Source organism: Dendrobates tinctorius, unplaced genomic scaffold, assembly GCF_039654945.1.
Source record: "Dendrobates tinctorius isolate UK_male_01 unplaced genomic scaffold, ASM3965494v1 ptg000032l, whole genome shotgun sequence".
In the NCBI taxonomy this organism is placed as follows: Eukaryota; Metazoa; Chordata; class Amphibia; order Anura; family Dendrobatidae; genus Dendrobates; species Dendrobates tinctorius.
The window spans coordinates 24,012,159-24,156,337 of record NW_027361700.1 but is presented as its reverse complement, the minus strand read 5'-3'; the positions used below and the strand labels follow the sequence as shown (position 1 = coordinate 24,156,337).

At 46.4% G+C, this 144,179-nt stretch overlaps 1 protein-coding gene across 1 annotated transcript; it reads right to left on the bottom strand.

Annotated features, from left to right (window-relative positions):
* Positions 1–33,069: 33,069 nt before the first annotated feature.
* On the bottom strand, positions 33,070–102,096 carry CASC3 (CASC3 exon junction complex subunit). Its single transcript, XM_073572606.1, has 13 exons — positions 101,773–102,096; positions 87,104–87,131; positions 86,469–86,506; positions 79,006–79,155; positions 76,993–77,144; positions 76,691–76,870; positions 71,007–71,665; positions 68,847–68,908; positions 67,611–67,719; positions 67,433–67,531; positions 58,465–58,682; positions 57,599–57,721; positions 33,070–36,877 (listed from the first exon to the last, which is right to left on the bottom strand). The coding sequence occupies exons 1-13, from the start codon at positions 101,965–101,967 to the stop codon at positions 36,836–36,838; spliced, it is 2,055 nt and encodes a 684-aa protein (XP_073428707.1). The 5' UTR covers positions 101,968–102,096; the 3' UTR covers positions 33,070–36,835.
* Between the last annotated feature and the right edge of the window lie 42,083 nt (positions 102,097–144,179).

Here is a 144,179-nt window from a genome sequence, read left to right as displayed (position 1 = left end):
TCCATTTTTTGAAAACAAGCAGAAAAGAAGGATGATTATGCGGAAAGCCGTGTGATTTAGGTCAGTAAGGAGGTGATGTCAGCAGGTACAGATAGGTAGATCTGCGTGTCATCGGCGTAGTGATGATATTGCAAACTGTGCTATTACATCAGCTGGCCCAGGACGAAGGTGTCGATGGAGAAAAGTAGGAGTCCTAGAACCTTGGGGAACATCGAAAGACAGGTGTCGAGGTGAGGAGGTGGCGTGGTAGAGGGAGACACTGAATGTCCCCCTACCAGTCTTGCTTTTTAAAGACTCTGCCAATAACCCCAAAAGGGCATCTGCACCACTGGCCATGGCCGCATCTGCAGGGGTAGTAAAACTGCCAGCCTTACCACCACCAGCATCATCAGGCACATGGCAGCAAAGCAACAGACTTTGTTAGTTGAACTCCAGGCCCCATGAACAATGTCTGCGTGTGATACCACTGCTTCTTCCGCTGTTAGGCGTGCAAGGCAATCCCCTGTCCACGGTGCATGTGGCCTGCACCTGTTGTTGACCACAGTCAAATTGCACCATAATCAAGCACGTCCACGTCCTTGTCCCAGCGCAGCCTTCAGTTGTCCATACCCTAGTCATTGGACCGTAAGTGGAAAGACGCAGCCAACGGCCCACAGGCCACAGTACTAAATTCACAAATTTGTGTTCCGTTTGCGCTGGAAATGTTGCATTCTAAGCTCTTGGGAAATGAACGCTTTCGGCAACCTGATGGCGGTGACCACCAGGCACTATTTCTCCTGGTCTGCCATCACGATATTAGACAAGCAAGCACGTGTCCCACAACATTACCCGTGTCATCAACAATGCAGGTACAATGAAAGTGCACCTAACCTTGGACACGTGGACAAGTGATCGTGGACAGGGACAGTACATCCTGCTGACGGCACACTGTGTTTGCGTAGAAAAAGTCATGACCCAGTCGGACATTGTGAGACCATGTCACAATGACAGGAGACAGTTTGGGGAAGGCTTTGTATGTCATATTTACAGTTTTGAACTGTAGCCTATGGGCAATAGTAAGACAGTGAAGGACATGGCAGAGAGGAGAGGCTGTGGAATAACAGAGGGACAGTTTGATTACTCTGGCAGCAGAGTTTTGGATAGATGTGAGTGGTGCAACAGTGCTAGATAGGAGGGTACACAGTATAAGGTTGCAATACTCGAGGCGGGAGATCATGAGGGCATGCACAAACATTTTTTAAGTTTCTTGTAATGTACAGATCCAGGAGATGTTTTTGAGTTGTAATGGACAGGAGGTGGCAAGGGCTTTGATATGTACAGTAGTTTGAAAGACAGGGCAGAGTCGAAGATTACCCCGAGGCCAGGAACATGCGGTAATATTTGTCTCGGTGTGCCATCCTGGCATTACACAGGCACGTGTCCCACAACATTACCCGTGCCCTCCAGAATGCTGGCACTTGGAAAGTCCACCTAACCACAAACACGTGGACAAGTGCTTGTGGTCAGGGACGATACATCTCACTGAGGGTACACAGGGTAAAGCTAAAGTCACACATAGCGACTTACCAGCGATCCCGACAACGATATCAACGTGTCAGGATCGCTGGTAAGTCGCTATGTGATCGCTGGTGAGCTGTCAAACAGACAGCTTCACCAGCGATCAGCACAGCAACGCCGAGCACGTGGCATCACTGTGTTCGTTAGCGCTGATGCCATATTCATGTCAAAAATAGAATTAAAATAAAAAGTATTGTTATTCTCACCTTCCGACGTCCCACGCAGCATTCCCGCCTCTCTCCACGCTCCGGTCCCAGTAATCTTTTGCGAGAATTACCACGATGACGTCCGTTCTCGTGGGCTCGCGAAGTCTCGCGGTCATTCTTGCAAAGGATTACTGGGACCGGGAGCGTGGAGAGAGGCGAGAAGACTGCACTGGACGCCGGAAGGTGAGAATAACAATATTTTTTCTTTTTTTTATTATTTTACAGCTGGTCGCTGGTCTCCCGCCTGTCACACGCAGCGATTTGTGCTGGCCAGCGGGAGATCATAGACGAAAAAATGTCCAGAGATTTCTTGCAGCGATCAGCGATACCGGCAGGGGGGCCGGTCGCTGATCGCTGTCACACAGCGATCTCGCTGGTGAGATCGCTGTTGTGTCACAAAAGTTGTGACTCAGCAGCGATCTCGCTAGCGAGATTTCTATGTGTGACGGGGCCCTTAATATAGTGGAATCCAGGACACACTCAGACCTTGGTATGGTTGTCGTCATCACAAACACAGAGTATTGGGTGTCCTATGTCAATCTGGGTTGCCCCCACACTGTACAGCTTCTGCACCTCCTCCTCCTCTGCCTCCTCTTCAGCCTCCAGCTCCAAAAGGTAGCACATCAGTCGCAAGCTGGAAGCACTACAGCACTGCCTAGTCAAAGTGGGAACAGGCTGTGCTGAAGCTAATATGCTTCTGTGACAAACGCCACCATGCTGAAGAGTTGTGGACAGCTCTAAAACAGCAGGCATATTGGTGGATGAGATCGCTGAACCCACAGCCAGGCATGTTTGGGTGTTACAATGGGTGGAACCTGGTGGATTCTCTTTGGCAAGGCGAGCTCACATACGTGCCATGCCTGGCTCATGGGCTTAACCTAATTGGTCAACGTTTTTTGAAAAGTGACGGCGCTGGTAAAAATACAACATTCTAAATACCCATTTTAGAAAGTCAGCTACAGCTTCATCCGCCCTTGCCGTGATTCAGCAGCACTTGCTGCTTCTTGCTCACCGACTGGTGTGTGATGCCCCGAAGCCTTGGAACTCTACACTGCAGATGTAGGAAAGGATTTCTGAGCAGAAGAGGGCAGTTGATGACTAATCTACCAGCATCAACAAGGTTGTCAGTATTCAGTTCTGTCTTCACACATAACATCTGAGGTGTGGACATGGATGTCTGACATGTGTACCATCCTCCAAAACTTTGAGGAATCCACCAAGAGGGTGAGCGTCAATTACACCATAATTAAAGTCTCCATCCTGCTTATCTGTGTACTAATTTGAATATTGAGAGTTATTATAGAGCGAAAACATATTTACAGTTTAAGAGTTTCAAACACAACAGTCCTAAATAACAACGATAACAATAATCCAATAATTAAACCCAAATAAAACTACCCTGCTTATGACAGCTTACAATCTACACTAAGTAACAATGATAACAATAATTTAACCCAGACAAAACAATCCTGCTCGTGACAACTTACAATCTAAAATGAGGTGGGGGAGATAAAAAATACAGGGGTGTATTTACAAGAAGGTATTTAGAAGTCTTGCAGTCTGGGATGCATTGGGCTGACTTTATGTTACGCTGCCTTTCCCGTGACCCTCGCGCTCTCAAAATTTTGGGTGACAGACAGGCAATACTGATTTGTGACACTTCTAGACCCACGGTAATCGGAGAACTTTATATCTCTTAGTCCTGAGGCAGACAGGTGTACTAAAATGTTGAATTACCAGAGGGCCCTTATAGCGCAATTATTAATAAAATTACTATCTCAAACACTGGCGGCAAGAGGACACAGTTCGTTGGCCAACCAAGGACTACAGTTGAGAGAGACACAACTCCAATACAGCAGAGGCAGTGGAACAATGGCAAAGCTCTTGTAGAGTTTTAACAGACCCTCTCATCACCCTGACACAGAGACGCAGGGTACTGTCACAAGGAATGCAATGTTTTGAAAGATGCTGAGGGAGCACCTTGCTGACCGTACCAATGTCCTCTTTCATTCCTCTCTCATTGGCTCTCTCTACTGCGTACGTGCGCTGTACTCACAGACAAGGAGCGCACGGTGCCTCGCTCTCTGGCGGTTACTGGGCAAACGGTGCCTTGCTAAATGGCAGTACCGCTTTTAGTGGTGGGAGACTACGGGAACAGTCCTTTGCAGCGCCACTGCTCTAAGGACGGAGCACGCTACTCACCCTCCTATGCGCTGCTTGTCCACGCGAAAAATCATTGAAGTCTTGCCCACTTTCTCTTAAGCTGGCCCCTTGCCTCTAGGTCTCCAGATCTGTCTGTCTGCTGCATTTTGCCGCAGCGTCGGCGCTTTGGGTGCATATTGCACTGCTCCCCTTGCTGCTCACACGATCACAGCTGGGGACTCACTCCTTCACTTTGTTTTTCATCAGCTTCCGGGCTTGTTCCCTGTCTAAATACCACCCCTCCTTCTGTGTAATGGGGCCGTCCGTTCCCCTATTCCTTCCGCCAGTAAACAGGGGATGCAGCCAAAACAGGTCCAGAACCGACGCAGCACAGGTACCTGCGGACCAGTCATCCTGACTCCGTACATATCTGGCAAATAAGTTCTTTAATGCAAGCAGCATAGAGGGCATGTACTTCTAAATTTCAAGAGAAAATGCTACAGTACATCCACAGTTTCAATTTGATGGGCTTTGTGTCCCTGACCACATCATTTGTCTTCTCTTCCATCCTCCCAGTGGATGGCCATGGAACAAGGAGCTGGAATAAGATTCTGCAGGTGAACAACTGGCTGCGTCGATGGTGCCATCAGCAACGATTTGGATTTATGGATCACGGAGTGAATTACCTTTACGATGGACTACTTGCTAGAGATGGGGTGCACCTTACGAAGACTGGAAAACATGGATTTGGAAGTCGTCTTGCTACACTTGTAAGGAGAGCTTTAAACTAGAACAACATGGGAAGGGAAGCAAAAGACCAGAAAAAGCCATACACCTGACAAATGCTATTGAGAACTCTGCTATTTGAAGTGGAAAGGAAGAACAAAGACAAAAGAATCTAATTAATAAAAATATTGGAGAAAGAGAAACCAATCACAAACTAAAATGTTTCTATACTAATGCACAAAGCATGGGCAACAAACAAGGAGAATTGGAACTACTAACACAGGAAAAGAAATATGATGTCATTGGAATCACTGAAACTTGGTGGGACAATACACATGATTGGAATACAAGGCTAGAAGGATACAACTTATTTGCCAGAAACAGACTTGAGAAACGAGGAGGAGGTGTCGCATTGTATGTTAGAAACGCGTATATCTGCACAGAGATTGAAGCTTCAGAGACTGGGAGTTCTGTGGAAATTGTTTGGGTAAGAATACAAGGACAGAACAATGGAAAGGACACCATTGTAGGCATTTACTACAGGCCGCCTGTGCAAGCTGAAGATATGAATGAACTCTTTATGCATCAAATGGCCAAGTTCTCCAAAAAATATGACATAGTTGTCATGGGAGATTTCAACTATCCAGACATTTGTTGGGAATCTCTCTCAGGCAAAACTAACAGGTCAAGGAAATTCTTATCCTCTCTTGCTGACAACTTTATCTTCCAAAAGGTAGGGGAGAAAACAAGGGGAACTGCTACCTTGGATCTAATCCTTATAAACAGGGAGGAAATGGTTGAGGAGGTAAAAGTGGCTGGGACCCTAGGCAGTAGCGACCATGCTATTTTAGAATTTTGGATAACTAGAGGAGGAAGACCTGTGAAGACTCAGACGTCAAGGTTAGATTTCAGAAAGGCAGATTTTAAGGGATTCAGAAAGAGAATTGGAGGGATCCAATGGCTGGATATCCTTAAAGACAAAAATGTCCAGGAAGGATGGGAAATCTTGAAAAATGAAATTCAAAGCACAATTGTTAACAATTCCGAAAAGAGGGAAGAATAGGAAGCATTTAAGGAAGCCAGGATGGATGAACACAGAACTTAAGCACATGCTAAAAAGGAAGAAAAAAATGTTTATAAAATGGAAAGAGGGAGGCATATCTAAAGAAGAATATAATGCTGTCTGCAGAACCTGCAGGGCACAAATCAGATTATCTAAAGCTGACAATGAATTGAGGCTTGCAAGAGATGTCAAAAGCAATAATAAAGGATTTTGGGGATATGTCAAAAGTAAAAGAAAAGTCAAAGATGCTATAGGATTTTTACAGGATGAAAATGATGAAATGGTAAGACAGGATGTTGAGAAGGCCGAAGTTTTAAATTCCTATTTTGCATCTGTTTTCTCTCAGAAAGGAAATGTAACATCAACTGTTCTTCACTGTTCTATTAAGGGAATAGAAGAATCCAGGATATCTATAAACAGAAAGATAGTGAGGAAACACTTAGCTAACCTAAATGAATTCAAGTCTCCAGGTCCAGATGAATTACACCCCAGAGTACTGAAGGAGATAGCAGAAGAAATTTTTGAACCCCTCTCCATAATCTTTGAAAATTCTTGGAGAACAGGAGAAGTCCCAGAAGACTGGAGAAGAGCAAATGTTGTTCCTATCTTCAAAAAGGGGAAGAAGGTGGACCCAGGCAACTATAGGCCGGTGAGTCTGACTTCTATACAAGAGAAGACTGAGAGCAGTGGCGTAGCAACTGTTTGTGGCGCCCGGGGCGGTCGAAAAATTTGCTGCCCCTTTGGTCGTTGATAATCCGGAAGAATCCGAAGAGCCCACACTACACTCAAAGATCTAATTTTTAGTCTACTACTAACTCTGCTGTTATTATTTCTAAATTTCTAGACTTTCATCTTCTTGCAGTTCTCTCTCTCTCTCTATATATGTGTATGTATTAGCGTGATGACCCTACTGAACCTCCACCACTGCCCTGCCGAGAGCTGCACCATAAAACAGTGTAAGGAGACCCACGTGTCCTCCCCCTGCACAGACCCACAGTACACCCCCTACAGAGCCCTCATGTTCTCCCCTTGCACAGCCCCCCTCCCCCGTGTACCCCCCTGCACAGCCCCTCCATGTCCTCCCCTGCACAGCCCCCCATGTCCTCCCCTACACAGCCTCCCCATGTACCCCCCAGCACAGCCCCCCATGTCCTCCCCTGCACAGCCCCCATGTCCTCCCCTACACAACCTCCCCATGTACCCCCCTGCACAGTCCCCCATGTCCCTCCTACAGAGCCCCCCCATGTCCTCCCCTGCACAGCCCCCCCATGTCCTCCCCCTACAGAGCCCCCTCATGTCCTCTCCCTACAGAGCCCCCCATGTCCTCCCCCTACAGAGCCCCCTCATGTCCTCTCCCTACAGAGCCCCCCCATGTCCTCCTCTGCACAGCCCCCCATGTCCTCTCCCTACAGAGCCCCCCCATGTCCTCCTCTGCACAGCCCCCCATGTCCTCTCCCTACAGAGCCCAACTCTTTTGCATAATATCAGCTATATGAAGATGTAGGCAATCCAACTCCAAGGATTAGGGAGCCTCAACTTTAGAATTAGTAAATGGGGGAGAGGGAGTAATTACCTAGATGCCGCCCCCTGTAGCATAACATTACATGATGGAATGAAATTCAAGGGGCAATCACATACCGCGGTGTCTCCCTCCCCTCACAGACATCACGGGCAGGCTGGGCAGTGCTTCCCGCCGTCCCCCTCACTCACCGGCTCCTGTGTCCCGGGATCCGCTCCTCCTGCGTCACCTCAGCCACACGCCACGTGTTCTTCTGGCAGCTCCGACCGAACAACCAGCCCCGAGCGGCCAACACCTCCGCCCAGCACCGGCTCAGGAGCGGAAAGCAGCCGGGGTTCCGAGTCCGAGTCCAGCAAGGCAGTGGCGTAGAAGGTAGAAAGCGCCTGCACTGTGCCTCCGCGGAGTCCGCGCTGTTCTCCCACAGTCAGAGGAGAGGAATTGAATTGCTGCTGCTGCGCCGCCCCCACACACGTGCCGCCTGGGGCGGACCGCCCCCCCCCCGCCCCACACATGCTACGCCACTGACTGAGAGGAGACTTAATACTGTCTAGAAATATCTAAAGGGCTGTCACATTGTAGAAGGATCAACTTTATTCTCATTTGCACAAGGAAAGACTAGAAATAATGGGATGAAACTGAATGGGAGGAGACACAGATTAGATATTAGAAAAAACTTTTTGACAGAGTGATCAATGAGTGGAACAAGCTGCCACGAGAAGTGGTGAGTTCTCCTTCAATGGAAGTCTTCAAACAGAGGCTGGACAGACATCTGACTAGGATGATTTAGTGAATCCTGCTTTGAGCAGGGGGTTGGACCAGATGGCCCAGGAGGTCCCTTCCAACTCTACAATTCTATGATTCTATGATCTCTGTCTTCAGTTCTAGACAATGCATGGGCTCCTTTTAAACGTCAGCGGCCAAACAGTTAAGTATTAGTAGGTGAGGGCTTGTCAGAATCCTGCCCAAGAACACCAGGCTTCAGTTGTTGTGAGTCCTGTCCCCGTGAACTTCCACGTAATCTTGCTCTGGCTCTTCCAGGCATGATTTCATCACGAAGATTTAGCCTTCATAGTACAGAGACAGAGTACAACAGCACTTGAGCATTCACACTCTGCTACTCAGACTTTCTATCTGCACAGTGACTGCCTCTAGGCTGAAGATGATGACGGTGGTAGTAGTTGGAGCATTTAACACAGTCATGAAGCTGCCATAACAACTTTAAACCAAATTCTGTTTACCGATATCCCCCACTGTAAAATGTGGCCTATTTTTTTATTAAAAACAACAGAGTGCTGTATATAACTGGAGTAACAGTCAGGAAAACACTGGAATACCGGCCTAAAATCCCCAAATTTTAATCATACGGACGTATGAGACGTGTAACAGATATACCACACTGTAAAATATATGTACCGTATATACTCGAATATAAGCCGAGATTTTCAGCCCGATTTTTTGGGCTCAAAGTCCCCCTCTCGGCTTATATTTGAGTCATATACACCGGGGGGGTCAGAGGGGGAGGGGGGCGGGGGTGTCAGGTCATACTTACCCGTCCTGACGCTGTGTCTTGAGCCCCCAGCTTCTCCCCGTGCTCTCTCTTCCTGCCTTCAGCGGTCACGTGGTGCCGCTCATTAAAACTCATGAATATGCGCATATTAATGAGCGGCACCACGTGACCGCTGAAGGCAGGAAGAGAGAGCGCGGAGAAGCTGGGGGCTCAAGACACAGCGTCAGGACGGGTAAGTATAGCGATACTCACCTGTCCTGTGTCCATCGCTGCTTGCTGCTGTCTGTCATCGGTCAGTGACTTGAGACAGCAGAGGGCGCGGTGATGTGATTAGTGCGCGCCGCGCCCCCTGCAGTCTGGACGTCACTGACTGATGACGTGGCAGATAGCGGTGAGCAGCCATGGACGCAGGACAGGTGAGAATCTGACACCCAGCGACGGAGAGGTGAGTATGTCATTTTTTTTATTTTTACATGCTGCAGCAGCGGCAGCACATGGGGGAATAATCTTAAGGAGCTTCTAGTGGCAGTATATGGGGGAACAATATGGAGCTTCTAATGGGGGCAGTATATGGGGGTACAATATGGAGCTTCTAATGGGGGCAGCATATGGGGGAACAATATGGAGCTTCTAATGGGGGCAGTATATGGGGGAACAATATGGAGCTTCTAATGGGGGCAGCATATGGGGGAACAATATGGAGCTTCTAATGGGGGCAGCATATGGGGGAACAATATGGAGCTTCTAATGGGGGCAGTATATGGGGGAACAATATGGAGCTTCTAATGGGGGCAGTATATGGGGGAACAATATGGAGCTTCTAATGGGGGCAGTATATGGGGGAACAATATGGAGCTTCTAATGGGGGCAGTATATGGGGGAACAATATGGAGCTTCTAATGGGGGCAGCATATGGGGGAACAATCTATGGAGCTTCTTATGGGGGCAGTATATGGGGGAATAATCTATGGAGCTTCTTATGGGGGAATAATCTATGGAGCATTTCCCACCCTAGGCTTATACTCGAGTCAATAAGTTTTCCCAGTTTTTTGTGGCAAAATTAGGGGGTCGGCTTATACTCGGGTCGGCTTATACTCGAGTATATACGGTATATATTTTTTTATTGGATGCAAAAGGGTGCTGGATATAACGAGAGTGACAGACTGGCAAAAAAAGGGAATTTAGCCTAAAAATGCCTCAATTTTTGAGACACGGATGTATGAGGCATGTCACAGATATACCCCACTGTAAAATGTGGGCTGTTTTTTAAAATAATGCAACATAGTGCTGTATCTAAGTCCAGTGACACCCAGGACCAAAAAAGAAAACAGCCGTAAACTGGCCAAACTTTGAGCACACACAGATATGAGCTGGCACGCAGATACCACTGCTACAAATGTTTTTTTGCTTTTTACAAATTTTTAGTGCTAAATACTGCTGTATATAATTCCAGTGACACCCAGGACCAAAAAAGAAAACCGGCCAAACTTTGAGCATGCAGAAATATGAGCTAGCACGCATATATCACTATGACAATTTTTTTTAATTTTTTCAATTTTTGGGGGGTAAATGCTGCTGTATATAAGTCCAGTAACACCCCCGACAAAAAAAGAAAACAGCCGGAAACTGTGCAAACTTTGAGCACACACAGATATGAGCTGGCAAGCAGATACCACACCAAAAAATGTGTGGCCTGTATTTTTTTAATTTTTTGGCTAAATACTGCTGTAGCTTAGTCCAGTGACACCCAGGACAAAGAAAGAAATCTGCCGTAAACTGGCCAAACTTTGAGCATGCACAGATATGAGCTGGCACGGAGATACCACTGCGACAATTTTTACTTTTTTTCTTTTTTGGGGGGGTAAATACTGCTGTATATAAGTCCAGTGACACCCAGGACCAAAAAAGAAAGCAGCCGTAAACTGGCCAAACTTTGAGCATGCACAGATATGAACTGGCACACAGATACCACTACTACAAATGTTTTTTGTTTTTTATAACTTTTTTTGTGCTAAATACTGCTGTATAGAATTCCAGTGACACCCAGGACCAAAAAAGAAAACCGGCCTAAACTGGCCAAACTTTGAGCACGCAGAGATATGAGCTGGCATGGAGATACCACTACGACAATTTTTTTAAAAAAATTTTTGGGAGTAAATACTGCTGTATATAAGTGCAGTGACAACCCAGACAAAAAAAAAACAGCCGTAAACTGGCCAAACTTTGAGAACACACAGATATGAGCTGCACGCAGACACCACACAGAAAAATGTGTGGCCTGTATTTTTTAAATTTTTTGGCTAAATAATGCTGTATATAAGTCCAGTGACACCCCGGACCAAAATAGAAATCAGCCTTAAACTGGCCAAACTTTGAGCATGCACAGATATGAGCTGGTACGGAGATACCACTGCGACAATTTTTATTTTTTTTATTTTTTGGGGGGGGTAAATACTGCTGTATATAAGTCCAGTGACACCCAGGACCAAAAAAGAAAACAGCTGTAAACTGGCCAAACTTTGAGCATGCACAGATATGAACTGGCACACAGATACCACTACTACAAACGTTTTCTGTTTTTTTATAACTTTTTTTGTGCTAAATACTGCTGTATAGAATTCCAGTGACACCCAGGACCAAAAAAGAAAACCGGCCTAAACTGGCCAAACTTTGAGCACGCAGATATTTTTTTTTTGGGGGGGAGTAAATACTGCTGTATATAAGTCCAGTGACACCCCAGACAAAAAAATAACAGCCATAAACTGGTCAAGCTTTGAGCATACACAGATATGAGCTGCACGCAGACACCACACCGAAAAATGTGTGGCCTGTATGTTTTTTAATTTTTTGGCTAAATAATGCTGTATATAAGTCCATTGACACCCCGGACCAAAATAGAAAACAGCCGTAAACTGACCAAACTTTGAGCACACACAGATATGAGCTGGCACGCAGATACCACACCAAAAAATGTGTGGCCTTTTTTTTTTTTTGCTAAATAGTGCTGTATATAAGTACAATGCCAGACAGCAAAAAAAAAAAAGAATTTAGGGCTAAAAAGACCAAAATTTTTAGCAGACAGATGGATGAGGCACGTCACTGATATACCACACTGTAAAATGTAAAATATGTGGCCTGTCTGTATTTTTGGGGGGTTCAGCAAATTAGTGTAAAGAAATTGTGTAAGGCTACTTTCACACTAGCGTTTCCTAGAGCTGTGGAGAGATGCGCACGGCCGCCATGAAGCTCCGCCCATGGCAGCACCTCCCCCGGTCAGCTCCGCCTATGGGCGCATGATGCTGCATGTGGCCTGCGTACCCTATCTTTAGAATTGGGTACGCAGGCCATGCGCAGGTATGCGTTTGCGGAGCATGCGTCCTTTTGACGTTGTTTGCTTCTTCTCCACCATCTCCCGCCAATCTCACTGCTACCATCTTTGTCACAGTAGAGATGTTAGACTTTCTTCTCCAGTAAGTCAAGTCCAATACAGTAGTCAAGTCCGGTGTTGTCACAAAATTGGTAGTTGGCAAATCCAGTGTTTCATTCACAAAATCTTTTTCAGACACAGCAACTACTTGCTCTATCTCCCGGTCATCTTCCAGGGGCACAGCAGTCGCACACATATCATCATTGACACTTCTCTTCGCGGGTTCTCTGCATTGCGAGGTAGTCGCATCCTGCCGACTACATCAAATGTAAGGGGAGAACAGGACTGCAGTCGTGACCAGATACACTGAAGCATCTGTGTCCCGACCTCACAGAAAACTGTATTCCTCTTCTCAGAGTACCTGCATCTCCATGTTCAGGTATCCCTGGGCAATTCCCAGGCAGCAACGGTCCCTCTTCCAGGTGACCCCCAGTAATGGAGACACGGTCCAGGACAACTTGAACATTCTCTTTACTTAATACTTCACACGTTACATCCACAGTTGGCACATCATGAAATTCACTTGTTTCCTCATCTCTCCCTGCTTTGCTATCGCTTCTGTGCAGCACACATCCGGACCGGACCATCCTAGACTGCTCCCCAGTTCCTTCCTGGCCTAACCTCACCATGATGTCAATTCCTTCTGCCTGATTCGCTCCAGACTTGAAATCATCAGTCACCTGGTCTGGTTGCCTCTGGTAAAGCATCCGGTCCATCTGTACCATTCTCGTCGAAGCTCTAACTTCCTTCAACTCCTTTCTCCACTCGACTCCTGCCCTAAAGACGTCCGCCTAGGCTATGAGTCACCACATCTTTCTGCTCCTGGCCCACTGCTATGATTCCCAGTGGCTGTGGATCATGTGGGCTGCAGCTATTTAACGTTGCGTGGCTGCCGAGCCGTCTTGGGCCTATAGCCCATGTGGACACTTCGGGCACCCTGGCCCCATCTGAACTTTCTTTCTTCCCTATCCATAACTCCCGGCAGCCCCTCCTACACTTAACCCTCTATACACTAACTATAACCTATTCTAACCGTACACACTAGTATGCCCCCATCTAGTGGCCCACAAAGAAACTACACTTACCCTTATCTATGAGAACTATAATACTAAGGTGCCCCCCTCTAATGTTCGAAGGGTGCACTTCACTTTCCCTAAACTGTAGATGAGCATTATTACATTATATACAGTGAAGAACATGACAACACACTATTATATTACATTAAAGGAATACAACATAATATACATAGTCCTACAGAGAATGGTAATGCATGTATGAATGTGCCAGTACCATAAATGTAAGCGGTAACACATATTGCTATGTAGCAGTCCAACAAATATTAACATAGACATTACCAACATTAGCACATGTAAACATCAACACACTGAGAACAATTAGAGGAAGGGGAGCAAGGCAGTAATCCTATCTCACCCCCTTACACATGAAAGCAGCACCAGAATCAATCAGCACATGAATGCAGTGCCAGAATCACCATCAGTACATGAAGGCAGTAACGGAACCACAGTCACGACACACGATGACACGGGACTAGGGGCTTCTTCCCTGTCCCTAACACTAGGGGGCACCCTAACTCACCCTACTCCTACTGCTTATCTCCTGAGTTAGCCCTCCGTCTGTTCTCTTCCCTCACCCAGGAAAGAGGGGCACTACTGTGCACCGTAGTACACCAACCCGACAAACAAGGCAACACAAGCAAGGGTTAACAGAAAACTCCAGGCAAACAAAATATTCACTCACATATAACAGAGGAATGCATCGGGGTGAGGAGGTAGGGGAATAAACCAAAATAGAGAAGAATAGGGAATTACCACACTTACAAACCAAGCAATAGTCACTGATAACTCCTCTAACTCTCCTTGTCATATGAACTCCTCTCCCATCGCTGGCCAATGCTAGCTCTGACAACTCTGGAAAAGGCTTATCGGGGTATGCCACGTGAAAAGCCCGGACCAGTCTGGCAGCATGAACATCAGATGCTGGTACCCATATTCTCTCCTCAGGACAGTACCCCCTCCAACAGGGCCACCATCAGGGAATTATTACCCTTACTGGTGTATGGGGTCTGTGAGCTCGAGGGGCCCAGGGTCAGAAGTTTCATAAACCGGAGCAGTGTGTGGAGGGAGTAACTCTCTCATCTCCTGCAGAGAAGGATAAGACTGGTGAGCCCAATCTGTCCCCTGACAGGACATAGCAGCCCCCTGACAGGACACAGCAGACCACCCTCAAGATTCCCACAGGTGGCATTTTTTTCTCCAAACTGCTCTGATAAACTTCAGTCTTCAGAATTGAGCTCCTGTGTCCTGTTAAAGGCCCTTTTACATTTAGCGATGCACCAGCGATCCAACCAGCGATCCGACCCGGTCAGGATCGCTGGTGCATCGCTAAATGATCGCTAGTGAGCTTTCATACAGAAAGACCTCACAGCGATGCAGCAGCGACGCAACGCACGATACTTACCATTCACACACAGCGATCCTGACGTCCTCCCGCCCGCCTCCACGTGTCGCTCGTCGTCACAGCAGGAAGTCTCAGCAGGAAGCGCCCGACGAGAAATGGAGCCGGACATTCTCGCGCGATCAGCGATGGACAGCGGGGGAGCCGGTCGCTGGTAAGTATCACACATAGCGATATCGCTAGCAATATCGCTATAACGTCACAAAACCGGTGACGTTTTAGCGATATTGCTAGCGATATTGCTTAGTGTAAAACCCCCTTAAGAGGCAGATGGGGCACAGCAGCCTTATCCTTCTCTGGAGGAGGTGAGAGTGTCACTCAGCTCTGCTCTTATCACAATCTATAGCTGATACAGACAGGGGTCAGAACACAGCAGCGTCCTCTATGAGCCGGCTGCTGTGCTGATAGTATGGCTGACGCTGTCACTGAGCACACCAGCTGACTCACTATCATACTACCTTAGGTGGCTGTTATAGCTGTTAAAAATATATATATAAAGTGCTCTCAGTGAGAGAAACAAAATAGGAATCTTGTGGGTATGATACCTTTTAATGGCTAACAAATAATAGTGAATGTTGTTACAAAGCAAGCTTTCGGGACTGCTTACGTCCCTTCATCAGGCTGATATGACAAAATATTTGAAGAAACCTTATTTATATACAGTTTAAAGCACAACATTTCAATAAACAAACAATGAGCTTGAAGAGAGAATCCTTAATTAGGTAAGATCAGATAGGTAATATGAAAAGTTCTGAAGATCAAAGGGCTACTTGGAGGAGATAGCTCAGATATGGTAATAATGGGTCATAAAACCTTCTGACAAATTGAGTCCTGTGTGAATAGAATCAAAGATAGTAATGAATTTATGCTCCCACACTCTCCGATGCGTCTGTGATTTAAAATTGCCTTTTAAAATGACCACTTTCATATTGCCTATGTTGTGACCTGGATCACAGAAATGTTTAGCCACAGGTAAATGGGTTTTTTTGTCTGTAATTGTATGACGATGAGACCTCATCCTTGCTCTCAGTCTCTGTCCTGTTTCGCCAACATACAGGCCACCCACAGGACATATATTGCATAGAATTAAATACACCACATTGGAAGAGGAACATGTGAATGTCCCTGGGATCTTATAGTCCTGCTGTGTGTTGGGAATTTGGATTTTGTCTTTGGTCTCTATATGAATGCAGGTTTTGCATCTTCTCCCATTGCAAGGATATGTTCCTCTTGGTGAATCAGAGGGCATTGAACTTCGAATAATGATGTTTCTTAGATTGGGAGGTTGTCTGTAACATAGCAAGGGGGGGTCTTTGAATAGTGTTTTTAACCGGTCATCCTTGTGTAGGATATGGTGAAGTTTCTTAGCCGTTTTTCTGAGTATTTCAAGCTGTGGGTTGTAGGTCACTACCAGAGGTACACGATGATTTTCCTCTTTTTTTCTGTACTGAAGTACTTGACTTCTAGGGATCCTTGTGGCCCTAACGATCTGATCATCAATGGAGGTGGGATGGTAACCTTGATTTAAAAATGACATTTTAAGCTGGGTTAGGTGTTCATCCCTGTCCTTGGGACTGGAACAGATACGCTTATATCTGAGGGCCTGGCTGTAGACAATGGATTTCTTAATGTGTTTAGGATGGAAGCTGTCCCATTTGAGGTATGTGGGACGGTCAATTGGTTTCCGATATACTGATGTTTGGAATGAACCATTTTGGATTTTTATGGTGGTGTCTAGGAAGTTGATTTTTGTTTTTGAATGGTCTAATGTCAAGTTTATGGTTGGATGAAATTTGTTGAATTTGTCATGGAAATTTAGAAGTTCTTGTTCAGGCTCAGTCCAGATTATTAATATGTCATCAATGTAACGGAAATAGGCAAAGGGTTTGATGGAGCAGGATGCTAAAAAGTCATTTTCCAGTTTAGCCATGAAGAGATTAGCGTACTGGGGTGCCATTTTACTTCCCATAGCGGTGCCGGTGCGTTGTAGGTAGCGCTCCTCACCGAAAGAGAAAAAGTTGTGTGTGAGGATGAATCTGGTAAGTGCTATTACAGACTTGGAGGGGATCCCATTGGCCTCAAGAAACATTTGGCTGGCCGCTAGTCCATCTTCGTGTGGGATGTTGGAATATAGGGATTCGACGTCCATGGTGGCTAAGATGGTGCTGTCGGAGAGGGGACCTATCGTGGATAGCTTATTAAGCAGGTCTGTAGTGTCCTGTATATAGCTGGCTGTCTTCCTTACCAGCGGCTTGAGGATGTTTTCAATCCACCCTGAGAATTTTTCAGTTAGTGTTCCCACCCCTGAGATGATTGGCCTCCCTGGGTTGCCTGGCTTATGAATCTTGGGAAACATATAGAAAGTTCCCATCCTTGGATTCTCGGGTATTAAGTCCAGAAGGTTTATGGGGTCTGTACATAGACCTTTGATGACTCTTTTCAACTCCCTCAGATATTTGGGAGTTGGGTCATCATCCAGTTTGGTGTAATACTGTATATCTGTATATCCATCAGTTGTCTGTGAGCCTCTTTGATGTAGTCAGTTGTATTAAGGAGAACTATGGCACCACCTTTATCCGCAGGCTTAATTGTCCCGAAAGCTTGCTTTGTAACAACATTCACTATTATTTGTTAGCCATTAAAAGGTATCATACCCACAAGATTCCTATTTTGTTTCTCTCACTGAGAGCACTTTATATATTTTTTTCTACTGGCTAACACGGTACCAAACCACTTTTTTCGTTTTAGCTGTTAAAAAAGTGCACAACCACCAATGTGAGAGACTGGGGTTCAAATCCTGGCTCTGCCCTGTTGGACATAATATACCAGTAGTGGTCCTTGGGCAAGACTACTAACACTATAGTGCCTCTATAGTACCTCAATAAATATGTGACATTGTCACGAACAAAGAGAGTCATGCCAGCTCGGACGTCGCCCAGATTAACAAAGTCCGTGTCAGATGTTGAGGAACCAGGAGAATCACAGCAGCCCGGAATAACAAGGTCCACGTCAGATGTTGAGGAACGAGGACAATCTGATGATAAATGGACTACTGGAACAAACCATTCATGGACAAGGCAAGAGAACCTAGATCTGATGAAATGCTACTGTAACAGCAGACCAAATGAGAGAGGATATATGAAGCGTATGAGGAAACTCTGGATGGATACCAGACTTGCATGTCCACTGACTGAGAAACAATTAGTCACTCAACGTTTCAATATCATAAAGAGAAAGCTATTATCACAACTTGAGATGGATCAACTGCACTGCAGATCTACCCCATGTGAAGACCTAGAAGAACATGCGCAACCCCCTTAAGATCTTGATCCAATCCAGCCACTAGGGAGCACTGCAGCTGATCTGAAACAGAAGATCTTGGATAAACTAAATACCATCAGTTCCAGAGATCAAGCTGCCAAGGCTCAGCAAAGAAACACCACCAGACACTATGCTAGAAGATGCCAATAGAGCACTCGCATCAATACATACCTACACCATAACTCAAACTAATGAACTGATCTATGTTACTACCTCAGATATCATGGAAATGCTTGGCTATACACCCACCAAGAACAACAGAAGTACATGCCCCCCTTGGAAAAGAAGTCTGGAGACAAAGATCAAGGTGACATGAAGGGAAGTCAGCCAACTAACAGAGATACAGAAAGGTGTAAAGATCAAGAATAAGACCAAGCTGGACAAGTACAAAGGCCTGACCCCAACTAAAGCCCTAGAGATTGCTAATCAAAGGCTCACAGCACTTGCTGCAAGACTAGGGAGATACACATGTGTGACTTTTTATTGTTTTTTGTGTGGTTTTGTACTCAATAACATTTGTATATTATGTGTATTGCTATGTGGTGATCCCCTTATTATGGCTTATATCTTTTTCTTCTGTTGTTCTAGGAATTAAGTACAGTCATTGATAGACTATTATTTTTAATCTTTAAAGATTCAATAATAACAAGGTCTGTACCACAGGACTGGCGTTAAGCAAACGTGGTGCCAGTATTCAAAAAGGGCACAAAAACTGAACGTGGAAATTATAGGCCAGTGAATCTAACCTCTATGGTTAGTAAAATATTTGAAGGGTTTCTGAGGGATGTTATTCTGGATTATCTCAATGAGAATAACTGTTTAACGCCATATCAGCATGGGTTTATGAGGAATCGCTCCTGTCAAACCAATCTAATCAGTTTTTATGAAGAGGAAAGCTATAGACTGGACCAAGGTGAGTGATTGGACGTGGTATATCTTGATTTTTCCAAAGCGTTTGATACCGTGCCACACAAGAGGTTGGTACACAAAATGAGAATGCTGGGTCTGGGGGAAAATGTGTGTAAATGGGTATGTAACTGGCTTAGTGATAGAAAGCAGAGGGTGGTTATAAATGGTATATTCTCTAACTGGGTCGCTGTGATCAGTGGGGTACCGCAGGGGTCGGTGTTGGGACCTATTCTCTTCACCAAATTTATTAACGATCTGATAGAAGGTTTACACAGTAAAATATTGATATTTGCAGATGATACAAAACTATGTAAAGCAGTCAATACAAGTGAAGATAGTATCCTGCTACAGATGAATCTGGATAAGTTGGAAACTTGGGCCAAAATGTGGCAGATGCGGTTTAAAAATGATAAATGTAAGGTTATACACATGTGAAGAAGGAATCAATATCACTATTACACACTGAACGGGAAACCACTGGGTAAATCTGACATGCAGAAGGACTTGGGGATCCTAGTTAATGATAAACTTACCTGGAGCAGCCAGTGCCAGGCAGCGGCTGCCAAGGCAAACAGGATCATGGGGTGCATTAAAAGAGGTCTGGATACACATGATGAGAGCACTATATGCCCGATGTTTGAACATGCGCCGCTCATTATGTCCATGAGGGGATCAGATGTGGGGGAGACATATAAGGGAACAACCACACAAATTGGAGTACAGTCCCTTGAGGAAGCCCACGTGAAACGTGCGTCGGGGCTGCATGGTCTGACGGCACCATTGGACTTATTTGGGTATGACCTTTGTTTTTGTAATTTGGTATTGATATATATCAGGATATTCTTTTTACACCTCAGTATATTTGTTAGCAAGCTGTTAATAGTTGGATGATGGTAGTGATGTGCACTGGTTCCTACAAATTATGTGCAGTATGTATATATATACTGTATGTATATATATATATATATATATATATATATATATATATAATTATGTGTCTATAACTGATAGTGAAATGTATGGTCTTAATATCCCGGTCTATATGTAGGATTTTTCTGGTGCCCTCAGATCTTTTTCACTGTTCGTGTCCTTTTATCTTTGTCTATATGGAATTTTTATTACAATTTCTCATATAAATTTATAATTAAATTAATAAAATACGCTTTTGATAAATTTTAAATGGGTTTTTTGCTCCTGTTATTCTTTGTGCTTTCAAATATATAGAATTGGTTGATAACATGTCCAAGGGCTTTTGAAATGACAGTACACAGAAGCGTAAGGATATAAATCACGTTCATATAGAGGCATTTCAGAGAGAGAAAGGGTCAAAAGAGAAGGACATTGGAATGGTAACATGAGATGATTACAATAGTTATGAGCTAGCCTACCCCATTTAATGAAGCATCTTAGTTCAAAGATAGTTCTTATCCCTGTGGTGTAGTATTTCATACAATATGATATGGTGTATCCTGTTAGAGGATAATAGAAAATGTGTTAGACACGGTCATGCAAAATGGTAATGTCAAAATAAGGCAAAATGCAGTGTGATAGGGATAATGATGCTGAAGGAAAACAATTATGACATACTGCCCCTGTGAATACATGTAAAAAACCAGGTAACGTTATATAAGTTGCAGGGGAAAATGACGTTGACATAGGTGTAATACAACTTATATGTATATAGACCTACCCCATTGGTAAAGACTGGACCTGTGTTAAGGTGAGGTACCCAGAATAATGGGTCCATCTAGTTTAACCCATATCCTATCCTAACCTGCCCTAACATGTTGATCCAGAGGATGGCAAAAAAAACCCCATGTGGTAATTAGTAAGCTTCACATTGGGGAAAAAAATCCCTTCCCGACTCCACATACGGCAATCAGACTAGCTCCCTGGATCAACGCAATATCAAGGAAACTAGTGTATATACCCTGTAATATTATACTTTTCAAGAAAGGCATCCAGTCCCCTCTTAAATTATAGTAGGGAATCACTCATTACAACATCATATGGCAGAGAGTTCCATAGTCTCACTGCTCTTACAGTAAAGAATCCGCATCTCTGATTATGCTTAAACCTTCTTTCCTCCAGATGTAGAGGATGCCCCATTGTCCCCGTCACAGGTCTAAGAGTAAAAAGATCATTAGAAAGGTCTATGTACTGTCCCCTCATATATTTATACATTGTAATACGATCAACCCTAAGCCTTCGTTTTTCCAAACTAAATAACCGCAAGTGTAATAACCTGTCTTGGTATTGTAGACCCCCAAGCTCTCTAATAACCTTGGTCACTCTTCTCTGCACCCTCTCCAGTTCAGCTATGTCTTTCTTATACACTGGAGACCAGAACTGTACACAGTATTCTAAGTGTGGTCACACTAGTGACTTGTATAGAGGTAAAATTATGTTCTCCTCATGCGCATCTATGCCTCTTTTAATGCATCCCATTATTTTATTTGCCTTTGCAGCAGCTGCCTGACACTAATTAAGCACATAATTATACATCTTGTTCGTTCTACCCAAGTGCATGACCTTACATTTATCCCCATTAAAGCTCATTTGCCATTTATCAGCCCAAGCTTCTAGTTTACATAAATCCTCCAGTAATATAAAATTGTCCTCCTCTGTATTGATTACCCTGCAGAGTTTAGTGTCATCTGCATATATTGAAATTCTACTCTCTATGCCCCCTACAAGGTCATTAATAAATATGTTAAAAAGAAGGGGGCCCAATACTGACCCCTGTGGTACCCCACTGCTAACTGTGACCCAGTCCGAGTGTGCTCCATTAATAACCACCCTTTGTTTCCTATCCCTGAGCCAGCTCTTAACCCACTTACACATATTTTCCCCTATCCCCATTGTTCTCATTTTATGTATCAACCTTTTGTGTGGCACCATATCAAAAGCTTTTGAAAAGTCCATGCACACCACGTCCACTGCATTTCCTTGGTCCAATCCGGAACTTACCTCTTCATAGAAGATTATCAGATTAGGCTGACAGGAATGGTCCCTCGTAACCCATGTTGATATTGGGTTATGAGGTTATTCTTCTTCAGATACTCCAGTATAGCATCTGTTAGAAAACCCTTCAGGATTTTACCCACAGTAGAGGTTAAGCTCACTGGCCTATAATTTCCAGGTTCACTTTTAGAGCCCTTTTTGAATATTGGTACCACATTTGCTATGCGCCAGTCCTGTGGAACAGACCCCGTCGCTATAGTCCCTAAATGTAAGAAATAATGGCTTGTCTATTACATTACTTAGTTCTCTTAGTACTCGTGTGTGTATGCCATCCGGACCCGTAGATTTATCTATTTTGATCTTATTTAGCCGGATTTGCACCTCCTCTTGGGTTAGATTGGTGACCCTTAATATAAGGTTTTCTTTGTCTCTCGGCTTTTCACTTTCCACTGTGAATATCGTGGAGAAGAAGGTGTTTAATATATTAGCTTTTCCCTCGTCATCTACAACCATTCTTTCCTCACAATTTGTTAAGGGGCCTACACTTTCACTTATGATTCTTTTACTATTGATATAGTTGAAGAACAGCTTGGGATTAGTTTTACTCTCCTTAGCAATGTGCTTCTCTGTTTCCTTTTTGGCAGCTTTAATTAGTTTTCTAGATAAAGTATTTTTCTCCCTATAGTTTTTTAGAGCTTCAGCGGTGCCATCCTGCTTTAGTAGTTTAAATGATTTCTTGTTGCTGTTAATTGCCCCTCTTACTTCTTTGTTTAGCCACATTGGGTTTTTCCTATTTCTTCTCATTTTATTCCCACAAGGTATAAACCACTTACAGTGCCTATTTAGGATGTTCTTAAACATTTCCCATTTATTATCTGTATTCTTATTTCTGAGGACATCGTCCCAGTCAACCAGATTAAGGGCATCTCTAAGCTGGTCAAACTTTGCTTTCCTAGAGTTCAGTGTTTTTGTGACTCCCTGACAAGTCCCCCTAGCGAAAGACAAGTGAAACTGTATAATATTGTGGTTGCTATTTCCTAGATGCCCGACGACCTGCAGATCTTTTATTCTGTCAGGTCTATTAGACAGTATTAGGACTAAAAGTGCTGCTCCTCAGGTTGGATTCTGCACCAATTGTGAAAGATAATTTAACTTTTTTATTGTTTTGCTGATGACACTGTGTGGCAGCTTGTTTTTTGCGGGACAAGATGACGTTTTCAGTGGTACCATGTTTATTTATTTATATAAATCTTTTTGATCGCGTTATTGCACTTTTTGTTCGGCGGTATGATGATAAAGCATTGTTTTGTGCTTTTTTATTTTCTTTGAAGGGGTTCACTAAAGGGGTTAACTAGTGAGACAGTTTTATAGGGTGGGTCGTTACGGACGTTGTGATACTAAATATGTGCACTTTTATTGTATTTTTTATTTAGAAAAAAAAAATTTATTAGGGAATATTTTTATTTTTTTATTTAGGGATTTTTTAAAATTATTGTTACAAGTGTTTTTTTTTTTTTTTTTACTTTATTACATTGTCCCGGGGGGGGACATCACTATCTAGTGTCAGATCGCTGATTGACAGTTTGCACAACACTCTGTCAGATCAGCGATCTGACAGGCGCTGCCCAGGCTTCCTCCGTACGTGCTCTCAGCAGGCACTGAGGAAGCCACCTCCCTGCAGGACCCCGAAGGCCCCCGCAGCCATATTGGATCCAGGGGCCTGTAGGGAGGAGACCCTTGGAGCGACGCAGCACATCGCGTCGCTCCGGGGGTCTTAGGGAAGCACGCAGGGAGCCCCCTCACTGCGCGATTCTTCCCTGTGCCCCCGGTACACTGTGATCATGTTTGATCGCAGTGTGCCAGGGGTTATTGTGCCAGGGGCAGTCCGTGACTGCCCCTGACACATAGTGCCGGGTGTCCGCTGTGATAATCAGCGGACACCCGGCCGCGATCAGCGGAGCACCCCCCGTGAGCGCCGCTGATCGCGCTTGACGTACTATTCAGTCCTTGGGACTTAGGTCCCAGGTCACATGGACGGAATAGTACGTCCAATGTAGGAATGGGGTTAAAGGAGAAAAATGCCCCGACAGTGTATCAATCTTCGGAACAGATTCTGCTATGTGTGTGGTTCTTTTACACCAAAAGTCCAAGTATGTTCAATCACTCATGATATTAAATAGATATACCAGATGTACTTTAAGCGTCCACTTGGTGATCAAGACAAAAGCTGGGCCCCTCATGTGATATGCTCAAGTTGTTCAAATGGTTTTCGTGATTGGTTGAATATGAGGAAAGTGGCTATGGCATTTGCTGTTCCCATGATTTGGAGAGAGCCCAAAAATCATAGTGATGACTGTTACTTTTGTTTTGTCAAACTGCAGGGCTTTTCTACAAAGAATAAACATAAGAGTAATTACCCTGAACTTGAATCGGCAATTAGGCCAGTGCCACATGATGGTACCTTGCCAGTTTCTGTACCACCGTTGTCTGGATTGGATGAAAATGAAGTAGAATATGAAGACTATGGCACTGAAGCTACTGGCGAAGACATGGAGACCTCAAGTCAAGATGACTATGTACCTGATGTAGCAGCCGAGCAGCCAGAACACTTCACTCAACATGAATTAAGTGATCTCATCAGAGACCTTTCATTGTCAAAAGATAAAGCTGAACTTCTTGCATCTAGGTTGAAACAGAAGAATCTTGTTCATGATGATGTCAAAGTGTGTTATTACCGAAACAGAAGTAACAGTTTAACACAACTTTTCAGTTTATGAACCAATGGTGTACTGTAACAATGTGAATGGCCTCTTTGAAGACCCGAATCACGAGTATTTTGTTGCAGATTGGCGATTGTTTATTGACATCCCAGAGAAGGTTGAAAGTAGCGTTGCTTCACAATGGAGAAATTAAACCATCAATCCCTATTGCTCACTCATGTCATCCAAAGGAAAGTTATGAAAATCTGTCAGTTGTTTTGGATGCTATACAATATAAGCATCTTCAATGGAATATCTGTGGAGATTTGAAAGTGATTGGTCTGATAATGGGAATGCAAGGAGGTTTCACAAAATATTGTTGCTTCTTGTGTTTATGGGACACTAGAAATATAGTAGAGCATTATGTTCATCATGATTGGGGACAGAGAAACATCTATGCTCCATGTGCAGTCAATGTTCAGCATAATTCTTTAGTTGCTCCAACAAAAATCTTTCTTCCTCCACTACATATAAAGTTGGGATTGATTAACCCCTTACCTACAAGGGACGTAATATTCCGTCCATGTGACCCTGGACCTAATTACCATGGACGGAATATTACGTCCCAGCGATGGTGAGCGCCGCTGATCGCGGCCGGGTGTCAGCTGATTATCACAGCTGACACCCGACACAATGTGTCAGGGGCGGTCACGGACCGCCCCCGACACGTTAACCCCTTGTACACCGCGATCAAATGCGATCGCGGTGTACCGGGGGTAAAGGGAAGCATCGGCAGGGAGGGGGCTCCCTCCGTGCTTCCCTGAGCCCCCCACGGCAGCGCAATGTGCAGCGCTGCTGCGGGGGGTCTCTTTCCCTACAGGCCCCCTGATCCAAGATGGCGACGGGGGGCCTGTAGGGAGCTGACTTCCTCACTGCCTGCAAAGTGCAGGCATGAGGAAGTCTGCAGAACTGCCTGTGAGAGATCGCTGATCTGTCACAGTGATCTGTGATGTGACAGATCAGCGATCTGTCACAGGACAGTGATGTCCCACCTGGGACAAGGTAATAAAGTAAGAAAAAAAAAAAGTGTTAAAAATAATTTAAAAAAAAAAATCGCTAAATAAATTAGTAAAAAAAAAAAAAAAAAATTCCCCAATAAATCCATTTTTTCAAAATAAAAAAATAAATAAAAGTACACATATTTGGTATCGCCGCGTCCGTAGCGACCCGCCCTATAAAACTGTCCCATTAGTTAACCCTTTAGCGAACCCCTTAAAAAATAAAAATAAAAAAAACGAAGCAAAAAATAATGATTTATCATACCACCGAACAAAAAGTGCAATAATGCGCGATCAAAAAGACGCATATAAATATCCATGGTACCGCTGAAAACATCATCTTGTCCCGCAAAAAACGAGCCGCCATACAGTGTCATCCGCAAAAAAAATAAAAGTTATAGCTCGCAGAATAAAGCGATACAAAAATAATTATTTTTTATATAAAATTGTTTTCATTGCAAAAAACCGACAAAACATAAAAAAACGACCTAAATGAGGTAACACTGTAACCGTAGTGACCAGAAGAATAAAACCGCTTTATCAATTTTATCGCACGCGGAACGGCATAAACGCACCACCCAAAAGAAATTCATGAAACGCTGGTTTTTGTTCATTCTGCGTCCCAAAAATCGGAATAAAAAGCGATCAAAAAAGTCACGTGCCCGAAAATAGTACCAATGAAAACGTCAACTCTTCCCGCAAAAACTAAGACCTCACATGACTCGGTGGGTCAAAATACGGAAAAATTATAGCTCACAATATGTGGTGATGCAAAAACTATTTTTACAATAAAAAGCGTCTTTTAGCGTGCGACAGCCGCCAAACATAAAAACCCGCCATAAATAGTAAATCAAACCCCCCGTTATCACCCCCTTAGTTAGGGAAAAATAATAAAACTAAAAGAAAATGTATTTATTTCCATTTTCCCATTAGGGTTAGGGCTCAGATTAGGGTTAGGAGTGTGTTGGGGTTAGGGTTGGAGTTATAATTGGGGGGTTTCCACTGTTTGGGCACATCAGGTGCTCTCCAAAGGCAACATGGCGTCTGATCTCAATTCCAGCCAATTCTGCGCTGAAAAAGTCAAATGGTGCTCCTTCCCTTCCAAGCTCTGCCATGCGCCCAAACAGTGTTTTACCCCCACATATGGGGTATCAGCCTATCAGGGGCTCTACAAAGGCAACATGACACCCGCAGACCAATCCATCAAAGTCTGCATTCCAAAACATCACTACTTCCCTTCCGAGCCCTGACGTGTGCCCATACAGTAGTTTTCTCCCATATATGAGGTATCAGCATACTCAGGACAAATTGGACAACAACTTTTGGGGTCCAATTTCTCCTGTTACCCTTGGGAAAATAAAAAAAATGGGGACTAAAAGATGATGTTTGTGGAAAAAATACGATTTTTTTATTTTCACGCCCGGGCGTTATAAACTTCTGTGAAGCACTGGGGGGTTCAAAGTGCTCACCACACATCTAGATAAGTTCATTAGGGGGTCTAGTTTCAATAATGGGGTCACTTGTGGGGGGTTTCCACTGTTTAGGTACATTAGGGGCTCTCCAAAGGCAACATGACACCCGCAGACCATGCCATCAAAGTCTGCATTCCAAAACGTCACTACTTCCCTTCCGAGCCCCGACGTGTGCCCATACAGTAGTTTTCTCCCACATATGAGGTATCAGCGTACTCAGGACAAATTGGACAACAACTTTTGGGGTCCAATTTCTCCTGTTACCCTTGGGAAAATAAAAAAAATGGGGACTAAAAGATGATGTTTGTGGAAAAAATACGATTTTTTTATTTTCACGCCCGGGCGTTATAAACTTCTGTGAAGCACTGGGGGGTTCGAAGTGCTCACCACACATCTAGATAAGTTCCTTGGGGGGTCTAGTTTCCAAAATGGTGTCATTTGTGGGGGGTTTCTACTGTTTTGGTACATCAGGGGCTTTCCAAACGCGACATGGTGTCCGATCTCAATTCCAGCCAAAAACGTCAAATGGTGCTGCTTCCCTTCCGAGCTCTGCCATGCGCCCAAATAGTGGTTTACCCCCACATGTGGGGTATCAGCGTACTCAGGATAAATTGCACAATATCTTTTAGGGTCCTGTTACTCTTGGAACAATAAGATTTGAGGGTGGAAAGATCATTTTTGTGGAAAAAATATGATTTTTTAATTGTACCGCTGTACGTTATAAACTTCTGTGAAGCCCTTGTGGGTTCAAAGTTCTCACCACATATCTAGATAAGTTCCTTGGGGGGTCTAGTTTCCAAAATGGGGTCACTTGGGGGGGTTTCCACTGTTTAGGTACATCAGGGGCTCTCCAAACGCGACATGGCGTCCGATCTGAATTCCAGCCAATTTTGCATTGAAAAAGTCAAACGGTGCTCCTTCCCTACTGAGGTCTGCCATGCGCCGAAACAGTGGTTCCCCCCCACATATCAGGTATCAGCGTACTCAGGACAAATTGCACAATAACTTTTGCAGTCCAATTTCTCCTGTTACCCTTGGTAAAATAAAGAAAATTGAACCTGAAGTATTTTTTTTGTGAAAAAAAGTTAAATGTTCATTTTTTTTTTAAATATTCAAAAAATTCCTGTGACGCACCTAAAGGGTTAATAAACTTCTTGAATGTGGTTTTAAGCACCTTAAGGGGTGCAGTTTTTAGATTGGTGTCTCTTTTGGGTATTTTCTATCATATAGACCCCTCAAAGTGGCTTCAAATGTGATGTGGTCCCTAAAAATAAAATGGTGTTGCAAAAATGAGAAATTGCTGGTCAATTTTTAACCCTTATAACTTCCTAACGAAAAAAAATTTTGGTTCCAAAATTGTGCTGATGTAAAGTAAACATGTGGGAAATGTTATTTATTAAGTTTTTTGTGTGCCGTATTGCTGTGATTTAAGGGCATAAAAAATCAAAGTTTGAAAATTGCGAAATTTTCGCCAAATTTCCGTTTTTTTCACAAATAAACGCAAGTTATTTGAATGAAATTTTACCACTAACATGAAGTACAATATGTCACGAGAAAACAATGTCAGAATCACCAGGATCCATGGAAGCGTTTCAGAGTTATGACCTCATAAAAGGACAGTGGTCAGAATTGTAAAAATTGGCCCGGGAGTTAACGTGCAAACCACCCTTGGTAGTGAAGGGGTTAAAAACTTTGTGAAAGCCATGGCAAAGACAAATTCACAAGGGTTCCAGTACATTTCACAGAAATTCTCCAACAAAACTGAAGGAAGGGGTATTTGTTGGTCCTCAGATCAGAGAGCTTATGAGAGATGTGTTTGACGGAACTCTACTGTAAATGATAAGGAATTGAGATCTTGGAAAAGCTTCAAGTGGATCTATAAAAACTTCTTAGGAAAAAAAATATCTCCAGAATATGTTGAAGGTGTTGAGGACCTTCTCTATGCATACCAGTCCTGGATGTCACATGTTTCTGAAAATGCACTTTTTGCATTCAAATTTAGATTTCTTCCCTCAAAATCTTGAGGATGTAAGCGATGAACAAGGCGAGCGGTTTCACTAGGACATTAATGTAATGGAACACCACTACCAGGGTTTTTGGAATGACTCATTGATGGCAGATTACTGTTGGATGTTATATAGGGAAAACCCTGAAAAATTGCATCAACGACAGTCTAATGTGAAGCATTTTTATTTTCTGCTTATATTTTGGCTTCCAATTTGCATGTGAAATTATTTTGGTTCAATAAAAACTTTTGTAAGGTGAAGTATTTTTTCCTGATATGTAGATTACCGTTTTTTTAATGTCACCAGTATATTTCTTATACCTAATAATGATGCTGCTCCATGGAAACTAAACATGCTACAAAAAAACCATATACATTTTTGAAAATCAGGACAAAAACATGATTCAGAAAAGTACAAAGTCACCTGCGATTACCAGAAATTTATTTTTGTAGACCTGTATTACTAGAGAAACAAATCAGTACCCCTGCTTGACTACAAAAGACCATCAGAAAGATTTAGCAGATTCTGGAGTTGTGGTACATTGTTCTACTGTTCAGAGACACCTGCACAAATATGGCCTTCATGGAAGTCATCAGAAGCAGGGCTGTCGGGAGTCTGTGTCCATGTTGGTGGAGTTGGTATAAAATGGACTGACACATAGTCAAAAAATATATATTAAATTGGGGGTACAGTCGTTGACTGCAGTTTGTGGTATAACTTTTTTTTATAAGAATTTCAAAAAGTGATGAAATGTCTGTTCTCTTCCTGATCTAAGGATGTCCATGCTCAGTAGGGGGCACTGCTGTGGAGTCGGAGTAAGGCTATGTGCACACGTAGCGTTTTAAAACGCTCACTAAAAACCAGACTCCTTCCCAGAAATCGCGCGGTTTTTTCCACGCGATTTCACCGCGATTATGATCGCGATTTTGCCGCGATTTTCGCGTGCGATATTCAAGCACTTTCCAAGCGATTTTAAGCATCGCTTGGAAAGTGATTGACAGGTTGGTCACACTCGTCAAACATAGTGTTTGACAAGTGTGACCAGGTTTTTACTATTGAGGCCGCCTATGCGGCCTCAATAGTAAAAGATAGGATGTTAAAATGCTAAAAAAAATAAAAAAAAAATAAAAAAAAAAAATCGGTGTATATTTACCTTCCGGCGTCCCGCGCTGCATTCCCGGGCCTCAGCGTTGCCAGTAATGCCTTGCGAGACCTGTGATGAGGTAGTCTCGCGTTGCTATAGCGATCTAACGAGACCGCTAGAGTCACGCGAGACTACGCCATCACAGGACCTTGCCGCAAGGCATTACTGGGAACGCTTAGGCCGGGAATGCAGCGCGGGACGCCGGAAGGTAAATATACACCGATTTTTTATTCTTTTTTTACAGGGGTCTGGTACCCAGGGCCTGGAGGACAGTCTCCTCTCCTCCACACCGTGGGTACCAACCGCACATGAGACGCTTAACTTCCCGCATGGTGGGCATAGCCACATGCGGGAAGTAAGCGATTCTCATGCATTCCTATGGGTGCGGAATCGCGGCAATTCTTTGCGATTCCGCACAAAGAATGAGCATGCTGCGATTTTTTCCGCGATGCGATTCCGCCGCGGAAAAAAGCGCAGCATTAGCACAGCATGTGCGGAATGCCATAGGAATGCATGGGGGGCATTCTGTAAACGATTTTTAAGCGTTTTCGCGCCAAAAACGCTTAAAAATCGCTACGTGTGCGCACAGCCTAAAGGAAATTGAAGAGCTGGAGGTTTGGCTTACTGACTCCACATCCCTGATTAGAAGAAAATCTTTCTTGCATCTTCACCATAAAATTCAGCATGAGAAGTATGCAAAAGAACATCTAAACAAGGTGGATGTCGCAATAATCAAAGGTCTTTGGCCACATTGATCAAAAGATACAAGTGGAGAATAAAGGCACAGAATGTTATGAAAAGAACATCTCACCAACCATTAAAGGGGTTGTCCGGGCTTTTCACATAATCTCAGTACATATCTGGGCTGCAGAATTATGACAATAAGTAATTTACTTTCTGTCACTAGTTTGCACGGTTTTCTAGATATTCTGAACCGAACGTCCAAAGGGGGGGGGGGGGGTGCTATGGCATTGAAATGAGAACTAGTCGTAACCTCCTACTCTACTCCAAACATGCCCTCTATAGCAACAACCCCACCCTCCATAGCTACAGGCCCTCCCCGTCCACATGAAGCAGCCCTCATCACACAGTAAGGAATTCTTCCCCTCCAGCAGCCTCACTGCAGAGAGCAGACCACCCAGCTGCTCCTCCCCCAGACACACAGCCTCTGCTGTGTGAATGAGACAGCTCTGTGTCACTGACGTCTTCGCACAGCAGCAGATTTGGTGCAGTGTATGTGTGAAGCTCCACCAAACTCCCAGGAAGCTCCAGTGACCAGCACCACCCACTCATTAGCTGGCAGTAAACTGCACCAGCACTCATCTTTATCATTATTCCAGCATTGGAAAGAACACAGCAGTGATCCTGTATTTGTGAAAGCAGCACAATACATACATACATACACCCCCCCAACACTTCACACTGTTACAGCTGCTGATTGGACAGGCTGCTCCCATCAGTATTTGTGTCATTAGAGACACAGTGCTCACACATACACTGCACCAAATCTGCTGCTGTGTGAAGACATCAGTGACACAGAGCTGTCTCATTCACACAGCAGAGGCTTTGTCACACAACAAATTACATCAGTGACTGCCATCCCCTGCGCAGATTAGAAGCTGCAGACCCCCATCACTGGCCATCACACAGTCTGTTCTCTGGGACAGTGAGGGAAGGAATTACTGATAATGAGTTATGTATTGTAATCATGGAGTGGCCCAGAATACAGGACGATTTTCACTCCTCACTAGTTTCACTTTCCATAGATAACTGTTCAGTGTGTGTCAGAGGGAGGAGCAGCTGGGTGGTCTGCTCTCTGCTCTGAGGCTGCTGGAGGGGAAGAATTCGTTACTGTGTGATGAGGGCTTCTTCATGTGGACGGGGAGGGCCTGTAGCTATGGAGGGTGGGGTTGTTGCTATAGAGGGCATGTTTGGAGTAGAGTAGGAGGTTACTAGTTCTCATTTCAATGCCATAACACCCCCCCCTTGGACGTTCTGTCAGAATATCTAGAAAACCGTGCAAACTAGTGACAGAAAGTAAATTACTTATTGTCATAATTCTGTAGCCCAGATATGTACTGAGATTATGTGAAAAGCCCGGACAAACCCTTTTAGCATGGGCGTGGATCAATCATGCTTTGGGGTTGTATTGTAGCCAAATGGCACGTGGAACATTTCACGGGTAGAGGGAATAATGGATTCAATGAAATTTCACCAAATTCTTGATGCAAACATAATCATAGACTGTTAAGAGTTGGAAGGGACCTCCAGGGTCATTGTGTCCAACCCCCTGCTCAATGCAGGATTCACTAAACCATCTCAGACACATCTGTCCAACCTCTGAAGCTTTTCATTGAAATAGAACGCGCCACCTCTCGAGGCAGCCTGTTCCACTCATTCATCAAGCTCACTGTTAAAGTTTTTTTTAATATCTAATCTGTTTCTTCTCCCGTTCAGTTTCGTTCTATTGCTTCTCGTGTTTCCATGTGCCAATGAGAATAAGGATAATCCGTCTACGATGTGACAGCCCTTCGGATATTTGTAGACAGCTATTAAGTCTCCTTTTAGCCTACTTATTTTATTTTTTGCCTAAAATACAAAAGGAAATGTATTCTCTTTAACTTTAGGCCTTTGAGAGATAATTTAATCTTCAACTTAACTATTCACAACAACTGTAATTTTGACCAGGGGTGCCCAAACTGTTACATGCCACTGTATACCTGTTTGTCCTCTTTGTCTAGGTGGTGGCTGAATCAGCTGATCGGCAAGGAGTATTGGAGGAGTCTGAACAATAGGTGATCAATATCAAAGTCTTAGAAAATACTCTTATAGGTGGATTTGTAAGCAGTGTAAAACAAATAAAGGCAAACAGTCTTGTATGAATCTTGGAGATAAACTCCAAAAAAAGTTTTATTAACTTAGAATTCTCACAAAAAAAAAAAATACTTTTTTTTATTTTTAAGATGACAAAAACACCTACACAGAACAAAATGATAGAAAATTATAAAGCCATCACAGTGTGGTTAGGTCAAGAACAATTCAAGAACATGACTAAGCAAGAAAGGGAACAATAATAGGATATTCCGTCCACGGCCAGCGATTAGAGATACACTTCAGAGCAACAGACTAGGTGTAGCACTTGGTATGAAAACTCAGGCAAGGAAGCATTTAACACATGGTTTACAAAGCCACTTTAGCCTAGATGAACCAACATCAAAATGTAGTCATTTACTGTTTTGCTAACCTCACAATAGGGGATATAAAGCACATTGTCAATGACTGTGTATGGAGGGGGCTGGCTGCTCTTTACAAGAGCTAAGCCAGCTCCATTCTCCTTCACAGCCACTATAGAAGCAGAAAAAGGCGATGAAATGAGCACAAAGCACTGCTAACACGCCAACAAAACAGAGGAACACTCTAAGCTGGGAATGGAGCTGCCGAAACTCAAATTAAAGATTATTTTCCTCTTCCCGTTTTAACCAAATGCAGATACATTCTGTGAGCTGGAAAACCTCTCTAAATATGTACTTTAATCCATGTATACCATTACTAGTTTAAAAAGGAAAAACTTGTTATAAATGGCCTTTTGTGTACAGGTAGGTTCACACGACTGTTTCCTCTCCAGCTGATAAAAACGGTCTGATTATGCTAATCAGACTCTAATCAGAGTGGGATGTTTTTCTTAAATATGTAGAGAAATTAAAGAAAAAAATTCTCCAGTCAATCCATAAAAACAAGACTGCAGTCAGAAGTCATCTGTGTGTGCTCTGATGGTTTCCACATATCCATAGACTTGCATGGCTGATTTTCATCTCTCGGCTCAAAATTGGACAGGTAAATGTCCAAGGAAAACAATCAGATGTGTGCACAGCCCCATAGGATATGATAGGTGCAAGTATTATACGTGAAAACCACAGATTAAATCGAGTACTGACGGTTATGTGCACGAGCCATGAAGGAGAGATTTCCGGCATGAAACAGGTTCCTTGACAACAGTGTTTCCCATTCTAACTGGCAACATCTCCATCGTCTACAGGTGCTCGCCCTACTGATGGATCTCATCTACTCATGCTGTATTGTGCAGATATACTACTACAAGGTTGTCTCTAGTCAACTATGCGAGAACCTACACGTCACCTACAAAAATAAGGATGGATTCCAGAATGAGCATTATCTCCTAGGATCTGTTTCTATTCGGTAAAGAAACAAATTGTCCTGAACATTGACCATCTGTGGTATTAACCCCTGGATATTTGGGGATAATTAGAATATACTTTTTTAATGTGGTCTTCTATGAAACAAGGGACGTCATTAGGAGGAGAACCCCCAACGTACATACTGCAAAGCCTAGCATAGAGCCAGAGGGGGCACAGAACAGCAGAATATCCCTGGATCACACTCCGTCCATTCAGGCCCTAGAAATAAAGCTATTACTGGTATCCACCTTGTTCCTATAAAGTTTCAGTGCTTTATGAGCAAATCACTTCACCACATCATCCACTGAGCATGCTATGTAGCTAACAATTATACTACTATATTCCCATTAACATAGAAGCTGTGTGTCTCTGATCACTAGGAACCCTAAAGGCCCAGTCACACATAGCGATCTCGCTAGCGAGATCACTGCTGAGTCACAAGTTTTGTGACACAACAGCGATCTCACCAGCGAGATCGCTGTGTGTGACACTGACCAGCGACCGGCCCCCCTGCCGGTATCGCTGATCGCTGCAGGAAAGCCCAGGACATTTCTTTGGTCGCTGGGCTCCCGCTGGCCAGCACGCATCGCTGCGTGTGACCGGCGGGAGCCCAGCGATCAGCTGGTAACTAATGTACACATCGGGTATCCAGGTGACGTGCGTCCCTTGGATACCCAATGTGTACATTAGTTACCAAGCACCCTGATGCAGGTACCTGGTAACTAACTTACACATTGGGTATCCAAGGGACGCACGCCCCTTGGATACCCGATGTGTACGTTCGTTACTAGCTGCCTGCATCAGCGCGCTGGTAACTAATAGAACACAGCGATGCCGGCATCGCTGTGCTAATCGCTGGTGAAGCTGTCAGTTTGACAGCTCACCAGCGATCAAATAGCGACTTACCAGCAATCCTGACACGTTGATATCGTTGTCGGGATCGCTAGTATATCGTCATGTGTGACGGGGCCTTAAGGCTTGGTTCACACAAAGAAAAAGCTGCAGTGACATACAGATCATTTTGCCACAGCCATAAAAGAAAAAAAAAAGTGTGTTCTTGGCTGCATCGTGTACACCCAAACACATGTAGCAGAGTGCTAGAAGCAGTACTTATAAAGATGATTATAATGATAATGATTTTCTTCATAGCACGATTTTTTCAATACATAACAGTGGGTGAAAAGTAAATGCTGGTCATAGTGATCACATGGCAGATCATTCATTATCCCAGAACATGGCTGCAAATCCAAGCAGTGGTAGCTCTGGTTGTATGGGCAATGCAGACTTTTTTATGTATGAGGTCCTATAGAAGCGCAGAGTTGTTAACCCGTTCAGTATGTGATCAATATGAAAATCACAAAGGCATTTCCTTGCTACATAGCTGTTGCTGATATATGGAAGTTATCCGGGTTGAATTTATTTATTTTTTTGCTATGTGCCTAAGACCTAACAAGCAGATAGTTGCTAATTGCTTGGTCTGCTTGCCACCGATCTCTGCCGGCTGAGAGCAGTCATGGACCTCTCCTGCAGCTTCCCGTGACGTCACGTCAACAGAGCAGCTGTTTCTCTTCCACTCGGCTCCGCTGACGGTGCTTGACTACTGATTGATAGCAGCCTAACTGCTGGAAATTGGCTGTCAACCAGGATGACAGCGGCAGTCACGCCATGTCAACAGAGCAGCACAGTAGAGGAAGAGCTTCTCCGTAGAAGTGAGCAGAAGAATCACCGGTATGAGCGGTCCGTGACTGCTCTGAGCCGATACCGGATAGCAACTACCTGCCTGTTTATTTCTTACACCCATAGTAATAAAATAAATTTGCTCCAGGAAACCCCTTTAACTATATAACAGCCAGTAATATGATTACTTGGGAGGAAAGTCACTATGGACAATTGAAAGAGCGCAACAGAGAATATTTGGGCCCTGAAACCATGGACTAAAAGAAGAAAAAAATTGGTAAAGGAATACTCAAGTATATGTAAATTACAGTCAAGGGTCAGAACTTGATTTGAACTTTTCTCATGACTTCTCCTCTCCAGGATAAAGTCTTGGAAACACTTTCTTTAGATCATTTTAATATCACCATTGAGTTGAATACTTTTTACTAGCAGCACTTTTACTTGCGCTTTTTTTACCCCAAATAAAAAGCTTTACAAGAAGACAGAAGAAACTTAGGCACGCAGCAAACAAAAACTTTCCTTACATATATCCAAACATGTAACAATATACATTAATGGTCTATCAACATACCAAATATTACATATTTATAATGGAGAAAGAATGGTTCAAGGTTCTGTAAAAGAACAACTTGAAGATATAATAAAATTTGAGTAATCCCACATATCCGGGGGGGAATACTTTAATAATAAAAAAAAAAGTACTGGTAAAATACTGTTCTATAATCAAGGACGCTCTTCTTAGGGAAGGAAACTTTTACAGCATTCGCTCAGGAGCTGCTCTTTTCTTTAGCCTTCAAGTGTCTGTTTTCCTGAAAGAAAGGATTTAGAGAAGCATGTAATAATTTCTACGTTTAAATGGACAGATGGTCGAAGGGGGATTTCACCCGGAACCGTCTGATCACAAGAACAATTGACTTGTGGATCCAGTTTCCTCGTGGCCACAAGGTGTGCTAAGGAGATGAATGCAGCAGCTTGTCATGCATGCAGTCAGCTGATATACTCTAAAGCTACGGGACTGAAAAAAAGATGGCCAAAGGCAAAGCTGAACTTGTCACATCTTTGTCAGGGTCACACTAATTATTGGAGAGGTGAATATTCAAACAGTTACTTTAACTCCTCCTGTCTGCCATATTGTGGCCAAGATGGGCAGCACAGTGGTCAGTGGTTCTAATCCCAACATGTGGCACCCCAGTCATCCAGTGGATAGGCAGGCGACAGCGCAATGGTCAAGAGTGGCAGATTTATGTGACCAATCACCTGCTGCAATCTAAAACATACACGTGAAGTTCTCATAATCGGCAGAGATTTTTGGGCACATTGTCCATTCTCATACACACAGCTCGGATATTCTGAGATTTTTGCAAATCCGCACATAGCAAAAATGTGCGGTGGAAAAATCTGCCAAGTTTAAAAACGCTCTCAAACACAACTGAAACTAGATGGCCAGATATTTCCTTAGTAGTAGCAGCTTCAGTGCAAATATAGTATTACGTTGCAGACAATTTAATTAACCAGTTCAAGACCAGGCCATTAATCCCAATTCCTGACAGTCACTTTCAATTTTCGTGGTTCAAAGAGCTGTAGAATTATTTATTTTTTTTGCTCAGATATTAACCTCTTCCCGACCGCCCACAGTAGATAAACGTTGGCGCTTGCTGGGCTTTGTGCAGCGCTGACGTTTATCTACTGTCGGCGGTTTTGTGCCCCCCGGGACCCCCACAACGCTGGGATCCCGGTGCACAATGCATGCTGGGACCCCCGACGTCATCGAGACCTGATTGGTTCAGGTCCTGATGACGTCAGCGTCACAGCAGCCAATGGGAGCGATCGCTGGGAAAGCTGCTTGTTTTCCGGCGATCTCACTCATTGTAACGCGGCTTCTCCTCTGATCTAACACTGACAGATGATCAGAGGTGAAGCAGCGTTACTGTGTGACTAGATCGCTGCCTGGCACAGCTGATCGCTGCCTGGCACAGCTGTGCCAGGCAGCGATCTTGTCACACAGTAACGCTGCTTCACTTCTGATCATCTGTCATTGTGAGATCAGAGGAGAAGTCGCATTACTATGTGCCAGGCAGCGATCTTGTCACATAGTAACGCTGCTTCACCTCTGATCATCTGTCAGTGTGAGATCAGAGGAGAAGTGGCGTTACTATGAGTCAGATCGCAGGGCAGCGATCTTGTCACAAAAATAAAAAAAGTAAAGAAAAAAAAAAGCAGGTACACAGGTTAGGGCTAGGGCTAGGGCTGGGATTAAGGTTATGGGTGTGTTGGTGTTAGGTTTGTGGTTAGGGTTATGGTTAGGGCTGAGATTAGGGTTAGGAGTGTGTTGGGGTTAGGGTTGAAATTAGAATTGGGGGTTTCCACTGTTTAGGTACATCAGGGGCTCTGTAAATGCAATATGACGCCCGCAGACCATTCCATCAAAGTCTGCATTTCAGAACGTCACTCCCAGTTTTCTCCCACATATGGGGTACCAGCGTACTCAGGACAAATTGGACAACAACTCTTAGGGTCCAATTTCTCCTGTTACCCTTGTGAAAATAAAAATTGGGGGCTAAAAGATCATTTTTGTGGAAAAAAAATGATTTTTTTATTTTCACGCCTCTACATTATAAACTTTACTGAAACACTTGGGGGTTCAAAGTGCTCACCACACATCTAGATAAGTCCCTTGGGGGGTCTAATTTCCAAAATGGGGTCACTTGTGGGGGTTTCCACTGTTTAGGTACATCAGGGGCTCTCCAAATGCGACATGGCATCCGATCTCAATTCCAGCCAATTCTGCATTGAAAAAGTCAAACGGCACTCCTTCCGTTCTGAGCTCTGCCGTGTGCTCAAACAGTGGTTTAGCCCCACATACGGGGTATTGGCGTATTTGGGAGAAATTGCACAAAAAATTTTGTGGTTCATTTTCTCTTTTTACACTTGTGAAAATAAAAAAAAAATGGTTTTGAAGTAAAATGTTTGTGAAAAAAAGTTAAATGTTTATTTTTTCCTTCCATATTCCATTCATTCATGTGAAGCACCTGAAGGGTTAATAAACTTCTTGAATGTGGTTTTTAGTACATTGAGAGGTTCAGTTTTTAGAATGGTGTCACTTTTGGGTATTTTCTGTCATATTGACCCCCCAAACTCACTTCAAATGTGAGGTGGTCCCTAAAAAAAATGGTGTTGCAAATTTTGTTGTAAAAATGAGAAATCGGCGTGGCCTGAGCGGCATGTGAGGAAGACGTGTGCCCGCTGAGCTCCCGCATATACCTGCTTAATTCAGCCGTTCCATCCCCACAGCACGGCTAGTATAACCCCTGGAGGCTGCACCGGAGTCGGTAGACACCGCGGGGCACCGGAGATCGCTGCTTCACCCCAGGATATGGTGAAAAAAGGTCAGAGAAGGGTGGCAGGAGAGGCCGGAGTGGGGAGCCAAGATGGCGCCGCCGCCACAGCGCGCGCCTTAGAGGAGGCCGCAGAAGACAGCGCGGCTAGGAACAGGGCAGTGGCGGTCAGGCTGCAGCGCTTTGCCCGCACGGCCGAGGCAGAACAGAAGTCTCTCCAGGACTCTGATATGGACCAGGAGACTGTGGTAGAGGACATGAGCCCGGGAATGGGGGAGGAGAAGGAGGCTGCCCATGCCAGAGCGCAGGGGGGGAAGGGAGCTGAGCCTAGCTAGAGTGATCTGGTGGAAAGAAATAAACAGCACCTCACAGCCTTGCAACTACAAGTTCCAGACGAGCCCACCAACAAAGATGTAATGCTGGCAGTGGTGCACTGTGGGACTGCGATCTCACATGTCCTGACACAACTGGGCTTTCTGCAGGAGTCCATGCAGACTGTGCGACATGAACTGCACAGTGTTAGAGACAGAACAAGCCAGCTGGAAAAACGTATGGGTGCTGTGGAGAATTCGGCCTCTGACTCAGGACAGCATTGTACAGAGCTCAAGAAGGACATGGCAGCTGTCTGGGCTAAAACTGACGACCTTGAAAATAGATCCAGAAGGAATAATGTTCGTATTGTGGGCATGCCAGAGCGCTGTGAGGGAAAGAATCCTACTGCCTTCATTGAAACATGGCTTAAGGAAAAAGTAGGTGAGGACAATCTAACACACCTATACGCAGTGGAAAGAGCACACAGAGTCCCGACTCGGCCCCCCCTCCCTGGTCATCCACCAAGACCTGTGCTGGCTAAAATCCTCCATTACAGGGATAGAGACGTTATCCTTAGATACTCAAGAGAACACCCTGACCTTACAATAGAAGGATGCAGAGTCTCCTTTTACCCGGACTTTTCGCCGGAGGTTCAGAAGATGAGAGCGAAGTTTACAGACATCAAGAAGCGTCTGAGAGCCTGTGGCGTCAAGTACTCCATGTTTTTCCCGGCTAAACTGCGTGTTGAGGCCTGGAATAAAATCCACTTTTTTCTGGACCCCAGGGAAGCCGTGGACTGGTTGGACCTTAACGAGCGACAGTTGAGGAAGGAGGGGAAGGAGCAGGATTGTGGCTGATGGTATCTTGGCTCGCTCAGTTATTATGGAGCCTTGTGGTTGAAGTCTGCGGTCCTGAGGCAATGGACTGCCTAAGAAGTTATATTTTCGTTTATTCTTATATTACTCTGTTATATGCTGTTTTTTAAGAATTTGTGGTCCTTATGGGGCCTGGGTTTGAATACGGATAAGGAAGAATGCAAAGTGCTGTGGGGTTATATCCTGTCAAATGCGGGTAGTGAAAAGGAACTGAAGCGCCTGCTGAATGGGGTGGAAGGGTTCGACAGCACCCTTACATGTTGCACCCTTGGTTCAGCCCAAAGAACTGTTGGAGGGTGTTCTTTGGGGGGAGGGGGGAGTGACTAGGTTCAAAATGTCCTTTGGCATATTTGTACATTTCAATATTGGCTATGGTACGGCTGGGGGGGAGATGGTAGGCAATATGCTATGGTACGATAATGGCTGATTTTAAGATACTTAGTTGGAATATCAGGGGGTTAAAGTCGCCGGTAAAACGACAGGCCATATTCTCCTTCATAACGGACCAGAAGCCGGCGGTTGTTTGTTTGCAGGAGACGCATCTCACACAGGAGACGCTGGGAATCCTGGATAAAAGATGGGTACAGGCGGGCTTTCACTCTACTCATTCCCAATACTCTAGGGGGGTTAGTATATTGATTCACTCCAGGACTCAATTTAAGTGTCACCGGGTGGTGGTGGACACAGAGGGGCAATTTGTCCTTTTATCTTGTATAATCTTTTCTACCCCACTGGTGCTGATATCTATATATATACCTCCGCCATACAGCAGTAGAGTTATCTATAAAGTTCTTACCATTCTGAGAGATTTTCCGGGGGTTCCGCATATGGTGGTGGGAGATTTTAATAATATTCTGGATTCACACTGGGACAGGGGTAGCCATGAGCCTCTGAGGTTGGGAGGTAATCTTACGCCATTTGGGGTGCTCGTGCGGGAGATAGCTTTGACCGACTTGTGGAGATGCCGTAACCCTGGTGTCAGTCAATTCTCGTGCTTCTCCTCTACTCATTCCTCCCTGTCTCGCATCGATCTGGCCCTGGGTGATGATCTTATGCTGGGGAAAACTTTAGAGGTTAAATATCTGGCGCGAACGGTATCTGATCATTCGCCTGTTTCGGTCATGCTTGGGGGGGGCGGGAACAGGAGGAGTGATAGACCTCTCTGGCGCCTCAACCCGTTTTGGCTGCAGCTAATCGATAAGAATAACGGCTTTATCCCTGAGTTGCAGGAATATCTTAGTTTTAATAGAGGCTTGGCTTCTAGTGGGATTGTCTGGGAGGCCTTAAAGGCGTACTTAAGGGGAATGTACATACGAGAGATTTCTAAAATAAAGACCGCCTCCAGGGCAAAATCACAACTTGTACTCAGGGAACTGGAGGATGCGGAAAGGGCCCTTGCAACACAGAGCACACCTGCCACTCGGAAGCGGTTGGGGGAGGCGCAGTCAAAGGTGACCAAACAGACATTAGAGGCGGCGGCGCAAAAACGGCTGTTTCAATCTACTCAATATTTTGAGAGTGTGGAAAGTGTGGGGCATTTGCTTTCTGTCGTGACATCGGCACAGAGAGGGTCTGCGACTATAGCGGGTCTTCAGGATGTGAATGGGCGACTACCCACTGACGCACCGGGGATTTTAAAAATTCTGGAGACTTTTTATGCTGACTTATATTCCTCACATGCTAGGGCCCCGACGGAGGATGTTGTTGCCTTTTTGGAGGCTGCCAATCTCCCACGGCTGACTCCTGAGGACAGACACTCTCTAGATAGACCTCTAAGTCTGGACGAGTTGGAGGAGGCTCTGGGAACCATGTCCAATGGTAAGGCACCTGGGGTAGATGGGTTGCCAGCTGAGGTGTACAAACGGTATAGAACGGTGTTGCTCCCTGCTCTATTGACAGTGTTTAATGATAGTTTGGAACGGGGTGTTCTCCCACCGTCTATGCCCAACAAATCGACGGCTATGAATATTAGGAGATTATACCTGAATATGCAGGTGAGGGCTGATAATGCCGGGAAGAGGGTGGTTCTGTCCCTAGACGCCGCTAAGGCATTTGATAGTGTGGAGTGGGACTATTTATGGGCGACGCTTCACTGTATGGGCTTTGGCCCGGGCTTTATTGGCTGGGTCAAGCTCTTGTACTCGGAGCCGAGTGCTCGGCTGAGGGCTAATGGTCAGTTGTCTGACCCTTTTTCACTTCATAGAGGAACAAGGCAGGGATGCCCTTTATCCCCGCTGCTGTTTGCTCTCGCGGTGGAGCCATTGGCCTCAAGGGTAAGATCGGATGCTGGCATAGAGGGATTCCAGTATGGGGAGCATGAGGAGAAGGTAGCATTATATGCGGATGACCTGTTGTTATTTTTAGCGGACGCGGACAGATCATTACAAAACACGATGACACTTCTTGGGGCGTTTGGGGAGGTCTCGGGTCTGGTTATTAACTGGGAGAAGTCAGCGCTCCTCCCACTGGACTCAAGCTCCTGCAGTGTGGTAGGTGTGCCGGTTGCAACGTCCCTCCAATATTTGGGCATAAGAATATCCAATAAGCTGACAGACTATGAGAGCCTCAATCTTGTTCCGCTGTTGGACAGGATCAAACAGAGGGTTAAGGCCTGGGCAAAGCTACACCTCTCTGTTGTGGGAAGAGTGAATCTATTGAAGATGGTAGTTATGCCGCAACTCTTATATGTCCTCCATAACTCCCCTGTCTGGCTTCCCCAGAACAGGCTTCATAAAATTAATATGATTTTTAGAGAGCTCATCTGGCTGAAACAAGGCGTGAGAATTAAACTTGAACACTTGCAAAAACCTAAAGAAGAGGGGGGACTTGCGTTGCCCAACCCATGGCTTTATTTTCTGTCTTCCCAATGCCAGCATGTAGCAGGAGGAATGGAGGGCGAGTTGGTGGATTTGGTGGGAGGTCAGAAGATCCTTCAATTCCTAGTGGGGCGGGGATCACTGGTGTCGAGTCTGGAGTCGGGTAGATTTCGATCCCTTGCACTCAGGTTCCCTACGGTGCTTCTAATGGTTAGGGTATGGGATAAGCTGAGGCAGCTGAGAGGAATACGCAGTCTTACAAAGTACTCCCCCATATGGGACAATCAGCATTTGCCATGCATGAAAACGCTCAGAGGCTTTGCTCACTGGAGGCGGATTGGCATATGGTAGGTGTCGCAGCTGGTGGAGGGAGGGGTTTTTAAAACTTTTGAGCAATTGGGACGGGAATTTCCCCTCCAACGCTCTATGTTTTATCAATATTTGCAGCTGCGTCACGCGTATATGGTGCAGAGCAAAAAAGTTGACCTAACCATACACCACGACGTCATTGTCCATAGGCTTGGTATGCAGGGGTCCACCAGGGGACTGATTTCGATGGTGTATGGTGGCTTACTTGGAAAGGTCCTGTCAAGGCATCCTATTGGTGCACTGACAAAGTGGGAACAACAGCTGGGTATGATATCAGCGGAACAGTGGGACTCGATTCTACAGATAATTCCCAGATTATCTCTTAGTGAGCCTGGCCGCCTGTCTCAGCTATATATCCTCTATAGGACATACAGGTCTCCCGAATGGTTGTTCAGTAGAGGGTTGCGGTTGGATTCGAGGTGCCCCAGGTGCACGATGGATAATGCGGACATTTTACATATGATGTGGACATGCTCTTGCCTACAAATATTCGGGATCGTGGTCCTTAGCCTTATACATTTGGTCACGGGACAGGATATTCCCAGGGACCCCACGATTTGTGTTTTGGGTTATGTTGATGAGGTGGGAGGGGATCAATACCTTAAAATTGCTGTGGCCAGAATGCTATTTGTGGCCCGAAAGCTGATAGCTTATCATTGGATTTCTGCCAAAATCCCCTCAAGAAAAGAATACATTAATAGGTTGAACCAAATATTATATAGGGAAAAGTTTGTGTACCTCAGGAGGGGTGTGCCGCATATTTTTGGGAAAATATGGGAGGGATGGTTGAAGGTTCCCGGCCTGGCTGCCTCAAATCTCCTAGATTAATGAGTGGGCCCTGGGGGTGGTCTCCTGTCGGTTGTTAATCGTCATTTCTCATATGATATGGTTGTGTGATGGAATTGGGTTTATTCGCTATGTACCAGTCCATATGCCATCGGACAAGGGGAGGGGGGTGTTATGGGGGAAGGGAATGTTTGACAACATGTTGTAAGTTGTACATGCCTGTCATTTCTAAAACTTTTAATAAAAACTATCTGATTAAAAAAAAAAAAATGAGAAATCGCTGGTCAACTTTTAACCCTTATAACTTCCTAAAAAAAAAAAATTATGTTTCCAAAATTGTGCAGATGTAAAGTAGACATGTGGGAAATGTTATTTATTAATTATTTTGTGCGATATCACGCTCTGATTTAAGGGCATAAAAATTAAAAGTTTGAAAATTGCAACATTTTCTACATTTTCGCCAAATTTTGATTTTTTTAACAAATAAGAGCAGATCATATCTAAAAATTTTTACCACCATCATGAAGTACAATACGTCATGAGAAAACAATGTCAGAATCAGTAAGATCCGTTGAAGCGTTCTAGAGTTATGACCTCATAAAGTGACACTGGTCAGAATTGAAAAAATTGGCCCGGTCACAAAGGCAAAAACAGGCTCGGGTGCGAAGGGGTTAAAGAAATGTTTGCATCTTTTTTCATGATGCATGGGGCTTCACTTTTATATTACATATATATAGGGGGGTGTTTTGCCAACATCAGGCAATATCAATAGGACAATAAGGGAAAACAGGATTTTTTGGGTTGCTTACCGTAAAATCTGTTTCTCGGAGCCTTCATTGGGGGACACAGAGACCATGGGTGTATGCTGCTGCCACTAGGAGGCTGACACTATGCACAAAAAAAGGTTAGCTCCTCCTCCGCAGTGTACACCCCACCGACCGGCAGGAAGTTCCTCAGTTAGTGAGAAAGCAGTAGGAGAAGTAACAATAGATTGAAAGCAGAACAAACAACTCAACTGTAACATAAGAACAGGAGTTGTAGAACATGGGAGGGTGCTGTGTCCCCCAATGAAGGCTCCGAGAAACAGATTTTACGGTAAGCAACCCAAAAAAATCCTGTTTTCTCGTTCGCCTTATTGGGGGACACAGAGACCATGGGACGTCCCAAAGCAGTCCCTGGGGTGGGAAACAAACTTCCATCAGGCCAGTGGACTCGCCACCGCAGCCTGCAGAATCCTTCTACCTAGGCTGGCGTCCGCCGAAGCGTAGGTGTGGACCCTGTAGAATTTCACAAAGGTGTGAACCGATGACCACGTTGCAGCATTGCAAAGCTGCAGCGCGGAAGATCTGTGGCGCACCGCCCAGGAGGCACCCACCGCCCGGGTAGAGTGCGCTCTGATCCCTGGAGGGGCCACTCGATGCTTGACCCGGTATGCCTCCAAAATTGCCGATCTGATCCAGCGCGCAATAGTGGCCTTTGAGGCTGGGTGATGAACAGAGAGTCTGACTTCCGCAAGGAAGTCGTCCGGGCTAGATAGACTCTCAATGCCCTGACTAGGTCCAGCTTGTCCAAAGACCGCTCCCGAGGGTGAGCTGGGCTCGGGCAGAAGGATGGCAGAACAATGTCCTCATTGAGGTGAAACGAAGATACCACCTTCGGAAGAAAAGAGGGCGGAGGCCGCAGAACTACCTTGTCCTGATGAAGGACCAAAAAAGGAGAGCGGCAAGAAAGTACCGCTAATTCCGACACGCGCCGGATGGAGGTAATGGCCACCAGAAAGGCCACTTTCCAAGAAAGGAGGGAAAGGGAAACGTCCCTGAGAGGTTCAAAAGGAGGACCCTGCAGAACCTGAAGAACCAAATTAAGATCCCAAGGATCCACGGGAGCTCGGTACGGAGGAACAGTGTGAGCCACACCCTGGAGGAAGGTTTTGACCTGGGGCCGGGAGGCCAGCGTTTTCTGAAATAAAATGGACAGTGCCGAAACTTGACCCTTCAAGGAACTGAGAGCAAGCCCCGCATCCAGCCCTGCCTGAAGAAACGCCAGAATAGAAGGGAGCGAAAAAACCAAGGGCGCGATGTCATTGGCCTCACACCAGGAGAAATAGGCTTTCCAAGTACGGTAATAGATCTTCGAAGAAGGCGGCTTTCTGGCGCGGATCATGGTATGAATTACCCGATCAGAGAATCCTGCCCGTCTCAAAACCTCGGTCTCAACAGCCACGCCGTTAAATTGAGCGACCGAGAATTGGGGTGGCAAATCGGGCCTTGAGACAGCAGATCTGCCCGTCGGGAAGCTTCCAGGGGGCGTCCGCGAGAAGGTTGACAATGTCTGCGAATCAAGACCTTCTGGGCCAATTCGGGGCGATGAGGATGACTGGAATCCCCTCTGCTTTGATTTTCTTCAACAACTTGGGAAGAAGAGGCAGAGGAGGGAACAGGTAGGGGAGCACGAACTGTGACCAAGGGACGGCCAGAGCGTCGGCGCCCACTGCCAGAGGGTCCCGAGACCTGGACACGAATTGTGGGACTTTGCTGTTGAGGCGAGATGCCATGAGGTCTACATCCGGGGTTCCCCACCGACGGCAGAGCAGATGAAACACCTCTGGATGTAGGGACCACCGAGGAAATCGGCGGCCCAGTTGTCCACGCCGGGAATGTGAACCGCGGAAATCGTTGGAACAAAGGTCTCTGCCCATTGAAGAATTCTGGACACTTCCGCCAGGACTGAGACACTCCGTGTCCCCCCTTGGCGGTTGATATACGCCACCGCTGTGGCATTGTCTGTCTGAATCCTGACAGGCAGGCCCTTGAGGCGCCTTTCCCAGTGGACGAGAGCTAGATGGATCGCCCGTATCTCTAGGACATTGATCTGCAGAGCTGATTCCTGAGTCGACCATCGACCCTGAACAGTGTGATTGCGGAACACTGCACCCCAGACGATGAGGCTGGCGTCCGTAGTGACAATCTGCCAGTGAACGGGAAAAGACCACCCCAAGAGAATGAGGGGAGACGTCAACCACCAGTTGAGAGACCGCCTGATCCGGCAGGAAAGGCGAACCGGACGATCCAGAGACAGAGCCGACCTGTTCCACCTGGACAAAATGGCCTGCTGGAGTGGCCTGGCGTGAAATTGGGCAAAGGGAACCAGGGGAAGAGTCTTGAGGAGATCATTTGCATATTCCCAGTGCCTTCTGGGATAAGTGAAGAGTCTCCGCGAGCTCAACGATCACTGGGTTTTGGTGGTTGCAGCTGAAAAGAGGAAATCGGAAAACCAGGGGAAGAGTCTTGAGGAGATCATTTGCATATTCCCAGTGCCTTCTGGGATAAGTGAAGAGTCTCCGCGAGCTCAACGATCACTGGGTTTTGGTGGTTGCAGCTGAAAAGAGGAAATCGGAAAACCAGGGGAAGAGTCTTGAGGAGATCATTTGCATATTCCCAGTGCCTTCTGGGATAAGTGAAGAGTCTCCGCGAGCTCAACGATCACTGGGTTTTGGTGGTTGCAGCTGAAAAGAGGAAATCGGAAAACCAGGGGAAGAGTCTTGAGGAGATCATTTGCATATTCCCAGTGCCTTCTGGGATAAGTGAAGAGTCTCCGCGAGCTCAACGATCACTGGGTTTTGGTGGTTGCAGCTGAAAAGAGGAAATCGGAAAACCAGGGGAAGAGTCTTGAGGAGATCATTTGCATATTCCCAGTGCCTTCTGGGATAAGTGAAGAGTCTCCGCGAGCTCAACGATCACTGGGTTTTGGTGGTTGCAGCTGAAAAGAGGAAATCGGAAAACCAGGGGAAGAGTCTTGAGGAGATCATTTGCATATTCCCAGTGCCTTCTGGGATAAGTGAAGAGTCTCCGCGAGCTCAACGATCACTGGGTTTTGGTGGTTGCAGCTGAAAAGAGGAAATCGGAAAACCAGGGGAAGAGTCTTGAGGAGATCATTTGCATATTCCCAGTGCCTTCTGGGATAAGTGAAGAGTCTCCGCGAGCTCAACGATCACTGGGTTTTGGTGGTTGCAGCTGAAAAGAGGAAATCGGAAAACCAGGGGAAGAGTCTTGAGGAGATCATTTGCATATTCCCAGTGCCTTCTGGGATAAGTGAAGAGTCTCCGCGAGCTCAACGATCACTGGGTTTTGGTGGTTGCAGCTGAAAAGAGGAAATCGGAAAACCAGGGGAAGAGTCTTGAGGAGATCATTTGCATATTCCCAGTGCCTTCTGGGATAAGTGAAGAGTCTCCGCGAGCTCAACGATCACTGGGTTTTGGTGGTTGCAGCTGAAAAGAGGAAATCGGAAAACCAGGGGAAGAGTCTTGAGGAGATCATTTGCATATTCCCAGTGCCTTCTGGGATAAGTGAAGAGTCTCCGCGAGCTCAACGATCACTGGGTTTTGGTGGTTGCAGCTGAAAAGAGGAAATCGGAAAACCAGGGGAAGAGTCTTGAGGAGATCATTTGCATATTCCCAGTGCCTTCTGGGATAAGTGAAGAGTCTCCGCGAGCTCAACGATCACTGGGTTTTGGTGGTTGCAGCTGAAAAGAGGAAATCGGAAAACCAGGGGAAGAGTCTTGAGGAGATCATTTGCATATTCCCAGTGCCTTCTGGGATAAGTGAAGAGTCTCCGCGAGCTCAACGATCACTGGGTTTTGGTGGTTGCAGCTGAAAAGAGGAAATCGGAAAACCAGGGGAAGAGTCTTGAGGAGATCATTTGCATATTCCCAGTGCCTTCTGGGATAAGTGAAGAGTCTCCGCGAGCTCAACGATCACTGGGTTTTGGTGGTTGCAGCTGAAAAGAGGAAATCGGAAAACCAGGGGAAGAGTCTTGAGGAGATCATTTGCATATTCCCAGTGCCTTCTGGGATAAGTGAAGAGTCTCCGCGAGCTCAACGATCACTGGGTTTTGGTGGTTGCAGCTGAAAAGAGGAAATCGGAAAACCAGGGGAAGAGTCTTGAGGAGATCATTTGCATATTCCCAGTGCCTTCTGGGATAAGTGAAGAGTCTCCGCGAGCTCAACGATCACTGGGTTTTGGTGGTTGCAGCTGAAAAGAGGAAATCGGAAAACCAGGGGAAGAGTCTTGAGGAGATCATTTGCATATTCCCAGTGCCTTCTGGGATAAGTGAAGAGTCTCCGCGAGCTCAACGATCACTGGGTTTTGGTGGTTGCAGCTGAAAAGAGGAAATCGGAAAAACCGCGCGCCTGTCGGCGCGCGAAATTTGGCTCATCTTTCATCGTTTTTAAGAAATCTCAAGATGGAAGAGGCCAGGAGCCATTTGGTGAGCTGCATTTCTTGCTACATGTTCACAGATTTACCAGTGGAAAAGCCAAACTTCACATGCCACAAATGCAAGCTTGTGTCCCTGTTGGAGGAAAAGTTGCAAAATCTCGAAGAGAGGTTAGCTACGTTGAAGATCATTAAGGAAGGTGAAGAGTTCTTGGACAGAGCAGAATTATCTCTTCATGTTACAGAAAGAGAAGAAATTCGAAGTGCACCTGAAGAAACAGAGGAATGGAGACATGTGACCCAGAGAAGCAGGAGGATCAGGAGGCAGTCAGCACCCATACTGCTCAGAAACCAGTACCAGGCTCTCACGCAGGAAAACGATGAAGAAATACATCAGGATAAGACTTTGCCAACAAACAGCAACCTTGTACGCCCTCAGAGTCCTCCTGGATGGAGAAAGAAAAATGTTGTGAAGAAGAAACGGAGAGTGGTGGTCATGGGGGATTCCCTGCTGAGAGGAACAGAGGCCGCTATCTGCAGACCGGATATAACTACAAGAGAAATGTGCTGTCTTCCAGGTGCAAAAATTAAAGATGTGTCTGACAGGATATCAGGACTCTTCAGACCTACAGATGACTACCCATTCCTGCTACTACATGTGGGGACAAATGACACCGCAAGAAACGACCTAGAAATCATCTGCAGAGACTTTGAAGACTTAGGCAAGAAAGTGAAAGAACTGGGAGCGCAGGTGGTCTTCTCTTCCATCCTCCCAGTGGATGGCCATGGAACAAGGAGGTGGAATAAGATTCTGCAGGTGAACAACTGGCTACGTCGATGGTGCCGTCAGCAACGATTTGGATTTCTGGATCACGGAGTGAACTACTTATACGATGGACTACTTGCTAGAGATGGGGTGCACCTTACGAAGACTGGAAAGCATGTATTTGGAAGTCGCCTTGCTACACTTGTAAGGAGAGCTTTAAACTAGAACAACATGGGAAGGGAAGCAAAAGACCAGAAAAAGCCATACACCTGACAAACGCTATTGAGAACTCTGCTATTAGAAGTGGAAAGGAAGAACAAAGACGAAAGAATCTAATTAATAAAAATATTGGAGAAAGAGAAACCAATCACAAACTAAAATGTTTCTATACTAATGCACAAAGCATGGGCAACAAACAAGGAGAATTGGAACTACTAACACAGGAACAGAAATATGATGTAATTGGAATCACTGAAACTTGGTGGGACAATACACATGATTGGAATACAAGACTAGAAGGATACAACTTATTTGCAAGAAACAGACTTGATAAACGAGGAGGGGGTGTCGCATTGTATGTTCGAAACGCGTATATCTGCACAGAGATTGAAGCTTCAGAGACTGGGAGTTCTGTGGAAACTGTTTGGGTAAGAATACAAGGACAGAACAATGGAAAGGACACCATTGTAGGCATTTACTACAGGCCGCCTGTGCAAGCCGAAGATATAGATGAACTCTTTATGCATCAGATGGCCAAGTTCTCCAAAAAATATGACATAGTTGTCATGGGAGATTTCAAGTATCCAGACATTTGTTGGGAATCTCTCTCAGGCAAAACTAACAGGTCAAGGAAATTCTTATCCTCTCTTGCTGACAACTTTATCTTCCAAAAGGTAAGGGAGAAAACAAGGGGAACTGCTACCTTGGATCTAATCCTTATAAACAGGGAGGAAATGGTTGAGGAGGTAAAAGTGGCTGGGACCCTAGGAGGTAGCGACCATGCTATTTTAGGATTTTGGATAACTAGAGGTGGAAGACCTGTGAAGACTCAGACGTCAAGGTTAGATTTCAGAAAGGCAGATTTTAAGGGATTCAGAAAGAGAATTGGAGGGATCCAATGGCTGGATATCCTTAAAGACAAAAATGTCCAGGAAGGATGGGAAATCTTGAAAAATGAAATTCTCAAAGCACAGTTGTTAACAATTCCGAAAAGAGGGAAGAATAGGAAGCATTTAAGGAAACCAGGATGGATGAACACAGAACTTAAGCACATGCTAAAAAGGAAGAAAAAAATGTTTATAAAATGGAAAGAGGGAGGCATATCTAAAGAAGAATATAATGCTGTCTGCAGAACCTGCAGGGCACAAATCAGATTATCTAAAGCTGAAAATGAACTGAGGCTTGCAAGAGATGTCAAAAGCAATAATAAAGGATTTTGGGGATATGTCAAAAGTAAAAGAAAAGTCAAAGATGCTATAGGATTTTTACAGGATGAAAATGATGAAATGGTAAGACAGGATGTTGAGAAGGCTGAACTTTTAAATTCCTATTTTGCATCTGTTTTCTCTCAGAAAGGAAATGCAACATCAACTGTTATTCACTGTCCTATTAAGGGAATAGAAGAATCCAGGATATCTATAAACAGAAAGATAGTGAGGAAACACTTAGCTAACCTAAATGAATTCAAGTCTCCAGGTCCAGATGAATTACACCCCAGAGTACTGAAGGAGATAGCAGAAGAAATTTTTGAACCCCTCTCCATAATCTTTGAAAATTCTTGGAGAACAGGAGAAGTGCCAGAAGACTGGAGAAGAGCAAATGTTGTTCCTATCTTCAAAAAGGGGAAGAAGGTGGACCCAGGCAACTATAGGCCGGTGAGTCTGACTTCTATACCAGGAAAGATCTTTGAACAAATTATTAAACAACATGTATGTCGATACCTGGATGAGAATGAAGTGATTAAACAGAGTCAGCATGGGTTTCTAACTAATAAGTCATGTCAGACTAACTTAATTTCCTTCTATGACGGTATCACTGATTGGGTGGATCAAGGAAATGCTGTAGATATAGTATATCTTGACTTCAGCAAAGCATTTGACAAAGTCTCTCATACAATCCTTATTGAAAAAATGACTAAGTATGGAATGGACAAGGCAACTGTTAGGTGGATTCATAACTGGCTTAGTGATCGGACCCAAAGAGTGGTCGTAAATGGCTGCACATCCAGTTGGAAGAATGTCTCAAGTGGGGTACCACAGGGCTCTGTCCTGGGCCCTGTATTGTTCAACATCTTTATCAACGATTTAGATGAAGGAATTGAGGGTAAACTGATTAAATTTGCTGATGACACAAAGCTAGGAGGGATAGCTAATACTAGAGAAGAGAGAGAGAGGATTCAAAAAGATTTAAATAAACTGGAGAAGTGGGCAGCAACTAACAGAATGGTTTTTAACAGGGAGAAATGCAAAGTACTACATCTGGGCAATAAAAATGAAAAAAGCATATATAGAATGGGAGGAATAGGGCTAAGTGACAGCACATGTGAAAAAGACTTGGGTATACTAATAGATCACAGACTGAATATGAGTCAACAGTGTGATGCAGCAGCAAAAAAGGCAAATGCAATTCTAGGATGTATTAACAGAAGCATACAGTCTAGATCACGTGAAGTCATTATTTCCCTCTACTCCTCTTTGGTCAGACCTCATCTGGAATATTGTGTCCAGTTTTGGGCACCACATTTTAAAAAAGACATCAACAAACTGGAGCAAGTTCAGAAAAGAGCGACCAGAATGGTGACCGGTCTGCAAACCCTGTCTTATGAGGAAAGGTTGCAGGATTTGGGAATGTTTAGTTTGCAAAAGAGAAGACTGAGAGGAGACTTAATAGCTGTCTACAAATATCTAAAGGGCTGTCACTTTGTAGAAGGATCAACTTTATTCTCATTTGCACAAGGAAAGACTAGAAGCAATGGGATGAAACTGAATGGGAAGAGACACAGATTAGATATTAGAAAAAACTTTTTGACAGTTAGAGTGATCAATGAGTGGAACAGGCTGCCACGAGAAGTGGTGAGTTCTCCTTCAATGGAAGTCTTCAAACAGAGGCTGGACAGACATCTGACTGGGATGATTTAGCGAATCCTGCTTTGAGCAGGGGGTTGGACCAGATGGCCCAGGAGGTCCCTTCCAACTCTACGATTCTATGATTCTCTATCGCCGCCACCATCTTCCCCAGGACCCTCATGGCTGACCTGAGGGATGGAAATCGTGTGATCTGTAATGATCGCACGCCCTGCTGCAGGGAAAGAATCTTGTCTTGTGGGAGAAATACCCTTGACCGACGAGTGTCGAACAGAAGGCCCAGAAACACAAGGCGTTGAGTAGGGACCAGACAGGACTTTTCCCGGTTGACGATCCACCCAAAACTGGACAGGGTGTCTAGAGCGATCGCCACACTTAGGCGGGCCTGTTGAAAGGAGGGGGCCTTGATCAGGATATCGTCGAGGTACGGAAAAAGAACGAGACCTCTGATCCTCAACAAGGCCATAAACGCCGCCATAATCTTCGTGAAGACTCTGGGAGCGGTGGCGAGCCCGAAAGGAAGCGCGACGAACTGGTAATGTTCGTGAAGAATCGCAAACCGCAGGAACTTCTGATGTCCGGGAAATATGGGCACATGTAGATAGGCATCTTGGATGTCTATGGAACCCATGAATTCCTGCTCCTCCATGGAAGCAATTACCGAGCGAACTGACTCCATCCGGAAGTGGCGAAGGCGAACTCTCTTGTTGAGTAACTTGAGATCCAAGATGGGTCGAACTGTCCCGTCCTTTTTCGGCACCACAAACAGGTTTGAATAAAACCCTGTGAAGCGTTCCGATTCGGGAACGGGCACAATCACCCCGGAACTGAGAAGAGAGGCGATGGCCGAACCGAACCCCGGGACCAAGGCCGGATCCCTCGGACGGGATTGTAAGAAACGATCCCGTGGAAGAGAAATGAACTCTATTTTGTATCCTGTTGATACAACCTCTCTGACCCAAGCGTCCTCTACTGAGGCGAGCCAGACGTCGCTGAAGAAGAGAAGTCGACCTCCCAATTGGAAGGGACCCACGGGAGACCGATGGTAGTCATGCGGACGTAGACCGTCCAGATCTAGATCTGGACGGTCTTCCCTGGGAAGAGTGGGACCACCAGGACGGAGTGGGCCTGAAGGAAACCTTCTTTCTTTCCTGACGTGCCTGTGGCCTTTGCTGGTTGGAAGGGTTTTCCGCCGTATTGAAACGGCGGAAAGTCCGACAGGGACGAAACTGACGACTTGGAGGAGGTCTGCGAGGCTTGGAGGGGAGAAGAGAACTCGTACCTCCGGTAGCGTGCTTAATAATCTGATCCAATTGTGATCCGAAGAGACGCACTCCCTGAAAAGGCAGATTGGTCAGAGACTTTTTAGAGGACAAGTCCGCCTGCCAGGCCTTGAGCCAAATTGTACGTCGGATTGCCACGATGTTACTTGACGCCTGAACTGCGCAAGATGCGGCATCCAAGGAGGCAGAAAGCAGATAATCCCCCGCATGGGAAATCTGATTGGCGAGATCGGCCAAATGCTCTGGTCGTGCCTTATCCAGAATGCCCTGCCGAAGGTCATCTGCCCAAGTGGATATGGCCTTTGCTGCCCAAGAAGAAACAAAGACTGGACATACCGCTGCTGATGCCGCTTCGAAGGCAGATTTTGCTAGAGATTCTATGATCCTATCATTAGAATCTTTTAGCGACGCCACACCTGACAGCGGAAGGACCGTATTATTAGAAAGTCTGGACACGGGAGGGTCCACCGAGGGAGAAGCGGCCCAGTTGTCCATGAGCTCTTTAGCAAACGGGTACAGCACGCCGAGACGCTTTCCTCTTTGAAAGCGTCTGGTCGGATCTTCTCTCTCCTTTGTAAAAAATCTTTCCAAACTCAGAATGGAAGGGAAACACCCTGGATGGTGTTTCCGCCCGTCTGGACGAAACCTCCTGATCTGAGGATTTCGCAGGGGCGTCAGCGATGTCAAAGGTATGGTGAATCGCGGCAATGAGGTTTTGCACCGTAACCTTCATGTTCGCATCCTGGTCCGAATCCAGCTCTAAGACCCCTTCCGATTCCGAAAGCGCTTCACCTGACTCGGGGGAGGAGGCCCGAGAGGGAGACTGCTGGGGACTATGGGGTGAGGTAGGACGAGGGGAGGACTCCGCCTGGAGGTCCTGCCTGGGCCTCTTGCGACTGCCGCTGGCTGGCTCAGATGGGACGTCCTGAGACGTGCTGGGTCCCGCCGAAGCTCCCAAGGGCAACTTGTCCAGAACGGCTACTAGGGACTGAGACACCTTGATGAGGTCTGCCACTGACTGATTGAGAGGAGGCCCAACCCGGCATGGGGGGCTCACTCGCCCCTGGGGCTATGGATGGCTCCTGAGCGGCGTCGGGCTGGACGCAGAGCGGGTACGATCAGACTTAGCGTTGGACATAGTGAAAAGAGAGGCAGTGCCGGCCGGTTGGGGGACAGAAGGCAGAGAAGGGTGTCAGTCTGCAGGTGCAGAGCTACTCACGGTCCGGTGTCCCCAAGGGCGACGCTCTCTGATCTGGCTGCAGGATGAGGCCAGGCCAATCCGGCTGAAAAAAGGCCCAGCGACCGAAATCCGGCAGCGAATGAGGTCCGGCTGGCAGGCTGAGAAGATGGCGACCACCAGGGAAAGGGCGCGCTGCCAGAGGGAGAAGAAGGGCGGAGCTCGCCGCAGAGATCCCCTTAGCACCGCCCGCTGTCCAATAGCAGGCTGGTGTGAGGCAAGGGGGCTGGGAAGGCCTAGGACGGGCGGGAGAGAAGCCCGCTTAGAAGAAAGGGGCAGGGGGCGTGGCCGCGACGCAGCGGTAGGCCCGAGATGAAGCCGGGGCCTAAATTAATAGCGCCGGCCGCCTGTCAGCAGGGGGTCGGCGCGGAAGACGTGCCGCAACCCCGGGCCGCGACCCCGGGCCGCGTCCCTGCTTCCCACAGCCCGACCCCTGTATACCCCTGCCGGGATGAAGAAGAAACGGGGGGGGGGGGGGCACAGAACAAGGCCCGAAAGAAAAGGGGCCTTCATGGATGCGGCGACCGTGGGGAGAAGCGGGCGTGCAGGCCCTACCGTGGTCCCCTGGCGACCGCATTAGGATGAAAACGCCGGGGGACCGTTAGGCCGCATAATCACCCAGGCCGGGGGCCACAATAAAGGTACCTGAGAATCCCACGCTGTCTGTCGTCTTTAAGGAATCGACGCCTCGTCCAACCGTCAGGCTCTGGTAGGCGAGATGGTGGGAGGCGGGGGGCAAGGACCGTCCGTATAGCTGGCACGCACCTGTGCGAGGCTCCTGGTCCTGCCGCGGAGACCTATGAGGATACGGGGTGGCAGTACACGCCGTACTCATAGTCTCTTTGTGGGAGTACGGATGTGACTGTTCACTCCGTATCCCTCCGAAACCTGTAAAGGAACGACGCACGACGAGGTAGATATGGGTCTAATAAAAGACCCGTGTCCACCTCGTACTGACACTAAGCTAAACTGAGGAACTTCCTGCCGGTCGGTGGGGTGTACACTGCGGAGGAGGAGCTAACCTTTTTTTGTGCATAGTGTCAGCCTCCTAGTGGCAGCAGCATACACCCATGGTCTCTGTGTCCCCCAATAAGGCGAAAGAGAAATAAGTGTTTTTGATTTGTTAGATTACCACAAAGGCCAACTAAAATATATTTTAAAAAAATTTGTTCTCCATTCTTTAACAATTATTTTTTACAAGCAAAGAGGTAATAAAAGCAGATGGTAATAAACCATCTCTGCCTTCTCTATGGTGTCAGAGACAGCGAGATCACTCCTACCCACAGCTTACGATCATGCGTAACCGCGCTCTTATGCAGTGACTGCAGAGTAGAAGCTGGACCACCGGGACGTTTAAAAGCATAGAGGCGGTCAGAAAGCAGTTAGTAGACCATAATCACAGACTAATGATAGAACAGAATGAAGGGAAAATGTCACCTAATCTCAGACACTTTACCTCTGGTGGTGGTGGTTTTATAGTGACAGGTTGTGATGTGCGTCGTGGCGGTGAAGGCTTCGGCTGAACTTGCTGCTGTACAGGGTTATAATACGTTACCCCTCCATATACCTGGGACTGGGCCTAGAGGGTCCAAATTTAAAACAAATAACACTGTATTAATTATGCATAAAAACAACTCATTAATGTGTTTGATGTATTCAGACTAATATTATACAAATGAAGCTGGCGACGAAACACGCGTCGGGGTGAGGGGACGCTATAGCTGGCCATTCATGATTCCTGGAGTCTGCCACCATATCTATACACAGGTACTCTTATTATTCTAAAGGGACTTTCTTCACAGAAGAATTGGCATGGTAGGCTTCACTTGCATATATAGGGTGGATTTCAATAGTTCCTCCTCAACCATCTGTCCGCATAAATCACACTTAACTCTTGCTATCTTCTTTGTTCACTGGTATGACATGTGAAATTCTACAACCCTCTCTTGATCGTTGATAGTATTGGGATTGATGCTTGTGTGTATTTTTTGTGTATTAGATAAGTACCAGTTAGACCTTTTTCTAGGTATTTTGACCCCAGGTGCATACTAGGAATCATTTTTAGATGGGGGGGGGGGGGGGTCACAGAACTTTTCTACTACCCCATCTACATATTGATATATCCTATATTATCTGGATTGCACATGTGGTTCATATTTGTTGCCACACTAGCGTCCACTGTAGGACGTGCTGCTTTTTTTTTTTTCACTTTTTAATAATTTTTGTTTCACTAAAAGTAATTTTATTATGGATCTCATCGGTGCTCAGCCTTGTGTACACTTGAGTGTGTGGTTTGAATGGTAATATTTTACATCAGCTTACCTGTGCATTAGGGTATAAATGAGCCGGAGGTGGAGGAAGGGCTCCTGGTGGAGGATAGGGGTAGGTTGGATTTCCAAAATTAATAACACTAGGAGGGCCAGGAAAGTAGGGAGGAGGCAATAACTGTTGAGGAGGTGGCTGTCCAGGTGGGATAGAAACTGGGCCTGGGTAAAGGTTTGGGGTAGGCATCGGAGCAGCAGGCTGGTGCGGGTGCAAACCTGAAATACATAACAGACTAAATTATCCTGTATCACTGGGTGAGGGTAAAGTCACTATTAACAAAGTTGAATTATAACATTTCTAGCAACACTGAACCACCAGGGTAAAAAAAAAAATTACTGGTGCACTTGCCAAAATCTTCCTTTAGTAGGGAATCCTGGAATTTCAATTCATACCGAGGATGAAAATGAATGTTATTTCTTGGGATGTACGAAGCAGACATAGATGAGGCTAAGCTGCAACAACAGTCACAAGTATGGACACATATAAAATATAGTTCCTAACGTCTTCCTGCAGAATAAATTTGGAGCCAACCAGACATCTTCCTGATGGTATCGAAAGATGGATAAATATCTGTCTGTATTGCACAGCATTGAGGACACCATTAATCATAATCAAACCCCTTACTCAATTTGCTGAAACGCAGACTTCACTTTACTTCACTGAGGCCTGGAGACACTCAGTGTATCGCTCCCCAGTCCTTTTGTGAACAACCTGCCTCCTGTTACAGACAAATATTTCACATTTTGACTCCGCAGTCCACAGCACCTGCTGCAATTTTTTTTTTGCACCCAAATTGTTATTTTTTCCTGCATACTTGAGTCAGTTGTTTACAAATCGAAGTTATAACTTTTAGGCTGCAATTCTTCCACAAAAAAAACCAAAATTTTTGGTCACATTTTTCAAAGCAATAGACTTATGTAGTTGGGTCACAGTGGTTGCTGGAAGGTGCCAACGACACTGCTGGACATCTTCCCATAGCGATGGTAAATAAGCAAGTTGTATCTTCAACCTGCTGCACAAAGTTTCCTTGGTCAACAACTACATCTATAGTCTTCAAAGTTGCCCATTTTTTGTTGCCAATTCAAAAGAGCTTGAACAGTACATTATAAATCCTCAGTCTGCTTTGAAATCTTTGCCTGGGAGAGACCCTTTTGATGCAGTAGAACTACCTTGAATCATATTGCTGTACTCAGTCTTGGTGTATGACCTGTGACATGAAAATGGTCTTCCACAATCTCACCTTTAACAGTGTTAGGCAGTTCCTAACCCAAGTTTAAGCCTCATTATACAGCCATTTCTGCTTCATTTAATGACTGTTTCAACCTACGTATGAAATTGATGATCACTATTGCCCGTTTATATAATTGGCCACTTATAGACTCGACTATAGTCCAACAAAATTCTTGACTTTGTACAAGTGTACCTAGAAGAATTGATGCGGTGTTCAAGGCAAAATTGTGGTCTCTCCAAATACTGACTGAATTAGATTTCTCTTTTGCCAATTCATTTTGTATGTTGTAAATTGATAAAACCATTAACCCCTTAATGACCTGACAACCAGTGTCCGTTACATGTCACCTCCCTGTTTGCTGCAGGCTCCGGCATGGAGCTCACATCTTTTCCTGCACATGACAGCTGATCTAATCAGCTGTTAATTAAATGCTGCTGTCAATCACTGACAGCGGCATTTAACTCACGCAAACCAGATGCACTTATTCGCTCCGCTCTTCGGCGCCTGTGTCACAAGACCGAGGGTCACCGATGGGTTGGCACATCAAGTTTAAATCACTCTTCTCCGTTTGCCCCATCCAAAATAAAACAAAAAATAAATAGAAAAATACACATATTTGATATTGCCGAGTTCAGAATCGCTCAATCTATCAAGATTTTTAGCCAAAAATTATGTCAATAAAAATGTAAACTAGGCGCACAAAAAAAAAAATAGACCCACACCCAGCCTTAGATCCCGAAACATGGAGATTTTTGTGATAAACTCACCGTAAAATCCTTTTCTCCAAGACACTCATTGGGGGACACAGATACTGTGGGTGTATGCTTCTGCCGCTAGGAGGCTGACACTAAGTGAAAAAAAAGAGGTTAGCTCCTCCTCCGCCGTATACACCCTCGCCCCCATTGTGGGTGGAACTCAGTTTGTCGCCAAAGCAGTAGGAGGACAACAAAATCAGCCTTAATACAGGTACATGATGTCCAAAAAAAAAAAAAAAACCACCACCACCCTTATATCAAATAAGTAAATGCATATTAAATAAATAAAACAAGAGCCAACTGGCTAATAGGGTGGCTGCTGTGTCCCCCAATGAGCATCTCGGAGAAAAGGATTTTACGCTGAGTTTATCACAAAAATCCATGCTTCTCCTTCGCCTCATTGGGGGACACAGATACTGTGGGACGTCCTAAAGCAGTCCCTGGGTGGGAGATTGACTCACCGATCCAAGCTACATGCACCTCTTGTTTAAAGGTGCGCCACCGCTGCTTGGAGAATCCTTCTACCCAGGCTCGCATCCGCCGCGGCCTGAGTGTGGATATTATAATGTTTGGTAAATGTGTGCAGGCTGGACCAGGTTGCTGCCTTGCAAACCTGTTCCGTTGAAGCCTGGTGCCGAAGTGCCCAAGAGGCGCCCACTGCCCGAGTAGAGTGCTCTATGACCCCTGCTGAAATCGGCGCGCCTCTAATGTGGTAGGACTACTGAATAGTCAAACGAATCCATGGTCGATTTTGAGGCAGCGAGTCCCTAACTGCGCCCTTCGGGGAGCACGAGCAGCGTGTCCGTCTGACGAAAGGGCGCCGTCCTCAACACGTACCTCCGGAGGGCTCTTACCAGGTCTAACGTGTGAAGAGCCTTTTCCACACTGTGCACCGCTGCTGGACAAAAAGGCAAAACAACATCTTAATTAATTTGAAAAGAGGACACGACCTTCGGCAAAAAAAAGGAAGGGCTGGTCTGAGCACCACCTTATCCTTATGGAAAGAGGAACGGAACTCGGCAGGATAGGGCCGCCAGCTCTGAAACCCGCCTGATAGAAGAGACGGCCACTAGGAACACCACTTTCCAGGAAAGGTACCTCAAAGAGACATCCTGAAGTGGTTCAAATGGAGCTTCCTGCAGAACACTTAGGACCAGATTAAGGTCCCAGGCGTCCATAGGCGCCTTACAGGGAGGTACCAAATGGGAGACTCCCTGGATGAAAGTCTTCACCTGCAAATTGGTAGCAATTCTGCTCTGGAACAGTACGGATAAGGCCGATATTTGTCTCCTGAGGGAACTTGGGGCCAAGCCCGTGTCTAGTCCCGACTGGAGAAAGGCCAAGATGTTAGGAATCGAGAATCTTAGCGGAGAAACACTCCGGCCTTGGCACCAAGCAAAGAACACCTTCCAGGTGTTTTGGTAAATTCGTGCTGAAGCAGGCTTCCGGGCGCTAACCATTGTAGCGACCACCTTGCTCCCAAACCTTGCCTGGGCTAGAATCCAAGATTCAACGGCCATGCCGTCAAACACAGGGCCCCTGAGTTTGGGTGGCAAATCGGCCCTTGAGAAAGCAGATCTTGGCGCTCTGGCAGCTGCCAAGGAACGTCGGAGAGTAGCCGCATTAGATCTGCGTATCAACCCCTTCCGTCTTGATCCTCTCGATGACTCTCGGGAGTAGTGGCAGCGGGCGAAATAGATATGGGAGGTTGAACTGGTTCCATGGCAGAACCAACGCATCCACAGCAATTGCTTGCGGGTCCCTGGCCCGAGCAACATGTGGGCACCTTGGCGTTCACTCTGGACGCCATCAGGTCCACATCCGGAGTTCCCCACAGCTGACAAATCTGCTGGAAGACCTCGGGATGTAGTGACCACTCTCCGGACGCAAAACCCTGCCGGCTGAGAAAGTCTGCCGCCCAGTTTTCCAGGCCCGGGATGTGGACTGCCGAAATCACCGAGTGGTTTGCCTCGGCCCACTGAAGAATATGCCCAACCTCGCGCATAGTTGCTCTGCTGCGGGTGCCCCCTTGGTGATTTATGGAAGCCACCGCCGTGGCGTTGTCCGATGGGATCCGGACGGGGCGGCCTGCTGAGAAGTGATGAAACTTCTGCAGAGCCGGCAAATTGCTCGTATCTCCAATAAGTTGATCGGGAGGCGTGCCTCCTGTGGCGACCACCGTCCCTGGGTCGTGTGGTGGCGAAACACCGCTCCCCAGCTGAGGAGACTGGCGTCAGTTGTTATCACCAACCAATGGTCTTGGGGTTAGGGTTTCCCCTGGGTTAGAGAGGAACTGGTTATCCACCAACCGAGCGACTGCCTGACTTGAGAGGTCAGTCGGCACCGCCGATCGAGCGTGAAAGGATTCTTGTCCCAGAGCGTGCTGCAGGGGGCGAAAATGGAACTGAGCGAACGTTATCGCTTCCATCTCTGCCACCATTCTTCCTAGAATCCTCATCCCGAAACGAATGGTATGAGGGACTGGTTGGCGAAGAGTCCGAACTCCCTGCCGGAGCGCTAGGGCTTTTTCCTGAGGGAGAATTACCAACCCTCGGCAAGTGTCGAAGATCATTCCTAAGATGGAAATCCTCTGAGCTGGCACAAGGGATGACTTCTTCGCATTGACCAACCACCCTAAGCGGGCAAGAGTATCTAGCGTGATGTTGACATTTTCCTCGCATGCCCGTATTGAAGGGCCCTTGACCAATAGGTTGTCCAAGTAAGGCAAGACGACTATGCCTCGAGAATGCAGTATGGCCATGACAACTGCCATAACCTTTGTGAACACTCTGGGAGACGTGGCTAGCCCGAAGGGTAGCGCTACAAACTGAAAATGTCGACCTTTGATGGCGAAGAGTAGGAACCTCTGATGAAGAGGAAAAATGTTAATATGCAGATATGCGTCCTGGATGTCGATCGAGGCCAAGTATTCTCCCTGCTCCATGGTCGATATGACTTAACGAAGGGACTCCATCCGGAAATGCCTGATCCTTATGAATTTGTTCAGAAGCTTCAAGTCCAAAACAGGTCTGACAGACCCGTTTTTTTTGGGAACCGCAAACAGGTTGGAATAGAGGCCCTGAGCTCTTTCGTGTTCTGGTACAGGAACAATGACCCCGTTGTGCTGGAGCGATTCGATGGTTCCTAATAGAGCTCTTGCCTGGGCATCCACCCTGGGAAGAGGAGAACGAAAAAAAAACGTCTTGGTGGGTACCTGACAAATTCTATTTTGTAACCTGAGGACTCCAACTCCTTTACCCATGCGTCGCGTGCGACACTGAACCAGACGTGGTGAAACCAGAGTAGGCAGCGGCCCACCCTGCTGTTGTCGTCTGGTAAACGCCTCGAGTCATTTGGCTGACGATCTTTGGGAACTGGATCCCCTCGATCTGGGCTGTTGAGCACGCATTCTCCCCAATGGGTTGGCTCTATGAGACCTACCGCTCCCTATCCTGGTTGGGGCGGCCTGAAGAGGCGGAGTTGGCCGCTGTGGTCCACCCGGGGTTGCGAAAGGCCCGAAAACGTGCCTGAAACGGGTGACGAAAAAACGGCGTGACCTTTTGTTGAGGGAGAAACCCGCTCTTTCCTCCTGTGGAGTCGGAGAGGAGTTGATTCAACTTCTCTCCGAAAAGACGGCCGCACTGATAAGGCAGAGAAGTCAAGGACTTCTTGGAAGTAGAATCAGCCCCCATATTCTTAACCATAGAGCTCTTCTGATAGAAATTGCGTTAGCGGCAGCAAGTGCCGAGCAATTGCCCGCATCCAAAGATGCATTGATTACGTAGTCTCCGGCCATCGCCATCTGACTCGCGATCTCCGATATCTCTGCAGGTAGATCTTGCACCTGCGCGACCTTGTTTAACGATTCTGACCATGAGATGATAGCCTTGGCTACCCAAGTTGCTGCGAACGAGGGAGCGAGTGCTGACCCGAAGCTTCATATACTGAGCGAGCTAAGCTCTCTATGAGGCGATCCGTGGGATCCTTAATAGAGCAAACACTAGGTACGGATAACAGGGTTTTAGTGGCTAGGCGCGAAACCGGTGGATCCACCATCGGAGATTCCGTCCAATTTTTACGGAGGTCCGGGGCAAATGGATACCTTGTTTCGAGTGCCTTTTGGCCCAAGAAACGCCTGTCTGGCCGTTCTCTGTGTCGCTGCACTATGTCCTCAAACTCGAGGTGAGGAAAAAATTCTGTGCGGCCGCTTTACTCGCTTAAATGCCACCTTATGCCCCATAGCCACTGCGGGATCTTCCTCAATCCCCAAGGTCTGATTGACTGCTTCTATGAGGCTGTCCACTGTTTCACGTGTCCAGGTCAAGAGGCTCGTCTAATTCGAAATCTGAGGTCTGCTCGCTATCAACCACTGGTGACGGGGAGCGAGAAGCAGAGCTTACGGATGCCAGGGCACCGGATGGACTGGGCGACACCGCGTGGATTCGTTTCCCCCGGGTCTGCCTGGAATGAGAGCTGCCCCTGCAGGCCGGAGGCTCGTGTGAGCTGGAGGTTCCCTCTAAGTTCAGCGAGCCATTGTCCCTGCCCTTATCTGGGGCCTGAAGGGACTCGATTGCCCTTGTAAGCGACGCCATGGACTGTGACAGTGATAGGGCCCACTCCGAGGGGTTCGGCACATTGGTCGCGGTCGCAGGGGAGGGCTCCTGAGCGCGTTTGGACTTGCAGGCGTCGCATAATTGCTTGCTCTGCGCCCGCGGAAACGCAGCCTGACAAGAGATGCATGCAGCGTAAAAAAACGTGTGCATCCTTGGTTTTTCAGACATGCTGTATCTGTCCGCTGCTGGGGAGGGGGGGGAAGGAGATAGCACCTAGTTTTTCCTGTAGCGTGGCCTCTCGGGCAGCACTTACCCCAGTCCTGCGCCCCCACATCCAAAATCGCACGCCACAGCTGTGGGGCGGGCTGCCAGCATATGAACCGCTCCAGGGGCGGTACTTTCGGCTCTGCGGCCTAGCCACGCTCCGAAGCCGGGGACTAAATTTATTCGCCACCGCCCAGTGCGGGGCAAGCCGCCGAAGTGACGCGGGGCCCGGAGGCGGAACTTCCGGCCGTGGCCTAGCTCCGGCTAAAGCCGCGGCCTCAATTTTATCCCCTGCCCGACGGGGAGGGGGGGCGGCGCGGACCTCCATGGCGCTGTTTACTGGCGCGGGCTGATGCCACGCCGCCTGACGATGCCGTCACGCTCAGCCCTGAATGGCCGGTGGCCTCCCAGCTAAGGGCTCCAGCCCCGATCTTCACAGGAGCCCTCCCAGGTCCTCTCCTCACCGACGATCCTCTTCAGCTTCCTGAAGGCACCCTAGCTCCGTCTAACCTCTTCAGGGGGTGAGGAGAGGGACCGTCCGCCACCTTGCAGCACCGCAGTCTCAGCATTGGTGGAGCAGTGGGGGCTGCACAGACTAGTCTTGTGCCTCTGTACAGCCCATGGTTTCAATACCTAGGGGTGGTCAGGGCTAAGTCCGGCATTGTGTCCCACGACGCGGGAGAGGATACGTGGAGGCGACACTCGCACGTGCTCGCCCGTTGTTGGTTTGGGGAAATCGGACCCTTTCAATAGGATCCGTTGCCCCTGTCTAATCTTCATGGGAAAAAGAAAAAAGTCTGGAGAAAAAAAAAACAAAAAAAACAGACGTGTGCCTCCATGGACACTAAGCAAAAAACTGAGTTCCGCCCGCAATGGGGGCGAGGGTGTATACGGCGTAGGAGGAGCTAACCTCTTTTTTCACTTAGTGTCAGCCTCCTAGCAGCAGAAGCATACACCCACAGTATCTGTGTCCCCCAATGAGGCGAAGGAGAAAAATGGGTCTCAGAAAATGATGCTTTTTTTTTTTTCACCACTTAAATAACAAAGAACCTAAACATGTTTGACGTCTACGAATTCGTAATGACCTGGAGAATCATAATGGCAGGTCAGTTTTAGCATTTAGTGAACCTAGCAAAAAAGCCAAACAAAAAACAAGTGTGGGATTGCACTTTTTTTGCAATTTCACCACACCTAGATTTTTTTTCCTATTTGCCAGTACACAATGTGATAAAAGCAATGGTGTCATTCGAAAGTACAACTTGCCTGCAAAAAACAAGCCCTCACATGACCATATTGATGAAAAATAACAACGCTATGGCTCTGGGAAGAAGGGGAGGGAAAAACAAACGCAAAAACAGAAATAACCCTTATATTTTTTTTTTTAAAGTGTTCTTACTTTGCAATATTTTGCTTCCACAGTTGCCTGAACATTTTTGCACAGTGCTGCATATATGACCAGAGTGCCGTATAGATCACTGAGGAGTCTGTTTTAGGCATCAACGAAAACTAAACAGCTTTTTACAGCCACCCCACTGTCTAAAGCCCCCGTTACACATAACGATGTCCCAGCGATCCCACCAACGATCCGACATGGATGGGATCGCTGGGACATCGTTAGACAGCCCCTCTAGCGATCAGGACCAGCGAGCGATCAGGACCAGCGAGCGATCAGGACCAGCGAGCGATCAGGACCAGCGAGCGATCAGGACCAGCGAGCGATCAGGACCAGCGAGCGATCAGGACCAGCGAGCGATCAGGACCAGCGAGCGATCAGGACCAGCGAGCGATCAGGACCAGCGAGCAAGCTGGCTTCTAATGAAACATCGGGTATCCAGGAGCCGCGGCTCTTGGACACCCGATGTTTACATTAGAAATCAGCGTCGCTGATCCCTGGTCTCTCGCTGCCACATGCAGCGATGCGTGCTGGCCAGCGGGAGACCAGCGATCAAAAAATTGCCCACTGACGAGATCGCTGTGGCGTCACAAAATCAGCGATCTCACAGTGTGTGACGGGGCCTTAACATTAGTGAAAGGGCGCCTTCATCTTGAACATTTTCAACAAAGGTTTTGTTTTTTTTTGCTCGTTTTGCTTAAAGGAGGGTCCACAACTATACATCACAGAATCAATCACTGCAGAGCATATATTAAGATACTGGCAGTACCTGGGTGAGGAAGGTGCATTTCTTGCTGTACAATCAACCCTTGGGGGGGAATAGAAGAAGGATTTTCCCCATGAGTGTATATTGGTCCCTGGAACTGGACTGCACAGAAAAAAAGAAAACAATGTCTGAGCTGTATAGAAAAAAAAAGGAGACTTTGAAAACCTTTATTGATACTCACGTGGATCATAGTAATGTCCTTCCATAAGGCTGATGTGCATAGGAGCAGGGTCTGGCACAGGTCTTTGACGCTGGGAGGAATATCGCTTTACACGTCCACTTTGAACTCCCTAGAAGAATAGGGGAGGAAAAAAAAAAAAAAGTTTACCCAGTCACATAGCAATGCGTATATTTAGAAGTACTAATGCTGGGCTATCCCGCTACACATGCGGCCTTCAGGTGTTGGGAGGTCGCAGAGTGCAAGGAAGTATTGATCGTTGAGTCAATGAATATTTTGCTTGCAGTTTATGCCAATGTTTCTGTGTTGAGGTTCTTACCGGCGTTTCCCCCATCATGCTAGTACAGAAAAGAATTAGTCTTGATACTGGTAGAAAACTAGGAGGCCCAAGATGGCATCCAAGATATAAAAGGCTGTTGAGGAACTGCAATGCAGTTGTCAAAACTGAGTAACGGTTCATAGCATTAACCAATAAGTCCATCATTATGAGGTCAGAGGATAGGGAAACACAAATGGATAGGAGCTGATCTGCATTACCCGACAGCAGCCACTACTTTGGAAAAAGTTATGGGGTTCCCCTCCGTAAGTCTTTAACATATGGCAGTGGGGTGCCGATTCCTCACCAATCTCATATTGATAACCTTACAGCCCCTTTGTATGAATCAGTGTGTGTCAGGAGGGCGGCTGTCATACTATCAAGCGCCTACTGCAACTGCCAGGATTGGATGCTGTGGATGAAGATGGATTTGCTTCTCTCCAATAAGGAATTTATAAAATAACATAAAATAACAAAAAATAGAAAGAAAAAACAAACAACTTATCCTTAAAGAGAAAAAAACAAAAAACAAAAGCCACCAGCACAGATACAGGTACCTAGATCTCTACCACCAATCCATATATGGGTGTTTAGAAATGAACATGAAGTCCAAGATCAGCTAGAGTACAGAAATCCACTGCATGTTAACTTTGTCTGAAGGCGGAGACAGTGACACCAGCGGTGATTGGGAACCAGACATCACGTATCATTTCACCGCAGCACAGCCCAGGGACTGCAAGTGCCGACACTGGTGGAACGGAGCCAGCATGGGAGGAGAGTATAGGTCTATTTTAATGGGTGCCGAACATTTTGTTTAAGAAGGGGTTGTCCTAGTAGTGGACAACCCCTTTACGACCCAAACAAAGCCTGATTACTAATGGGTTAAAATAAAACCAGGCTTGATGTGATCCAAGGTTACTTACCATTCCTTCCATGCGATTGTACTGAGGTGGGCCACCCGTCATGTGAATGTGATTTGGAATTCCTGGTAAAGGTAAATGACAAATGTCTAGTCAATTGATTAAGAAAAATAAATAAATGTTTATGCCAAATTACATTATGGAATCTGTCAGTTATTGCCACACTTCCTCCAAAACATTATGGCCCCAATTCATCAAGACCAGTGGTGTTCGTGCCAGTCTTGATGAGGAAATGTGCTGGTGTCAGATGCTTCTAATTCATTAAGGAGCACTTACCTCTTAATGAATCCAGCGCATCTGATCTGAAAACTGCTGTGTACCACACCACAAATCTTTAATGAGCAGGAATTGACATTACCCGGCCCAACCCATCATTGCCCACTTTGTCAGAGCTGGGAAAAACTAGTGCAAGAACACTGAAAGTCAGCCTTGCATTGTGCCAAAAATTTGGGACTTGAAGTTTTTTTTCCTCTTTATTACACAACAGAATTGTGCCATAAACACTTTGATAAATTGGGCTTAATGTTCGCCCACCCGCAGCAAAACAAAATCTGCAAATGCATTACAAAACAGACTTCATCCTTTGCATGATAAATGGTGAAATCCATGGTGAAGATCTGCCACATAAATTGACTGCTGCTGTGAATTTTACATAGGCAGTATGCCAATTTGGGCTGCAGATATTTTCTGTATTGTGTAGATGAGATTTGTTCACAAAGCCCTTATCACCATGAATGGAAAATGCTGTGCATCATTGGATCAGGGCTCCAACTTCAACTATGCCTATGCAGAGTCTGGGGCAGGGAGTTTCTTCTGGGCGAGATTGGTTAATGCCCCTAATGTTATCAGCTGAAGATTTTCCACTCACAAATCTGGAAAGAAAATCTAAGTGTATGATGTGCGTGAATATAGAGAGCATTAGGCCGGGGTCACACTAACCAACGCAAAATACGGTCAGTATTTTACATGCGTAATACGGATGAATGGCCCCTAAACAGTGCTCCGTATGTCATCCGTGATCAAGGTGTGGTCGCGTATTTTGCGCAAGTAAGCATCCGTATGTAATCCGTATGGCGAGATTTTCTTGTCACCTTGCAAAATGGACATATAATGGAGCCCTATGACAGGTTTTATAACACAAACCAAAGAATAGATATGGACTCATAGAATGTATATATATATATATATATATATATATATATATATATATATATATATATATATATATATATATATATTTATTTTCATTCTATGTGTATATATCTATTCTTTCTTTATTAAACCTGTCAGTGTGAGTTTACTGTACAGCGCACTGAAATGCCGACTTTGCTAAAAGACACCGGGTGCGTATTTCTTGCAAGTCACATGTGTGGTCCGTGTGTAATCCGTATTTTTTGCGCACCCATAGACTTGCATTGGCGTACTACGGCTGTAGTACGCTGACAATCGCAGCATGCTGCGATTGGCACGGAGCCTAGAATACGGATGAGAAATATACGGTTGGTGCGAGTGACCCCATAGAGAATCATTGGTCCGTGTCTAATGCGTGCTTTTAGCGCCTCTCACTCGGCTGTATTCCTCGCCAGTGTGACCCCGGCCTTACACAAAAATCCCACTGAGATGCTTTGCGTTGAAGCTACAATAGAAGCTAGACAGGTATTAAATGGAGCCAGAGGACTTCTTCCAACAAAATCACTAACTTCTGAGTGGGTCACGGTAAAAAAATCCCTAAAGTCCCCTTTTGGTTGGCAGGGAGTGGGGAGAGCTATAAAATAAAGAAATAAGCAACATATATCTTGAAGACACAGTTGCTGAAGAGCCACCTCTCAGGGACTATTGCAGTTTCTGCAATGATCACATCCCATCAATCGAATACAATCACTGGTGGTGACATTTGCATATGGGGCACATAACCATAGAAGCAAGTAACTGACTATTTAATTTCTTTATGTGCCCTAGCTCTCATCACGAAGCACGTCCATTGTTTCTTTGCAGGCTTCCACCTCCAGGAATGAACAGCACAGGTGAAGGATTTTAGTCTAACATACACAGGACATATCAATACCATAGGGGTGAGGGGGAATGTACTTTCTTAAATATCACAGCAAAAGATAGTTAACTTGTATACTAATGGTATGAGCACAATGCAGGACAACTCCTTACCACGGGCAGAAATGTATGCCGACTGTCCAGGACTCCAGTTTTGATCAGAAATGTTGACCTGTGACATCTCCTGTTCCAGTCCTGTCACACTGCCCTCTACTGGAGGCTCCCAGCCACTAGGCTTCACTACAGATATTTGAGGAGAGGGCTCGGGAACCACTTCATTAGGCATTTGAGGAGGTGGTGGCAATTCAGGGAATGTAGTGTCATCTATGCTCTTTCCTGCTTCTCCCCCTTTAATGCGACTCCTCCTTACTCTAGAATAGGACTTCTTCTCCACAGGTCGATCTGGTGGTGGAGGCGATGTATCTTCTACTTGTTTCTCGGGAGTTGGTTCAGCTTTGCTTTGCGCTTCAGTGGGCGTTTCGTTGGGTTGTGGTGCAGTCTGCTCCGTGCTTCTCCCTCTATAACCACCATACTCCTGCCTCCTCTCTGAAGGAGCATGTGGGGCAGCGTCATCGTCTGGAGGGTAGCTGGCAGAGCGGTGATCTTTGTATCCTTGCCGAGGGTAGGTCCTATTAGGAGGAGTTCTGTTGTGAATTGGAACACTGCGATTGTTGTAGGCCCTTTGTGGAGGGGCAGAATTAAACTCTTGGTAACGGTTTGGTAAAGGTCTATTAGGTTTTTCCTCTTGGTCTTCCCTTTGAGGACTGCTATACCTGCAAAGATCATTGAACACTTATAATGCAATTATTTAATACAGAGTTTCTAACTTGGAGCACAAAAAATACCAAACAAGCAGGTACTCCCCTCCTCTCCACACAAAAACAGTAACTGGGGGGGGGGGGGGGGGGGGGAGAAATGTGTGTACTCACCGTAAAATCCTTTTCTCCGAGCCAATCATTGGGGGACACAGACAGTGGCTGTTATACTGCTTGCCACTAGGAGCACACTAAGTAAACACAGAAAAAGTTAACTCCTCCCCTGCAGTATACACCCTCTCGCTGGCTGGAAATTTCCCAGTTCGGTGAAAAAGCAGTAGAAGCATTAAACGAATGACAATTCTAAATGTCAAAACCTAAAAATGCTACAGTGAGCCAATAGGCCAAACAAGGTGGGTGCTGTGTCCCCCAATGATTGGCTCGGAGAAAAGGATTTTACGGTGAGTACACAAAAATCTCTATTTCTCCTACGCCTCATTGGGGGACACACAGTGGAACGTCTTAAAGCAGTCCCTGGGTGGGGAACATATAATTGATAATACCCCATGTACCACTGACTCAACACTGTGGTACTGCCAATTGCAGGATGCGTCTGCCAAGAGCTGCATCTGCAGAGGCCGGAGAATGAATTTGGTAATGTTTTGTAAAGGTATGCAGGCTGGGACTAAGTTGCAGGGTTGCAGACCTGTTCTGCCGACGCCTGGTGCCGAATGGCCCAAGAGGCGCCCACTGAGTGGGTAGAATGCGCCTTAATCCCTGCTGGGACAGGTGTGTCCCTGACACAGTAGTATTCCTGAATAGCCAAGCAAATCCACCTGGCTAGCGTGGTATTTTAAGCGGCTAGACCCTTCCTATGCCCCTGTGGAAGTACAAACAGGGCATCTGACTTGCGGAAGCGAGCCATCCGCGAGATGTACCGTCTCAGAGCCCTAACCACATCCAGGGTGTGGAGGGCCCTCTCAATGCAATGGACTGGTGCCAGACAGAAGGAAGGCAAAACAATTTCTTCATTGAGATGAAAAGAAGACAACTTTGGGCAGGAAAGATGGGGACGTCCTGAGAGCTGCCTTGTCCTGATGAAAATTCAGGAACGGAGGACGGCAGGACAGGGCCGCCTATTCCTAATCTTGTCTGTGACGTAATTACCGATAGAAAGACCACCTTCCAAGAGAATAGCAAGCGGCAGGAGGAGCATCCTGTAAGGCTCCGAGAACCAAGATAAAATCCCATGATTCCAATGGCCCTTAATATAGGAAAGCGCCACATGGGAGACTCGCTGAATGAATGTCTTCACTTGAAGCCTGGTAGCAATTTTACGTTGGAATAGCACTGAGAAGGTTGAAATCTGCCCTGTGAGCGAGCTAAGCGCAAGGCCAGACCTTAATCCGGGTTGTAGGAATTCCAATATGAAACCACCAGTGGCGATCGACCATGGTCCCTGCACCACGAGAAAGTTCTCCAGGTGCGGTGATAAATGTGCATGACACGGGCTTCCTAACATTAATCATGGTGGAGATCACATCAGGAGAAAAACCAGCCTGTGCTAAAAAAATCCAGGTTCAACGGCCATGCCGTCAAAGACAGGGCCACGGAGTTCTGGTGGTAAATCGGGTCCTGTGAGAGTAGATCCATGCGATCTGGAAGTTGCCAGGGAACGTCGGAGACTAGATGAACTAGTTCTGTGTACCATGGCCAGCGAAACTAATCTGGTGTGACTAGGATCACTGGTACTCCCTCTGCTCTGATTTTGTTGATGACCCTCGGGAGCAAAGGAAGAGGGGAAAAATGCACGGGAGCCGGAACTGGTGCCATAGCAGAACTAGGGCGTCCGCTCCAATGGCGCATGGATTGCGCGATCGGGGAATGAGTTGAGGAACCTTGTTGTTTAGTCTTGATGAAGAGACCACTCTCCTGAGGCAAGGCCTTGGCGACTGAGAAAATCCACCGCCCAATTGTCCACACCCAGGGTGTGGAATGTTGAGATGGGCAAATGGTTGGTCTCGGCCCAGTGGAAGATGTGACTCACTTCGTGCATGGCCATCCTGCTGAGGTGACCTGCGAGGAGATGGTGGAAACTCAGTAGAACTAATCTGATCGCTTGAATGTCCAAGACGTTGATGGGGAGACGCGACTCTCGAATTAACCAACGACCCTGTGCCGTGTGGTAACTAAGAAAAAAACCGCACCCAGCCCAGAAGACTGGTGTCAAAGGTCACCACCGACCGTCGTACTGGGAGAAAGAACTTCCCTTAACTCAGGGAGGATTTCAGTGTCCCACCGCTTGGGGGCTCGTCTGACCTGCAGGGACAGAATGAACCGGCGGTCCAGGGAGAATGGGTTCTCGTCCCAAGTTAACAGCAACACATGTTGTAAAGGGTGGAAATGGAACTGTGTGAATGTGAATGCTCCCATCACTGCCACCATTCTTCCGAGAAATATCATGCTGAAAATGTATGGAGTAAGAAACCGGTCGGGAAAGAGTCCGCGCTGCCTGTTCTTCTGGAGGGAGAATAACCAACCCGCGGGAAGTGTCCAAGATCATTTCCTAAAAGGGAATCTGCTGGACCGGTGTTGGGGAAGACTTCTCGAAATTTATCTTCCGACCCAGGCGAGAAAGTATCTACTGTGATATCCACAGATTCCTCGCAGGCTGAAAGGGACGGACCCTTGATCAGCAGGTCGTCCAGATACGGCAGTACCACCACTCCCCGAGCGCCCTGGGGGGCGGTGGCGAGTCCGAAGGACAAGCAACAAACTAGAAGTGTTCCTCTCGAATTGCAAAACGCAGGAAATGCTGGTGAGACGAGTAAGTCGGGATGTGATGGTAAACATCTTTGATACCGATGGATGATAGGGACTCTCCCTTTTACGTGGAGGGGCCAACCTATAGGAGAAATTCCATTCGGAGTCGCCGTACCTTGAAAAACCGATTTAACAGCTTGAAGTCCAGTACGGGTCGCATGGTTCCTTACTTCTTTAGAACCATAAAGAAAAGGTTGAATTAAAAAAAAAAAAAAAAAAAAAAAAGAGACCTCTGCCCAAGTGGTCATTGCCTTAGCCACTCAAGTCGCCGCGAAAGGGAAAAGAGCAGCTCCTGAAGCTCCAAGAACTGAACAGGCGAGGTAGCCAATTTGACGATCGAGGGAGTTTCTGACTGAAGAGCCCTCAGAAACGGATAGAAGCGTTTTAGGAGCAAGACAATACAGGAGGCTCCACCGAGGGGGACTGTAACCAATCCTTCATTAGATCTGAAGCAAAGGGGTATTTAGCCTCAAAAGGCTTTTGCCCTGTGAACCTTTTATGTGGTCGGTTCCTTCGTTTCTGGACAATGTCCGTAAAACTCCGGATGGCTGGCAAATACCCTGCATCCACGTTTAGTCTTCTTAAAGGAGATAACGTGTTCCGGAGCGGGAATATCCTCCTCGTCCAACGTCAGAAAACTTGTTGACTGATTCTATAAGAGAATCCAGCGACTCAAGGACATTTGGGAGATTCTGAGGGACTGACGTGTCAGACTCGAATTCTCGAAGAGCGAGAGGCAGAACTCGCCGATTGCTGAAGCGCGAGCGTGATTAGGGGACGCGTCATGGGTCCACTTTCTAGAGACCGAGGATCCCCTGAACGAGCACAGCCCCTGCTGGTGGATGGTTCCCGGCTGTCGCCAAAGCCCTCCTTGGGCGGAAAAGACGCGTTCTGACTTAAAAAGGATTCCCGGAGGAAGTCTATAGCCTTGGACAGTGACTCCACAGACCATGACAAGGACGCAGTCCACTCAGGGGAATAAAACGAAGGAACACCTTGCAGCGGCGGCGGATGGCGTTTTAGCGCAAGCTGGGTCTCAATCTGTGCATAGCGGATTAGTCTGGGCACTGGGCAAGACAGTCTTGTGGCACAAGCGGTAAAAAAAGCAGTGTGCTTCTTAGTAGCCCCAAATTTGCCTCTTTTTATTGAGACATAGTGTCCCTGCAAGGGTTACAAGCAGAGCCTGGGCTGCAACTGCAGGGAATGTGCAGAGAAGCAGATGCAGCTTACCCGTGGTTCTGATGCTGTGTCCTTGGGATGAATATCAGTGGCTCTGTAGCGTCACTAGGAGTTGTCCATCCGTGCGCGCACCCCCACAGCAGTCACAGAGCCCAAGAAGCAGAGAAGGGGTTAATGACATGGCCCCCGAGACTAGCAGGGTGCCTCCCGTACAGAGAGAGGCGCCAAAGACGTGGGCGGCAGCGCTAAGCCGGGGACTAAATTTTTGGGCTTACCCGCGACGAGCGCCAGGTGAAGGGGGGAGCCGCGACGGGGAGCCGGTATACTGCCGCTGAGACTCGGTGAGCGCTTCTCCCAGGGACCAGGACCCGACCCCATACCTCCAACCTGGTGCTCGCGCCGTCTGCGCTGTCCAGGAGCCTGCAGGTTTCATCCCATCTCAGATCCTAAGGTAAAAAAGATCCTGGGTGATGTAGTAGAGTCGGAGGGGTTGTTACAGGGGTATTGCTCAATCGATCCACCCTATGGCAGGGGGACGGAGAGCTATGGGGCCGATTCAGGGCATGTGAAAGCGCTGCTCAAGTCTTCTCCATGCACTCCGTGTGCTCCGCGCTTGCCCTCGAATCCGTGTGGGGTACCGGGACCGTAAAGGAACCATCGCCAGAAGAATCAGCCCCAGTCGTCGCAGGAAAGTGTACAGGGAGGTATACTCCGCGTGCTTGCCTGTTGTTGGTTCGGGGGAGAGTGGGCCGTAGAAAGGAACCGTCGCCCCCTTCACTCTGTTAATTACAAAATAAAAATTTACAGAAAATTCAAAAATAAAAATAAAAACGGTGAGGTCTGAAGCCAAATGCCTCCTACAGGCACTAAGCAAGAACTGGGGAATTCCCAGCCAGCGAGAGGGTGTATACTGCAGGGGAGGAGTTAACTTTTTCCCTTTTACCTAGTGTCCTCCTAGTGGCAAGCAGCATAACACCGACAGTCTGTGTCCCCCAATGGAACGTAGGAGAAATATATATATACACATAGTGGTTAACACACCTTGGCTTTCTTGGTCGACGTGGGCGAATCTCTTCTGAATTTTTACATGACCGGATGTCATAACCGTACATAGCTATTAGTTCATTTCTAGACTTTGGAGCTTGCTCATCTTCCCGAAACCGATCGTGCTCCCACCGACCCTCATCCTTCCAAAGTTTGCGAGGGTGACGTCCTTTAGGCCTGAAACAGAAATTCTATTCAGTGATGACATTGATTTTCCAGCCAGTGAAAGCACATTTAAAAAAATAAATAAATAAAAAAAAAACACCACAGACGAATATCCCATTAGCAGATGCTCTCACCTGACTTCCTCATCATTTGTGTGTCCACGCAGGTCATGCTCAAAGAAGAGTCCCTTGCGAGGAATATAAGCTGGATTCTTCCGGTCTTCATCGTCATCTAGTCGTTTCTGAGACTTCTTGGTGGTCTTATTTTCATCTGGCTCTGTGCTCTCCTAGGAATAGGATATGTAAAGCAATGAAGATTAATCTCATAATACATAACATAGCAGGTGAAGCGAATAAAGGGAAATACGGATCATCTCAGGACTGTGGCTCCAGTCAAGGTGTAGGTTATATAGTCTAGCCCGAAAGTAAACTGTCGTGAATTCCCTGGCTCAGACTTCTGAGCCGAAGCTCCCCCTGCTCCCTCCGGTGGTTACTGGAGGTAGTGGAGCTGGCCAGATTGACAGAGGTCTGCCACCTGATGATGATGACAATTGGAGGTCTGGGGTTACTGATTGGAGTATTTAAGTCTGCAGACTTCCTTCAATCCCTGCTGGTGATTGCCTTCCTGTGCATTCTGAGGTCTGATGTCTCCTGCCCTGATCCTGCATTGTTCAGCTAAGTGCTCATTTGCTAATCCTTTGCATTTGATCTGTTTTTGTCTCTCTTTGCTTGTTGTGCGGGCTCAGCTTGCTCCTCTGGGGGCTGTGCTGGACCACCGATCCATATGTTACCGCCTGTGTCAGTTTGTTCAGTCCCGTTATATTGGTCGCTTTTGCTTTGCTACTAGCTCATACCAGAGTGCTGATATAGTGGGGGCGAAGTTGTGTGACTTCAGTGTTTTTTTGTACATCAGACGTGTTGGATTTTTCAGGGTTTTTGCGTGATTGCAGACAGTGTCTTTCCTATCTAGTCAGTTTGGGCCCCATCATTTGCTCAGTCTATTTTTCTGCCTGCGTTTGTGTTTCATCTTGTCTCACCGACAATATATGTTTGGGGGCTATCTATTCCTTTTGGGGTCTGCTCCGGGGCAGTTTAGATTTCACCTTTCTTGCTTTAGGCTTAGTTAGCCTTCCGGCTCTGCCGAGGCGTCTAGGGCATCGTAGGTACGCTCCACGGCTACTGCTAGTTGTGTGGATAGGATCAGGGGTCTGCAATCTGTTTAGTTACCAACCTCTCTGGTTTTCTGGTGGCTTATCCTGTTCCTGCCATCCTCCCCGGTGACCCATTCATAACAGTAAACATTCATTAATATCATGTGGACAACCAAGTAAACGTGGGTTAATAAGATGCATTACTTGAAAAAGACAAACTGAGGATAAGTGTGGTGACCTGCTCAACGTTCTTAGGGTACACTTGGAGCCTAGCATTCATGTGGATGATACCTTTCACACATACCAGCACCTACTTGATGAAGACCCAAGTGCTACCCTTCATGGCAGCAGCATTACCAAATGGCTGTGCCCTCTGTCAGTAGGAGAAAGTGGAGACTTGGCCCCCCATATTTTTCAGATCTCAAATCAAATGAGGATCTGTGGGATGTGCAGGAAACACAAATCCAATCCATGAAGGTTCAAAATCTCAAATGCCAACATCTTGGTGACAGATTGCACAGGACACCTTCAGAGCTCCTCTGTCCACAGCTGTGTTAGTAGGCCAAGTGGACTTATACAATATAAGGCAGGTGGATTTAATGGTTGACTGATTAATATGTGTTTGGAAAATGAGACGTGACAATTAGTGATGAGCGAGTATACTCGTTGCTCGGGTTATCCCGAGCATGCTTGGGTGTCCTCTGAGTATTTTGGCATGCTTGGAGATTTAGTTTTTGTCGACGTAGCTGCATGATTTGCGGCTGCTAGACAGGCTGAATACATGTGAGGAATGCCTGTTTGTTAGGGAATTCCCACATGTATTCAGGTTGTCTAGCAGCCATAAATCATGCAGCTACTTCGACAAAAACTAAATCTCGGAGCACGACAAAATACTCGGAGGACATCCGAGCATGCTCGGGAAAACACGAGCAACGAGTATACTCGCTCATCACTAGTAACAATGTTAGAAAAAAAAAAAAAAAAAGTTATTTTTCACCTGTCCATCCCCACTCTGACGCTCCCCTGTCACTGCTCCCTTTGACTTGGGCTTTTCCTCTTTTGGAGCAGGGGTCTCAGTGGCATTATTTTCCGATTTCAGTGTGGTTTTAAGGGCATCATCCTCACTGTAACGAGCCTCCTCTTCCTCCTGGATAGATACAATTTTCATACGTCACACTTCCCCCATCACATCCATTTCTTAAACTCAATTACCCTGCTGTCCTCCTGAAATAACATCCATACACCAAGACCCTCTCTTAGCAATGTCACCTGCGGTCGCATCAGAAAAGTGCTTTTGGCAAATGTAGATAACTAACAACACTTCCTAAAAAGTGGAAGGATGGCACCAGGGCTGGCGAATAGGTTGCAGCTAGTGATTAAGCGCAAGTGCTCGTTACTAAACTTTGCCTAGGGTGCTTGGGTATTCACAGAGTAGCGCGGGTGCTCGAGTGATATGTTACAGTCCCTGCGGCAGCATGTTTCACGTCTGTTAGACAGCAACAAAACATGCGAGGATGGTCCAACAGCCGTGAAACATGCGGCCACAGGGACTCAAATATGTCACTCTAGCATCTGTGGCACTCGGTCCATACCCGAGCACCCTATGGAAACTTTAGTACAAGCACTTGTGCTCATCACTAGTTGTAAGGATGCATTAACACTTTCATGATATGTGGCTTTTGTTTTCGTTTATTTTTTCTGGAAGGAGGAAGGGGGCAAGTGTTGGTCAAAACACACAAAAGTTTTCCCCTTGTTTTATGTGTACATCAGCACTTTAAGTGAATATGTGTTGGTGCCCAAGTGCAACGATTGCAAGGCACAAATGGGCTGTCATGGCAGCTAGGGGCCTACTGAAGACCCCCGCGGCTGCCATCATTGTACCCCTACGAAGCTCAGCCACAGATAAAGCTCCATAGGAGTTTGAAATTTACACAATATCCCGATATACTCCAGTTTTGCAATATATAGTATAAGCAATAGGACGATGGCAGATGCAAGTTCCTTAAAGGGCTTAAACATAGTAAAAATAAAATTTTCAAAAATATTAAAATTCAAATAACCGCATTATACTCCATAAAATTAGCCAAGAGGTGTTTTTATTTGTCATGCAATATGAAAACATATGAAAACGCATGTTCTAAAAATAGGGATTTTTGTGTACTCACCGTAAAATCCTTTTTCTCCGAGCCAATCATTGGGGGACACAGACAGTGGGTGTTATGCTGCTTGTCACTATGAGCACATTAAGTAAACACAGAAAAAGTTAACTCCTCCCCTGCAGTATACACCCTCTCGCTGGCTGGGAATTTCCCAGTTCGGTGAAAAAGCAGTAGGAGCATTAAACGAATGACAATCATAAATGTCAAAACCTAAAAATGCTACAGTGAGCCAATAGGCCAAACAGGGTGGGTGCTGTGTCCCCCAATGATTGGCTCGGAGAAAAGGATTTTACGGTGAGTACACAAAAATCCCTATTTCTCCTACGCCTCATTGGGGGACACACAGTGGGACGGCCTAAAGCAGAACCCTGGGTGGGGAACATACAACTGCTAATACCCCATGTACCACTGACTCAACACTGTGGTACTGCCAATTGCAGGATGTGTCTGCCAAGACCTGCATCCGCAGAGGCCCAAGAATGAAATTAGGCAGTGTTTGTAAAGGTATGCAGGCTGGACCAAGTCGCAGCCTTGCGGACAGGCCTGAGAATGAATTTGGTAATGTTTTGTAAAAGGTATGCAGGCTGGACTAAGTCGCAGCGTTGCAGACCTGTTCTGCTGATGCCTGTTGCCGAATGGCCCAAGAGGCGCCCACTGAGCGGATAGAATGTGCCTTAATCCTTGCTGGGACAGGTGTGTCCTGGACACGGTAGGATTCCTGAATAGCCAAGCAAATCCCCCTGGCTAGCGTGGTTTTTGAAGCAGCTAGACTCTTCCTATGCCCCTGTGGAAGTAGAAACAGGGCATCTGACTTGCAGAAGGGAGCCGTCCGCGAGATGTACCGTCTCAGAGTCCTAACCACATCCAGGGTGTGGAGGGCCTTCTCAATGCGATGGACCGGTGCCGGACAAAAGGAGGGCAAAACAATTTCCTCAGAGATGGAAAGAGGATATGACTTTGGGCAGGAAGGACGGGGACATCCTGAGAACTGTCTTGTGCTGATGAAAATTCAGGAACTGATGACGGCTGGACAGGGCCGCCAATTCTGAAAACTCGTCTGATTGACGTAATTGCCACTAGAAAGACCACTTTCCAAGAGACAACAGCTAGTGGTACGTCCTGCAACGGTTCAAAAGGAGCCTCTTGTAAGGTCCCGAGAACTAAGTTAAGGTTCCATGATCCGAATGGCCTTTTAGGGAAGTGCTACATGAGAAACTCCCTGAATGAACGTCTTGACCTGAAGTTTGGTGGCAACTTTGCGTTGGAATAGCACTGACAAGGCTGAAATTTGGCCCTTGAGCGAGCTAAGCGCAAGGCCTGACTTTAATCCTGACTGAAGGAATTCCAATATGGCGGGAATGGAAAACACTAGAGGGGATCGATCATGATCCTTGCATCACGAAAAGAAGGTTTTCCAGGTGCGGTGATAAATGCGCATGGACACGGACTTCCTAGCACTAATCATGGTGGAAATCACGTCGTGACAAAACCCAGCCTGTGCTAGAATCCAGGATTCAATGGCCACGCCGTAAAGACAGGGCCCCAGAGTTCCGGTGGTAAATCGGACCCTGAGAGAGTAGATCCATGCGATCTGGAAGTCGCCAAGGGACGTCGGCAACTAGTTGTACTAGTTCTGCATACCATGTCCGGCCAATCTGGCGTGACTAGGATCACTGGTACTCGTTCTGCTCTGATCTTCTTGATGACCCTCGGGAGCAAGGGGAGAGGGGGAAAGATGTACGGGAGCCGGAACTGGTGCCATGGCAGAACTAGGGCGTCCGCTCCGATGGCGCATGGATCGCACGATCGAGCAACGAATCGAGGAATCTTGTTGTATAGCCTTGAGGCCATGAGACCCACATCCGGAGTGACCCAACAAAGGCAAATCTGCTGAAAGCCTTCCGGATTAAGAGACCACTCTCCCGAGGCAAGGGCTTGGCGACTGAGAAAGTCTGCTGCCCAATTCCAAATGTCCGGGATGAGGATCGCTGAGATGGGCGAACGGTTGGTCTAGGCCCAAATGGAGGATGTGACTCACTTCGTGCATGGCCATCCTGCTCCGAGTACCCCCCTGACGGTTAATATACGCTACAGCTGTGGCGTTGTCGGATTGGATGGGGAGACCTGCGAGGAGATGATGGAAACTCAGTAGGGCTAATTTGATCGCTCGTATCTCCAAGATGTTGATGGGGAGACGTGACTCCCGAATTGACCAACGACCCTGTGCCGTGTGGTGACGAAACACCGCACCCCAGAAGACTTGCGTCGGTGGTCACCACCAACCATCGTACTGGGAGAAAAGACCTCCCTTGACTCAGGGAGGATTTCAGTGTCCACCACTTGAGGGCTTGTCTGATCCGTAGGGACAGAAGGCACCAACGGTCCAGGGAAGACGGGTTCTTGCCCCAAGTCAACAGCAAGGCTTGTTGCAAAGGGCGGAGATGGAATTGTGCAAATGGCACTGCTTCCATTGCTGCCACCACCTTTCTGAGAACGCTCATGCTGAAACGAAAAGAATGAGGCCAGACGGGAAAGAGTCCACGCTGCCTGTTGCAAACCTCAGACCTTCTCTGGAGGGAGAATGACCAACCCGCGGGAAGTGTCCAAGACCATTCCCAAAAGGGTAATCTGCTGGACCGGTGTTGGGGGAAGACTTCTCGAAATTTATCTTCCGACCCAGGCGAGAAAGTATCTGTGATATCCATGGATTTCTCGCAGGCTGGAAGGGATGGACCCTTGATTAGCAGGTCGTCCAGATACGGCAGTAACACCACTCCCCGAGCGTGGAGAATGGCCATGACAGCCGCCATGGCCTTGGTATAGACCCTGGGGGGTGATGGCGAGACCAAACGGCAAGGCCAAAGGGCAAGGCAACGAACTAGAAGTGTTCTTCTCGAATTGCAAAACGCAGGAACTGCTGGATGATAGGGGCTCTCCCCTTTTGCATGGAGGCGACACCGACCGGAGGAATTCCATTCGGAATTGCCGTACTTTGACAAACTGGTTTAACAGCCTGATGTCCAGTATGGACCGCATCGTTCCTTCCTTCTTTGGAACCACAAAGAAAGATTTGAATAAAAACCGCTGAACCATTCTGAATGACAGCAGACGGCCGCCTACTTTGTCGGTGTCTGCCGGATACCACAGCAAGTCATTGAGTAGAGGATCTATGGGATCTGCTTCCTTAGATCCAGATGCTGTCAGCCTGGGTTTCCAAGAGCGGTTAGGTCTGTGAGAGACCTGGGAACCTTTGTCTCCCCGCGGGAAACGACCTGATCTGGAAGAGAAGGTTGTGGAGGACCAGCTGGAGCTGTTGCGAAAAAAGGTCGAAAAACGAGTCGGCTGTTGATTCCGAAAAATGCCGGGCAGCCCCTTGTTGGGGAATAAACCTACTCTTACCCCCGGAAGTGTCAGAAATGAGCTGGTCAAGTTTCTTGTCCAAACAGGAGACCAGTTTGATACGGCAGAAAAGTATTTAATCTCTTGGAGGTGGAATCTGCCCGCCAGTTGCGTACCCATAGGGCTCTCTGATGGAGACTGCATTAGCGGCTGCCTTAGCAGCGCAATTAGCGGCATTCTAAAGAGGCGTCTACTGCAAAATCCCCTGCGTGAATTATCTGCTTGGAAGGCAGTAATTAAGACTTCTGCCCAAGTGGCCATGCCTTAAGCCACTCAAGTCGCCGCTAAAGATGGGAAGAAAAGCCGCTCCTGAAGCTCCAAAAACTGAACTGGCGAGGTAGCCAAATTGACGATCGGAGGGGTTTCTGACTGAAGAGCCCTCAGAAACGGATCGAAGCGTTTTAGGAGCAAGGCATAATACAGGAGAATCCACCGAGAGGGAGTGTAACCAATCCTTCAGCAGATATGGAGTAAAGGGGTATTCAGCCTCGATAGGCTTTTGCCCTGTGAACCGCTTATGTGGTTGGTTCCTACGTTTCTAGACAATGTCCTTCTACTCCGGATGGCAGGCAAATACCCTGCGTAAAAGTTTAGTCTTCTTAAAGGAGATAACGTGTTCCGGAGCAGGGACTCGAATTCAGAGACATGTTCTCTGCGAACATTAGGAGAGGGAGAGCGAGAGACAGAACTAGCAGATGCTGAATCGCGAGCGTGACTAGGGGACGCGTCATTGGTCTGCTTCTAGAGACCCGAGGATCCCTTGAACGAGCATGGTCCCTGCAGGCGGACGGTTCCCGGCCGTCACCAAAGCCTTCCTTGGGCGGTAAAGATGCGTTATGACTTAAAGAGGATTCATGGAGGAGTCTATAGCCTTGGTCGGTGACTCCACAGACCGTGACAAGGATACGGCCCACACAGAGGGACTAAACGCAGGGAGCACCTCGCAGCAGCGGCGGATGGCGTTTTAGCACAAGCCGGGACACAATCCGTGCATAGTGGATTAGTCTGGGTACTGGACAAGGCAGTCTTGCAAGAGGTACCAGCGGTAAAGAACGCAGTGTGCTTATTAGCTCCCTTTTTGCTTCCTTAGACTGAGACATAGTGCCCGTGAAAGGGTTACAAGCAGAGCCCGGGCTGCAGGGAATGTGCAGCGAAGGGGTTAAGCTTTGCTCTGAGGCAGATGCAGCTTACCCACGGTCCTGATGTTGTGTCCCTGGGAAGAATATTGGTGGCCCTGTAGTGTCACCAGGTGTTGTCCATCCGTGCGCGCACCCACCGCAGCCGTCCCAGAGCCCAAGGGGCAGAGAAGTGGTTAAAGACATGGCCCCTGAGACAACAGGGCGTGTCTCGTACAGAGCGAGAGGCGCCAAAGACGTGGGCGGTGGTGCTAACGGTGGGCGGCGTTATGTAAATTGCGGCCTAGTAGGCCAAGAAGCCGGGGACTAAATTTTTGGGCCTACCCGCGGCGAGCGTCGGCTGAAGGGGGAAGCGGGGGGCCGCGGCGGGGCGCCGGTATGCCGCCGCTGAGACTCTGTCAGCACTTCTCCCAGGGACCAGGATCCGACCCCATACCTCCAACCCGATGCTCGCGCAGTCTGCGCTGTCCAGGAGCCTGCAGGTTTCATCCCATCTCAGATCCTGAGGTAAAAAAGCTACTGGACGATGTAGCAGAGCCGGAGAGGTTGTTACAGGGGTATTTGCTCAATCGGCCCACCCTACGGGCAGGGGGACGGAGAGCTATGGGGCTGATTCAGGGCATCCGAAAGCGCTGGTCAAGTCTTCTCCGTGCGTTCCGTGTTCTCACCCTCCTATCCGTGTGGGGTACTGGGACCGTAAAGGAACCATCGCCAGAAGAATCAGCCCCAGTCGTCGCAGGAAAGTGTACGGGGAGGTAAACTCCGCGTGCTTGCCTGTTGTTGGTTCAGGGGAGAGCGGGCCGTAGAAAGGAACCATCGCCCCCTTCACTCCGTTAATTAAAAAATAAAAATTTACAGAAAATTCAAAAATAAAATAAAAATGGTGGGGTCTGAAGCCAGACCCAAGTGCCTCCTACAGACACCAAGCAAGAACTGGAGAAATCTCATCCAGCCAGAGGGTGTATACTGCAGGGGAGGAGCTAACTTTTTTCTGTGTTTACTTAGTGTCCTCCTAGTGGCAAGCAGCATAACACCCACTGTCTCTGTGCCCCCCAATGAGGCGTAGGAGAAATCAACAGTACAGTCCGCTGACCACACAAAAACAAGTCCATCACACAGCTCAAATCGAAGGAAAAATTAAAATGCTACAAGTCTCTGAAAATGATGGTACAAACCAAGAGTTTTTTGCAAACATATGAATTAATCCTCTATTCCTATGCAATTAGGCTCGTAAGTGAAATGGTGGGCTTATCTGTGCTCTTGTGGTTCTCGACTGCTCGTTGCTCTCCAAGTCAGTGGAGACAGAAGTAACATCAGTCAGAAGAACCTGTGCCTCCGCTGTCAGTCACAAAGCAGGGGAGGAAACGGCCAGGAGAAGCCAGGAACAGCAAGTGCACTGGTGGGCATATCACTGTACTTGCGGCTCTCATTGCCACAAGATTCCTCTCACCTGCCGTCGCCCCCAATTTCTTGACTGACAGAGGTGATGTGGTGCAGCAGAACTTCTTTCTACCCTAAAAATGTAGACGAGTTGAGAACCATAAGTGCACTGATATGTCCACCAGTCCACTTGTGAGCCTAATTTTCATAGAAATAAAACATGAATTTTGGTGCAACGGAGCCAAAAATGTGTTTCTTGTCCTACCCTGCAGTACCTCAGGTTTCCTAGGTGCATCGTACGGACAGGCTAGCTGTAAATGAGAACATGACCTCTTCCCACAACATGAAACTTCTAATTTCACACACAAGACTTTGGTGATACCTACTTCGGATTCCTCAGCGCTCTCGTAGTCCGTCAGCACAGCTGCGAGATACAAAAATATATTTAAAAGCAATGTTGCTACAAAGGCAGGAGCACATTTACAATCACTACAGGGCCATGCTCGTCCCAATCATCAATAATTACGCTGGGCTGAGTCTCTATAGAAATGTCGAGCGCTACTACACAAACAGGCAATCACAAGACAAATGAACTCTTGTGCAGTCATGCAATCACTGCCTGATACCATCATGAGCCTCATGGTGAAGCAAGAAAAAGCAAATGTCCCTTATTTTTCTATAGCTTATCCTGCACTCTGGTCAACAACAGGGATTTAAGGCCCCTGATTATCAGCTATGGTGCAGGTCACAAAGGACAAACCCCACTTATCTACATTTTTGGGATTGCAGACACGGTATATTGTGGCACAAGTAATATGAAGATCCCATACAGTAATTATCGAGTGTTAGCAGAAATGTAAAACTGTAGTCCCCAATAAACAGATGGCTTCTTTCTGTGGACTGGTTGTGTGCAGGTAAGTGTATACTTATATTTTCCAGCTTTAGGTTTACATTAGACACATTATAGTACATGGCGTATTACTATAATCCGAGTACACCATACAGGACACTCTCTACTCACCATCTCCTTCTATCCCGTCTTCACTCTCCTGCAAGGCCAAAGGAAAAAAAAAATCATTACTAGAAATGTTTCAATAATTTACATAAAACCAGCAAATAGTTATTATCCACCCTTGCCAAGTCATCGTAACCACAAGAACATGTTAGCAGGTTTCTGAGCTCTGCTACATCTGTCAACTGCTGTGCCCTGGAAAAAGGTTTTAAGCTATAGGCAATAAAGGGTTAATCCTACATTGCGGGGCAGCGGTGCCAGTGACATCAGGTCTGGCACCTGCTAATCATGCACTTGTCCTGGCAGGAATGGCACAGCCATCGCATTGTAATGAATAGAACAGGTGCACAATACCCATCTGATAATAAAGGGTCAGGCTCAGGGACATGACATGGTCCCATCAGACACCTGAACATTTAGTTGAATATGGATCAGGAGAATTAAAGTTTTTATAAAAAGTATGTGGCCTACAAGTGACTAAGGGATACATCTTTAGAAAAATCTTTATCAGGTTACATATAGTGGCAGGAGATTTTCATAGGGATTATAATCATGCTCACAGGCTCCGTTGCAAGGAAAAATTGGCTCCTTTATGCCAACCTTCAACATTTCAAAGTTTAAAGAGCTTCACAGGAGATGCCAAGTAGTAAGGCTGATGGTCACCGAGGCTGGTCACTGACTGCAGCCGGCACAGGCTGATTTGTATTGCCTGAAGGCTAACCACCGAACCATTGGTGCTGGAGCAGTGGGGGATACACTGTAGTTCCATTTGTGCTTCACGTTTTTTTTAATCACCTCCGACAAACTCCTTCAAAGATTAGAACAACCCCTTCTTAAGGCCCTGTCACACATAGCGACTCACCAGCGATCCCGACAACGATATCAACATGTCAGGATCGCTGGTGAGTTCGCTACTTGATCGCTGGTGAGCCGTCAAACAGATTAGTCAGAAGATAAGTAACTTTGCAAAACTGGGCATTACAGATGTAATTAAAACGTCATACAACATGGGCTCCCGGTATAGGGAGTGCAGAAGGCAAGTGAACACTTTGATGGGTCACCTTTCGGCAAAGGTCTGACTGTGGAATGAAACCAAATAGTGTTCTGGTAAAAGCCAGAAGAATTTACAGAATGACAGCCTTGGAGGTCTGGTCAGAATTTTTCCACTTAAGGAGCCGACAGCTTTCTCGTCCCCCCCACCCAATCCCATATAGATGAACTCTCTGTGGCTAAGTGCACATGTACCGGAACTCTCGCGGAAATCACCGCGAGAATTCCGGAATTCCAGTCCGTGGGAAAATCGCATTTTAAATTCCCGCGATTTTCCCGCAGAAAAACTAGCATTTTGCAAGCGTATTTAGCTTGCAGAATGCTAGCGTTTTCCAAGCGATCTGTAGCATCGCTTGGAGAACTGATTGACAGGTTGGTCACACTCGTCAAACATAGTGTTTGACGAGTGTGACCAACTTTTTACTACTGAGGCCGCCTATGCGGCGTCAGTAGTAAAAAATAGAATGTAAAAAAAAAAAAATAAAAAACGGTGTTATTCTCACCCTCCGACGTCCCGCGCATCCGTTCCCAGTAATCCTTTGCGAAAATGCCCGCGATGACGTCAGTTCTCGCGGGATCGCGACGTCTCGCGGTAATTCGCGATGACGTCGCGCGAATGACCGCGAGACTTCGCGATCCCGCGAGAAGGGACGCCATCGCGAGCATTTTCACAAAGGACTACTGGGAACGAGAGCGTGAAGAGAAGCGGGAAGGCTGCGCGGGACATCGGAGGGTGAGAATAACAATATTTTTTATTTTAAATTCTATTTTTTACAGGGATATGGTACCCAAAGCCAGGAGGACAGTCTCCTCTCCTCCGGACCGTGGGTACCATCCGCAATTGTTCTGCTTACTTTTCGCATGGTGTGCACAGCCACATGCGGGAAGTGGAACAATGCATTCCTATGGGTGCGGGATCGCCGCGATTCCGCAAATTAATGAGCATGCTGCGGTTTTTACCGCAAAGCGATTCCGCCGCGGTAAAAACCGCAGCATTAGCACAGCATTGCGGAATCCCATAGGAATGCATGGGATGCTTATTTTTCGCGTTTTCGCGGCAAAATCGCGCGGTTAAAACCGCCGCGGAAACGCGAAAAAAACGCCACGTGTGAACGCAGCCTAAGTATTCATATATTAATAGGGAGAAAATTAGTCTAGCCAAAACCAGCACATACTGACAACTTTAATCCGTATAGGGCCCTTTATGATTTTTAGTTTTGGGCTAGTTTTTTTCCAGGCCTGTGGAGTAAACAAACCACAGACTCCTCAATTTCCCTGATTCCACCTCCACAGCACTGGTCACTACTGAGCATGTACATAAAGTGCAGCACAAATTCATCTCCACTGAAAGCAGAGATCGTTAGCTCAGGAACAGAAAAGACACTTATAGGACATTTCAGAACTTTCCAGTATTCTGATGAAAACATTTCCAGCCCATCCTGCATTGTATTACTGAACCAATTTATTACATATTTTAGGAGTCAGAGTCGGTCCATTTTATATCAACTCCAACAAAATGGACACGGACTGACTTCACAGCCCCGGTCTTTACACATCCCACAGTCAGTCCGAGTATGGGCCACAGCTCTCCTGACCTGAATTCCACAACTCATATATTCCCATGAGATCAGTGACTAGTCAGGACATCACATTCTATTCTTATACCTGTGAAACCGGCCTAAGATCTTGAGAATAAGGAACAATGCATATTACTGGTGGATACTGGTGGATTTTTTCCCTTGCGAAAGTCCACCACCAATTCCTTGGTTTTCCCGGAATTAATCCTATGGTGTCAGAGGAACCACCTTAGGATTAATTCCGGGAAGACCAAGGAATTGGTGGTGGACTTTCGCAAGGGAAAAAATCCACCAGTAGTGGTGAACATTCAGGGAAATGACATTGAGATAGTCGACACCTATAAGTACCTTGGTGTGATTCTCAATAATAAGCTTGACTGGGCCCATCACTTGGATGCAGTGTACAGGAAGGGCCACAGTAGGCTTTATCTGCTCAGAAGGCTGAGAGCCTTCGGAGTTAGGGGGGGCACTCCTTGCATCCTTCTTCAACTCTGTTGTGGCATCAGTCATCTTCTTTGGTGTGGCGTGCTGGGGTAGTGGCATATCAACCAGGGACAGGAATAGGCTGGACAAACTGATTAGAAGGGCCAGCTCTGTCCTGGGATGCCCCCTTGATCCAGTTCAGGAAGTAGGCGACAGGAGGATACTGGCCAAGGTGAGCTACATGGTGCAGAATGATTCCCATCCCATGCATGAGTCCGTGGCAAAGATGTGCAGTACTGTCAGTGACTGGCTACTTCATCCTAAATGTGAGAGGGAGCGCTATCGAAAGTCCTTCTTTCCTGCTGCAGTTAGGCTGTATAACCAGCACTGTCCAAAACGGAGAACGACCCAAACAGTGAACTGATAGATCCAAAGTTGTGATAGTCCGGTTATATTTTTTTTTTTTTTCGTATATGTACCTACCTACTGTCAATGTAATGCCTTTATGCATCTGTACTTGTTCCTGCCTTGCTGCTGTAATGCTCTGAATTTCCCCATGGTGGGACGATTAAAGGATTATCTTATCTTATATTAGAAAGTCAATGAGCCTTTCACTATGAACATATCCCTTCAACTGGGAAAGGGACATCTGTCCCCAGCAATAGGGCATGGCGGCAGGTTTTATTGTTACCACCACCATAACAGAGTGCCAAAACTTCCAAATGCAATTTTGGAGCAAAATCTCTTTTAAGACAGGGCAGTAAATACAATCATTTTATTTTTAATATCTGTATCTCTGGATATCACATCTGTTCACTATGGCCAACACATTCACATAATTAAAAACAAACAAACCAGAGACTGAGTGTAAAGGTACTGTCACACTTAGCAATGTACCAGCGATCCCAACCAGTGATATGACACGGTCAGGATCGCTGGTACATCGCTAAGTGGTCGCTAGTGAGCTGCCACACAGGCAGATCTCACCAGCAACATCGCTGGGGACGGGGGTCGCTACTTACCTGTCACACTAGGCGATCCTGACGTCCTCCCGCCCGGCTCCACGCTCGTCTCTCCACAGGAAGTGCCGCAGGAAGCTGACGACGAGAAACAGTCCTGGACGTTCTCGCGCGATCAGCGATAACCAGCGGGGGAGCGGGTTGTAGGTAAGTATCAGACACAGCGATATCGCTAGCAATATCGCTATAACGTCACAAGTTATAGCGATATTGCTAGCGATATCGCTTAGTGTGACAGTACCTTAACTCTCTGATCACATCCTTTATATGGGGGAAAACTAGGCCCAAACTTAAATTGTCCACTTTACAAAGACCAAAGAAGGGAGGTGGGGCGGCGTTGCCAGATTTTTTCCTATACTACTTAGCTGGGCAGGCTAAAGCTTTAAGTAAATGGATGCCGGGTAATTGCCTCCCCAATTCTGAAAGCCACCTGCTTCATGCTGCACAAGCGGATTGCCCATTAGGTTTCCTGGAGTTGGAGAAAACTAATGTTCCACGTCTGCTGCCCCTGCTCCGGCTGGCACGATTAATATGGAGGCAAATCAAGAACGTAAATGGGTTTAAAGATTTTATAGATGAAATGCCCCTGTGGAGTAATAACTATTTTCCGGAGTTACGGAATCACCCATCCACCGTTTTTTGGGCTCAGTATGGCGTCTCTTCAATGGGAGACTTGTATGACCAAGGGATCTTAAAGTCTTTTGAACAATTGCAGGTCACACGATATTCCGAGATCTCAATTTTTTCGTTATTTGCAGCGGAGATCGGCTCTTCAATCACATATGACGGGTAGGGGTGTGGACCGTACTATTTCATCTTTACCTCTGATAGGAATCCTTAATTCGCAGGGTCCCCAGGGTCTCACATCCACTTTGTATACATACATGCTATCAGTAGGGGCAGAATCGGCCATAAGCTCTATTAAGAGGAAGTGGGAGCGACTCATCCCTAAGACGCAAAGAGAGGAGTGGGAGGAGATTCTGGAATCTCCAATCGGAGTATCACCATCTATTAATAACAGAATGATACAATTGTATATAATAAATCAATCATATTTGACTCCGATGCGACTTTTTAGGATGGGTCAGCTTCAATCATCAGAATGTATGCGATGTCACTCGCCAGATGCTGATTTTATTCATATGGTGTGGCAATGTCCCACTATCCTACATTACTGGAAAGAGGTGACTACACTACTGACATCCCTGGTGCAGGCCCCTGTCCCTCTAGAGCCATTGGTCTGCTTGTTTGGGGTGTGGGAGGAGGAGATTTGGGATCACTATACTGGGGTCTTCCTGCATGAAACGCTGTTTATGGCACGGAAGGTGCTAGCATTGCGGTGGATGGGGGGTTTATGTCCTTCCCTTAGATTTTGGATCGAGTTGGTAAATTCGATTGTTCCATATGAGCGCATGTTATACCAAAATAGGGGATGCCCGGGCAAATTTGAAAAGATTTGGGAGAGGTGGAATTCCTCTCACCTTACTTCTCTCACCTTACTCACCTTCTCTTCCATCCTCCCAGTGGATGGCCATGGAACAAGGAGGTGGAATAAGATTCTGCAGGTGAACAACTGGCTACGTCAATGGTGCCGTCAGCAACGATTTGGATTTCTGGATCACGGAGTGAATTACTTATACGATGGACTACACCTTACGAAGACTGGAAAGCATGTATTTGGAAGTCGCCTTGCTACACTTGTAAGGAGAGCTTTAAACTAGAACAACATGGGAAGGGAAGCAAAAGACCAGAAAAAGCCTTACACCTGACAAATGGTATTGAGAACTCTGCTATTAGAAGTGGAAAGGAAGAACAAAGACAAAAGAATCTAATTAATAAAAATATTGGAGAAAGAGAAACCAATCACAAACTAAAATGTTTCTATACTAATGCACAAAGCATGGTCAACAAACAAGGAGAATTGGAACTACTAACACAGGAAAAGAAATATGATGTCATTGGAATCACTGAGACTTGGTGGGACGATACACATGATTGGAATACAAGACTAGAAGGATACAACTTATTTGCAAGAAACAGACTTGATAAACGAGGAGGGGGTGTCGCATTGTATGTTAGAAATGCGTATATCTGCACAGAGATTGAAGCTTCAGTGACTGGGAGTTCTGTGGAAACTGTTTGGGTAAGAATACAAGGACAGAACAATGGAAAGGACACCATTGTAGGCATTTACTACAGGCCGCCTGTGCAAGCTGAAGATATGGATGAACTCTTTATGCATCAAATGGCCAAGTTCTCCAAAAAATATGACATAGTTGTCATGGGAGATTTCAACTATCCAGACATTTGTTGGGAATCTTTCTCAGGCAAAACTAACAGGTCAAGGAAATTCTTATCCTCTCTTGCTGACAACTTTATCTTCCAAAAGGTAGGGGAGAAAACAAGGGGAACTGCTACCTTGGATCTAATCCTTATAAACAGGGAGGAAATGGTTGAGGAGGTAAAAGTGGCTGGGACCTTAGGAGGTAGCGACCATGCTATTTTAGAATTTTGGATAACTAGAGGCGGAAGACCTGTGAAGACTCAGACGTCAAGGTTAGATTTCAGAAAGGCAGATTTTAAGGGATTCAGAAAGAGAATTGGAGGGATCCAATAGCTGGATATCCTTAAAGACAAAAATGTCCAGGAAGGATGGGAAATCTTGAAAAATGAAATTCTCAAAGCACAGTTGTTAACAATTCCGAAAAGAGGGAAGAATAGGAAGCATTTAAGGAAACCAGGATGGATGAACACAGAACTTAAGCACATGCTAAAAAGGAAGAAAGAAATGTTTATAAAATGGAAAGAGGGAGGCATATCTAAAGAAGAATATAATGCTGTCTGCAGAACCTGCAGGGCACAAATCAGATTATCTAAAGCTGAAAATGAATTGAGGCTTGCAAGAGATGTCAAAAGCAATAATAAAGGATTTTGGGGATATGTCAAAAGTAAAAGAAAAGTCAAAGATGCTATAGGATTTTTACAGGATGAAAATGATGAAATGGTAAGACAGGATGTTGAGAAGGCTGAACTTTTAAATTCCTATTTTGCATCTGTTTTCTCTCAGAAAGGAAATGCAACATCAACTGTTCTTCACTGTCCTATTAAGGGAATAGAAGAATCCAGGATATCTATAAACAGAAAGATAGTGAGGAAACACTTAGCTAACCTAAATGAATTCAAGTCTCCAGGTCAAGATGAATTACACCCCAGAGTACTGAAGGAGGTAGCAGAAGAAATTTTTGAACCCCTCTCCATAATCTTTGAAAATTCTTGGAGAACAGGAGAAGTGCCAGAAGACTGGAGAAGAGCAAATGTTGTTCCTATCTTCAAAAAGGGGAAGAAGGTGGACCCAGGCAACTATAGGCCGGTGAGTCTGACTTCTATACCAGGAAAGATCTTTGAACAAATTATTAAACAACATGTATGTCAATACCTGGATAAGAATGAAGTGATTAAACAGAGTCAGCATGGGTTTGTAACTAATAAGTCTTGTCAGACTAACTTAATTTCCTTCTACGACGGTATCACTGATTGGGTGGATCAAGGAAATGCTGTAGATATAGTATATCTTGACTTCAGCAAAGCATTTGACAAAGTCTCTCATACAATCCTTATTGAAAAAATGACTAAGTATGGAATGGACAAGGCAACTGTTAGGTGGATTCATAACTGGCTTAGTGATCGGACCCAAAGAGTGGTCGTAAATGGCTGCACATCCAGTTGGAAGAATGTCTCAAGTGGGGTACCACAGGGCTCTGTCCTGGGCCCTGTATTGTTGAACATCTTTATCAACGATTTAGATGAAGGAATTGAGGGTAAACTGATTAAATTTGCTGATGACACTAAGCTAGGAGGGATAGCTAATACTAGAGAAGAGAGAGAGAGGATTCAAAAAGATTTAAATAAACTGGAGAAGTGGGCAGCAACTAACAGAATGGTTTTTAACAGGGAGAAATGCAAAGTACTACATCTGGGCAATAAAAATGAAAAAAGCATATACAGAATGGGAGGAATAGGGCTAAGTGACAGCACATGTGAAAAAGACTTGGGTATACTAATAGATCACAGACTGAATATGAGTCAACAGTGTGATGCAGCAGCAAAAAAGGCAAATGCAATTCTAGGATGTATTAACAGAAGCATACAGTCTAGATCACGTGAAGTCATTATTTCCCTCTACTCCTCTTTGGTCAGACCTCATCTGGAATATTGTGTCCAGTTATGGGCACCACATTTTAAAAAAGACATCAACAAACTGGAGCAAGTTCAGAAAAGAGCGACCAGAATGGTGACCGGTCTGCAAACCCTGTCTTATGAGGAAAGGTTGCAGGATTTGGGAATGTTTAGTTTGCAAAAGAGAAGACTGAGAGGAGACTTAATAGCTGTCTACAAATATCTAAAGGGCTGTCACATTGTAGAAGGATCAACTTTATTCTCATTTGCACAAGGAAAGACTAGAAGCAATGGGATGAAACTGAATGGGAGGAGACACAGATTAGATATTAGAAAAAACTTTTTGACAGTTAGAGTGATCAATGAGTGGAACAGGCTGCCACGAGAAGTGGTGAGTTCTCCTTCAATGGAAGTCTTCAAACAGAGGCTGGACAGACATCTGACCGGGATGATTTAGCGAATCCTGCTTTGAGCAGGGGGTTGGACCAGATGGCCCAGGAGGTCCCTTCCAACTCTACGATTCTATGATTCTACTTTGCAAGGCTGAGACATCACACGCGACATAATACGATATAGGAAACCAGGCTGCGGAAATAGGAGATACTAGGTGATGTAGTGGTAGTTTAGGGAATTTTAGTAAGATTTTATTTCTGAATGATACGACAAGGTTTGTGAAATTGGATTGATATACATGCTGGAAAACGTATAGCCAATTATCCTTATGTATGCTTGGAAGGATAAGTACCTTGTTTATCTATAAGACTGTGCAATTTCTTTGCATTATATTTTACAATAGACGGAAACATGTGTGCTATGTATAATGCTTGTTATCATAAGCCATTTTGTATGTTGTACATTCTTTGTGTCCTGAGGTTCAATAAACGAATTTAAAAAAAAACGAAAAAAGAAACCAAGTGTAGCCTTATTATCACACAACTCACACTTTGCAATTTAGCTGCGCACTGTGTGGCATTTAGGATTTGCAACACCAATGAATTACCTAATTATCATAATACCTAATGAGAGAAAAGAGGCTGCCAACCCCATTCACAATCACTACTTCTGATCTTGGTCCCCACATAGACCTCACCTTACTACAAGACTGTCCCTGATGATAAATGGCCACTATAGCCAACAAATGTGTCGGGAGGACCTTTTCAATCCAAGGATGTGTGTCTTATAAATTATTATTTTGTCTCTCCCACTGAGAACAATCTTTTTTGTTAGCCATTAAATAGTCCCTCCTCCCATCAAAGTTTTTATACTGTAACATACTGTAGTCATCATATTATATAGCACCGTGTACTTACAATTACTCATTTTACCTTTCTACCCAGCTAATTCTTTTCTCTGCTCTTAAGAGCCTGTCACACTAAGCGATATCGCTAGCAATATCGCTATAACGTCACCGGTTTTGTGATGCAGCAGCGATATTGCTAGTGATATCGCTATGTCTGTTACTTACCTCTGACTGCTCCCCCGCTGGTTATCGTTGATCGCGCGAGAACGTCCTGGACCGTTTCTCGTCGTCAGCTTCCTGCTGGGGCTTCCTGCTGTGGAGACTAGCAACAGGACGTCAGGATCGCCTCGTCTGACAAGTAAGTAGCGACCCCCGACCCCTGCGATGTCGCTGGTGAGATCTGCCTGTGTGGCAGCTCACTAGCGACCACTTAGCGATGCACCAGCGATCCTGACCACGTCATATCGCTGATCGGGATCGCTGGTGCATCGCTAAGTGTGACCGTACCTTTAGTAGATACAGGAAGTCTCTGGTCCCTGCAGTTATCATTCCCTTCTTCAGCTCCTGACAAGGACTTTAACAGTGACTTACGAGTCATGCAGGGAAAATTGACCTATTGTTTCTACATAGAGCTTAGAAGGACTCCGCTAGTCAGTTTTAAATCACGTGATGTCATAGATCTAATGGAAAAGAGAAGAATTAGCTGGGTAAAAGGGCAAAATGAGCAATTGAAAATACACAGTGCTGTATAATATGATGACTGCAATATATTAAGATGATAAAAGTTTGATAGGAGGAGGAACTTCTTTAAAAGGTAGAACTATCAGATAGTATATTGTTTCTTACACTGAGAATCAATTTTTAGCTGGCGAAGACAGTACCAAAACCTTTTCTTTGTTTAGATCTTTAACACAAGGAAACATCCAGCACCTTCCACAACTGGGGAATCATGTGGGGAGTGGGGGGAATAACACGTTTCAGAAGAGCTGGACACCAGAATGGACCAAAATATCAGTCAGGTCATTAAAGTCATTAGAAATTCCCTGGGGAGCCGCTTGCTTTTGGATACCAGTCTGCTGGATCTCAGAACCATGCCCAGGCCATGTGGGCCTCACCTGGGGAGTCAGGGCATGCCACTAATGGTGAGCAGCTTTCCCCATAGCAGGAGGCTGGGCCTCACCCGGGGAGTCAGAGCAGGGTATGCCACTAATGGTGAGCAGCTTTCCCCATAGCAGGTGGATGGGCCTCACCCGGGGAGTCAGAGCAGGGTATGCCACTAATGGTGAGCAGCTTTCCCCATGGCAGGTGGCTGGGCCTCACCTGGGGAGTCAGAGCAGGGTATGCCACTAATGGTGAGCAGCTTTCCCCATGGCAGGTGGCTGGGCCTCACCTGGGGAGTCAGAGCAGGGTATGCTACTAATGGTGAGCAGCTTTCCCCATGGCAGGTGGCTGGGCCTCACCTGAGGAGTCAGAGCAGGGTATGCCACTAATGGTGAGCAGCTTTCCCCATGGCAGGTGGCTGGGCCTCACCTGGGGAGTCAGAGCAAAGTATGCCACTAATGGTGAGCAGCTTTCCCCTTGGCAGGTGGCTGGGCTTCACCTGGGGAGTCAGAGCAGGGCATGCCACTAATGGTGAACAGCTTTCCCCATAGCAGGTGGCTGGGCCTCACCTGGGGAGTCAGAGCAAGGTATGCCACTAATGGTGAGCAGCTTTCCCCATGGCAGGTGGCTGGGCCTCACCTGCGGAGTCAGAGCAGGGTATGCCACTAATGGTGACCAGCTTTCCCCATGGCAGGAGGCTGGGCCTCACCTGGGGAGTCACGGCAGGGTATGCCACTAATGGTGAGCAGCTTTCCCCATGGCAGGTGGCTGGGCCTCACCTGGGGAGTCAGAGCAGGGTATGCCACTAATGGTGAGCAGCTTTCCCCATGGCAGGTGGCTGGGCCTCACCTGGGGAGTCAGAGCAGGGTAAGCCACTAATAGTGAGCAGCTTTCCCCATGGCAGGTGGCTGGGCCTCACCTGGGGAGTCAGGTCAGGGTATGCCACTAATGATGAGCAGCTTTCCCCATAGCAGGTGACTGGACCTCACCTGGGGAGTCAGGTCAGGGTATGCCACTAATGGTGAGCAGCTTTCCCCATGGCAGGTGGCTGGGCCTCACCTGGGGAGTCAGGTCAGGGTATGCCACTAATGGTGAGCAGCTTTCCCCATGGCAGGTGGCTGGGCCTCACCTGTGGAGTCAGGTCAGGGTATGCCACTAATGATGAGCAGCTTTCCCCATAGCAGGTGACTGGACCTCACCTGGGGAGTCAGGTCAGGGTATGCCACTAATGGTGAGCAGCTTTCCCCATGGCAGGTGGCTGGGCCTGACCTGGGGAGTCAGGTCAGGGTATGCCACTAATGGTGAGCAGCTTTCCCCATAGCAGGTGACTGGACCTCACCTGGGGTGTCAGGTCAGGGTATGCCACTAATGGTGAGCAGCTTTCCCCATAGCAGGTGACTGGGCCTCACCTGGGGAGTCAGAGCAGGGTATGCCACTAATGGTGAGCAGCTTTCCCCATGGCAGGTGGCTGGGCCTCACCTGGGGAGTCAGGTCAGGGTATGCCACTAATGGTGAGCAGCTTTCCCCATGGCAGGTGGCTGGGCCTCACCTGGGGTGTCAGGTCAGGGTATGCCACTAATGGTGAGCAGCTTTCCCCATAGCAGGTGACTGTACCTCACCTGGGGAGTCAGAGCAGGGTATGCCACTAATTGTGAGCAGCTTTCCCCATGGCAGGTGGCTGGGCCTCACCTGGGGAGTCAGGGTATGCCACTAATGGTGAGCAGCTTTCCCCATGACAGGTGGCTGGGCCTCACCCGGGGAGTCAGAGCAGGGTATGCCACTAATGGTGAGCAGCTTTCCCCATGGCAGGTGGCTGGGCCTCACCTGTGGAGTCAGGTCAGGGTATGCCACTAATGGTGAGCAGCTTTCCCCATGACAGGTGGCTGGGCCTCACCTGGGGAGTCAGAGCAGGGTATGCCACTAATGGTGAGCAGCTTTCCCCATGGCAGGTGGCTGGGCCTCACCTGGGGAGTCAGAGCAGGGTATGCCACTAATGGTGAGCAGCTTTCCCCATGGCAGGTGGCTGGGCCTCACCTGGGGAGTCAGAGCAGGGTATGCCACTAATGGTGAGCAGCTTTCCCCTTGGCAGGTGGCTGGGCTTCACCTGGGGAGTCAGAGCAGGGTATGCCACTAATGGTGAACAGCTTTCCCCATAGCAGGTGGCTGGGCCTCACCTGGGGAGTCAGAGCAGGGTATGCCACTAATGGTGAGCAGCTTTCCCCATGGCAGGTGGCTGGGCCTCACCTGGGGAGTCAGAGCAGGGTATGCCACTAATGGTGAGCAGCTTTCCCCATGGCAGGTGGCTGGGCCTCACCTGGGGAGTCAGGTCAGGGTATGCCACTAATGGTGAGCAGCTTTCCCCATAGCAGGTGACTGTACCTCACCTGGGGTGTCAGGTCAGGGTATGCCACTAATGGTGAGCAGCTTTCCCCATAGCAGGTGACTGGGCCTCACCTGGGGAGTCAGAGCAGGGTATGCCACTAATGGTGAGCAGCTTTCCCCATGGCAGGTGGCTGAGCCTCACCTGGGGAGTCAGGGTATGCCACTAATGGTGAGCAGCTTTCCCCATGACAGGTGGCTGGGCCTCACCTTGGGAGTCAGAGCAGGGTATGCCACTAATGGTGAGCAGCTTTCCCCATGGCAGGTGGCTGGGCCTCACCTGGGGAGTCAGGTCAGGGTATGCCACTAATGGTGAGCAGCTTTCCCCATGGCAGGTGGCTGGGCCTCACCTGGGGAGTCAGAGCAGGGTATGCCACTAATGGTGAGCAGCTTTCCCCATGGCAGGTGGCTGGGCCTCACCTGGGGAGTCAGAGCAGGGTATGCCACTAATGGTGAGCAGCTTTCCCCATGGCAGGTGGCTGGGCCTCACCTGGGGAGTCAGAGCAGGGTATGCCACTAATGGTGAGCAGCTTTCCCCTTGGCAGGTGGCTGGGCTTCACCTGGGGAGTCAGAGCAGGGTATGCCACTAATGGTGAACAGCTTTCCCCATAGCAGGTGGCTGGGCCTCACCTGGGGAGTCAGAGCAGGGTATGCCACTAATGGTGAGCAGCTTTCCCCATGGCAGGTGGCTGGGCCTCACCTGGGGAGTCAGAGCAGGGTATGCCACTAATGGTGAGCAGCTTTCCCCATGGCAGGTGGCTGGGCCTCACCTGGGGAGTCAGGTCAGGGTATGCCACTAATGGTGAGCAGCTTTCCCCATAGCAGGTGACTGTACCTCACCTGGGGTGTCAGGTCAGGGTATGCCACTAATGGTGAGCAGCTTTCCCCATAGCAGGTGACTGGGCCTCACCTGGGGAGTCAGAGCAGGGTATGCCACTAATGGTGAGCAGCTTTCCCCATGGCAGGTGGCTTTGCCTCACCTGGGGAGTCAGGGTATGCCACTAATGGTGAGCAGCTTTCCCCATGACAGGTGGCTGGGCCTCACCTTGGGAGTCAGAGCAGGGTATGCCACTAATGGTGAGCAGCTTTCCCCATGGCAGGTGGCTGGGCCTCACCTGGGGAGTCAGGTCAGGGTATGCCACTAATGGTGAGCAGCTTTCCCCATGGCAGGTGGCTGGGCCTCACCTGGGGAGTCAGAGCAGGGTATGCCACTAATGGTGAGCAGCTTTCCCCATGACAGGTGGCTGGGCCTCACCTGGGGAGTCAGAGCAGGGTATGCCACTAATGGTGTGCAGCTTTCCCCATGGCAGGTGGCTGGGCCTCACCTGGGGAGTCAGAGCAGGGTATGCCACTAATCGTGAGCAGCTTTCCCCACGTCAGGTGGCTGGGCCTCACCTGGGGAGTCAGAGCAGGGTATGCCACTAATCGTGAGCAGCTTTCCCCATGGCAGGTGGCTGGGCCTCACCTGGGGAGTCAGAGCAGGGTATGCCACTAATGGTGAGCAGCTTTCCCCATGACAGGTGGCTGGGCCTCACCTGGGGAGTCAGAGCAGGGTATGCCACTAATGGTGAGCAGCTTTCCCCACGTCAGGTGGCACATTTCTACAGAGAACAGGAAGCGGCCATATTCTCTGCAGAGAGGAGCTTGCAGCTGCTGGAGTGCATGTATACACACATCTGCGTCCACCTGCTCCTGCCCGGCCTCCATACTCACACACTCAGACTCCTTCCCATCTCTGGCAGCCGCGGCCGGCGCCTCCCCTCTCCTGTTGACCACTTCTCGGCCCTCGGTCCTGCTGGGCTGCCCTGGCCGCTCTGCGGAGACCACGGTGTCACTCCCAGACTCCTCTTCTTCCTCCTCTTCGCTGTCCTGGGACGCACGTCTCCTCCGACGCCTCCTGTCCGCCATGTCGGTAAAGAGAGAATCCGCGGTGTTGCTGAAGGAGAACTACATTTCCCGGTGTGCAATGCGTTCCATGAAACGTTCCATCCGCAAAGAGAAAAGAGATACTACATTTCCCAGCGTCCAATGCACAAAACAATAGCAGGACATCTCGCGATACCTCAGCAGCGCTCTCTCCCCATGATGCTTTGCAGGAATGTAGCAGTGTGTAAGTAGCGGTGACGTCAGCAGTGGCGGGTTAGCTGAGGTGCTGGTGGGGTGAGATACTTCCATCTTATTTTGGGTTTTGTTAGTGTTGCTATGGTAATGGCTAAGTTTGCTGGGCGTAAGTACGTGAGGGACGCCATTTTGCGGCTTGTTTTAGAAACTACAAGCTTATGTTATTACCACGCAATGTGCTGCAAAAAGGGAAAAAACCTAATGAAATGGTAAAAAAATAAAACTCCACCATTGTGAAAAACAATTCTGAAGTTTATAAAAGTGTTTCCTAGGTGTCCTCATCCCTGGTGTCCCCCATCCCTGGTGTCCCCCATCCCTGGCGTCCCTCATCCCTGGTGTCCTCATCCCTGGTGTCCTAATCCATGGTGTCACCCATCCCTGGTGTGCCCATCCCTGGTGTCCCCCATCCCTGGTGTCCTAATCCATGGTGTCACCCATCCCTGGTGTCCCCCATCCCTGGTGTGCCCATCCCTGGTGTCCTCATCCCTGGTGTCCCCCATCCCTGGTGTGCCCATCCCTGGTGTCCTAATCCATGGTGTCCCCCATCCCTAGTGCTCCCATCCCTAGTGTCCCCATCCTTGGTGTCCCCCATCTCATCCCTGGTGTCGTCCATCCCTGGTGTCGTCCATCCCTGGTGTCCTAATCCATGGTGTCCCCCATCCCTAGTTCTCCCATCCCTAGTGTCCCCCATCTCATCCCTGGTGGCCCCCATCCTTGGTGTCCTCCATCCCTGGTGTCCTCCATCCCTGGTGTCCTAATCCATGGTGTCCCCCATCCCTAGTTCTCCCATCCCTAGTGTCCCCATCCTTGGTGTCCCCCATCTCATCCCTGGTGGCCCCCATCCTTGGTGTCCTCATCCCTGGTGTCCTCATTCCTGATGCCCTCATCCTTCAAACTTGCCTCAGTCACACCTCCTCCTCCTGGACCTGTCCTCTGCCTTTGACACAGTGGAATCAAACTAAAGGAACAAAAAGCGCAATAGGGTCTTATCCGGGTTATTGTTGGAAGAATAAATTAGAATCTACTCACCCTTTCCAGGAGAGGTTCAGGCATATAAGATCCGTAGAAACTGGGTCTGAGCAGAAAAAGTAAATTAATGTGCATGCAAAATGTAAATGTGTTTTGCTTTTGGTTTTCTCTGTGTAAAGGTCATGTGTTCATATGCAATTACATTTTGCATGCACATTAATTTACTTTTTCTGCTCAGACCCAGTTTCTCATTTGTTTCATTGTGCATTCTGTGCATATAAGGGTGTGACCGCCCTGTTTCTGAGTTGGAAAATCCATCCTGTCTGGCCTATACTATTACTGGTGGTTCAGTCCCTCTGTCCTTGTTCACATTTACGTCACTTGACAAGTGGAAAGGTTTTAAATACAAGAGTTAGGACTGTCCCACAAGGGTTGCCGTGACGTGGCGGGATGGCTTCTACATTATTTTGATCAAAATTATGTTAACTAAATACCCTTATTATTACTATTATTACTACCTTCATGCAATTTTTGCAATATATTTTTTTACTTTTTTATTCCAGGATATTTGTTTTGTGTTTTGCTTTTGGTTTTCTCTGTGTAAAGGTCATGTGTTCATATGCAATTACATTTTGCATGCACATTAATTTACTTTTTCTGCTCAGACCCAGTTTCTCATTTGTTTCATTGTGCATTCTGTGCATATAAGGGTGTGACCGCCCTGTTTCTGAGTTGGAAAATCCATCCTGTCTGGCCTATACTATTACTGGTGGTTCAGTCCCTCTGTCCTTGTTCACATTTACGTCACTTGACAAGTGGAAAGGTTTTAAATACAAGAGTTAGGACTGTCCCACAAGGGTTGCCGTGACGTGGCGGGATGGCTTCTACATTATTTTGATCAAAATTATGTTAACTAAATACCCTTATTATTACTATTATTACTACCTTCATGCAATTTTTGCAATATATTTTTTTACTTTTTTATTCCAGGATATAAGATCCGTAGTCAGCTTGCTGCACGTCCAAAGGTCAACTCTGTGACCGTAAAACTTCAGATTCTTTGGAGTAAATTCATGGACTTCAGTGCGCTGCTAGACAAATTCACTTATCCAGGTTATGAGAAAGATTAACCGTTTATTTCCCAAAGCATTTCAAAGTGTATACTACTTCTTCATCAGGGGATGACATATGGACCAATCCCTATTACGACAGACCCTCTCATCTCTTGGCATCACAGACTTGGCCCTATCTTGGATCTCATCATACCTAACAGACCGGACATTCAGCATCTCCCACCTCCTCACCTCGCCCCCTATCTGTCAGGAGTCCGGCAAGGATCTGTCCTAGGGCCCCTGCTCTTCTCCATTTACACCCTCGGCCAGCTCATAGAATCTCACAGCTTTCAGTATCACCTCTATGCTGATGACACACAGAGCTACATCTCTGGACCAGATATCGCCTCCCTACTAACCAGAATCCCACAATGTCTGTCTGCTATTTCATGCTTCTTCTCCGCTAGATTTCTAAAACTTAATATGGACAAAACAGAACTCATCATCCTTCCCCCATCTCACTCAACCCTCCTAATAGATTTATCCATTAACCCATACCTCCCAACTTTTAAACAAGGGAAAGAGGGACAAAGGCTGCGGCGCATGTAGCAAATTTTAGGCGACGCCCGACCACACCCATTTCACAACTAGTGACACCCATGTCCACGCCCCCAACCACACCCATTTAGCACTGCTGATTACAATGACTGGTACTGAGGGCACAGTGGCTGGCATTACGAGCACAGTGGCTCACATTATGGGCACAGTGGCTGGTACTGTTGGCACATTGACTAGTACTGAGGAAAAGAAAGAACAGAGAGGGAAAGAAAGAACAGAGAGAGAATAAAAGAGGGGCCAGAAAAAAGTACAGAGAGAGAAAGAACAAAAGAACAGAGAGAGACAGAGAAAGAACAGAGTGAGAAAGAAAGAGGGGAAAGAAAGAGAACAGAGAAAGAAAGAACAGAGAAAGAAAAAGATTACCGAGAGAGAAAGAACAGAGCGAGAGAAAGAGGGGAAGGAACAGAGAGAAAGAAAAGGGACAGAGAAAATAACAGAGAGAAAAAAGAAAGAGGGGAAAGAAAGAATAGAGAGGGAGAGAGAAAGAAAGAGGAGAAAGAAAGAACAGAAAGAAAGAGGGGACAGAAAAAAGAACAGAGAGGGAGAGAGAAAGAAAGAGGGGAAAGAAAGAACAGAGAGAAAGAAAGAGGGGACAGAAAAAAAAGAACAGAGGGAGAGAAAAAAAGAGAAGAAAGAAAGAACAAAGAGGGAGAGAGAAAGAACAGAGAGAGAATGAAAGAAAGAGGGGAAATAAAGAACAGAGAAAGAAAAGAGAGAAAGAAAGAGGGGAAAGAGAACAGAGAGAGAAAAAGAGCGAGAGAAAGAACAGAGAGAAAGAAAGAGGGGAGAGAAAAAAAGAACAGAGAGAGAGAAAAAAGAAAGAGGGGAAAGAAAGAACAGAGAGGGAGAGAAAAAAAGAACAGACAGAAAGAAAGAAAAGGAACAGAGAGAAAGAAAGAAAGAGTGGACAGAAAAAAGAACAGACAGAGAAAAAAAGAAAAAGGGGAAAGAAAGAACAGAGAGGGAGAGAGTACGAAAGAAAAAGAAAGAACAGAGAGAGAGAGAAAAAAAAGAAAGAGGGGAAAGAAAGAACAGAGAGGGAGAGAAAAAGAGAACAGACAGAAAGAAAGAAAAAAGAAAAGGAACAGAGAGAGAAAGAAAGAGTGGACAGAAAAAAGAACTGAGAGAGAAAAAGAATGAAGGGAAAGAAAGAGAACAGAGAGAAATAACAGAAAGAAAGAGAGGAAAGAAAGAACGGAGAGAGAAAGAGAACAGAGAGAAAGAAAGAACAGAGAGAGAGAAAGAAAAACACAGAGAAAAAAAGATTAGAGAGAGAAAAAGATGGGAAAGAAAGAACAGAGCGAAAAAAAGAACGAAGAGGGTAAAGAAAGGAGAGAGAGAGAAAGAAACAGAGAGAAAGAAAGATTTTATAAAGATACTATAGCAGCCCGGCTCCCATTGAAGTGCTCACCTGAGCCTCCCGATGCAGGACATATCATGATCCGCTCACATGGCCGACATCCCTGATTTCAAGACAATCCTGCTGTCGGAGGAGGACACGGTGATGGATCTGAAGCATTCCGTGAAGTGCCTCCATCGTTCCGTCACAATCTACTCCTGAAATTACCTAATTTCCGGTCAGCTTCCAGCATGTCACTTCCGGTGGAACGTCACGTGTGAATTTTAAAGTGCTCCTCAGAGCTCCGCCGTGTACTCCTGTGTCCGAGAGAAAAGTATCCTCCCGGCCCGGGCAGTGGGGCAGACTCAAAATCGGGACTGTCCTGCTGGATCCGGGACGGTTGGGAGGTATGAATGCTCCCCACCATACACCTTGTACACACATGGCTCCGCACACCTCATACACACACGGTTCAGCTTTGTATGCCTCGTACACACACAGATCTGCTCCGTACATCTCGCGCACACACATGGCTCCACTCCGAAAACCTGGTACACATGCGGCTCTGCTCCGTACACCTTGTAGACACTCGGCCACGCTCTGTACATCGTGTACACACATGGCTCCACTCGTAAACCTTGTACATGTGCGGCTTTGCTCCATACACCTCGTACATACGTGACTCCGCTCCATACACACACAGCTCCATTCCGTACACCTCGAACACACGCGACTCCGCTTCATACACACGCAGCTCCACTCCGTACACCCCGTACACACACGGGTCTGCTCCATACACACGCGGCTCCGCTCCGTACACCCCGTACACACACAGCTCGGCTCAGCTCCGTACACTTTGTACACACAGGGCTCCGTTCCGTACACCTCGTACACACACGGCTCCACTCCGTACACCTCATACACACGAGGCTCCGCTCCGTACACCCCGTACACACTCGGCTTCGCTCCTTACACCCCGTACACACGCGGCTCCGCTCCGTACACCCCGTACACACGCGGCTCCGCTCCGTACACCCCGTACAAACGCGGCTCTGCTTCATACACCCCGTACACGCGTGGCTCCGCTCCGTGCACCCTGTACACATACGGCTCCGCTCTGTACACCTCGTACACACACAGCTCCGTTCCGTACACCTCTAACACACTCGTCTCCACTCCATACACCTTGTACACACACGGCTCTGCTACATCCACACTGTAAACCCCTCCTGACCCCACACACTTCCCTCATTTAGCACCATGACAACCAGCACAGCAGAGTCCTGCAGACACGGAGGCTCCTAATCATGTGACCCCTGACTCCTCCCCTCCTGTGACCTTATCACAGGTCCTGTGCCACAGAAGAGACCACAGCCTAGCGACCTCACTGCAGGTTTTATGGGGCTGCGGTGGGTTTCTGGGAGGGTGAGGATGGGGTCGGTGCATGGGCAGGCAATGCGGCTTATCTCCCTGCAGTGCGGGACAAATAGAGTCCCGGGTGGGACAGCATGTGGGCGGAGCAAAAACGGGATGTCCTGCGGAATCCGGGACGCTTGGGAGCTATGATTAACCCCTTTCCGTCGTAAGGCGTAATAGTACGCCGACGTCGAACTCCCTCCCTTTGATGTGGGCTTGGCTGTTTTGAACAGCTGACATATGCCCGGACGCAGCTATTAACCCGTTAAATGCCGCTGTCAAACGCTGACAGCAGTATTTGACTCACTCTTCCGCCCACTGGTGACCCCTGTCACGCGATCGCGGGTCACCGGTTCATAGGCATGGCAACCAGAGATTTCCAGGAGACCTCTATTGTTGTCACTGCTGGCTTGCTGTGAGCGCCACCCGATGGTCGGCACTCATAGCAAGTGAGTAAGTCTACTACATAGAGGCGATGTGATCATCGCCTGTATGCAGCAGGGCCGATCGGGTTGTGGCAGCTTCTAGTCTCCCACGGAGACTATTGAGCATGCCAAAGGTAAAAAAAAAAATGTTTTTAAAAATATAAAAAAATTATAAAAGTTCAAATCACCCCCCTTTCGCCCCATTCAAAATAAAAGAATAAAAAAAAAAAAATCAAACATACACATATTTGGTATCGCCGTGTTCAGAATTGCCCGATCTATCAATAAAAAATACGATTAACCTGATCGCTAAACGGCATAGCAAGAAAAAAAATCAAAACGCCAGAATTACGTTTTTTGGTCGCCGCGACATTGCATTAAAATGCAATAATGGGTGATCAAAAGATCGTATCTGCACCAAAATGATATCATTAAAAACGTCAGCTTGGCATGCAAAAAATAAGCCCTCACCCAAAAAATGGAGACGGGTATCAGAAAATCGCGCAATATTTTTTTAACAAAGTTTGGAATTTTTTTTCACCACTTAGATAAAAAAGAACCTAGACATGTTTGGTGTTTATGAACTCGTAATGACCTGGAAAATCATAATGGCAGGTCAGTTTTAGCATTTAGTGAACCTAGTAAAAAAGCTAAAAAAAAAAAGTGTGGGATTGCACATGTTTTTGCAATTTCACCACCCTTGGAATTTTTTTCCAGTTTTCCAATACATGACTTGGTAAAACCAATGGTGTCGTTCAAAAGTACAACTCGTCCTGCCAAAAATAAGTCCTCACATGGCCATATTGACGGAAAAATATAAAAGTTATGGTGCTGGGAAGAAGGGGAGTGAAAAACGAAAACGCAAAAACAAAAATACCTCCGGTCATGAAGGGGTTAAAGAAAATGGCTGCTCACTCTCGACAGTCCTACAAGCTCACTGCCTCGGTGCCTTGACCATGATTTCTCCTTCAAACCACATATCCAAGCCCTTTCCACTTCCTGACGACTTCAATTCAAAAATATTTCCCGGATCCGTACATTCCTCAACCAAGAATCTGCAAAATAAAACGTAGTCCATGTGTAGGTTACTAGCAGGTGCTTAGGATGCAGTGACGAGCAGGAGGCAGAGCAAGTGTTAACAGGTGTTTTTATATAACCAGAGAAAAAGATAATGCTTTCTCCATGCAGGGAGTTAATATATACAAGAGGCACAGAAGTATTGCGCGGGCAAATATGTGGAAGTTCAGTATTATGCAGTTACAGCTTGACTTCAACTGTCAACAACGGTAACAACAAAAAAAGAATTACTAATGGCGGGAGAGGAAAAAACGTAGGGTTCAACTTATCAGACTCTGTCGTCCGGAAGGAGGTGGTTGGAAGATCCCACGATGGCGCCGCAGATGGCGCATGACGTTGAGGAAGCGGTCCTGGATGTACCGGAGACACTATCTCTTAGTGGTGAAGAAGAGTCCGGGAACATTTGGTGGGCTGCTGTATGTCGGGGTCCCAGTGGCTGTTGTTCCTGCGAATGAGGCGGAGGGTTCCGGTATCAAGGCCGCAGCCACGACTGTAAAGTCGAAGTCCCCGAAGGGAGCCGTGCACTCCACACTGTCAGCTGTCAAGCGTTGCACAGTACGGTCAGCGTTTCCTGCCTGCTGTCGCGTAGAGTCGGCCTCCGGCAGCGGTAAGCGGTCACTGGTGCTATTGCTGGATGTTGGGGGGTGCGCACTCTAGCGCAGTCTGCCGTCAGTAGTGTTACCCACAGGGAGGGAACAAACCTTCACCTGCCGCACCTCCTGTCTTCCCGCCAGAAGCCCCAGGTTCCCGCGCACAGCCCTTTTTATGTCAGACTCTCCCTTGGAAGCAGAGGTCACAGGTCTGTCCTGGTCAGGTTCTCTGTCCCCCTGCAACACTAGTGGCAGTCCCAATGGTTCTGGCCCAGAGACACTGTTGCCTTTATTGTTCTGGTCCTTCCTCCTACACATGCTCCATTCATCTCCCGCCATGAATACTGCAACCTCCTGCTCTGTGGCCTCCCCTCTAACAATCTCGCACCCCTCCAATCTATTCTAAACTTCTACCTGACTAATCCACCTGTCCTCCCGCTATTGCCCAGCCTCTCCCCTTTGTCAATCCCAGCACTGGCTCCCCATTACCCAAAGACTCCAGTTCAAAACCCTAACCTTGGCATACAAAGCCAACCACAACCTGTGTCCTCCATACATCTGTGACCTTACCTGCACGCAACGTCCGTTCCTCACAAGATCTCCTTCTTGACTACCCTCTTATCTCCTTTTCCAACAGTCGGATACAAGATTTCTCCTGCACATCCCCCTACTCTAGAATTTTCTACCACATATCAGACTCTCGCCTACTGTGGAAACCTTCAAAAAGAACCTGAAGACTTACCTCTTCCGACAAGCCTTTTACAACCTGCAGTAACCACCAATCAACCAAACCACTGCACGACCAGCTCTACCCTCACCTACTGTATCCTGATCCATCCCTTGTAGATTGTGAGCCCTCGCGGGCAGGGTCCTCTCTCCTCCTGTACCAGTTGTGACGTGTCATCAAAATCAGATCGGTGGGGTCCGGCATCTAGCACCCCATCTGATCCGTTGATAGCAGCTTCAGGTTCCTACTGTCTTGAATATCCAGTGCTGCTAGCAGCTGATCAGTTGGGTTGCTAGATGCCAGACCCTCACCGATCTGATATTGATGATCCATTGTAAGACAAGGTTGCATGACTGTATTTTCTCTCATCCAAAAAAATTGGTCAAATTCTACAAATCACACTGACCAGAGTTTGATCAGAGTGACAGCACAGTGTTCCAATTTTCTCGGATGAGAAGATAGAAAAAAAAAGTATCTCCATATTCTCTATTCTGTCAGTCCATAAAAATCAGACTTCCGCTCAGATGTCATCTGAGTGTGGTTTCGATGTTTTTCACAAACTCATTGACTTGCATGACCGAGTGTGATCTGAATATCGAAACCATATTGTACATGCTGCAATTTTTTTCCTTCAACAGACTCTGTCTGAAGAAATAATCGTACATCTGCGCGGCCCCATAGAATAACATTGGTCCGAGTGCAATCCAATGTTTTGCCAGATCACACTGGGACAGAAAATACAGTTGACAAGCCTGGAGAACCCTTTTAAATCCAGTGTCCTGTATATGCATTATGTCTCATGAAGGGGTTGGTAGCCTAAAATGCAGGGCATTAATTGAGTGATAACAACGGAATACTTCAGTTCTTATTTTATTACTTGGTGATACCATATAAATTGGAGGAGCTGGTAGTGCAGCCAACCTGTGACCTATGGAAAGCTGGACTGTCAGTTTGTGTCTGATGATTACGCCAATAAAGGAATGACTTTTTTATGCAACCTTCTTGCGACTACTTCTTCCCGTGGCGGACCGCGAACAGTGACATACTGATAGCCCAGCTTTCCATTTACTTGAAGCTGATCGGGCGACTGAATTGGAAGAATCAAGTGCAACCGTCCCAAACAGAGGTGAGTGTTTTATTCACTATACCACACACTCACCACCACCATAATTTCTCCATCTGTATACGTAATATGTGATCTATGTGAATAATCTGACCAGATGGAGAAATTGCACATTTTTCCTTTGACTGATGTGTTAATGTGGAGTTCTTCACTAGACACCTTGCCAGTAGGAGCACATACCAGACGACCCCGAGCTAGTGTACGATTCAGGGGGTAAGTAAGAGATTAGTCAGTCTAAATTGTAAAGGGCAGCTGAGGGATAGTCAGGATGCAGTGAGGAGTGTAGCTGGTGGGAATGAATTGTTATCTATGTGGCAGGAAAGTGGAGGCTAGTAGTCGGTAGGAGGTGTGTAAGAAGGTAGGTTTAGGTGAATCAAAGGATGACAGGTGAGGTGTTTGAGTCAGTTAAGGGTCAGTTTACCACACCTGCTTGCATTAGGATTGGATGGTAGATGGGGGTAGTATTCAGAGTAGGATGTGTTAACTTTATTTTCTTTTACGTCAAGGCCTGTTTCACACATCAGTTTTTTTAAATCCGTCAAAATCCGCCGTTGTGCAAAAAACCCGGATCCGTCATTTTGCTTGGCGGATCCGTTTTTTTTTCCCATTGAGTTGCATTACCGGCGGATCTTGACGGATGGCCATCCGTTCGATCCGTTTTTTTGCGGATCCGCCAAAATTTTGGCGTCCGCCAACATGCCGGAACGGACCATGTAACGTTTTTTTGGCGGCCGGATCTGCATTTGACATTGCGCATGCCCGGAGGATTTGCCTTTCTAGGAAATTTAACCCTAAACTCTGTTCTGGCGGCGAAAAATCTCTCTCTCTCTCCTGTCCTCTCCTCCCCTCCCCAGGCAGCGGTTCCTTTAAAATTCTTCCTTCGACGGATCCGTTAAAATAACAGTCCGGTGACAAACGTTGTCATCAGTCCAAGAACGGATCCGTTGTCCGCCATTTTTGCGGATTTTAACTGAAGCAAAAAACTGATGTGTGAAACAGGCCTTAAGGTAGAATTGTCACACCGCAAAATGTGTGCAGTAATTGGGGTATTCACAGCAGTCAGGGTAATAGGTGTGCAGCTGGCTGACAGTTACTGGACGGCTTTTTTTTGTGAGCTGGGTCATTTGGTTCCATTTACCAAAACGGATCGGCTCTTTTGGATCCCAAATTGATTCCTATGTAATATATGTTCACCTGTAGGTAAAATCAATGTAGTCTGATGTGGTCTAAACCCTGCCCACCTACAGCCAGCCATGAACAGCATTTTCTATGGCAGGTTTTCAGCTTTATTGGCATCCAAACACGGTGATTTTACCCCTATTGAGAGCGATTCAGAGACTGCAAGCAGCTCTCATTGGGACGCTGCCATCATACACTGAAGGGAGTCGGCTCTTTGTACTCGATCAGTGGTGAATGTCCAATCAGCAGTGGTCATGGCTGCTCATTCGGTCTACAGAAGAGGTTATTTGGTATCAGAAATGGGTGTGGTGTGGCAGCTTGGGTCGGGCTGCTCAGAAATGTGTATATACTGTATGTACATAGTATATATGGTATAAGTCACCACTTTTTCCTGCAAAATCCTCAGTATGTTGCTCTTAGAAGAAAAAAAGAGGGAGAGCGGCACTTTCAGCGGTTCAATAAAATTGAGCCACTGGAATTGCTGCTCTCCCTCTTTTGTTGCATCAGTTGGAGTCATGGCACTCACTGGTTTTGCCTCCCACGGACTCTAATCTTACAAGCGTGGTAAACTCTCACCTGCTTTTATAATTAATCAAATGTGAGCATGAGAGGGTAATAGAAGGTGCCACAATGTTGTAGAAAAGCACCATACTGGCTCTGTACTTATGGTGAATCCTTAAATAGCCTGTAGAGTGATGGTGATGAGCATTTTTTTGGGAATGTTCACCAATGATATTGGCAAGGATTTTGAAGGAGATTCATTCTAAAAATCCACTTCAAAGAGTGTTCAAAGTGTATGGGATGTATTTTTGCTGTACATTTTGGAGCAGATCTTTAAAATCGTCTCCAAAATAATCTATGTGAGCATGCGCTTATGGGTAATGTATTGCTGCATTAGACCGAAACTCGGCCCTCCGTGATGCCCAATAATTTCATCACCAGATCAGAGTTTTTAATGCATGCAGTAATCTGCAGTATCTGCGATCACCCTAAAGACTAGTAGCACCTGCCAGGATAGGCTCTGTCGCTAGCAGTGTTTATGGTGCCATTGTCACAGCACAGGATCAGGATCTGAGCTGGGAAAATGGGATTGGATCCTAACTCAGAATCTTTAGGACAGGTTTCCTGTGTTCTAGCCATCTGAGAGTCACATATTTAGTCAAATATACGATCCTTTCACCGGAAAGTCTGTATCCCTTAGGAAATTACCACTGTAACTGATGGTGTCTGATTCAGTTTTTTTGTTAAAAACGATATATGGCAGCGTAAGAAACACTCCAAAGGGATTGTCCCACAAACAAAGTATATTTTAATCAATAGATCACATCTTGAAATAATGAGTTTCACTATTATATGTGTGAAAAAAATGTTCCTGGTGCTGAGATAATCATATAATTGTGCCCCTTGCTACATACTGTTATGTGCTGTGTCTGACCATGCCGAGCTGCTCCAGTTCATGGTTTGGGCATACTGCATGTCCTGGCCAGGGAAGAAAGTCATTTATGATCAGTGAGCATAAACAGGAAGCAGCAGGGCTCACAAATGCTGCTTTCTGAAGTAACTGATTTCCCTGCCTATTTTATCACAGGAATGAGTGCTTCTGCCATGTCACCAGTCCTTTGAGCTCATTATAAATCAAGTCCCTGACATCAAAGCTCAGCAGCTGCTAAAGCTCCTACATCACTGACTTGATTTATGAAGACAGAGGGCTGGAGACACTACATAAACACTTGCTTTTGTGATAACAGACAGGGAAATGTGTTACCTCAGAAAGCAGCATCTATGAGCCCTTTCTGTGTCATCTGTGTATGCACTTATCAAAAGTGACTTATGCTTCCTCTCCTGGCCAGGAGCTGTAGTATGTGCCAACCATGAACTGGAGCAGCTCTGCAAGTATGGACACAGCCATTACACAGTACACAGCAGGGGTACATTTATAATATCTCAGCAGAGGAACATTTTCTTAACACATCCAATTGTGGAACTAATTATTCCAGGATCTATCCATTAATATGTACTTTGTCCATGGGACAACCCCTTCTGCCAAAATTGACTGTTTGGATCTTGCGTGGGTGCTATGTGTTCCAATTTATATAATTTAGAAATTGGTAAGTATGAAATTCCCTAATATGTACTGATCTTATTACAATCAGTATCAGGGAGAAATAAACTACTAAAAATGGAGTCACATATCCTTATAATGCTTGGATAAAAACATAGGTTGATATATGTGGGACTTGCATCTTGTGAGTTACGGGTCCGTACTCGTGAGCATGTTAGAGATATAATGGCTGTTTGTACTTTTGATGATTTCTCAGTGCTAAAATCCATTCTGAAACACTTCAAGTTGTGATGTAATTGTAATTCCAATTATTAAATACGTGGAATAGATAGACTGAGATGTGGTTCCAGAGATGGGGATTTCAATCTTTATTGGCGCAACTTGAATGCAGATTGTGATGCAGTAAGGGGAATCATATATGAGGGTCATCATGTACCCTCCAAGATGTGCATAGAGCATTGTAATTACAGCCACAGCTGTAGTTACAACGCAAAATAAAAGTGAGTGTGGACTTGGTCAATCTATTTGGATCTATTTAGGAAAACCTGACATGGGTTTTTATTTTTGGAGAGACCTGTAGGAAGGTAGTGGGATGGATCTCTCCCTCCTCTCCGGGTTTTGGAAGTGGCCCATGTCCACGATTCCCATTTAATCTTTCAGGTAAGGGTTGGGTGTGTCAGTGTTGATTTTGCAAGCATCAGAGCACTAGGTTCTGTGTATGCCTGTCTCTGAGAGACTGAACACACACCAGAGCCAGAGACTAAAGGGCCCTTTACACATAGCGATATCGCTAGCTCGTCACCGATTTTGTGACGCAGCAGCGATATCACTAGCGATATTGCTACATGTGACACCTCCGACCGGCTCCATTCCCTCCTCTGGGAACTCTCAGACACGTGCAGCCATTATACACAGGCACTTCAGGGAGGCAGACACATCTCCCAGCGAGACCTTGCAAACGGACCAACCTGGTCCCTGCATTCACCACATGTGACCTACCCTGACCACCTTATATGGTCCGTAGCCACGCCCACCGGGTCACATGGCTATGACCTCATCACAGGTCCTTGAACCCTTCACACACACTTTGCAACAGCGTTCGTAAACACACACCCTGGTTCCGCCCGTCTCCCCAGCTACCTGGAGACTTCTCCCGGACACATTGACAGAACATGTCAGCAGTATCACTGCTGATCAACACATGCATCAGTCTCCATCCCAAGGCCACCCACCTTGAGATACATAATGGTCATTCATGACTCTGCCATTCATCCTCTCTCCTCGGACATCCACACAGCGCCCCCTAGCGGACACAGTGGTCACTACACCACATACCTCCCCCCTCTGTTCAAACCTGTGGGGTTGAACACACAGCATAACCCCAGGATCTCGAGACCGGGCACTCACTACACCTTGCCCCCCAGGTCGAGAGAACCGTCTCCATCTGTCATACGGCCTCATTCCTACGTTAGACCTCCCCCGCCCCCAGCGGTCAGAATATCGGTCCTGATCTTTGACCCTCCAGTCACAGCCTGTCTGCGTCATCAGACACTGTTTAGTCACCACATTCCTCTCCCTGTTTGTTCCGTTCCCCGACCAGCTTCCCCAGTCAGTACGGTCATAAGTCTTAGTTACGCCCACTGTCTGGCCTGAGTCTGACTCATTCAGCGTCTCACAGGAACTACGGTCTCTCAACGTCATCCTGCCAGTCGAACTACCACTTGCTGACATTCTTCGGCCATCTGCCATGTCACTTCTTGGAGAACCCGTTCGGGTCCTTACATCTTGGGTTGAAGGTGGCCGCCACCTGGTATTCTGTACCTCTTTATTGATTCGCCGACGGTCGCGCCTCAACTGCTCAATCTCTTGCAGGTACCCCGATCGATACTCCACGAGCATCCGAAAGTCTCTCAGGCTCTCTACGGAGCCAACCACCATGATGGGAATCCTACCCACTTCACTGGATACCTGGTCTTCATCCTCAGGAGGGATCCTCACCCTCACCACACCGGAGATATTGACAAGGTCTTGCATTAGCTTCCCGAGTCTTCCAACGATTCTCCCAATCAGAGCTTTGGGTACCGGAACCACATCTTTCCGCAAACCCAGCCGATCCATAGCCTCCTTCACTAACTCTAGGTGTCGAGCAGCATTCATATTACTCCGCCTGACCAGCTGTTTGGCGTGGAGGCATTGTAAATGCATCTCTTTTGGAACAGCTACCCGGTTTGCTGTATCTTCCCTGGCTGATATTATCACTAACTGCTGAGTCTCAGGTGCCCAGTGCACCTTACATGCCTTGACCGCCACTTTGAAAGCCTCATGTACACCTTCCTCCGCACAGGCTTCTTGCATGTCTTCGGGTACCTCAATTACAGATTTGAAGGTCGTGGTCTTGCTCTCTTCCTGGACGGAAGACTCTGGCTTTACCATGGACACTTCTCTCACTACAGTTGACCTGACGGGTGACTGTGTCACGCCGCGGTCGCCGCCGGCTCTCACCCCGCTGCCACAGACGCTGCCGGCCTCACCGCCGCTCCCAGCTCCCCGACACACTTACCCATTGCGCGTTCCCGCTCTGTCTCCTGCTCCCCGACGGGCGCGCACTCACACTGTGTTTAGGAGCGCATGCGCACTCCGTCCTTCCTGAGGGCGCGCGCCCCTGTCACTCTGCCCTGTGGGGGTCATGACCCGGAAGTCCTTAGGCACATTCCCATATCAGGCCGCCTCTTCATCCTGACGGTGCCTGTCATTTGTGCCTAACAAGTGATTCTGGCCCCACGTCCCACTGCGCGTGTCCCTGCCTGTAGTTTCTGCTCCCCGTGCCTGTATCTTATCCGCTCTCTCCGTTTTCCTCTCACCTAGTACCTGGCTGTCCGTGGTGTCCTCTATTGTGGCAGCGCCACCCATCTCCTGCGTTCCTGTCCGGTGAGGCCCGGAAACGCCTCCGCCTAGGACAGGTAAGAGAGGCCTCCCTAGGTGTCAGTGATACCTCGCTACCCTTGACTCTCTCTGTCTTGTTGAACCTGGGTTCTAAACGTTTTTCTGAGTTGGCCTATATAGATTCAGGGGCAGCAGGAAATTTCACCCAGCTCGAGGTGGTAAAAAAATTGCGTATACCTGTCAGGTGCTTGGATACTCCTCAGCAGTTAGCTTCGTTCGAAGGTGCTCCCCTGCGGGAGACCGTTACCTTGGTCACCGAAGAGGTGGAGTTACAGATTGGAGCCTTGCACCGAGAGAAGATAGCCTTCTTCGTACTGCCATCGTTATCCCATACGTTTCTTTTAGGTCTACCTTGGTTAAGGTTACATGAACCTGTCCTGGATTGGCGGTCTGGAGACATTCTTCGTTGGGTCAGTCCTGCCAGACTAAGTCTCCTTCCTGTGCAGCCTCTCAAAACTTCGCCACCAACCACGGTGCCTGCAGGTTTGCCTTCGGCCTATTGGGCCTTCGCCGATGTCTTCAATAAGAAGGAGGCAGAGAGTCTTCCCCTGCATCGGCCATATGATTGCCCGATCGATCTTGTTCCAGGCTCTACTCCACCCAGGGGTCGAATTTATCCTCTGAATCCTCTTGAGTCCCAAGCCATGACCGAGTACGTCCAGGAAAATTTGGCCAGAGGCTTTATCCGGAAGTCGTATTCACCCACTGGCGCAGGTTTCTTCTTTGTCACGAAGAAAGACGGGTCTCTTCGTCCTTGTATCAACTACCGGTGTCTTAATGAAATCACAATCAAGAACAAGTACTCGCTACCTCTCATCCCGGAGTTATTCGATCGGCTGCGGGGAGCATGAATCTTTACCAAACTAGACCTTCGTGGATCCTACAACCTCATCCGTATTCGCTGTGGAGATGAATGGAAGACCGATTTCAACACCAGGGATGGGCACTATGAATATCTGGTCATGCCCTTCGGTTTGTGCAACGCTCCCGCAGTATTCCAAGAATATGTAAATTATATTTTCAGAGACCTTCTGTACTCCTGTGTGGTGGCATGTCTGGACGATGTCCTCGTCTTCTCTCCTGACCTGTCCACCCACAGGATAAATGTCCATCAAATACTGCTGCGCCTAAGGGAGAATCGCCTGTATGCTAAGCTGGAGAAGTACACCTTTAAGCAGTCGTCCCTTCCGACAATGGGCTACATCATCTCCGACTCAGGCTTACGCATGGATCCAGAGAAAGTGTCTGCTGTGCTCAACTGGCCGCGTCCCCACTGCGTTAAGGCAGTTCAGCAATTTCTTGGCTTCGCGAATTACTACCGGCAGTTCATTCCTCATTTTTCCTCTTTGACCGGGCCCATCTCCTCCTTGATCCGCAAGGGAGCTAACCCTCACGTCTGGCCATCCGAGGCCGAGAACGCATTCCTGTCTCTGAAACAAGCCTTCTCCACAGCACCCGTGCTCCATCGCCCAGAGGCTAACAAACCTTTCATCCTCGAGGTTGATGCTTCGGCAACCGGGGCCGGAGCAGTGCGTTCTCAGAAATCCTCCTCCGGCCGGCTTGTTACGTGCGGTTTCTTTTCCAAGACATTCTCCACTTTGGAACGGAACTATTCCATCGGAGATAGGGAACTGCTGGCCATCAAGTTAGCCCTGGAGGAGTGGAGGTACTTATTGGAGAGAGCCGTTCATCCGTTTACAATCTACATGGACCATAAGAACCTAGCTTACATCCGATCGGCACAGAGACTCAACCCCCGGCAGGCCAGGTAGTCCCTGTTCTTCGGCCGTTTCGATTTTGACCTTCACTTCCGTCCTGGCAACAAAAACCTCAAGGCTGACGCTTTGTCCAGGTCTTTCTTGTCTGCAGATACTGAGGAAGAACCCACGCACATCTTGGACCCTTCCAGGTTCATCACGGTGGCACCTGTCACGCTAACTTCGCCACCTCCTGGTAAAACTTTCGTGCCAGAGAAAAACCGGAGGCGGGTCTTACGCTGGGGGCATGCCTCCAAACTTGCGGGTCATGTCGGCCTTAAAAAGACGCTTGTCCTTGTGTCCCGCTACTACTGGTGGCCTACCCTTCTCCAGGATGTCCAAAGTTTTGTCGCCTCTTGTCCGTCCTGTGCCAAAACAAGGTTCCTAGGCAGCTGCCCTCTGGTCTTCTACACCCACTCCCAGTCCCTTCGGCTCCCTGGCAGCATGTCGCCATGGACTTTATTACCGATCTACCTAGGTCTGCAGACTGCACCGTCATCCTTGTGGTCGTAGACAGATTCTCCAAGATGGCACACTTCATCTCTCTCCCTGGGTTACCCTCAGCGCCTGACTTGGCGAAGGTTTTCATTCACCATATCTTTCATCTCCATGGGCTGCCTCAGCATATTGTTTCGGACAAAGGAGTCCAATTCACCTCTCGATTTTGGAGAGCTCTATGCCAGTCTATGAAAGTCACACTTGACTTCTCATCGTACCACCCACAGTCCAACGGTCAAGCGGAGCGGACTAACTAGAGTTTGGTGAATTATCCCTGGCATTTCTCTAACGCCCACCAGAATGACTGGTCTGACTTACTCCCGTGGGCTGAATTCTCGTGTAACAATCATATCAGCGAGTCTTCTGCCAAGTCGCCTCTTTTTGTCGTCTACGGGCAATATCCGGGTGTACCCCTACCGGTTCCTCCTGTCTCGGGTGTACCGGCGGCTGATCTTTTGTCCGGGGATTTCTCCAGGATCTGGCAGGAGACCAAGACCGCTCTCGAGTTGGCACATGACAGGGTGAAAAGACACGCAGACAAGAGATGCTTGGATTCCCCACTATATCATCCGGGTGCTAAGGTTTGGTTATCCTCCAAGTTCATTCACCTAAAGATCCCTTCGCATAAACTGGGTCCCCGGTACATTGGACCCTTTGAGGTCTTGGCTCGCATCAACGATGTCTCCTACAAACTGCGGCTTCCCGCCTCGCTCCGCATCCCTAATTCCTTTCACGTGTCCATTTTAAAACCTGTCATCCTCAATCAGTTCCATGCCTCTACTACCCAGTCACCTCCGCCTGTCTCCGCTGACGATGTGTTTGAAGTTAAAGACATTCTGGCCATGAAAAAGCAAAGAGGGAGGAACTTTTTCCTGGTTGATTGGAAGGGCTTTGGTCCCGAGGAGAGATCCTGGGAGCCTCAGGAGAATATCCAGGCTCCTTGAATCTTGGCTAGGTTTCTTTCCAGCCTGCGGAGGGGGGCGCGTAAGAAGGGGGGTACTGTCGCGCAGCAATTGCTGCAGCGGTCGCTGCCGGCTCTCACGCCGCTGCCGCAGCCGCCGCCGGCCTCACAGCCGCTCCCCGGCACACTTACCCATCGCGCGCTCCCGCTCTGTCTCCTGCTCCCCGACGGGCTCGCGCTCTGCTTCCTGCTTCCCAACGGGCACGCACTCACACTGTGCTTAGGACAGGGCTGTGGAGTCGGAGTCGTGGAGTCGGAGTCGGTGCTCATTTTGGTGGAGTCGGAGTTGGAGTCGGTGTAAAATGGATCGACTCCGACTCCTAAAATATATAATAAATTGGGTACAGTAATTCAATGCAGGATGTGCTGAATATTTTTTCATAGGAGTTTGGGAAAGTTATGAAATGTCCTATAAATGGCTGTTATATTCCTGATCTAAGGCTACATTCACACACAGCGTTTTTCCTGTGTTTTTTGAGGATACGTTTTTCAGCTGCAAAAGCTGATCATCTTTTTAAAAAACTGCATCACCTGAAAGGTTTTTGAGCTCATAGATAATGTTTTCAATAGCAAAAGCAGATTAGAAATCTGCTCTATCTATCCATTTATCCATATCTGTCTATCCATATCGTATCTGTACCAAAAAGAATGAAAACCGGGTAGTACACCAATATATATTCTGTTCTATCTAAATATCTTGATTATTGGATCATAAAAATGATTAAATGTCTGAGGTTCACATTGTACTACAATAAATTTTTCACTTAAATATAAGCAATATGTGTCGGAGTCGTGGAGTCGGAGTTGGAGTCGGAGTCGGTGTAAGGGAAATTGAGGAGTCGGAGTCGGAGTCACAGGTTTGGCTTACCGACTCCACAGCCCTGGTTTAGGAGCGCATGCGCACTCCGTCCTTCCTGAGGGTGCGCGCTCCTGTCACTCTGCCCTGTAGGGGTCATGACCCGGATATCAGGCCGCCTCTTCCTCCTGACGGTGCCTGATTGTCATTTGTGCCTAACAAGTGATTCTGGCCCCACGTCCCGCTGCGCGTGTCCCTGCCTGCAGCTTCTGCTCCCCGTGCCTGTATCTTATCCGCTCTCTCCGTTTTCCTCTCTCCTAGTGCCTGGCTGTCCGTGGTTCCATCCTGTCTTGTTCTGGTGTCCCAGCTGTGTCCTCCAGCCCGTGCCTTGACCCTGCTGCCTTTTCCGTGTTTCCAGTCCTGAACGCCGTCCGTGTTCCTGTCCTTGTGTGGTCCTCTGCCAGCCTCTCCGGTCTCACGCTGTGAATCCTGAGTCCTTTCCCTGGGTACCAGCTGCTGTGGTGATAGTCTCCTGTGGGTCTGCCCCTAACGCTCCCTGTAAGACCAAGGAATTGGTGGTGAACTTTCGCAAGGGCAAAAATCCACCAGTAGTGGTGAACATTCAGGGAAATGACATTGAGATAGTCGACACCTATAAGTACCTCGGTGTGATCCTCAATAATAAGCTTGACTGGGCCCATCACTTGGATGCAGTGTACAGGAAGAGCCAAAGCAGGCTTTATCTGCTCAGAAGGCTGAGAGCCTTCGGAGTTAGAGGGGCACACCTTGCATCCTTCTTCAACTCTGTTGTGGCATCAGTCATCTTCTTTGGTGTGGCGTGCTGGGGTAGTGGCATATCAACCAGGGATAGGAATAGGCTGGACAAACTGATTAGAAGGGCCAGCTCTGTCCTGGGATGCCCCCTTGATCCAGTTCAGGAAGTAGGCGACAGGAGGATACTGGCCAAGGTGAGCTACATGGTGCAGAATGATTCCCATCCCATGCATGAGACCGTGACAAAGATGTGCAGTACTGTCAGTGACTGGCTACTTCATCCTAAATGTGAGAGGGAGCGCTATCGAAAGTCCTTCCTTCCTGCTGCAGTTAGGCTGTATAACCAGCACTGTCCAAAACGGAGAACGACCCAAACAGTGAACTGATAGATCCAAAGTTGTGACAGTCCGGTTACATTTTTTTTTTTTTTTCCCCGTATATGTACCTACCTACTGTCAATGTAATGCCTTTATGCATCTGTATCTGTACTTGTTCCTGCCTTGCTATTGTAATGCTCTGAATTTCCCCATGGTGGGACGATTAAAGGATTATCTTATCTTATAGGGGGTGGTCCACCTGATCAGCTCGCCAGTGGGAGGTTCTTGCCACGGTCCAGCGGGTCCACTCCAGGAGTACCTCCAAAAGTCTCACAGACTGTCTTCTTCAGTCCTTAGCTCACAAACGTCATGAGATTTTATCTGCTCACGACCCTTTGCCAAGATGGATACTGGCAGTTCCGTCTTGTTATCACTCGCGCTCACCCGCGGTAAGTCTTCGTCCAACTTCCTCTCCTGCCGAAGATCTCTTACAGTTTCTTTGAGTTCTTCCATCTCTTCCCTAAGGGTCTTGTTCACACTTTGCCAGGTGGACAGGTGACCTCTGAGCTCCAAGACTTCTTTCTCAAGCTCCTCGACCCTGGGCTCGACCGTTTGTCTCAGGAACTCTTTCTCGTTTGACATGTTCTTCTACCTCTTCTCTGAGGGCCTTATTCAGTCCTTGCCACGTTACCATGTGACCTTTGAGCTCAGAGACTTTTTCTAGCTCCTCTAGTCTGTGTTCCCTGTCTTTCTTAGAGCCTGAGTCACCCTGACCTGCCGAGCAATCCCTCCAGTTACCCATTAACCGTGCGAACACTCCAGCCGTTTTATCAACCAGGTCAACGTCAGTCCTGTCACGAGATGTCAGGTCCGTCCGTTGGGCAGACGTACCCCTTTTCTCGGTCTCTTCTACCTCGGACCTCTCCACGTCAGGAGCCGTCACCGTCTTAGTATCGGTTAGCCCAACAGTAGGAACATCTCCACCCTCCTGGCATATGTCATCAAACCTGACAAAGTCCCGGCCCCACTCCAAGGCATACACTAAGTCTGATGGTATACTGCCACTTTGGCACTCACTGCCTCCGAACCCCCTTACTACCGCACAGTTCACCGTGACCCCATGTTTACAGCGAACCTGGACCATTTTCTTGGTCAGACAGAAAGAGGAGTTCCTACCAGAGTCACCTGACTCTTTGAGTCCAACTGTCACAAGATTCCTTCCCAATGCAGCATCACGGTACACACTTGCGGCCAGTAATCATCCGGAAAGAATATCCCACATTCTGGAAACATAGACGAACACTGCGGTTCCTCTTTTCCAACACCGGCCCCTTTCTGGACCACCCCGATTTGGGTCAGCACCCCCCTCTGGGACTCCACCTCTTTTTGGGTTACCACCCCGATTTGGGTCACCGCCCCCCTCTGGGACTCCACCTCTTTTTGGGTTACCACCACAATTTGGGACTCCACCCCCTTTTGGGCTACCACCCTGATTTGGGCCACCGCCCCCTTTCGGGATTTCCCCATGTCCGTTATACCGGTCTTCTCAGACCACAGTTCACACCACACATTTTATGTCTCCTATGATACCACACAAGTCATTGTTGGCACCAATACAGCTCCTGCTGTCACCGATCACCGACGCCACCGGCTGCTGTTCAAACACAGCTGCTGGTGTCCTCTACGTAACCCCGCCGAGTTACAGAAAGCTGCTTGTCCCCTTCGTAACCCCGCCGAGCTACAGCAAGCCGCTTGTCACCTTCTTGACTCCCACTGAGCCACCGCAGGCTGAGTTGAGAAAAGAAAAAAAAACACACCACACAAAACTCACGTGTCCTGTCTGTGTGCTATTCAGGACATTCCCTCTCCGCCTGACACCGTCCAACACACAGGGCGCACCGGGTGCCATTCAGGGAGCGACCCTCCTCCCAGGGTCTCCCCACACACCGGCTTTACCAGGTCCAGGGGCTCGGCGGGTGCTCTTCAGGACATCCGTTTCCGCCTGAGACTGCCCAACACTCGCGCCTCACCAGGTCCAAGGTCATACCACGTGCTCCCGGGATCGGATTCTTTCTCCTAGAATCTCCCAACACTGACCCTCCAGGACCTTTCGTCACTGAACCCTCCAGGTACACAGTCTTACTCACTGACCCAGGTCGGTACCACACGAACACCTGTCCGTTACATGTGTCGGCCACACAGGTCCTCGGGTACCTCTTCTCTGCAGAGGCACCCTAGCAATCACCTGTCTCTTTCTTCTGGGGAAGCAGCCGCACTGGGCTCACCGATCCGGACAGTGCCTTAGTCACTAGGCCGCCCCACGGTTCCAGAACCAAAGCCAGGCAGCATATTACACGGCTTTCTCGACCGTCCGCCCTCCTGGCTCAGCGTTGCCAGCACTGCACCATGTGCTTTGGAACCGTTGCCCTTAGCAACCAAGTTTTGCAGTCCTCTTTCGTTGCTCCCAGCGACAAGGCTACAATATTGCCCTTTGCAATCTCCACCAATTGTGAGGTAGCGCTGTCATTCACATAGGGGATCACTCGCTTGGCAGCCAAATTATCACGTCCGGCATGGGTTTTCCACAAAATCATACCTCCATGCGGTTTATTAGGCATCATAAACCCACCAGCAACATAAAGTTCATATCAAACGGCATAGCGTCCATGACAGAGCTCCACTCTGATTATCCTGTACTCACACAGGTTATGCAATATCCATTGCGCGGGCTTTCTAGCCTCACAGTTCTCACCCCATCAGGGTTTTACCTCATTTTACCTCATGGCTGCTTCTCCATGCTGCAGACGTCCATTCCCTCCTCTGGGAACTCTCAGACACGTGCAGCCATTACACACAGGCACTTCAGGGAGGCAGACACATCTCCCAGCGAGACCTTGCAAACGGACCAACCAGGTCCCTGCATTCACCACATGTGACCTACCCTGGCCACCTTATATGGTCCGTAGCCACGCCCACCGGGTCACATGGCTATGACCTCATCACAGGTCCTTGAACCCCTCACACAGCTTTGCAACAGCGTCCTTAAACACACACCCTGGGTGGGTTTGTAGGTAATTGGTTCCGCCCGTCTCCCCAGCTACCTGGAGACTTCTCCCGGACACATTAACACAACATGTCAGCAGTATCACTGCTGATCAAAACACATATCAGTCTCCATCCCAAGGCCACCAACCTTGAGATACATAATGGTCATTCATCCTCTCTCCTTGGACATCCACACAGCGCCCCCTAGCAAACACAGTGGTCACTACACCACAGTATTTAGTCAGCCACCAATTGTGCAAGTTCACCCACTTAAAAAGATGAGAGAGGCCTGTAATTGACATCATAGGTAGACCACAACCTTGTCTGATTTGGCAAGATTTAATTTGCAAATTAAGGTGGAAAATAAGTATTTGGTCATTAACAAAAGTTCATCTCAATATTTTGTTATATATCATTTGTTAGCAATGACAGAGGTCAAACATTTTCTGTAAGTCTTCACAAGGTTGGCACACACTATTGGTGGTATGTTGGCCCATTCCTCCATGCAGTTCCCCTCTAGAGCAGTGATGTTTTGAGCCTGTCGCTGGGCAACATGGACTTTCAAATCCCTCCAAAGGTTTTCCATGGGATTGAGATCTGGAGACTGGCTAGGCCAATCCAGGACCTTCATATGCTTCTTACGAAGCCACTCCTTTGTTGCCCTGGTGGCATGCTTGGGATCATGCTGAAAGACCCATACACGTTTCATCTTCAATGCCCTTGCTGATGGAAGGAGGTTTGCACTCAAAATCTTACGATACATGGCCCCAATCATTCTTTCATGTATTCGGATCAGACATCCTGGTCCCTTTGCAGAGAAACAGCCCCAAAGCATGAAGTTGCCACCCTCATGCTTCACGGTAGGTATGGTGTTCTTTGGATGCAACTCAGCATTCTGTCTCCTCCAAACACAACAAGTTTTGTTTCTACCAAACAGTTCTACTTTGGCTTCATCAGACCATATACATTCTCCTAATACTTTTCTGGATAATCCAAATGCTCTCTAGCAAACTTCAGATGGGCCTAGACATATGCTTAAGCAGGGGGACACGTCTGGCACTGCAAGATCTGAGTCCTTGGCGGCGTAGTGTGTTACTGATGGTAGCCTTTGTTACGTCCCAGCTCTATGCAGGTCATTCAGTAGGTCGCCCCATGTGGTTCTGGGATTTTTGCTCACCGTTCTTGTGATCATTTTGACCTCACAGGGTGAGATCTAGCGTGGAGCCCCAGATTGAGGGAGATTATCAGTGGTCTTGTATGTCTCCCATTTTCTTATTATTGCTTCCACAGTTGATTTCATCACACCAAGCTACTTGCCTATTGCAGATTCAGTCTTCCCAGCCTGGTGCAGGGCTATAATTTTGTTTCTGGTGTCCTTCGACAGCTCTTTGGTCTTCACCATACTGGAGTTTGGAGTGTGACTGTTTGAGGTTGTGGACAGGTGTGTTTTATACTGATAACAAGTTCAAACAGGTGCCATTACTATAGGTAATGAGTGGAGGATAGTGTAGCCTCTTAAAGAAGAAGTTACAGGTCTGTTTGAGACAGAAATCTTGCATGTTTTTAGGTGACCAAATACTTATTTTCCACCATAATTTACAAAATGAATCTTGCCAAATCAGACAAGGTGATTTTCTGGATTTGTTTTCTCATTTTGACTCTCATAGTTGTGGTCTACCTATGATGTCAATTACAGGCCTCTCTCATCTTTTTAAGTGAGAGAACTTGAACAATTGGTGGCTGACTAAATACTTTTTTTCCCCACTGTAAGTTTGGATTTATTTTGTAAGCTGGCGTATAAAGATATTTAAGTTGAACTTTCTTGGGTCACTGCCTCATTACCACACTGACGTGAAAACCACTGCCTTTTAAGGTGGATAATCACAATTCGTGCTATGAGTCCAATAAAGAACCAAACGGGGGTCTCTTCAAGCCTTCCCAGAGAATAATATTAAGGCTTAATGCACAAATTTCATATCTATGCAAATGAGGAAAAAAAACAAAACAGAAACTATGGGGCAATTAAATAAAATAATAAAAGTTATTGTATAAATATAACAATATAATACAAATAAGGGAAAAAGGAGAGGTGTATGGCTAAAAATACAGGGAAAAGATGTTGTGATCCCTACAAGAAAGAGGCAAAATCAATAGCAAACGCCTTGTTCCATTTGGAGAGCCATTAATGTGCTTAAACAGTGGAAACCCCTATTTTGGAAACTAGACCCCTCAAGGAATGTATTTGGATGTGTGGTGAGCACCTTGACTCCCCAGGTGCTTCACAGAAGTTTAAAAGGTTGAGCCAGGAAAATAAAAAACTCACATTTTCCCCACAAAAATGTTTTTAGCCCCAAATTTTGCATTTTCACAAATGTAACAGGAGAAATTGCACCATACAATTTGTTGTGCCATTTCTCCTGAGAATGCTGATACCCATATGTGAGAGAAAACTACTGTTTGGGTGCATGGCAGAGCTCGGGAAGGGAAGGAGAGTCATTTGACTTTTTGAATGTAAAATTTGCTGCACTCATTAGCGAACACCATATCCTGTTGGAGAGCCCCTGATGTGCCTAAACAGTGGAAACTGTTGTGAACACTTTTGACCTGGCTTCTGAGTTTGGACTCCCTCTGGTGGTTGCTGCTGGTAATGGAGCTGCTCTGGCTGACAAGTCAATCACCTGAGCAGGATGATTGGAGGTGAGGTGTTACAGACTGGGGAGATTTAAGTGAGCAACTTTCCCTCAGCTCTTGCCGGTGATTTGGTTTTCCTTCTGAGCTTTTTGGAAGTCTGCTTGCCTCCTGCTTCGTCCTGCATCTTTCAGATAAGTTATTTGTCTGCTTGAATCTTTTTGCATTTAATCCATTTTTTGCTTGTTTCTGATTTCTGCTTTGCTGGTGTGAGTCCAGCCTGGTTCCCTGCTGGGACCTGTGCTGGACTCTGTTTCATTTGCCACGGCTTATATCAGTATCTTTTGTTTGCGTCCAGTTACACCAGTGTGCTGATTTAGTGGGGGAGAGGTTATGTGGCCTCAGTATTTTTGCATATCAGACGTGTTGGAATTTTGCTTAGGGTTTTTTGCGTGATTGCAGACAGTATCCTTTTCTGTCCTGTTCTATCTAGACAGTTTGGGCCCCATCATTTGCTTACCCTCTCCAATCCAGTTTCCGCTCTTTACACTCTACTGAAACTGCCCTCACTAAAGTCTCTAATGATCTACTAACAGCTAAATCTAATGGTTACTACTCCATGCTAATTCTCTTGGATCTTTCTGCAGCATTCGACACTGTGGAACATCAGCTTCTCCTCACTATGCTCCGCTCCATTGGCATCAAGGACACCATTCTCTCCTGGTTTTCCTCCTATCTCTCTGACCGCTCCTTTACTGTATCTTTTGCTGGTTCCTCCTCCACTCATCTTCCCCTTACTGTTGGGGTTCCTTAAGGATCAGTCCTAGGCCCCCTTCTCTTCTCTTTGTATAATGCCCCTATTGGTCAAACAATCAGTAGATTTGGTTTCCAGTACCATCTCTATGCTGATAATACCCAATTATACACTTCTGATATCACGTCTGCCTTGTTAGAAAACACCAGCGATTGTCTAAACGCTGTGTCTAACATTATGTTTTCACTATATCTGAAACTGAACCTGTCAAAGAATGAACTCCTTGTGTTTCCTCCCTCTACTAATGTACCTATACCCGACATTGCCATTTCTGTGTGTGGTTCCACTATTACTCCCCAGTAACATGCCTGCTGTCTTGGGGTCATACTTGACTCTGAATTTTCATTCGCCCCCCCCATCCGATCACTGGCTCGCTCTTGTTATCTGCACCTCAAAAACATTTCTAGAATTCGACCTTTTCTTACTTTTGATTCCGCAAAAACTCTTACTGTTTCTCTTATTCATTCTCGTCTCGACTATTGTAACTCTCTCCTAATTGGTCTCCCTCTTACCAAACTCTCCCCCCTCCAATCTGTCTTGAAAGCTGCAGCCAGGATCATATTCCTCGCCTATCGTTACACCGATGCCTCTACCTTGTGCCAGTCATTACACTGGCTACCCATCCACTCCAGAAGCCAGTACAAACTTATTACCCTCACCCACAAAGCTTTCCATGGCTCAGCACCACCCTACATCTCCCTCGTCTCAGTCTACCACCCTACCCGTGCCCTCCGTTCTGCTGATGACCTGAGGTTATCATCCTCAATAATCAGAACCTCCCACTCCCGTCTCCAAGACTATACACGTGCTGCGCCAATTCTTTGGAATGCACTTCCCAGGTCAATACGATTAGTCCCCAATCCCTACAATTTTAAGCGTTCCCTGAAAACACATTTATTCAGACTGGCCTATCGCCTCAATACATTAACCTAACTATCCCTGTGTGGCACAGTCGAAAGTTTTACCATAACCAGGTTCCCCGCATCATGTTCCCACATGCCTTATGCATCCATTAGCCCTCTGTGTCTGTACTGTTACACACTTAACATTTTGGCTGGTCCAAACAATCAGGACAATTGTTACCACCCACCTTTCGTGTCTACCTTTTTTCCTCATAGATTGTAAGCTGGCGAGCAGGGCCCTCATTCCTCTTGGTATCTGTTATGATCTGTGTGACTTTTGTTATGCTGTAATATCTATCGTCTGTACAAGTCCCCTCTGAAATGTAAAGTGCTGCGGAATATGTCGGTGCTATAGAAATAACATTTATTATTATTATTATTATTATTATTATTATTATTATTACTCTATTTTCTGCCTGCGTTTGTGCCTCATCTTGTCTCACCGGCAATATATGTTTGGGGGCTATATATTCCTTTGGGGTTCTACTCCGGGGTAGTTTAGCTTTCCCCTTTCTCTCTTTAGGCTTAGTTAATTTTTTGGCTGTGCGAAGGCGTCTAGGGCATCGTAGGTACGTCCCACGGCTAATTCTAGTTGTGTTGTCAGTTTAGGGGTCTGCAATCCCCTAAGTTACCAACCTCTCTGGTTATCTGGTTGCCTCGCTTATTCCCCTGTTATCATAACATAGTAACATAGTAGCATAGTTAGTAAGGCCGAAAAAAGACATTAGTCCATCCAGTTCAGCCTATAAAATTCTGTCAGAATAAATCCCCAGATCTACATCCTTCTAAAGAACCTAACAATAACTGTAAGATACAATACTGTTACGCTCCAGTAAGACATCCAGGCCTCTCTTGAACCCTTCGACTGAGTTCGCCATCAACACCTCCTCAGGCAGGGAATTCCAGATTCTCACTGCCCTAACTGTAAAGAATCCTCTTCTATGTTGGTGGAAAAACCTTTTCTCCTCCAGACGCAGAGAATGCCCCCTTATGACCGTCTCCTTCCTTGGTATAAACAGATCCTCGGAGAGATATTTGTATTGTCCCCTTATATACTTATAAATGGTTATTAGATCGCCCCTCAGTCGTCTTTTTTCTAGACTGAATAATCCTAATTTTGCTAATCTCTCTGGGTATTGTAGTTCCCCCATCCCCTTTATTAATTTTGTTGCCCTCCTTTGTACCCGCTCTATTTCCATTATATCCTTCCTGAGCACCGGTGCCCAAAACTGTACACAGTACTCCATGTGCGGTCTAACCAGAGATTTGTACAGAGGCAGTATAATGCTCTCATCATGTGTATCCAGACCTCTTTTAATGCACCCCATAATCCTGTTTGCCTTGACAGCCGCTGCCTGGCACTGGCTGCTCCAGGTAAGTTTATCATTATCTAGGATCCCCAAGTCCTTCTCCATGTCAGATTTACCCAGTGGTTTACCGTTCAGTGTGTAATGGTGATATTAATTTCTTCTTCCCATGTGTATAACCTTACATTTATCATTGTTAAACTGCATCTGCCACCTTTCGGCCCAAGTTCCCAACTTATCCAGCTCCATCTGTAGCAGAATACTATCTTCTCTTGTATTGACTGCTTTACATAGTTTTGTATCATCTGCAAATATCGATATTTTACTGTGCAAACCTTCTACCAGATCGTTAATAAATATGTTGAAGAGAATAGGTCGCAACACCGACCCCTGCTGTACCCCACTGGTCACAGCGACCCAGTTAGAGAATATACCATTTATAACCACCCTCTGCTTTCTATCACTAAGCCAGTTACATACCCATTTACACACATTTTCCCCCAGACCCAGCATTCTCATTTTGTGTACCAACCTCTTGTGTGGCACGGTATCAAACGCTTTGGAAAAATCAAGATATACCACATCCAATGACTCACCTTGGTCCAGTCTATAGCTTACCTCTTCATAAAAACTGATTAGATTGGTTTGACAGGAGCGATTCCTCATAAACCCATGCTGATATGGAGTTAAGCAATTATTCTCTTTGAGATAATCCAGAATAACATCCCTCAGAACCCTTCAAATATTTTACCAACAATAGAGGTTAGACTTACTGGCCTATAATTTCCAGGTTCACTTTTAGAGCCCTTTTTGAATATTGGTACCACATTTGCTATGCGCCAGTCCTGTGGAACAGACCCCGTCGCTATAGAGTCTCTAATGGTTTGTCAATTACATTACTTAGTTCTCTTAGTACTTGTGGGTGTATGCCATCCGGACCCGGAGATTTATCTATTTTAATCTTATTTAGCCGGTTTTGCACTTCTTCTTGGGTTAGATTGGTGACCCTTAATATAGGGTTTTCTTTGTCTCTCGGCATTTCACCTAGCATTTCATTTTCCACCGTGTATACCATGGAGAAGAAGGTGTTTAATATATTAGCTTTTTCCTCATCATCTACAACCATACTTTCCTCACAATTTTTTAATGGGCCTACACTTTCACTTTTGATTCTTTTACTATTGATATAGTTGAAGAACAGCTTGGGATTAGTTTTATTCTCCTTAGCAATGTGCTTCTCTGTTTCCTTTTTGGCAGCTTTAATTATTTTTTTTAGATAAAGAATTTTTCTCCTTATAGTTTTTTAGAGCTTCAACGGTGCCATAATGCTTTAGTAGTTTAAATGCTTTCTTTTTACTGTTAATTGCCCCTCATACTTCTTTGTTTAGCCACATTGTGTTTTTCCTATCCTCCTCGGTTACCAATCATAACAGGAAACCTCCCACAAGTGACCCAATTTTGGAAACTAATCTCTTCAAGGAATGTATTTAGATGTGCGGGGAAGCCCCTTGAACCCCCAGGTGCTTTACAGAAGTTTAAAATGTTGAGTCGTGAAAATGAAAAAAATCACATATTTCCCCCACAATGTTATTTTAGCCCTATTTTTTTATTTTCACAAGAGTAACAGGAGAAAATGCACCATACAATTTGTTGTGAAATTTCTTCTGAGTACACATTAGCAGAGCTCCTGAGGTGCCAGAACAACAGAAACCTCACATATTTCAACTCATTTTACAAATTACACTCCCCAATGAATTCATCTAGGGGGTGCAGTGATCATATTGACACCACATGTGACTCACAGAATTTTATACCATTGAGCAGTGAAGAAAGAATAAATTACATTTTTACCACTAAAATGTTGTTTTAGCCCCAAGTTTTTAATTTTTCTAAGGGATAATAGGAGAAATTTTTACAACAAACTGTTTAATATAAACAATAAGGCTGTGTTCACACACAGCGTATTTTAGTGGTATTTTTAGCGGATTTTCCAATAAAACCGCTATAAAACCGCTAAAAATAAGCTTCCCATTCATTTCTATGCATTTTGCACTTTTTGTGCATACTGATGCATTTTTTACCGCGAAAAACTGCATCGCGGTAAAAAACGCAGAATGCTCATTAATTTCGCTGATTTTTCCGCGTTTCTGGCTATTTCTATGCATCTTGAAAATGCGCAGAAAAAAAACGCATAAAAACCGTGCATTTTTTGCGCAAAAAAACGCGCAGTTTCTGGGAAGGGAGTCAGGTTTTTCAGCAGAAATCTTCTGCTACGTGTGCACTTAGCCTAAAAGTACACATATTTGGTATTTCGCCGCGTCCAGATGACCTAACCTATAAAACTGCCGCACTAGTTAACCCCTTTAATACACAACATTAAAAAAATGGAAAACAAGGCAAAAAAACAATGCTTTATCATCATAACGCCAAACAAAAAGTGGAATAAAACGAGATAACAAAGACAAATATAAATAAACATGGTACAGCTGAAAACGCCTTCTTGTCCCTCCAAGAAAAAGCCGCCATACAGCTCTATTTGCAGAAAAATAAAAAAGTTATAAAGCGATGCAAAAATAGTTATTTTTTCTATAAAATAGTTGTTATTGTGTTAAAGCACCAAAATAATAAAAAAACCCTGTATAAATGTGATATTACTGTAATTGTAATGACCCGAAGAATAAAAGTGCCTTATCAATTTTACCACACACAGAATGACATTAAAAAAAAAACTATTCCTCTTGGATTTTTTACATCCTGATTTTCAGTTGTTATACTTGAAAAATTTAATAAAAATTTACAGTTAAAAAAAACTTCCTGAATTACTGTTTTTTGTTCATTCTGCCTAACAAAAAATTGGAATAGAAAGCGATCAAAAATGTCATGTGCCTGAAAATGGGACCTGTAAAAACTATAACTCGTCCCGCAAAAAAACAAACTCTCACATGACTCTGTCAGCCAAAATATGGAAAAATCATAGCTCCCAAAATATGAAGATTCAAAAACTAGTTTTTGCAAACAAAATTGTCTTTCAGTGTGTGGCAATCTATATAAATGAACTTACTCGTGCCCATTTCTATTTGAGACTTTAACCCTATTTTCCGATTTCTAATTGCATTGTTATATGGAATTTTTCCTATTTAATAAAGTGGTGTTTTTTATCCAAGCATTATAAGGATTATTATTCTATTTATTCCATGGTGCTTTACATGTGAAAAGGTGTATATAAGGATATGTGACTCCATTTCTCTTTTGTACAGTTGTGGCCAAAAGTATTGACACCCCTGCAATTCTGTCAGATAATACTCAGTTTCTTCCTGAAAATGATTGCAAACACAAATTCTTTGGTATTATTATCTTCATTTAATTTGTCTTAAATGAAAAAACACAAAAGAGAATAAAGCAAAAAGCAAAACATTGATCATTTCACACAAAACTCCAAAAATGGGCCAGACAAAAGTATTGGCACCCTCAGCCTAATACTTGGTTGCACAACCTTTAGCCAAAATAACTGCGACCAACCGCTTCCGGTAACCATCAATGAGTTTCTTACAATGCTCTGCTGGAATTTTAGACCATTCTTCTTTGGCAAACTGCTCCAGGTCCCTGATATTTGAAGGGTGCCTTCTCTAAACTGCCATTTTTAGATCTCTCCACAGGTGTTCTATGGGATTCAGGTCTGGACTCATTGCTGGCCACCTTAGAAGTCTCCAGTGCTTTCTCTCAAACCATTTTCTAGTGCTTTTTGAAGTGTGTTTTGGGTCATTGTCCTGCTGGAAGACCCATGACCTCTGAGGGAGACCCAGCTTTCTCACACTGGGCCCTACATTATACTGCAAAATTTGTTGGTAGTCTTCTGACTTCATAATGCCATGCACACGGTCAAGCAGTCCAGTGCCAGAGGCAGCAAAGCAACCCCAAAACATCAGGGAACCTCCGCCATGTTTGACTGTAGGGACCGTGTTCTTTTCTTTGAATGCCTCTTTTTTTCTCCTGTAAACTCTATGTTGATGCCTTTGCCCAAAAAGCTCTACTTTTGTCTCATCTGACCAGAGAACATTCTTCCAAAACATTTTAGGCTTTTTCAGGTAAGTTTTGGCAAACTCCAGCCTGGCTTTTTTTATGTCTTGGGGTAAGAAGTGGGGTTTTCCTGGGTCTCCTACCATACAGTCCCTTTTCATTCAGACGCCGACGGATAGTATGGGTTGACACTGTTGTACCCTCAGACTGCAGGGCAGCTTGAACTTGTTTGGATGTTAGTCGAGGTTCTTTATCCAACATCCGCACAATCTTGCGTTGAAATCTCTTGTCAATTTTTCTTTTCCGTCCACATCTAGGGAGGTTAGCCACAGTGCCATGGGCTTTAAACTTCTTGATGACACTGCGCACGGTAGACATAGGAACATTCAGGTCTTTGGAGATGGACTTGTAACCTTGAGATTGCTCATGCTTCCTCACAATTTGGTTTCTCGCGTCCTCAGACAGTTCTTTGGCCTTCTTTCTTTTCTCCATGCTCAATGTGGTACACACAAGGGCACAGGACAGAGGTTGAGTCAACTTTAATCCATGTCATCTGGCTGCAAGTGTGATTTAGTTATTGCCAACACCTGTTAGGTGCCACAGGTAAGTTACAGGTGCTGTTAATTACACAAATTAGAGAAGCATCACATGATTTTTCGAACGGTGCCAATACTTTTGTCCACACTCTTTTTTATGTTTGGTGTGGAATTATATCCAGTTTAGCTTTAGGACAATTCTTTTTGTGTTTTTTCATTTAAGACAAATTAACTGAAGATAATAATACCAAAGAATTTGTGTTTGCAATCATTTTCAGGAAGAAACTGAGTATTATCTGACAGAATTGCAGCGGTGTCAATACTTTTGGCCACAACTGTAGGTGTCATGCTTTGGTTTGGATTTTTTTCTTACAGATGTTGAATACTAACTTTTATGAGGCCCGTGGCCTATTACTTCCCTAATACTAAGTTCCTTGTTGGATATTTATCTTAGCAAGGAGAAATCTGTAGACCTAGATGTATGCTAGGTGTGAGGTGTATAGTGGGGTACCCTGATTCTTATTCTTTCAGTGTGCATCTGCAGTGATCTAGATTTATTGGATCGTGAGCATGGACTCCAATTCCCAGCATGCTTTGTGCTACTGTGTCCTTAAATGCAGGTCATGGAGTCCCTCCCCGAGGAGTCACACATACCCAGACATTGTGCTATTTTAGAAAACAGCAGCGTAACAGTCATTTTATGTGATGGATTATCTGCTGTGAAGGTTCGGCGCATCCCAGAGCGTGCAGGATAAACCTGCAGCATTTCCTTTTAATTATCCCTTCCTGAAGATGAGCTCATCCTAATGGTTTCATAGTGGTGGGGGTTGTTCTCATTTTTAGCCTTTTTTTTCTTTACACATATAAAATGGAGATATGTAGAGGACTGCATGAAGCAATCAACCAGAGCAGTCATTTTTCCTGGGTAGTATCTTCCACAGAGGATATGTGAGAGCTGATATGTTACTAATTAATTTTATTTATTTATTTTACTCATTTATATAGCGCCATTAATTCCACAGGGCTTTACAGACATTATCGGCACTGTCTCCAATGGTGTTCACAATCTAGAATCCCTATCAGTATGTCTTTGGAGAATGGGAGGAAAATGGAGTATCCTGAGGAAACACAAACATGGGGAGAACATACAAACCCCTTGCAAATGTTGTCCTTGGTGGGATTTTAACCCAGGACCCCAGTTACTAATCAATAATTATCCGCAGGACAGATTGGCATCAAGCCAATAATATATCTGCATTGTGCTGAAGCAGTAATGGAGATCACATTTTTTCTGTAGGGATTTTTACTACGTCTGTGCAATCCTTGAAGGGATTGAACACCATTTTAGCTTCTGTATACACTAATCTTTGTACGTGTTCCTTTAATCTGCTTTCAGCTCTTATTAAGCCTGACTTCACTTCCATCTTTGCAAATATTAATTCATGGTACATGTTCATTTCATTTAACTGGGTCAGCTCCCAAATGCTGTAAGGTCATCTCACTTACCTCCAAGACCTTATGTCCATATTAGCCTGCATGCTTGTTTGCCTTTGCGTCTTATTGCCTCCTCGTGTCTTAACGAGTTGGTTAGGCCTGTTTGACACATCCGTTTTTGGTCATCAGTCAAAATCCGCAAATTTTATTAAAAAAAACGGATCCGCCAAAAAAGGGGCGGATCCGTTTTTTCCCCCCATTTGCATTAGTGGCGGATTTTGACTGATGGTCGTCCGTTTGGACCACTATTTGACGGATCCGTGAGAATTTTAGCGGCTCCCGGGCGGACACTGCAACTTTTTTTTGGTTGACGGTCCGCTTTTTTTAACTGCGCATGCCCGAAAGGTGAAAGCCTTTTAACCCTGAAATGCTCTCTCTCTCTCACTCCCTCTCCCTCCCTCTTTCTCTCTTTTTTTTCCCGGCACCGGTACCTTTAAACTTCAACCTTCACCGGATCCGTAAATTCAACGGTCCGGTGACACACGTTGCTGTCAATCCGCCGACGGATCCGTTTTCCGCCATTTTCGCGGATTACTACTGATCTGTAAAACGGATGTGTTAAACAGGCCTTAGTTGTTAATTGAACTAAGTTGGCCCTAGTTCTAAACAGAACCTCCCTATAAATTAGACCTAGCCAAGGGGAATGCACTTGCGCAGATTTTATCGAAGTGCCAGACAGTTAAGCATGATTATGACGAAAAACTGGAAAAATAATGAGCAAAATAGGGTCTCTTCCAGGATAAAAAGGAAAATGAAGGCAAAGAATATGATCACAGTCAAAGGCTGTGAAAGGCACAACCCCTGTGAACACTGAAGAGACTGTTTTTTTCAAGGTTTTTCTACTTCATTTTCACTACTGGCAGCATGGTTTTACACCTTAGGTACCCAAGCTTACGACTACTATCAACTTGCTAACTATCATATCATTTGTCATAACTTTGGATATGTAAGGTCCTGCAATGACTGCACATGAGGAAAGAGACATAGCAAATCAAAAAACCTATACTACATTTCTAATTGGTGGTATTTGCTAATGTTATTATTATTACAGTACATCTATTATATATTGGGATAGGATCTTGGAGATGGGAATACCCCTTTAGGCATGGCAGTTGGACAGGGCAGGTGCAAGACATTCAAAGGTGTTGTTACTTCGCTTGTGCTACAAATGACTCTACCATACCTATTTGCTGTATCTATGCTGTAGCTGAAGCATCCTCTCATATGTTCCGCACTATCGTAACCTCTGTGCAGTCCCTCTCCTCCCCTTTCCTATGTACAGCTCACATGCTCTTTTCACATTGGTGAACCATATAGAACTATTCACTTCCACCATACATCTCAAAATGCACTCTCACAAATCATTGAACCAACTGCTCACTGTCTCTATTTTCCTTCTCCAAGTCGCAGGAGATATCTCACCTAACCGGGCTCCCCTTGTAATAGTACATTTAACTCCTCTGCTAATCTCATTTATATTCTTTGCATGCCTTCTCTTGACACCTTTAATTGTGCCCTTTGAAATTCGTGGCCAGTGTGTAACAAATTCTCCTATATCCATGACTTTTTTTTCCTTTCAAATTCTCTTCACATTTGGCTTTTACTGAAATCTGGATTCAGCAGCCGGGCAATTTCTCCACTGCTGCTCTCTCACATGGTGGTCTACATTTTTCACATACACCTAGACCTGAGACTAAAGGTGGACGTGTTGGTCTGCTTTGTTCATCACAATTTGATTTTCAGGCTATCCCCTCAGTAGCTTCACTTATTTTCCCTTCTTTTGAGGTCCACATTATCAGACATTTCTGGAGAATGCAAGTGGTGGTTGTGTATTGCCCTCTTGGCCAATCCCACCAGTTCCTGGATCACTTTGCCACCTGACTTCCACACTTTCTATCCTGTGACATTCCCACTCTTAGGGTACCGTTACACATAGTGATGCACCAGCGATCCCGACAACGATATGGATCGCTGGTGCATCGCTAAGTGGTCGCTAGTGAGCTGCCACACAGGCAGATCTCACCAGCGACATCGCAGGGGTCGGGGGTAGCTACTTAACTGTCAGACGCGGCAATCCTGAAGTCCTCCCGCCCGCGTCCACGCGTCGCTCGTTGTCACAGCAGGAAGCGCCACAGGAAGCTGACGACGAGAAATGATCCAGGACCTTCTCGCGCGACCAGCGATAACCAGCGGGGGAGCCGGTCGGAGGTAAGTATCACATGTAGCGATATCGCTAGCAATATCGCTGCTACGTCACAAAATCGGTGACTTTACAGCGATATTGCTAGCGATATCGCAGTGTGTAACAGGGGCTTTATCTCGGGGGACTTAAACTTCCCTATTGATAATCTCCACTCATTTTTTATCTCTAACTTCTTCTCTCAGCCTTTCAGTTTACTACCTCTCCTTTGCATGAAGATGGGGATACACTCAACTCGATCTTCTACCTAACCTGCTCATTGCATGATTTTATTAACTCCCCTCTCCCACTCTCTGTTCAATACCTTCTTTCATTCTCTTTCAAGAACTGTCCCCCCACTCTAGACACCCCCACTTACCACATTCATAGAAATAAACGTGCCATTAATACCCAGCAACTTATGACGAATTTGCAGTCATCATTGGCCCAATCTCCTCCCTCTCATATCCAGACTCTGCTCTGAAACATTATAATAAAACACTGGAAAGTTCCCTTGATGAAGGTGCACCCACTACACACAGAACACCCCAGCACAGACAGCGGCAACCCTGACACAAACTGAAACACATTTTCTGCAATGATGCTCCAGGTGTGCCGAGCGTCAGTGGAGAAAATCCCTTTTGGTCGAATTATCATTCATTTTAAGTTAATGCTTAAAGGATTAAAGCATATCTGCCCTTCATTATCCAACAATCCTAAATGACTCTTGGACACTTTTCACTCCCTTCTTCATCCAAAAGTGCAGGCCCTGTTTACCAACTTCAGCGCTGACAAACTGGCCAATTATTTCAGAGGAAAAACTGCCCATATCCAACATTAAATTTTCTCCCAAGCTTCTAATATCATGGATCTTCTTTCCTCCCAAACTTCATCAAGTTCACTTTTTGCCTTTAAGTCGGTCACATAAGTTACCAGGCTCCTCGCTTCCTCTCGCTCTACAATCTGCACCTGTGACATTTTATTCTCACCTTCAGGCTTCTTCCTGGCTGTTACAACTTACCTAAAATATTAAACATCTTGCTTTCTTCTGGTATCCTTCGTTCACCCTTCCAACACGCCATCATACACCCATTATGAAAAAAAAACCCTTGACCAAAACTGCGCTAACTACAAACCTGTCTCTATTCTCTCTTTTATTGCAAAACTCCTGAAACCCCTGGTTTACTCCTGTCTAATCAGATAACTCTCTTTTTGACCCTTTACAATCTGGTTTCCACTCCTTAAGGGCATGTCACACTAAGAGATATCACTAGCAATATCGCTATAACTAGTGACGTTATAGCGATATTGCTAGCGATATCGCTGTGTCTGATACTTACCTACAACCGTCTCCCCCGCTGGTTATCGCTGATCGCGCGAGAACGTCCAGGACTGTTTCTCGTCGTCAGCTTCCTGCGGTGCTTCCTGCTGTGACGACTAGCGACGCGTGGAGCCGGGCGGGAGGACGTCAGGATCGCCTAGTGTGACAGGTAAGTAGCGACCCCTGTCCCCAGCGATGTCGCTGGTGAGATCTGCCTGTGTGGCAGCTCACTAGCGACCACTTAGCGATGTACCAGCGATCCTGACCGCGTCATATCGCTGGTCGGGATCGCTGGTACATCGCTAAGTGTGACAGTACCTTTACACTCTACAGAAACTGCCATTACTAAAATCTTAAACAATCTACTAACAGATAAATCTACTGGTCACTACTCTCTCCTGATTCTCCTAGATTTCTCTGCAGCATTCGACACTGTGAGCTCCTCCTCACTATACCCGCACTAGTGGTCTCAAGGATACTTCCCTCTCTTGATTCTCCTTCTACCTCTCACACCACTCCTTCACCCTACAGTGGGGAAATTAAATACTTGATACACTGTCGATTTTGAAAGTTTTCCCACCTACAAAAAATGGAGAGGTCTGTAATTTTTATCGTACGTACACTTCAACTGTGAGAGACTACACTGCAGCTGGGATTTTGGCCCAGTCCTCCATACAGATCTTCTCCAGATCTTTCAGATTTAAGGGCTGTCGCGGAGCAGCATTGAGTTTCAGCTCCTTCCAAAGATTTTTTTATTGGGTACAAATCTGGAGACTGGCTAGTCTAATCCAGGACCTTGAAATGCTTCTCATAGAGCCACTCTTTAGCTGTCCTGTCCCCTTTGCAGAAAAGCCCCCACAAAGTATGATGTTTCCCCCACAATACTTCATGGTTGGGACAGTGTTCTTGGGGTTGTACTCATCCTTCTTCTTCCTCCAGACATGGCAAATGAAGTTGATACCAAAAAGTGCTATTTTGGCCTCATCTGACCACATGACCTTCTCCCATGCCTCCTCTGGCTTGTCCAATTGGTCATTGGTGAACTTCAAACCAGCCTGGACATGTGCTGGCATCAGTAGGGGAACCTTGTGTGGCCTGCAGGTTTTAGGGGGGGGGGGGTGAGGGGTGAATTTTTTGTCTATATATGTAATGTTTTTGATTCATTAAATAGAGTTTTTTTGCTAAAATGTCTACTACTGTTCCTTCTACGCTTGCTGGAAACACTTTCCTTGCTTGGATACAGCTTTTTAAAGAAGAACCAACAGGTCTGTGAGAGCCAGAATTCTTGCTGGTTGGTAGGTGATTAAATACTTATTTCATGTAATGAAATGTAATTTAATTATGTAAAAATCATACAAAGTGATTCTCTTTTTTTTATTTTTAGATTCTGTCTCTGACAGTTGAATTGTACCTACGATAAAAATTACAGACCTCTCCATTCTTTGTAGGTGGGAAAACGTACAAAATCGGCAGTGTATCAAATACTTATTTTCACCACTTTATCTTTCACTGGCTCCTCTTCCTTTCCTCTTTCTGTCGGGATTTCTTAGCATTCAGTCCTAGGCCCCCTCTTCTTCTCTTTTTACACTGCCCCTATTGGACCAACCATCAGCAGATTTGGTTTTCAGTACCATCTCTATATTGATGACACCCAATTACACTTCTACTGACATCACCCACACATTACAAAATACCAGTGATTGTCCACTGTTTCTAACATTATGTCCTCCCTCTAAGGCTGAATCTTGAAAAAGCTGAACTCCTTGTATTTCCTCCCTCTACGCATCTACTTAAACCTGAAATTACAATTTCTGTGTTTGGTTTTACCATAGCTCCAAAACAGCACACCTGCTGTATTGTGGTTGTACGTGACTAAGATCTTTCCTTCACTCTTTATATCCGATAATATCACCTAAAGCTCAAAAAAATCTCTAGAATTTGATTTTTTTCTTACTTTTGACTCTGCAAAAACTTAGTCCAGGTGAAAATAGATAAAAGCAACTGTCTACTAATCGGTCTCCCTCTTTCTAAACTCCCCCCCTCCAATTCATCCTGAAAAGTGACAGGATCATATTCCTGTCCAATTGCTACACCGATGCCTCCACCCTGTGCCAGTCATTGCACTGGTTGCCCACCCGCTAAAGACCGAAGGCTAACACTCTCAATAATCCAAACCTCACACTCCCATCTCCAAGAGTTCTCTTTTGCTGCGTCAGTTCTCTGGAATGCACTACCCCAAACAAACTCTCAGTACCCACTGATTTTAGTGTGCCCTAAAAACGCATTTCTTTAGACTGGCCAATCACCTCACCAACCCTATATTTTTCCCAGAATCTCATCCCTTGTATTATCGGTTTACATATCCTCCATGCCATTATAACACTCAGAATCTGTACTTGTACAATACTGGTTGATGACCGGTTCATGTAGCGTTGAGTATCCTATTTATATTACAAAATTTATTATATTAACGACTGGACCATACAATATAAGAACTTTTTAAAATATGCCTTTTGTGTCTCCCCAATTCCTCATAGACTAAGCTTGGGAGCAGGGCCCTCACTCCTTTTGGTGTGTGTTGATTTATGTGCTGCTGTAATGTCTGATATTATTTGTACAGGTCCTCTCTGCATTGTTAAGTTCTGCAGAATATGTTTGTGCTATATTAATAAAATTATTAATCAGCCACAATATTTAGGCTGTGTTCACACGTTGCGGTCATTTTGTGGCTCTCAGCCTGAACAACCCTGTGCAGCTGAGGTTTCTTTAGTGTACAATTAATGGCAGGGAACCAGCTGTGTGGGTTGTAGAAGTGACAAAGCGGTTTTTCTGCAAGACTGAGTGATTGTGCAGAAAAGTGGAATGACTGCAGTGGTACAGAGCTGCAAAATGACATGAATCTCTGAGAGGTGAAGTGAATGACCAGTAGTCTCTTGCCTGTGGGATCTAGCAAGACCAGTCAGTTCGTTCTTAAAGGGAACCTGTCAGCAGGATTGTGCACAGTAACCTACAGTGTCAGGTCGGCACCGTCACACTGATTACATTGATACCTTGGTTGATGAAATCCGTCTTGTGGTTGTTTAATCTTATTTTTCAGTTTTGAGTTAATGATATGCTTGTGCTTCGGGGCAGC

Bases quoted from the DNA above. Each gene is read 5' to 3' on its own strand.
- CASC3 (XM_073572606.1), bottom strand. From the start codon at position 101,967: ATGGCGGACAGGAGGCGTCGGAGGAGACGTGCGTCCCAGGACAGCGAA. The intron at 77,145-79,005 runs GTGAAAAATAAC...TCCTATTCCTAG, and splicing joins GTCAGAGTGGGGATGGACAG to GAGAGCACAGAGCCAGATGA. The intron at 57,722-58,464 runs GTAAGCTGATGT...TGGACCCTCTAG, and splicing joins ATTTATACCCTAATGCACAG to GCCCAGTCCCAGGTATATGG.